The sequence below is a fragment of the Cavia porcellus genome, unplaced genomic scaffold (genome assembly GCF_034190915.1).
Source record: "Cavia porcellus strain 051 isolate PalLab524CR breed Dunkin Hartley unplaced genomic scaffold, mCavPor4.1 scaffold_7, whole genome shotgun sequence".
NCBI classification, from domain to species: Eukaryota; Metazoa; Chordata; class Mammalia; order Rodentia; family Caviidae; genus Cavia; species Cavia porcellus.
In genome coordinates, this window is record NW_026947490.1 from 2,534,175 (window position 1) to 2,678,353 (window position 144,179).

Below are 144,179 nucleotides of genomic sequence, written 5' to 3' on the forward strand. Positions count from 1 at the left end.
ACCATAACCCTAATCCTAATCCTAGAACTAATGCTAACCTCAAAACACAACCCTAACCCTAACCCTAACACTCTAACACTAAGCCTAACGCTAGCCCTAAAGCTAACCCCTAACATCAAACCCTAATTCTAACCCTAACACTAACATAACCCTAAACCTAATCCCAATTCTAACCCTAACCATAACCATAACACTGTCCAAACTAACCCTAACTCTAACCATAACCCTAACACTAAACCTAACCCTAGCCCTAAATCTAACGCGATACTCTAACGATAACCGACCCCTAGCCATAACCTTAACCCTAACACTAACCTAACCCTAACCCTAACCCCTAGCCCTAAGCCTAAGCCTAACCCTCACCTTAACGCTAAATCTAAATCTAACCCTAACCCTAAACCTAACCGCAAACCTAAACACTAACACTAACGCTAACACCATCCCTAAACCTAACCTTAACCATAAAACTAACCCTAAACCTAACCCTAACTCTAAACCCAAATTCTAACCTTAACCCTCACCGTAACCCTAACAGTAACCTCTAATTCTAACCCTTACCCTAACCTCTAACCCTAACCCTAACCCTAACGCCAAGCCTATCTCTATCCCCAAACGAAACCCTCTAACCCTAACACTAACCCAACACTAACACTAACCATAAACCCTAAACCTAAACCTAACCCTAACACTAAGCCTTACCCAAAACCGAACCCTAACCCATAACTCTAACCATAACGCTAACCCTCACCCTAACAGTAACCGTAACCTGAACCCTACACCTAACTCTTACCCTAAACCTAACACTTACTGGAAACTCTAACTCGAATTCTACCATAACCCTAACCCTAACCCTCTCTAAATTTAATCCTAACCCTAAACCTAACCCTAACCCTAACGCTAACCCAAACTTAAATTCGAATGTTAACCCTAAACCTAACCGTAACCCTAAAGCTAAACCTAAGCCTAAACCTATCCCTAATGCTAAACTTAACTTCTAACCCTCACCCTAAACCTAACACTAACCACAACCCTAATGACAAAACCTAATTCAAACCCTAACTCTCACCCTAACTCTAACACTAACCATAACCTAACGCTAACCCTAAACCTAACCCTAACCTATCCCTAACACCTAACCCCTTAGCCTAATCATAACCATAACCTTAATCCTAAACTTAACGCTAACTCTCACCCTAACTCTAAAACTAACACTAACCCTAACCCTAAACCGTAAACATAACCCTAACCCTAACACTAACCCGAACCCTAACATTAACACTGACCCTAACCCTAACCTTTACCATAACACTAACACTAAACCTAAATCTAACCCTAACCCTAACCCTAACTCTAACCCTAACCCTAACCCTAACACTCACACAAACCCTAACCCTAATCGAAACTTATCATCTAACCATAATCCTAAACCTTACCCTATACCAAAACGTAACCCTAACCCTAACCCTAAAGCTAACCCTAACCTTAAACCCAACCCAAAGTAACCCTAACACTAACTCCAAATTAACAATATCCCTAAAACTAATCGTAACCCTAACCCTAACCCTAATCATTTCCCTAACAACTAACACCTAAACCTAAACCTAAATGTAACCCTAACCCTAATCATCTCCCTAACAACTATCCCCTAACCCTTAACCTACCCTAACCCTAACTTAACCTTAAGCCTAAACCTAAGCCTACACCAAACATTAAATTCTAATCCTCACCCTAACACTAAGCCAGCCCTAAATCTAACACTAACCTGAAACCTAAGCGTAAACCTAACCCTCACCATAACCATAACACTAACCTCTAAATCTAAACCTAACCCTAACACTAACCCTAAATATAACCCAAAGCCTAAATGTTACACGAAACTTAACCCTAACCGTAACCCTAACTCTAAACTTAACCCTAAACTCTAACCCTAACCCTAACCTTAAACCTAAACCTAACCCTAACACTAACCTCTAACCGTAAACCTAAACCTGAACCTAAACTTAACAGTAACACAAACCTAACTTCTAACCCTTACCCTAATCGTAAACGTAAAACTCAACCTAACCCTAAACATAACGCTAAAGCTAACTTCTAAACCTGAACCTAAATCTCAACCTAAGCTTCAACCCTAACCCTAACACTAACCCTAACCTTAACACTAACCATATGCCTAACCCTAATGCTAACCCTAGCACTAAACTCCAACCATAACCCTAACACTAACCCTAAGCCTAAAACTGTCCCTAACCTCCAATCCTAACTCTAACCCTAACCCTAACCCTAAAAATCACACCAAACCCTAACATTAACACTAACACTATCCCTAAATCTATCCCTATGCCTAAAGCCAACCCTAAACCTAAACCTACCTCTAAATCTAATCCCTAACACTATCCCTAACCCATACCGCTAAACCTAACCCTCACCCAAATCCAAACACTAACAGTAATCCAAATCCTTACCCTAACCCTAACACTTACCATTAACTATAACCCTAAACTCAACCCTAACCCTAAACCTAACCCTAACCATAAGCCTAACCTATAACCCTAAACCTAACAAGAACGCAAACCGTAACTATAACCCTAACCCTAACCCGAACCCTAACCCTAACCCTAAACCTAACCCTAACCCTAACCCTAACCCTAACCCTAACCCTAAACCTAACCCTAACCCTAACCCTAACCCTAACCTATAACCCTAAACCTAACAAGAACCCAAACCGTAACTATAACCCTAACCCTAATACTAACACTAACCCTAAACACTAACCCTAACACTAACTTTTAACCCTAACCCTAACGCTAAGCCTATCTCTATCCCTAAACGAAACCCTCTAACCCTAACACTAACCCAACACTAACACTAACCATAATCCCTAAACCTAACCCTAACCCTAACACTAAACCTTACCCAAAACTGAACCTAATCCATAACTCTAACCATAACTCTAACCCTCACCCTAACACTAACCGTAACCCTAACCCTACACCTAAACCTTACCCTAAACCTAACACCTACCCTAAACTCTAACTCGAATTCTACCATAAGCCTAACCCTAACCCTCTCTAAACTTAATCCTAACCCTAAACCTAACCCTAACCCTAACGTTAACCCAAATATATATTCGAATGGTAAGCCTAAACCTAACCCTAACCCTAAAGCTAAACCTAAGCCTAAACCTAACCCTAATGCTAAACTTAACTTCTAACACTAACCCTAAACCTAACCCTATCCACAACACTAATGACAAACCCTAATTCCAACCCTAACTCTAACCCTAACTCTAAACCTAACCATAACCTAATGCTAACCCTAACCCTAACCCTAACCTATCCCTAACACCTAACCCTTAAGCTTAATCGTAACGATAACCTTAACCCTAAACTTAACGCTAACTCTAACACTAACTCTAAAACTAACACGATCCCTAATGCTAACCCTAAGACGCAAACACAACCCTAACCCTAAGCCTAGCCCTAACATTAACACTAAACCTAACCCTAACCTTTACCCTAACCCTAACACTAACCCTAAATCTAACCATAACCCTAACCCTAAATCTAACCGTAACCCTAACCCTCACACTAACCCTAACCCTAACCGTAACCTATCATCTAACCCTAATCCTAACCCTTACCCTATACCGAAACGTAACCCTAACCCTAACCCTAAAGTTAACCCTAAACTTAAACCCAACCCAAAACTAACCCTAACACTAACTCAAAACTTAACAATATACCTAAAACTAATAGTAACACTAACCCTAACCCTAATCATCTCCCTAACAATCCCTAACCCTAAACCTAACCCTAACCCTAAACCTATCCCTAACCCTAACCAAACCTTAACCTTAAGACTAACCCTAAGCCTACACCAAACATTAACTTCTAATTCTCACCCTAACCCTAAGCCAGCCCTAAATCTAACACTCACCTGAAACCTAAGTGTAACCCTAACCCTAACCATAACCATAACACTAACCTCTAAATATAATCCTAACCCTAACACTCAACCTAAATCTCACCCTAAGCCTAAATGTTACACTAAACTTAACCCTAACCCTGACCCTAACTCTAACCTTAACCCTATTCTCGAACCCTAACACAAACCCTAAACCTAAATCTAACCCTAACCTCTAACCCTAACCCTCACACTAACACTAACACTAACCCTTACTCTAACACTAACACTAACCCTAAACTCTAACTCCCACCCGAACTGCAACCCTAACCTTAACCATAAGCCTAACCTCTAACTCTAACCCTCACCCGAATCCAAAGGCTAACCATAACCCTAACGATAAACCTAACCCGAACACTAACCATAACCCTAATTCTAATCCTAGAACTAATGCTAACCTCAAAACACAACCCTAACCCTAACCCTAACACTCTAACACTAAGCCTAACGCTAGCCCTAAAGCTAACCCCTAACATCAAACCCTAATTCTAACCCTAACAGTAACACTAACCCTAAACCTAATCCCAATCCTAACCCTAACCATAACCATAACACTGTCCAAACTAACCCTAACTCTAACCATAACCCTAACCCTAAACCTAACCCTAGCCCTAAATCTAACGCGATACTCTAACGATAACCGACCCCTAGCCATAACCTTAACCCTAACACTAACCTAACCCTAACCCTAACCCCTAGCCCTAAGCCTAAGCCTAACCCTCACCTTAACGCTAAATCTAAATCTATCCCTAACCCTAAACCTAACCGCAATCCTAAACACTAACACTAACGCTAACACCATCCCTAAACCTAACCTTAACCATAAAACTAACCCTAACCCTAACCCTAACTCTAAACCCAAATTCTAAGCCTAACCCTCACCGTAACCCTAACAGTAACCTCTAATTCTAACCCTTACCCTAACCTCTAACCCTAACACTAACCCTAACGCTAAGCCTATCTCTATCACTAAACGAAACCCTCTAACCATAACACTAACCCAACACTAACACTAACCATAAACCCTAAACCTAAACCTAACCCTAACACTAAGCCTTACCCAAAACCGAACCCTAACCCATAACTCTAACCATAACGCTAACCCTCACCCTAAAAGTAACCGTAACCTGAACCCTACACCTAACCCTTACCCTAAACCTAACACTTACTGGAAACTCTAACTCGAATTCTACCATAACCCTAACCCTAACCCTCTCTAAATTTAATACTAACCCTAAACCTAACGCTAACCCAAACTTAAATTCGAATGTTAACCCTAACCCTAACCGTAACCCTAAAGCTAAACCTAAGCCTAAACCTATCCCTAATGCTAAACTTAACTTCTAACCCTGACCCTGAACCTAACACTAACCACAACCCTAATGACAAAACCTAATTCAAACCCTAACTCTCACCCTAACTCTAACACTAACCATAACCTAACGCTAACCCTAAACCTAACCCTAACCTATCCCTAACACCTAACCCCTTAGCCTAATCATAACCATAACCTTAATCCTAAACTTAACGCTAACTCTAACCCTAACTCTAAAACTAACACTAACCCTAACCCTAAACCGTAAACATAACCCTAACCCTAACACTAACCCGAACCCTAACATTAACACTGACCCTAACCCTAAACTTTACCATAACACTAACACTAAACCTAAATCTATCCCTAACCCTAACCCTAACTCTAACCCTAACCGTTACCCTAACCCTCACACTAACCCTAATCGAAACTTATCATCTAACCATAATCCTAAAACTTACCCTATACCAAAATGTAACCCTAACCCTAACCCTAAAGCTAACCCTAACCTTAAACCCAACCCAAAGTAACCCTAACACTAACTCCAAATTAACAATATCCCTAAAACTAATCGTAACCCTAACCCTAACCCTAATCATTTCCCTAACAACTAACACCTAAACCTAAACCTAACCGTAACCCTAACCCTAATCATCTCCCTAACAACTAACCCCTAACCCTAAACCTATCCTAACCCTAACTTAACCTTAACCCTAACCCTAAGCCTACACCAAACATTAAATTCTAATCCTCACCCTAACACTAAGCCAGCCCTAAATCTAACACTAACCTGAAACCTAAGCGTAAACCTAACCCTCACCATAACCATAACACTAACCTCTAAATCTAAACCTAACCCTAACACTAACCCTAAATATAACCCAAAGCCTAAATGTTACACGAAACTTAACCCTAACCGTAACCCTAACTCTAACCTTAACCCTAAACTCTAACCCTAACCCTAACCTTAAACCTAAACCTAACCCTAACACTAACCTCTAACCATAAACCTAAACCTGAACCTAAACCTAACAGTAACACAAACCTAACTTCTAACCCTTACCCTAATCGTAAACGTAAAACTCAACCTAACCCTAAACATAACGCTAAAGCTAACTTCTAAACCTGAACCTAAATCTCAACCTAAGCTTCAACCCTAAGCCTAACACTAACCCTAACCTTAACACTAACCATATGCCTAACCCTAATGCTAACCCTAGCAGTAAACTCAAACCGTAACCCTAACACTAACCCTAAACCTAAAACTGTCCCTAACCTCCAACCCTAACTGTAACCCTAATCCTAACCTTAACCCTAAAAATAACACTAAACCCTAACCTTAACACTAACACTATCCCTAAATCTATCCCTATGCCTAAAGCCAACCCTAAACCTAAACCTACCTCTTAACCTAATCCCTAACACTATCCCTAACCCTTACCGCTAAACCTAACCCTCACCCAAATCCAAACACTAACAGTAATCCTAATCGTTACCCTAACCCAAACACCCAGGATTAACTATAACCCTAAACTCAACCCTAACCCTAAACGTAACCCTAACCATAAGCCTAACCTATAACCCTAAACCTAACAAGAACGCAAACCGTAACTATAACCCTAACCCTAACCCTAACCCTAACCCTAAACCTAACCCTAACCCTAACCCTAACCCTAACCCTAACCTATAACCCTAAACCTAACAAGAACCCAAACCGTAACTATAACCCTAACCCTAACACTAACACTAACCCTAACACTAACTTTTAACCCTAACCCTAACCCTAACGCTAAGCCTATCTCTATCCCTAAACGAAACCCTCTAACCCTAACACTAACCCAACACTAACACTAACCATAATCCCTAAACCTAAACCTAACCCTAACACTAAACCTTACCAAAAACTGAACCCTAATCCATAACTCTAACCATAACTCTAACCCTCACCCTAACACTAACCGTAACCCTAACCCTACACCTAAACCTTACCCTAAACCTAACACCTACCCTAAACTCTAACTCGAATTCTACCATACGCCTAACCCTAACCCTCTCTAAACTTAATCCTAACCCTAAACCTAACCCTAACCCTAACGTGAACCCAAATATAAATTCGAATGGTAAGCCTAAACCTAACCCTAACCCTAAAGCTAAACCTAAGCCTAAACCTAACCCTAATGCTAAACTTAACTTCTAACACTAAACCTAAACCTAACCCTATCCACAACACTAATGACAAACCCTAATTCAAACCCTAACTCTAACCCTAACTCTAACCCTAAACATAACCTAAAGCTAACCCTAGCCTTAACCCTAACCTATCCCTAACACCTAACCCCTAAGCTTAATCATAACGATAACCTTAACCCTAAACTTAACGCTAACTCTAACACTAACTCTAAAACTAATACGATCCCTAATGCTAATCCTAAGACGCAAACACAACCCTAACCCTAACTCTAACCCTAACCGTAACATTAACACTAAACCTAACCCTAACCTTTACCCTAACCCTAACACTAACCCTAAATCTAACCATAACCCTAACTCTAAATCTAACCGTAACCATAACCCTCACACTAACCCTAACCCTAACCATAACCTATCATCTAAACCTAATCCTAACCCTTACCCTATACCGAAACGTAACCCTAACCCTAACCCTAAAGTTAACCCTAAACTTAAACCCAACCCAAAACTAACCCTAACACTAACTCCAACCTTAACAATATACCTAAAACTAATAGTAACCCTAACCCTAACCCTAATCATCTCCCTAACAATCCCTAACCCTAAACCTAACCCTAACCCTAAACCTAACCCTAACCCTAACCAAACCTTAACCTTAAGACTAACCCTAAGCCTACACCAAACATTAACTTCTAATTCTCACCCTAACCCTAAGCCAGCCCTAAATCTAACACTAACCTGAAACCTAAGTGTAACCCTAACCCTAACCATAACCATAACACTAACCTCTAAATCTAATCCTAACCCTAACACTCAACCTAAATCTCACCCTAAGCCTAAATGTTACACTAAACTTAACCCTAACCCTGACCCTAACTCTAACCTTAACCCTAATCTCGAACCCTAACCCAAACCCTAAACCTAAACCTAACCCTAACATCTAACCCTAACCCTAAACCTAACAGTAACACAAACATAACTTCTAACAATTACCCTAACCCTAACCGTAAAACTCAACCTAACCCTAACCCTAAACATAACGCTAAAGCTAACTTCTAAAACTGAACCTAAATCTAAATCTAAGCTTCAATCCTAACCCTAACACTAACCCTAACCTCTAAACCTAACCCTAACCCTAACCTGAACCCTACACTTAATCCTAAAACTAATTTAACGCTAACTTCCAACCATAACCTTAACCCTAACTATAAGCCTAACTCAAATGCTAACCCTAGCATTAAACTCGAAACCTAACCCTAAAACTAACCCTAATCCTAAGTCTATCCCTAACCTCCAACCCTAACCCTAACCCTAACAATAACACTAAACCCTAACCTTAACCCTAACACTATCCCTAAATCTATCCCTATGCCTAAACCCAACACTAAACCTAAACCTACCTCTAACCCTATTCCCTAACACTAACCCTAACCCATACCGCTAAACCTAACCCTCACCCAAACCCAAAACCTAACACTAACCCTAACCCTTACCCTAAACCTAACACTTACTGTTAACTCTAAGCCTAAACGTAACCCTAACCCTAAACCTAACCCTAACAATAAGCCTAACCTAAACACTAAACCTAACAAGAACCCAAACTGTAACTAAAATCCTAACCGTAACGCTAACACTAACCATAAACTCTAACCCTAACGCTAACCTTTTAGCCCTAACCCTAACCCTAAACCTAACCCTAATTCTAAAACTTCACGCCAAACCCTAATCCTCACACTAACCCTAACTCTAACCCTATCACTAACCCTATCCCTAACACCAATCCAAATCCTAACCCTAACCCTAACCCTGTCTAACCCTAACCCTAACACTGACACTAACACAAACATATTTTATATCACTAACCATAACCCTAACACTAAATCTCAAACTAACCCTAACTCTAACCATAACACTAAAGCTAACTTCTAACACTAACACTAACGCTAAACCTGAGCTTCAACACTACGCCTAAACCTAACTCTAACCCTAACCATAACCCTAAACTCTAACCCAAATCCTAAACTCCAAACCTAACCCAAACACTAATCATATCCCTAACCTTAACACTAAACAAAAAGCGTAATCCTGACACTATCCCTAACCCTAAACCTTTCACTAAAAACAACTCTCTTGCTAAACCTAAGCCTAACTGTAAACCCTAACCCTAACCCTAACCCTCACACTAACACTAACACTAACCCTTACTCTAACCCTAACACTAACCCTAAACTCTAATTCCAACCCTAACTCCAACCCTAACATTAACCATAAGCATAATCTCTAGCACTAACCCTCAACCGAATCCAAAGGCTAACCCTAACCCTAACCCTAACCCTAACCCGAACACTAACCATAACCCTAAGCCTAATCCTAGCCCTAATGCTAACCTCAAACCCCAGCCCTAACCCTAACCCTAACACTAGGCCTAATCCTAACCCCTAACGTCAAACCTTCATTATAACCCTAACCCTAACACTAACCCTTCGCCTAATCCCAATCGTAACCCTAACCATAACTGAAACCCTTTCGAACCCTAACCCTAACCCTAACCCTAACCCTAGCCCTAATTCTTATGCGAACCTCTAAAGATAACCGACACCTAGCCATAACCCTAACCCTAACCCTAACCCTAACCCTAACCTAACCCTAACCCTAACCCCTAACCCTAAGCCTTAACCTAACCCTCTCCCTAAACCAAACCGAAACCCTAAACACTAACACTAACGCTAACACCATACCTAACCCTAACCTTAACCCTAAAAAAACCCTTACCCTAAACCTTACCCTACACCCAAATTCCAACCCTAACCCTACCCATAACCCTAACAATAACCTCTAACACTAACACTTACCCTAACCTCTAAACCTAACCCTAACACTAACGCTAAGCCTACCACTATCCCTAAACGAAACCCTCCAACTCTAACACTAAGTCAGTACTAACACTAACAATAAACACGAAACCTAACCCTAACCCTAACCCTAACCCTTACCCAAAACCGAACCCTAATCCATAACTCTGACCACAACTCTAACCCTCACCCTAACCCTAACCGTAACGCTAACCCTACACCTAACCCTTTCCCTAAACCTCACACCTACCCTAAACTCTAACTCGAATTCTACCATAAGCCTAACCCTAACCCTCTCTAAACTTAATCCTAACCCTAAACCTAACACTAACCCAAACGCTAACCCAAACTTAAATTTGAACGGTAAGCCTAGCCCTAACACTAACCTACTCCTAACAACTAACCAGTAACCCTAATCATAACCGTAACCTTAACCCTAAACTTAAGGGTAACTATAACCATAACTCTAAAACTAACACTAAACCTTACCCTAACCCTAACCCATAAACATAACCCTAACCCTAACACTAACCTGAACCCTAACATTAACACTAACCCTAACTCTAACCTTTACCCTAACCCTAACGCTAAACCTAAATTTAACCCTAACACTAACTCTAAGTCTAACCCTAACCCTAACCCTAACCGTAACGCTAAACCAAACTCTAACCCTAACTCTAACCATCAAACTAACCCTAACCCTAACCGTAACCTATCATCTAACCCTAATCCTAACCCTTTCTCTATACAGAAACGTAACCCTAACCATAACCCTAAAGCTAACCCTAACCCTAAACCCAACCCAAAACTAACCCTAACACTAAATCCAAACTTAACAATATCCCTAAAACTAATCGTAACCCTAACCTTAACCCTAATCATCTCCATAACAACTAAGCCCTAACCCTGAACCTAACCTAACCCTAACCCTAACCTTAACCTTAACCCTAACACTAAGCCGAAATCAAACATTAACTTCTATTTCCTCACCCTAACCATAAGACAACCCTAAATCTAACACTAAGCTGAAATCTAAGCATAACCGTAACCCTAACCATAACATAACACTAACCTCTAAATCTAACCCTAATACTTACACTAAACCAAAATATAACCCTAAGCCTGAATGTTACAATAAACTTAACCCTAACCCTAAACCTAACTCTAACATTAACCCTAATCTCTAACCCTAACCATAAACCTAAACCTAACCCTAACCCTAAACTATAACCCTAACCATAAACCTGAACCTAAACCTAACAGTAACACAAACCAACTTCTAACCCTTACACTAACACTAACCGTAAAATTCAACCTAACCCTAAACCTAAACATAACGCTAAAGCTAACTTCGAACCCTGAACCTAAATCTAAACCTAAGGTTAAACGCCAAGCCTAACACTAACCCTAACCTCTAAGCCTAACCCTAATCCTAACCTGAACCCTACACCTAATCCTAACCCTAATTTAACGCTAAATTCTAACCAAAACCTTAAACCTAACCTTAAGCCTAACCCTAATGCTAACCCTAGCACTAAACTCGAACAGTAACCCTAACACTAAACCTAACCCTAAATCTATCCCTAACCTCGAACCTTTACCCTAACCCTAACAATAACACTAAACCCTAACCTTAACCTTAACACTATCCCTAAATCTATCCCTATGCCTAAACCCAACCCTAAAACTAAACCTACCTCTAAAGCTAATCCCTAACACTAACCCTAACCCATACCACTAAGCCTAACCCTAACCCAAACCCAAACCGTAACACTAACCATAACCTTGACCCTAACCCTAACACTTACCATTAACTCTAACCAAAAACGTAACCCTAACCCTAAACCTAACCCTAACCATAAGCCTAACCTATAACCCTAAACCTAACAAGAACCCAAAACGTAACTATAACCCTAACCCAAACACTAACTCTAAACCTAAACTCTAACCCTAACCCTAACATTTTAACCCTAAACCTAACCCTAACCCTAACGCTAATCCTAAACCTTCACGCCAAACTATAATCCTAACAGTAACCCTAATTCTAACCCTAACACTAACCCTATCCCTAACACCAATCCAAACCCTAACCATAACCCTAACCCTGTATAACATTAACACTAACACTAACCCTGACCCTAACACAAACCTATTTTCTAACATTCACCCTAACCCTAACCCTAAATCTTAACCTAACCCTAACTCTAACCATAACACTAAAGCTAACTTATAACACTAACACTAACGCTAAACCTAAGCTTCAACACTACCCCTAAAACTAACCGTAACCCTAACCGTAACCCTAAATCTAACTCTAATGCTAACCATAACCCTTAATCGAACCCTATCACTAAAGGTAACCCTAAACTCTAACCCTAATCCTAACCTCTAAACCTAACCCTAACACTTATCATAACCCTAACCCTAACACTAAACACAAAACCTAACACTGACTCTATTCTTAACCCTCAACCTATCACTAAAAACAACCCTAATGCAATACCGAAGCCTAACGGTAAACCCTAACCCTAATCCTAACCCTAACCTAACACTAACACTAACCTGAACCCTTACTCTATCCCTAACACCAACCCTTACGCTAACTCCAAACAAAACTTCAAACCTAGCCTTAACCGTAAGCCTAACCTCTAACACTAACCCTCACCCGAATCCAAAGGCTAACCATAAAATTAACCCTAACCCTAACCCGAACACTAACCATAACCCTAAGCCTAATCCTAGCCCTAATGCAACCTCAAGCCCCAACCCTAACCCTAACGCTAACACTCTAACACTAACGCTAACGCTAGCCCTAAATCTAACCACTAACGTCAAACCCTAATCCTAACCCTAACCCTAACACTAACCCTAAACCTAATCCCAATCCTAACCCAAACCCTAACCCTAACCCTAACCCTAACCCTACCCCTCACCTTTACCCTAACCCTAAATCTAACCCTAACCCTAACCCTAACTCTAACCCTAACCCTAAAGCTAAACATAACTCTAACCCTAACCCTAACCCTCACACTAACCACAACCCTAACCATAACCAATCATTTAACCCTAATCCTAACCCTTACCCTATACAGAAATGTAACCCTAACCCTAACTCTAAAGCTAACCCTAACACTAAACCCAACCAAAAACTAACCCTAACACTAACTAAAACCTTAACAATATCCCTAAAACTAATCATAAGCGTAACCCTAACCCTAATCATCTCCCTAACAACTAACCCCTAAACATAAACCTAACCCGAACCCTAACCCTAACCTTAACTCAAATGCTAAACCTAAGCCTACACCAAACATTAACTTCTAATCCTCACCCTAACCCTACGCCAGCCCTTAATCTAACACTAAACTGAAACCTAAGAGTAACCCTAACCCTAACCATAACCATAACACTAACCTCTAAATCTAACCCTAACCCTAACACTAACCCTAAATCTAACCCTAAGCCTAAATGATACACTAAACTTAACCCTAACCCTGACCCTAACACTAACCTTAACACTAAACTCTAACCCTAACACTAACCCTAAACCTAACCCTAACCCTAACCTCTAACCCTAACCCTAAACCTGAACCTAAACCGAACAGCAAAACAAACCTAACTTCTAACCCTTACACTAACACTAACCGTAAAACTCAACCTAACCCTAAACCTAAACATAATGCAAAAGCTAACCTCTAACCCTGAACCTAAATCTAAACCTAAGCTTCAACCCGAAAATTAACGCTAACCCTAAACTCTAAACCTAACCCTAACCCTAAACTGAACCATACACCTAAACGTAACCCTAATTTAACACTCACTTCTAAGCATAAGCTTAACCCTAACCCTAAGCCTAACCCTAACGCTAACCCTAGCACTAAACTCAAACCCTAACTCTAACACTAACCCTAACCCTAAATCTATCCCTAACCTCCAAACCTAACCCTAACCCTAACAATAACACTAAACCCTAACCTTAACACGAACACTATCCCTAAATCTATCCCTATGCCTAAACCCAACCATAAACCTAAACCTACCTCTAAACCAAATCCCTAACACTAACCCTAACCCATAGCGCTAAACCTAAACCTCACCCAAGCCCAAACTGTAACACTAACCCTAAACCTTACCCTAACCCTAACACTTACCATTAACTCTAACCCTAAACGTAACCCTAACCCTAAACCTAAGCCTAACCATAAGCCTAACCTATAACCCTAAACCTAACAAGAAACCAAACCGTAACTATAACCATAACTCTAACGCTATCACTAACCCTAAACTCTAACCCTAACCCCAACAATTTAACCCTCACTCTAACCCTAACCTTAACGCTAATCCTAAACCTTCACGCCAAACCCTAATCCTAACACTAACCCTAACTCTAACTCTAACACTAACCCTATCCCTAACACCAATCCAAACCCTGACCCTAAATCTAACCCTGTCTAACCCTAACCCTGACCCTGACAGTAACACAAACCTATTTTCTAACATTCACCCTAACTCTAAACCTAACCCAAACCCTAAAAATAAAACTAAACCCGCACATTAATCCTAACACTATCCCTAAATCTATCCCTATGCCTAAACCCAACCCTAAACCTAAACCTACCTCTAAACCTACTCCCTAACACTAACCATAACCCATACCGCTAAACATAACCCTCACCCAAGCCCAAACCCTAACAATAACCCTAACCCTTACCCTAACCCTAACACTTACCATTAACTCTAACCCTAAACGTAACCCTAACCCTAAACCTAAACCTAACCATAAGCCTATCCTATAACCCTAAACCGAACAAGAACCCAAACCGTAAATATAAACCTAACCCTAATGCTACCACTAACCCTAAACTCTAACCCTAAACCTAACCCTAACCCTAACCATAACCCTAAACCTAAACCTAATCCTAAACCTTCAAGCCAAACCCTAATCCTAATACTAACCCTAACTCTAACCCTAACACTAACCCTATCCCTAACACCAATCCAAACCCTAACCCTAACCCTAACCCTGTCTAACCTAACCATAACCCTGACCCTAACACAAACCTATTTTCTAACATTCACCCTAACCCTAACACTAAATCTCAACCTAACCCTGACTCTAACCATGACACTAAAGCTAACTTCTAACACTAACACTAACGCTAAACCTAAGCTTCAACACTACCCCTAAACCTAACCCTAACCCTAACCATAACCATAACCCTAAATCAAACTCTAATGCTAACCATAACCCTTAAACGAACCCTAACCCTAACCATAACCCTAAACTCTAACACTAATCCTAAACTCTAATCCTAACCCTAACACTAATCATAACCATTACCCTAACACTAAACCCAAAACCTAACCCTGACACTATCCTTAACCCTAAACCTATCACTAAAAACAACCCTAATGCGAAACCGAAGCCTAACTGTAAACACTAACCCTAATCCTAAGCCTAAACCTAACACTAACCCTAACACTAAACCCAATCCTAACCCAAACCATAACCCTAACCGTAAACTTTACCCTAACCCTAAATCTAACCCTAACCCTACCCCTAACTCTAACCCTAACACTAACGCTAAACATAACTCTAACCCTAACCCTAACCCTCACACTAACCCTAAACCTAACCGTAACCTATCATTTAACCCTAATCCTAACCCTTACCCTATACCAAAACATAACCCTAACCCTAACTCTCAAGCTAACCCTAACCCTAAACCCAATCCAAAACTAACCCTAACAATAACTCCGACCTTAACAATATGCCTAAAACTAATCAAAACCGTAACCCTAACCCTAATCATCTCCCTAACAACTAACCCCTAATCCTAAACCTAACCCTAACCTTAACTGAACCCTAACCTAACCCTAAGCCTACACCAAACATTAACTTCTAATCCTCACCCTAACCCTGACCCTAACTCTAACCTTAACCCTAAACTCTAACCCTAACACTTACCCTAAACCTAACCCTAACCCTAACCTCTAACACTAACCCTAAACCTGAACCTAAACCTAACAGCAACACAAACATAAGTTCTAACCCTTACCCTAACACTAACCATAAAACTCAACCTAATCCAAATTCTAAACATAACGCTAAAGCTAACATCTAACCCTGAACCTAAATCTAAACCTAAGCTTCAACCCTAACCCTAACACTCAATCTAACCTCTAAGCCTAACCCTAACCCTAACCTGAATCCTACACGTAAACGTAACACTAATTTAACGCTAAATTCTAAACATAACCTTAACCCTAACCATAAGCCTAACCCTAACGCTAACCCAAGCACTAAACTCGAACCGTAACACTAAAACTAACCCTAACCCTAAATCTATCCCTAACCTCCAACCCTAACTCCAACCCTAACCTTAACCATAAGCCTAACCTCTAAACCTAACCCTCACCTGAATCCAAAGGCTAACCATAACCATAACCCTAACCCTAAACTGAACACTAACCATAACGCTAAGCCTAATCCGAGTCCTAATGCTAACCTCAAACCCCAACCCTAACCCTAACCCTAACACTCTAACACGAACCCTAACGCTAGTCCTAAATCTAACCCCTAACGACTAACCCTAATCCCAATCCTAATCCTAACCCTAAACCTAACCCTAAACTTTACCCTAACCTTAACCCTAACCCTAACCCTACCCCTAACTCTAACTCTAACTCTAACCCTAACGCTAAACCAACTCTAACCCTAACCCTAACGCTCACACTAACCCTAACCCTAACCGTAACCTATCATTTAACCCTAATCCTAACCCTTACCCTATACTGAAACGTAATCCTAACCCTAATTCTAAAGCTAACACTAAACCTAAACCCAACACAAAACTAACCCTAACACTAACTCCATCCTTAACAATATCCCTAAAACTAATCATAACCGTAACCCTAACCCTAATCATCTCTCTAACAACGAACCACTAACCCTAAACCTAACCCTAACCGTAACCTTAACCCTAACACTAACACTAACACTAACCCTTACTCTAACCTTAACACTAACCCTAAACTCTAACTCCAACCGTAACCTTAACCATAAGCCTAACCTCTAATGCTAACCCTAAACCGAATCCAAAGCGTAAGCATAACCCTAACCCAAACACTAACCAAAACCCTAAGCCTAATCCTAGCCCTAATGCTAACCTCAAACCCCAACCCTAACCCTAACCCTAACTCTCTAACACTAACCCTAATGCTAGCCCTAAACATATCCCCTAACGTCAAACCCTAATCCTAACCCTAACCCTAACACTAACACTAATCCCAATCCTAACCCTAACCCTAATCCTAACTCTAAATCTAATCCTAACCCTAAACCCAACCCAAAACTAAACTTAACACTAACTCCAAACTTAACCATATCCCTCAAACTAATCATAACCCTAATCCTAACCCTAATCATCTCCCTAACAACTAACCCCTAACCCTAAACATAACCCTAACCTTAACCCTAACTTAACCCTAACCCTAACCCTAACCCTACACCAAATATTAACTTCTAATCCTCACCTTAACCCTAAGCCAGCCCAATATCTAACACTAACCTAAAACCTAAGCGTAAACCTAACCCTTTCCATAACCAAAGCACTAACCTCTAAATCTAACCCTAAAAAAAACTAACCCTAAATCTAACCCTAAGCCTAAATGTTACACTAAACTTAACCCTAACCCTGACCCTAACTCTAACATTAACACTAAACACTAACCCTAACACTAACCCTAAACCTAACTATAACCCTAAACTCTAAACATAGACCTAAACCTGAACCTAAACGTAAAATTAACAAAAACCTAACTTCTAACCCTTACCCTAACCCTAACCCTAAAACTCAACCTAACACTAAGCCTAAACATAATGCTAAAGCTAACTTCTAACCCTGAACCGAAAACTAAACCTAAGTTTCAACCCTAAAACTAACACTAAACCTAACCTCTAAGCCTAAGCCTAACCCTAACCCTAACCTCAACCCTACACCTAATCCTAACCCTAATTTAATGCTAACATCTAACCATAACCTTAACCCTAACCATAAGCCTAACCCTAACGCTAAACCTAGCACTAAACTCGAACCGTAACCCTGACACTAACCCTAACCCTAAATATATCCCTAGCCTCCAAACCTAACCGTAATCCTAACAATAACAATAAAATTCTAACCTTAACCCTAACACTATCCCTAAAACTATCCCTATGCCTACACCCAACCCTAAACCTAAACCTACCCCTAAACATAATCCCTAACACTAAACCTAACCCGTACCACGAAACCTAACCCTCACACAAACCCAAACCCTAACACTCACCCTAACCCTTACCCTAACCCTAACACATACCATTAACTCTAACCCTAAACGTAACCCTAACCCTAAACCTAACCCTAACTATAAGCCTAACCTATAACTCTAAACCTAAGAAGAACTCAAACTGTAACTATAACCCTAACCCTAATGTTAACACTAACACTAAAATTTAACCCTCACCCTAACCTTTTAACCCTAACCCTAACCCTAACCCTAAACCTAATCCTAAACCTTCAGGGCAAATGCTAATCCTAACACTAACCCTAACTCTAACCCTAACACTAACTCTATCCCTACCACCAATCCAAACCCTAACGCTAAACCTCACCCTGTCTAACCCTAAACCTAACCCTGACCCTAACACAAACATATTTTCTAACATTCACACTAAACCTAACCCTAACACTAACCGTAACCCTAACTCTAACTCTAATGCTAGCCATAACCCTTAACCGAAGCCTAACCCTAATCATAACCCTAAACTCTAACCCTAATCCTAAACTATAAACCTAACCCTAACACTAATCATAATCTTAACCCTAACACTAAACCCAAAACCTAACACTGACACTATCCCTAACCATAAACCTATCATAAAAACAACCCTAATGCTAAACCTAAGCCTAACTGTAAAACCTAAACCTAATCCTAACCCTAACCCTCACACTAACATTAACACTAACCATTACGCTAACCTAACACTAACCCTAAACTCTAAATCCAACCCTAACTCCAACCCTAACCTTAAACATAAGCCTAACCTCTAACCCTAAACCTCACCCGAATCCAAAGGCTAACCATAACCCTAATCCTAACCCTAACCCTCACACTAACATTAACACTAACCATTACGCTAACCTAACACTAACCCTAAACTCTAAATCCAACCCAAACTCCAACCCTAACCTTAAACATAAGCCTAACCTCTAACACTAACCCTCACCCGAATCCATAGGCTAACCATAACCCTAACCCTAACACTAACCTGAACACTAACCATAACCCAAAGCCTAATCCTAGCCCTAATGCTTAGCTCAATCACCAACCCTAACCATAAGCCTAACACTCTAACACTAACCCTAACGCTAGCCCTAATCCTAACCCATAACGTCAAAGCCTAATCCTAACACTAACCCTAACACTAACCCTAACCCTAATCTCAATCCTAACCCTAACCCTAACCCTAACCCTAACCTTTACCCTAAACCTAAATCTAACCCTAACCCTAACACTAACTCTAACCCTAACCCTAACGCTAAACCTTACACTAACCCTAACCCTAACCCTCACACTAACCCTAACCCTAACCATAACCTATCATCTAACCCTAATCCTAACCCTTACCCTATACCGAAAAGTAACCCTAAACCTAACCATAACTCTAAAGCTAACCCTAACACTAAAACCAACACAAACACTAACACTAACACTAACCCTAACACTAACCCTAACACTAACTCCAACTTTAAAAATATCCCTAAAACTAACCATAACCCTAACCTTAACCCTAATCATCTCCCTAACAACTAACCCCTAACCCTAACCCTAACACTAACCCTAACCCTAACCCTAATCCTAAACGTTCATGCCAAACGCTAATCCTAACACTAACCCTAACTCTAACTCTAACACTAACCCTATCCCTAACACCAATCAAAACCCTAACCCTAACCCTAACCCTGTCTAACCCTAAATCTAACACTGACCCTAACACAAACATATTTTATAACACTCACTCTAACCCTAACCCTAAATCTCAACCTAACCCTAACTCTAACCATAACACTAAAGCTAACTTCTAACACTAATACCAACGCTAATCCTAAGTTTCAACACAACCCCCAAGCCTAACCCTAACCCTAACCCTAATCCTATCCCTAACCCTAATGCTAACCATAACCCTAAACTGAACCCGAAACCTAACCCTAGCCCTAAATCTAATGCGAAACTCTAACCATAACCGACCCCTACCCTTAACCCTAACCCTAAACCTAACCCTAACCCTAACCTAACACTAACCCTAACCCCTAATCCTAACCCTAACCCAAACACTCATCTTAACGCTAAACCTAAAACTAAAACTAACCCTAAACCTAACCAAAACCCTAAAAACTAACACTAAAGCTAATGCCATACCTAACGCATCCTTATCCCTAAAACTAACCCTAACACAAACTCTAACCCTAAACACAAATTCTAACCCTAAACTTAACCGTAACCCTAAAAGTAACCTCTAACACTAAACCTTACCCTAATACTAACACTCACCCGAATCCAAAGGCTAACCGTAACCCTAACCCTAACCCTAACCGGAACACTAAACAAAAGCCAAAGCCTACTCCGAGCCCTAATGCTAACCTCAAACCCCAACCCTAACCGTAACCCTAACACTCTAACACTAAGCTAACGCTAACCCTAAACCTAACCCCAACCGTCAAAACCCTAATCCTAAGCCTAACCCTAACACTAACCCGAACCCTAATCTCAAAACTAACCCTAACCATAACCCTAACCCTAACCTTTAACCTAACCCTAAATCTAACTCTAACCCTAACCCTAACCCTAACACTAACCCTAACGCTAAACCTAACTCTAACCCTAGCCCTAACCCTAACACTAACCCAAACCCTAAATTGAAACCTAAGCATAAAAGTTACACTAAACTTAACACTAACACTGACCCTAACTCTAACTTTAACCCTAAACTCTAACCATAACGCTAACGCTAAACCTAACCCTAACCCTAACCTATAACCCTAAACCTAAACCTGAACTAAAACCTAACAGTAACACAAACCTTACTTCTAACCCTGACCCTAACCCTAACCGTAAAACTAAATCTAACTGTAAAGATAACGCTAAAGCTAACTTCTCACCCTGAACCTAAATCTAAACCTAAACTTCAACCCTAAACCTAACACTAACCCTAACCTCTAAGCCTAACCCTAACCCTAACCTGAACCCTACACCTAATCCTAACCCAACTTTAATGCTAACTTCTAACCATAACCTTAACCCTAACCGTACGCCTAACCCTAACGCTAACACTAGCACTAAACTCGAACCGTAACCCTAACATTAACCCTAACCCTAAATCAATCCCTAACCTCCAACCCTAACCATAACCCTAACAATAACACTAGAACTTAACCTTAACACTAACACTATACCTAAATCTATCCCTATGCCTAAACCCAACCCTAAACCTAACCCTACCTCTAAACTTAATCCCTAACACTAACCCTAACCCATACCGCTAAACCTAACACTCACCAAAAATCCAAATCCTAACACTAACCCTAACCCTTACCTTAACCCTAACACTTACGATTAACTCTAAACCTAAACGTAAACCTAACCCTAAACCTAACCCTAAACATAAGCCTAACCTATAACCCTAAACCTAACAAGAACCCAAACCGTAACTATAACCCTAACCCTAACGCTAACACTTACCCTAAACTGTAACCCTAACCCTAACCTTTTAACCCTAACCCTAACCCTAACTCAACCCTAACCCTTACGCTAAACCTAACTGTAACCCTAACCTAACCCTCACACTAACCCTAACCCTAACCGTAACCTATCATCTAACCCTAATCCTAACCCTTACCCTATGCCGAAACGTAACCCTAACCCTAAATCTAAAGCTAACCCTAACCCTAAACCCAACCCAAAACTAATCCTAACACTAACTCCAACCTTAACAATATCCCTAAAACTAATCATAACCCTAACCCTAACACTAACCCTTACCCTAATCATAACCCTAAACCTAATCACTCTAACTCTAATGCTAACCATAACCCTAAACGGAACATTTACCCTAACCATAACCCTAAACTCAAACACTAATCCTAAACTCTAAACCTAACCCTAACACTAATCATTACCCTAGCCCTAACACTAAACTCAAAACCTAACCCTGACACTATCCCTAACCCTACACCTATCACTAAAAACAACCCTAATGCTAAACCTAAGCCTAACTGAAAACCCTAACCCTAATCCTAACCCTGACCCTCACACTAACACTAAAACTAACCCTTACTCTAACCCTAACACTAACCCTAAACTCTAACTCCAACCCTAATATTAAACAGAAGACTAACCTCTAACTCTAACCATCACCCGAATCCAAAGGCTAACCATAACCCTAACCCTAACCCGAACCCGAACCTTTTAACACTAACCCTAACCCTAACCCTAATCCTAAACCTACAAGCCAAACCCTAATTCTAACACTAACCCTAACTCTAACCCTAACACTAACCTTTCCCTAACACCAATCCAAACACTAACCCTAACCCTAACCCTGTGTAACCCTAACCATAACCCTGACCCTAACACAAAACTATTTTCTAACATTCACCCTAACCCTAACCCTAAATCTCAACCTAACCCTAACTCTAACCATAACATTAAAGCTAACTTCAAACACTAACACTAACACTAATCCTAAGCTTCAACACTACTCCTAAACCTAAACCTAACCCTAACCCTAATCCCAATCCTAACCCAAACCATAACCATAACCCTGTCCAACACAAACCCTAACACTAACCCTAACCCTAGCTGTAACCCTAACTCTAAACATACCCCTAACCCTAACCCTAACACTAACCCTAGCCCTAAATCTAATGCGAACCTCTAACCATAACCGACCCCTAGCTATAGCCCTAACCCTAACCCTAACCCTAACACTAACCCTAACCTAACACTAACCCTAACCCCTAACCCTCACCGTAACCCTAACCCTCACCTTAACGCTAAACCTAAAAGAAACCCTAACCCTAAACCTGACCGAAACCCTAAACACTAACACTAACGCTAACACCATTCCTTAACCTAACGTTAACCCTAAAACTAACCCTAACCCTAACTCTAACCATAAACCCAAATTCTAACCCTAACCCTAACAATAACCCTAACTGTAACTTCTAACACCAACCCTTAAGCTAACCCTAACCCTAAACCTCACCCAAATCCAAAGGCTAACCATAACCCTAACCCTAACCCTAAACTTAACCCTAACCCTCAACCGAATCCAAAGGCTAACCATAAACCTAACCATAACCCTAACCCTAACCCTAACCCGAACACTAACCATAACCCAAAGCCTAATCCTAGCGGTAATGCTAACCTCAAATGCCAACCCTAACCCTGACCCTAACACTCTAACACTACCCCTAACGCTAGCCTTAACCTAACCCCTAACGTCAAAACCTAATCCTAACCCTAACCCTAACATTCACCTTAACGCTAAACCTAAAACTAACCGTAACCCTAAACCTAGCCAAAACCCTAAACACTAACACTAAAGCTAACACCATACCTAACCCTAACCTTATCCCTAAAACTAACCCTAATTCTAACTCTAACTCTAAACCCAAATTCTAACCCTAACCCTAACCCTAACCATAAACCTAAGAGTAACCTCTAACTCTAACCCTTACCCTAACCCTCACACTAATACTCACCCAAATCCAAAGGCTAACCATAACCCTAAACCTAACCCTAACCATAACCCTAACCCTAACCCTAACCCTTACCCGAATCCAAAGCCTAACCATAACCCTAACCCTAACCCTAACCCGAACACTAACCATAACCCAAATCCTAATCCTAGCCCTAAGGCTAACCTCAAACCATAACCATAACCCTTACCTTACCACTCTAACACTAACCCTATCGCTAGCCCTAAAGCTAACGCCTAACGTCAAACCCTAATCCTAACCCTAACCCTAACATTAACTCTAACCCTAATCTCAATCCTAACCCTAACCCTAACTTTACCCTAACCCTAAAACTAACCGTACCCTAACCCTAACTCTAACCCTAACCCTAACGCTAAACCTAACTCTAACCCTAACCCTAACCTTCACACTACCCCTAAACCTAACTGTAACCTATCATCTAACCCTAATCCTAACCTTTACCCTATACCGAAATGTAACCCTAACACTAACTCTAAAGCAAACCCTAACCAAAACCCAACCCAAAACTAGCCCTAACATTAACTCCAAGCTTAACAATATCCATGAAACCTATCATAACCCTAACTCTAACCCTAACCCTAATCATCTCCCTAACAACTAACCCATAAACCAAGACCTAACTCTAATCCTAACCCTAACCTTAACCCTAACCCTAACCCTAAGCCTACACGAAACATTAACTTCTCATCCTCAACCTAACCCTAAGCCATCCTTAAATATAACACTAACCTGAAACCTAAGCGTAACCCTAACCCTAACCATAACCATAACACTAACCTCTAAAACTAACCCTAACCCTAACACTAACCCTAAATCTAACCCTAAGCCTAAATGTTACACTAAACTTAAAGCTAACCCTGACCCTAACTCTACACTTAACCCTAATCTATAACCCTGACCCTAAACTTAACCTAAACCTAACCCTAACCCTAACCCTAACCATAACCCTAAACCTAACCATAAACCCGAACTGTAACACTAACACTAACTCTAACCCTAAATCTATCCCTAACCCTAACCCTAACCCTAACTTTACCCTAACCCTAAATCTAACCCTAACCCTAACCCTCACACTAACCCTAACCCTAACCATAACTTATCATCTAACCCTAATCCTAACCCTTACCCTGTACCGAAATGTAACCCTAACCCTAACTCTAAAGCTAACCCTAACATTAATCCCAACACAAAACTAACACTAACACTTACTCCAAACTTAACAATATCCCTAAAACTAATCATAACCCTTACCATAACGCTAATCATCTCCCTAACAACTAACCCCTAACCCTAAACCTAACCATAACCCTAAACCTAACCTTAACCCTAACCCTAACCCTAAGTCTACACCAAACATTAACTTCTAATCCTCACCCTAACCCTAAGCCAGCCCTAAATCTAACACTAACCTGAAACCTAAGCGTAACACTAACCCTAACCATAACCATAACTCTAACCTCTAAATCTAACCCTAACCCTAACACTAACCCTAAGTCTAACCCTAAGCCTAAATGTTACACTAAACTTAACCCTAACCCTGACTGTAATTCTAACCTTAACCCTAATATCTAACCCTAAACCTAACACTAACCCTAAAACTAACCCTATCCTTAACACCAATCCAAAACCTAAACCTAAACCTAACCCTGTCTAACCCTAACCCTAACCCTGAACCTAACACAAACCTATTATCTAACACTAAACCTAACCCTAATCATCTCCCTAACAACTAACCCTTAACCCTAAACCTAACCCTAACCCTAACCTTAACCCTTACCCTAACCCTAAGCCTACACCAAACATTAACTTCTAATCCTCACCCTAACCCTAAGCCACCCTAAATCTAATACTAACCTGAAACCTAAGTGTAACCATAATGCTAACCATAACCATTACACTAACCCCTAAATCTAACCCTAACCCTAACACTAAACCTAAATCTAATCCTAAGCCTAAATGTTACACTAAACTTAACCCTGACCGTGACCCTAACTCTAACCTTAACCCTAATCTCTAACCCTAACCCTAACCCTAAATCTAACGTTAAACCAAACCTCTAACCCTAACCCTAAACCTGAAACTGAACCTAACAGTAACACAAACCTATCTTCTAACGATTACCCTAACCCTAACCATAAAACTCAACCTAACCCTAACCCTAAACCTAACGCTAAAGCGAACTTCTAACCCTGAACCTAAATCTAAACCTAAGCTTCAACCCTCACCCTAACACTAACACTAACCTCTAAGCCTAACCCTAACACTAACCTGAACCCTACACCTAATCCTAGCCCTAATTTAAAGCTAACTTCTAACCATAACGTTAACCCTAACCGTAAGCCTAACCCTAAAGCTAACCCTAGCACTAAACTCGAACCGTAACCCTAACACTAACCCTAACCCTAAATCTATCGCTAACATCGAACGCTAGCCCTAACCCTAACCCTAAACCTAACAATAACACTAAACCCTAAGCTTAACCCTAACACTATCCATGAATCTATACCTATGCCTAAACCCAACTCTAAACCTAAACCTACCGCTTAACCTAATCCCTAACACTAACCCTAACCCATACCGCTAAACCTTACCCTCACCCAAACCCAAAACCTAACACTAACCCTAACCCTTACCCTAACCCTAACACTTACCATTATCTCTAACCCTAAACGTAACCCTACCCCTAAACCTAACCCTAACCATAAGCATAACCTATAACCCTAATCCTACCAAGAACCCAAACCGTAACTATAACACTAATCCTAACGCTAACACTAACCCTAAACTCTAACCATAACCCTAAACTTTTAACACTAACACTAACCCTAACCCTCACCCTAATCGTAAACCTTCACACCAAAACCTAATCCTAACACTAACCCTAACTCTAACCCTAATATTAACCCTATACCTAACACCAATCCAAACCCTAACCCTCACCCAAACCCAAACCCTAACACTAACCCTAAACCTTAACTTAACCCTAACACTTACCACTAACCCTAACCCTAACCGTAACCCTAACCCTAACCCTAAACCTATCCCTAACACTCATTCAAACCCTAACCCTAACCCTAACACTGTCTAACCCTAACCCTAACACTGACCCTAACACAAAACTATTTTCTAACACTAACCCTATCCCTAACCCTAAATCTCAAACTAACCCTAACCCTAACTTTAATACTAAAGCTAACTTCTAACACTAATACTAACGATAAACCTAAGCTTCAACACTACCCCTAAACCTAACACTAACCCTAACTCTAACTCTAATGCTAACCATAACCCTAAACCGAACCCTAACCCTAACGATAACGCTAAACTCTAACCCTAATCCTAAACTCTAAATCTAACCCTAACACAAATCATAACCCTAACCCTAACACTAAACCCAAAAGCTAACCCTGACACTATCCCTAACCCTAAACATATCACTAAAACAACCCTAATGCTAAACCTAAGCCTAACTGTAAACCCTAACCCTAAGCCTAACTGTAAACCCTAACCCTAATCCTAACACTAACCCTAACACTAACACTAACACTAATCGTTACTCTAACCCTAACACTAACCCTAAACTCTAACTCCAACCGTAACTCCAAACCTAACCTTAACCATAAGACTAAACTCTAACCCTAACACTCACACGAATCCAAAGACTAACCATAACCCTAACCCTAACCCTAACCCGAACACTAACCATAAACCTAAGCCTAATCCTAGCCCTAATGCTAACCTCAAACTCCAACCCTAACCCTAACCCTAACACTCTAACACTAACCCTAACGCTAGCCCTAAACCTAACCCCTAACGTCAAACCCTAAACATAACCCTAACCCTAACACTAACCCTAACCCTAATCTCAATCCTAACCCTAACCCTAACCCTAAATTTACCCTAAAGCTAAATCTAAGCCTAACCCTAACCCTAACTCTAACCCTAACCATAAAGCTAAACCTAAACCTAACATTAACCCTAACCCTAAACCTAAACCTAACGCTAACCCTAACCTCTAAGCTTAACCCTAAACCTGAACCTAAACCTAACAGTAACACAAACCCAACTTCTAACCCTTACCCTAACCCTAACCATAAAACTCAACCTAACCCTAACCCTAAACATAACGCTAAAGCTAACTTCTAACCCTGTAGATAAATCTAAACCTAAGTTTCAACCCTGACCCTAAACTCTAAGCCAAACCCTAATCCTAACCTGACCCTACACCTAATCCTAAACCTAATTTAACGCTAACTTCTAACCAAAACCTTAACCTTAACCGTAAGCCTAAACCTAACGCTAACCCTAGCACTAAACTCGAACCGTAACCCTAACAATAACACTAACCATAAATCTATCCCTAACTTCCAACCATAACCCTAACCCTAACAATAACACTAAACCCTAACCTTAACCCTAACACTATCACTAAATCAATACCTATGCCTAAACACAACCCTAAACCTAAACCTACCTCTAAACCTAATCCCTAACACTAACCCTAACCCATACCGCTAAACCTAACCCTCACCCAAACCCAAACCCTAACACTAACCCTAACCCTTACCCTAACCGTAACACTTACCATTAACTCTAACCCTAAACGTAACCCTAACCCGAAACATAACCCTAACCATAAGTCTAACCTATGACCCTAAACCTAACAAGAACCCAAACCGTAACTATTACCCTAACTCTAACACTAACACTAACCCTGAACTCTTACCCTAACCCTAACCGTTTAACCCTAACCCTAAACCTAACGCTAAACCTACAACTAAACCTTCACGCCAAACTCTAATCCTAACACTAACCCTAAATCTAACACTAACACTAACCCTATCCCTAACACCAATCCAAACCCTAACCCTAACCCTAACCCTGTCTAACCCTAACCCTAACCCTAACCCTAACCCTCCCCTGAATCCAAAGGCTAACCCTAACCCTAACCCTAACCCTAACCCTAACACTCACCTTAACGCTAAACCTAAAACTAACCCTAAGCCTAAACCTAACCGAAACCCTAAACAGTAACACTAACACTAACACCATACCTAACCCAAACCTTGTCCCTAAAACTAACCCTAACCCTAACTCTAGCCCTAAACCCAAATTCTAACCCTAACCCTAACCGTAACCCTAACAGTAACCGCTCACACTAACCCTTGCCCTAACCCTAACCCTTACCCTCCCACGAATCCAAAGGCTGAGCCTAACCCTACCACTAAACCTAACCCTAACCCTAACACTCACCTTAATGCTAAAACTAAAACTAACACTAACCCTAAACCTAACCGAAACCCTAAACACTAACACTAACGCTAACACCATACCTAACCCTAACCTTGTCCCTAAAACAAACCCTAACCCTAACTCTAATCCTAAACCCAAATTCTAACCGTAACACTAACAGTAACCGCTAACACTAACCCTTACCCTAACCCTAAACCTAACACTCACCCGAATACAAAGGCTAACCATAACCCTAACCCTAACCCTAAACCTAACCCTAAACCTAACCCTCACCCGAATCCAAAGGCTAACCATAACTCTAACCCTAACCCTAACCCAAACACTAACCCTCACCCAAAGCCTAATCCTAGCCCTTATGCTAACCGCAAACCCCAACCCTAACACTAACCCTAACACCCTAACACTAACCCTAACGCTAGCCCTAACCCTAACCCCTAACGTCAAACCCTAATCTTAACCCTAACTCTAACACTAACCCTAACCCTAACCCTAACCTTGACCCTAAATCTAAACTTAACCCTAAACTCTAACCCTAACACTAAACCTAAACCTAAACCTAACCCTAACCTCCAACCCTAACCCGAAACCTGAACCTAAACCTAACAGTAACACAAAACTAACTTCTAAATCTTACACTAACCCTAACCATAAAACTCAACCTAACCCTAACCCTGAACATAACGTTAAAGCTAACTTCTAACCCTGTAGCTAAATCTAAACCTAAGCTTCAACCCTAACGCTAACACTAACCCTAACCTCTAAGCCTAACCCTAACCCTAACCTGAACTCTACACCTCATCCTAACATCAATTTAACGCTAACTTCTAACCATAACCTTAACCCTAACCGTAAGCCTAAACCTAATGCTAACCCTAGCACTAAACTCGAACCGTAACCCTAACACTAACCCTAACCCTAAATCTATCCCTAACCTCCAATCCTAACCCTAACCCTAACAATAACACTAAACCCTAACCTTAACCCTAACACTATCACTAAATCTATAATGATGCCTAAACCCAACCCTAAACCTAAACCTACCTCTAAACTTAATCCCTAACACTAACCCTAACCCATACCGCTAAACCTAACCCTCACCCAAACCCAAAACCTAACACTAACCCTAACCCTTACGCTAACCCTAACACTTACCATTAACTCTAACCCTAAACGTAACCCTAAACCGAAACCTAACACTAACCATAAGTCTAACCTATAACCCTACACCTAGCAAGAACCCAAACCGTAAATATAACACTAACCCTAACGCTAAAACTAACCCTGAACTCTAACCCTAACCCTAACAGTTTAACCCTAACCCTAATCCTAACGCTAAACCTACTACCAAACCTTCACGCCAAACCCTAATCCTAACACTAACCCTAACTCTAACCCTAACACTAACCCTATCCCTAACACCAATCCAAACCCTCACCCTAACCCTAACCCTGTCTAACCCTAACCCTAATCCTGACCCTAACACAAAACTATTTTCTAACACTAACCATAACCCTAACCCTAAATCTCAAGTTAACCCTAATGCTAACCATAACACTGAAGCTAACTTCTAACACTAACAATAATGCTAAACCTAAGCTTCAACACTACCCCTAAACCTAACCCTAACCCTAACCCTAACCTTAATGGTAACCATAACCCTAAACTGAACCCTAACCCTAACCATAACCCTAAACTTTAACCCTAATCCTAAACTCTAAACCTAACCCTAACACTAATCATAACACTAACCCTAACATTAAAAGCAAAACCTAACCCTGACACTATCCCTAAACCTAAACCTATCACTAAAAACATCCCTAATGCTAAACCTAAGCCTAACTGTAAACCCTAACCCTAATCCTAACCCTAACCCTAACAATAACACTAACACTAACCCTTACTCTAACCCTAACACTAACCCTAAACTCTAACTCCAAACCTAACCCAACCCTAACCTTAACCATAAGCCTAACCTCTAACACTAACCCTCACCTGAATACAAAGGCTAACGATAACCCTAACCCTAACCCTAATCCGACCACTAACCATAACCCTGAGCCTAATCCTAGCCCTAATGCTAACCTCAAACCCCAACCCTAACCCTAACCCTAAAACTCTAACACTAACTCTAACGCTAGCCCTAAACCTAACCTCTAACGTCAAACCCTAATCCTAACACTAACCCTAACACTAACCCTAACCCTAATCCCAATGCTAACCCTAACCATAACCATAACCCTGTCCAACCCTAACACTAACACTAACCCTAACCCTAGCAGTAACCCTAACTCTAACCATAAACCTAACCCTAACCCTAACCCTAACCCGAAACCTAACCCTAACCTCTAACCATAACCGACCCGTAGCATAAACCTAATCCTAACCCTAACCCTAACCCTAACCCTAATCCTAAACCTAACCTAACCCTAACCCTAACCCCCAACCCTAACCCTAACCCTAACCCTCACCTTAATGCTAAAGCAAAAACTAACCCTAACCCTAAACCTAACCGAAACCCTAAACTAATGCTAATAGCATACCTCACCCTAACATTGTCCCTAAAACTAACACTAACACTAAATCTAACCCTAAACCCAAATTCTAACCCTAACCCTAACCGTAACCCTAACAGGAACCGCTAACACTAACCCTTACCCTAACCCTAACCGTAACACTCCCCCGAATCCAAAGGCTAACCCTAACCCTAACCCTAACCCTAACCCTAACACTCACCTTAACGCTAAACCTAAAACTAACCCTAAGCCTAAACGTAACCGAAACCCTAAACACTAACACTAACGCTAACACCATACCTAACCCTAACCTTGTCCCTAAAACTAACCCTAACCCCAACTCTAGCCCTAAACCCAAATTCTAACCCTAACCCTAACCGTAACCCTAACAGTAACCGCACACACTAAACCTTACCCTAACCCTAACCCTTAACCTCCCACGAATCCAAAGGCTAACCCTAACCCTAACACTAACCCTAATCCTAACCCTAACCCTCACCTTAATGCTAAAACTAAAACTAACCCTAACCCTAAACCTAACCGAAACCCTAAACACTAACACTAAAGCTAACACCATACCTAACCCTAAGCTTGTCCCTAAAACTAACACTAACCCTAACTCTAACCCTAAACCCAATTTTAACCCTAACCCTAACCGTAACACTAACAGTAACCGCTAACACTAACGCTTACCCTAACCCTAAACCTAACACTCACCCGAATACAAAGGCTAACCATAACCCTAACCCTAACCCTGAACCTAACCCTAATATTAACCCTCACATGAATCCAAAGGCTAACAATAACTCTAACCCTAACCCTAACCCAAACACTAACACTTACCCAAAGCCTAATCCTAGCCCTTATGCTAACCTCAAACCCCAACCCTAACACTAACCCTAACACTCTAACACTAACCCTAACGCTAGCCCTAAACCTAACCCCTAACGTCAAACCCTAATCTTAATCCTAACACTAACCCTAACCCTAATCTCGACCCTAACCTTAACCCTAACCCTAAACTTTACCCTAACCCTAAATCTAACCCTAACCCTAACCCTCACACTAACCCTAACCCTAACCATAACTTATCATCTAACCCTAATCCTAACCCTTACCCTATACCGAAATGTAACCCTAACCCTAACTCTAAAGCTAACCCTAACATTAATCCCAACACAAAACTAACACTAACACTTACTCCAAACTTAACAATATCCCTAAAACTAATCATAACCCTTACCATAACGCTAATCATCTCCCTAACAACTAACCCCTAACCCTAAACCTAACCATAACCCTAAACCTAACCTTAACCCTAACCCTAACCCTAAGTCTACACCAAACATTAACTTCTAATCCTCACCCTAACCCTAAGCCAGCCCTAAATCTAACACTAACCTGAAACCTAAGCGTAACACTAACCCTAACCATAACCATAACTCTAACCTCTAAATCTAACCCTAACCCTAACACTAACCCTAAGTCTAACCCTAAGCCTAAATGTTACACTAAACTTAACCTTAACCCTGACTGTAATTCTAACCTTAACCCTAATGTCTAACCCTAAACCTAAACCTAACTCTAAACCTAACCCTAACAATAACCTGTAACCCTAACACTAAACCTGAAACTAAACCTAACAGTAACACAAAACTAACTTCTAACCATTACCCTAAACCTAACCGTAAAACTCAACCTAACCCTAACACTAAACTAATAATGCTAAAGCTAGCTTCTAACCCTAAACCTAAATCTAAACCTAAGCTTCAACACTAACCCTAACGCTAACCCTAACCTCTAAGCCTAACCCTAATCCTAAGCTGAACCCTACACCTCATCCTAACCCCAATTTAACGCTAACTTCTAACCACAACCTTAACCCTACCGTAAGCCTAACCCTAACGCTAACCCTAGCACTAAACTCGAACCGTAACCCTAACACTAACCCTAACCCTAAACCTATCCCTAACCTCCAATCCTAACCCTAACCCTAAAAATAACACTAAACCCTAACCTTAACCCTAACACTATCCCTAAATCTATCCTTAGGCCTAACCCAACCCTAAACCTACACCTACCTCTAAACCTAATCCCTAACACTAAACCTAACACATACCGCTAAACCTAACCTTCACCCAAACCCAAACCCTAACACTAACCCTAACCCTTACCCTAACCCTAACACTTACCATTAACTCTAATCCTAAACGTAACCCTAACCCTAACCCTAAAACTAACCATAAGTCTAACCTATAACCCAAAACCTAACAAGAACCCAAACTGTAACTATAACCCTAACCCTAACACTAACACTAACCCTGAACTTTAACCCTAACCCTAACCGTTTAACCCTAACCCTAACCCTAACGCTAAACCTACTACTAAACCTTCACGCCAAACGCTAATCCTAACACTAACCCTAACTCTAACCCTAACACCAATCCAAACCCTAACCCTCACCCTAACCCTGTCTAAACCTAACCCTAACACTGACCCTAACACAAAACTATTTTCTAGCACTCACCCTAACCCTAACCCTAAATATCAACCTAACCCTAACCCTAACAATAACACTAAAGCTAACTTCTAACACTAACACTAACGATAAAACTAAGCTTCAACACTACCCCTAAACCTAAACCTAACCCTAAACCTAACCCTAACTCTAACTCTAACGCTAAACATAACCCTAAACCGAACCCTAACCCTAACCATAATGCTAAACTCTAACCCTAATCCTAAACGCTAAACCTAACCCTAACACTATTCATAACACTAACCCTAACACTAAACCCAAAAGCTAACCCTGACACTATCCCTAAACCTAAACCTATCACTAAAAGCAACCCTAATGCTAAACCTAAGCCTAACTGTAAATCCTAACCATAATCCTAACCCTAACCCTAATCATCTCCCTAACAACTAACCCCTAACCCTAAACCTAAACCTAAACCTAACACTAACGTTAACCCTAACCCTAAACCTAAGCCTACACCAATCATTAACTTCTAATCCTCACCCTAACCCTAAGCCAGCCCTAAATCTAACACTAACCTGAAACCTAATCGTAACCCTAACCCTAACCTAACCATAATTCTAACCTCTAAATCTAACACTAACCCTAACTTACCCTAAGCCTAAATGTTACACTAAACTTAACCCTAACCCTTACCCTAACTCTAACCTTAACCCTAGTCTCTAGCCATAACCCTAACCCTAAACCTAACCCTAACCCTAAACCTGAATCTAAACCTAACAGTAACACAAACCTAACTTCTAACCCTTAGCCTAACCCTAACCGCAAAAGTCAACCTCACCCTAACCCTAAACATAATGCTAAAGCTAACTTCTAACCCTGAACCTAAATCTAAACCTAAGGTTTAACCCTAACTCTAACACTAACCCTAACCTCTAAGCCTAAACCTAACCCTAACCTGAACCCTAAAAGTAATCCTAACCCTAATTTAACGCGAACTTCTAACCATAACCCTAACCCTAACCCTAACCCTAACCCTAACACTAACCCTAACCCTAATCCTAAACCTTCACGCCAAACCCCAATCCTAACACTAAACCTAACTCTAACACTAACCTTAACCCTATCCCTAACCCCAATCCAAACCCTAACCCTAACCTTGTCTAACCCTAACGCTAACCCTGACCCTAACACAAACCTATTTTCGAACACTCATCCTAACCCTAACCCTAAATATCAACCTAACCTTAACTCTAACCATCACACTAAAGCTAATTTCTAACACTAACACTAACGCTAAACCTAAACTTCAACACTACCCCTAAACCTAACCCTAACCCTAACCGGAACCCTAACTCTAACTCTAATGCTAATCATAACCTTAAACCGAACCCTAACCATAACCATAACGCTAAACTCTAACCCTAATCCTAAACTCTAAACCTAACCCTAACACTAATCATAACCCTAACCCCAACACTATACCCAAATCCTAACCCTGACACTATCCCTAACCCTAAACCTATAAATAAAAACAACCCTAATGCTAAACCGAAGCCTAACTGTAAACCCTAACCCTAATCAAAACCCTAACCCTAACACTAACACTAACACTAACTCTTACTCTAACCCTAACACTAACCCTAAACTCTAATTCCAACCCTAACTCCAACCCAAACCTTAAACATAAGCCTAACCTCTAACACTAACCCTCACCCGAATCCAAAGCTAACCATAACCCTAACCCTAACCCTAACACAAACACTAACCGTAACCCTAAGCCTAATCCTAGCCCTAATGCTAACCTCAAACCCCAACCCTAACTCTAACCCTAACACTCTAACACTAACCCTAAAGCTAGCCCTAAATCTAATCCCTAACATCAAACCCTAATCTTAACCCTAACCCTAACACAAAGCCTAAACCTAATCTCAATCCTAACCCTAACCCTAACCCTAACCTTTACACTATCCCTAAATCTAACCCTAACCCTAACCCTAACCCTAACTCTAACCCTAACCCTAACGCTAAACCCAACTCTAACCCTAACCCTAGCCCTCACACTAATCCTAACCCTAACCATAACCTATCATCGAACCCTAATCCTAACCCTTACCCTATACCGAAACGTAACCCTAACTCTCTCTAAAGCTAACCCTAACCCTAAACCAAACCCAAAACTAATCCTAACACTAACGCCAACCTTAACAATATCCCTAAAACTAATCGTTACCCTAACCCTAAGCCTAATCATCTCCCTAACAACTAAACCCTAACCCTAACCCTAACCCTAACCTTAACCCTAATCCTAAACCTAAGCCTACACCAAACATTAAGTTCTAATCCTCACCCTAACCCTAAGCCAGCCCTAAGCGTAAACCTAACCCTAACCCTAACCATAACACTAACCTCTAAATCTAACCTAACACTAACAGTAACCCTAAATCTAAACCTAAGCCTAAATGTTACACTAAACTTAACCCTAACCCTGACCCTAACTCTAACCTTAACCCTAATCTTAACCCTAATCCTAACACTAAACCTAACCCTAAGCCTAACCTCTAGCCCTAACCCTAAACCTGAACCTAAACCTAACAGTAACACAAACCTAACATCTAACCCTTACCCTAACCCTAACCGTAAAACTCAACCTAACACTAACCCAAAACATAACAATAAAGCTAACTTCTAACCCTGAACCTAAATCTAAACCTAAGCTTCAACGCTAACCCTAACACTAACCCTAACCTCTAAGCCTAACCTTAACCCAAACCTGAACCCTACAAGTAATACTAACCCTAATTTAACGCTAACTTCTAACCATAACCTTAACCCTAACCGTAAGCCTAACCCTAAGGCTAAACCTAGCACTAAACTCGAACCATAACCCTAACACTAACCCTAACACTAAATCTATCCCTAACCTCCAACCTTAACCCTAACCCTAAACCAAACCCTAACAATAACACTAAACCCTAACCTTAACCATAACACTATCCCTAACTCTATCCGTATGCATAAACCCAACCCTAAACCTCAACCTGCCTCTAAACCTAATCCCTAGCACTAACCCTAACAATACCGCTAAACCTAACCCTCACCCAAACCCAAACCCTAACACTAACCCTAACCCTTACCCTATCCCTAACACTTAAAATTAACTCTAACCCTAAACCTAACCCTAACCATAAGCGTAACCTATAACCCTAAACCTAACAAGAACCCAAACCATAACTACAACCCTTACCCTAACGCTAGGACTAACCCTAAACTATAACCCTAACGCTAACCATTTAACCCTAACCCTAAGCATAACCCTAACCCTAACCCTAATCCTAACACTAACCCTAAATCTAACCCTGACACTAACCCTATCCCTAACACCACTCCAAACCCTAACCCTAACCCTATCCCTGTCCAACCCTAACCATAACCCTGACCCTAACACAAACCTATTTTCTAACACTCACACTAACCTTAACCCTAAATCTCAACCTAACCCTAGCTCTAATCATAACACTAAAGCTAACTTCTAACACTAACACTAATGCTAAACCTAAGCTTCAACACTACCCCTAAACCTAACCCTAACCCTAACCCTAACTCTAACGCTAAACATAACCCTAAACCGAACCCTAACCCTAACCATAACCTAAACTCTAATCCTAATCCTAAACTCTAAACCTAACCCTAAAACTAATCATAACCCTAACCCTAACACTAAACCCAAAACCTAACCCTGACACTATCCCTAAGCCTAAAGCTATCACTAAAAACAACCCTAATGCTAAACCTAAGCCTAACTGTAAACCCTAACCCTAACCCTAATACTAACCCTAACACTAACACTAACACTAACACTAACCCTTACTCTAACCCTAACACGAACCCTAAACTCTAACTCCAACCCTAACTCCAACCCTAACCTCAACCATAAGCCTAACCTCTAACCCTAACCCTCACTCGAATCCAAAGGCTAACCATAACCCTAACCCTAAACCGAACCCGAACACTAACCATAACCCTAAGCCTAATCCTAGCCCTAATGCTAACCTCAAACCCCAACCCTAACCCTAACCCTAACACTCTAACACTAACCATAACGCTAGCCCTAAACCTAGCCCCTAATGTCAAACCCTAATCCTAACCCTAATCCTAACACTAAGCCTAACCCTTATCTCAATCCTAACCCTAACCCTAACCTTTACATTAACCCTAAATCTAAACCTAAACCTAACCCTAACTCTAACCCTAACCCTAACCCTCACACTGACCCTAACCCTAACCGTAACCTATCATCTAACCCTAATCCTAACCATTAGCCTATACCGAAACATAACCCTAAACCTAACTCTAAAGCTAACTCTAACCCTAAACCCAACCCAAAACTAAACCTAACACTAACTCCAACCTTAACAATATCCCGAAAACTAATCATAACCCTAAGCCTAACCCTAATCATCTACCTAACAACTAACCCCTAAACCTAAACCTAGCCCTATCCTTATCCTTAACCCTAACCCTAACCCTAAGCCTACACCAAACATTAACTTCTAATCTGCACCCTAACCCTAAGCCAGCCCTAAATCTAACGCTAACCTGAAACCTAAGCGTAACCGTAACCCTAACAATAACCATTACACTAACCTCTAAATCTAACCCTAACCCTATCACTTACCCTAAGCCTAAATGTTACACTAACTTAACCATAACCCTGACCCTAACTCTAACCTTAACCCTAATCTCTAACCCTATCCCTAAGCCTAAACCTAACCCTAACCCTAAGCTCTAACCCTAACCCTAAACCTGAACCTAAACCTAACAGTAACACAAAACTAACTTCTCACCCATACCCTAAACCTAACTATAAAACTCAACCTAACCCTAACCCTAAACATAATGCTAAAGCTAACTTCTAACCCTGAACCTAAATCTAAACCTAAGCGTGAATCCTAACCCTAACACTAACCCTATCCTCTAAGCCTAACCCTAACCCTAATCTGAACCCTACAAGTAATCCTAACCCTAATTTAACGCTAACTTCTAACCATAACTTTAACACTAACTGTAAGCCTAACCTAATGCTAACCCTAGCACTAAACTCAAACCGTAACCCTAACACAAACACTAACCCTAAATCTATCCCTAACCTCCAACCCTAACCCTAACCCTAACAATAACACTAAACGCTAACCTTAACCTTAACACTATACCTAAATCTACCACTATGCCTAAACCCAACCCTAAACCTGAACCTACCTCTAAACCTAATCCCTAACACTAACCCTAACATATACCGCTAAACCTATCACCCAAACCCAAACCCTAACACTAACCCTAACCCTTACCCTAACCCTAACACTTACCACTAACTCTAACCCTAAACGTAACCTTAACCCTAAATCTAACCCTAACCAAAAGCCTAACCTATAACCCTAAACCTAACAAGAACCCAAACCGTAACAATAACCCTATCCCTCACGCTAACACTAACCCTAAACTCTAACTTTAACCCTAACATTTTAACCCAGCCTTAACCCTAACCCTAACCCTAATCCTAAACCTTCACGCCAAACCCTAATCCTAACACTAACCCTAACTCTAACCCTAACACTAACCCTATCCCTAACACCAATCCAAACCCTCACACTAACCCTAACCCTGTCTAACACTAACCCTAACCCTGACCCTAACACAAACCTATTTTCTAACACTCACTCTAACCCTAACCCTAAATCTCAAGCTAACCCTAATGCTAACCATAACACTGAAGCTAACTTCTAACACTTACACTAATGCTAAACCTAAGCTTCAACACTACCCCTAACCCTAACACTAACCCTAACCCTAACCCTAACCCTAACCCTTACCCTAACCCTAACACTAACCCTAAACCTATCCTTAACCTTAACCATAACCGTAACTCTAACACTAAATCTAACGCTAACCTCTAACCATAACACTAACCCTAACCCTTACCCTAACGCTAACCCTAAACCTAAACTCGAACCGTAACACTAACCCTAACCCTAAACTCTAACCCTAACCCTAACTCTAACCCTAACCATAACCTCTAACCCTAACCCTGACCCTAAACCTAACCCTAAACCTAACCCAAACCCTAACCCTAAATCTAAAAGTAACTTGTATCCTTTACCCTAACTGTAACGCTAAACTTAACCCTAATCCTAACCCTAATGCTAACCCTAACCCTAAATCCTAACCCAAATATTACCCTAACACTCTAAACCTAACAATATGCCTAAATCTAATCATAACCCTAACCCTAACCGGAAACCTAAGCCTAAACCTAACCCTCTCCCTACCACCTATACCCTAAACTTAAACCTAACCCTAACCCTAAACCTACCCGTAACACTAACCCTAACCCTAAACCTAACACTAAACCAAAACCTAATCATAACCCTAACCCTAACTGTAATCCGAAGCCCAGCCCTAACCCTATCCCTAACACCTATCCCCTAACACTAACACTAACCCTAACTCTAACACTAACCCTAAACTCTAACCCTAACCGTAACAGTAACCCTAAAGCTAACCCCAAACTCTAACCCTAACACCTACCTTAACCCTAATCATAACCCTAACCCTAACCTCTAACACTAAACCTAACCCTAACAGTAACCCTAACTCTAATCCTAAACCCTAACGCCAAACCCTAATCCTAACCCTAAGGCTAACCCTAAGCCAAACCCAATGCTAAACTTAACCCTACCCTAACCGTAACCCTGTCTAACCCTATCCCTAAAACTAACCCTAACCCTAAACGTAATCCTAACCCTAACCATAACACTAACCCTAACCCTTACCTTAACACTAAAAATAACCCTAAATTCTAACCCTAACCCTAACCATAACCTTAAGCCTAACCATAAGCCTAACCCTAATGCAAAACCTAATGCCAAATCCTAATCCTAAGCCTAACCCTAATGCTAAACCTAGCCTTAAACCTAACGCTAACACTAACTCTAATCCTAAAACTAACAGTAACCCTTACCCTAACCTAATATTAACACTAACACTAACTGTAACCCAAAGTTGAAAACCACTCTGATCCCTAACACCTAACCCCTAAACCTAACCCTAACCCTAACCGTATCAATAACACTAACCTTAAGCCTAAGCCTAAGCCTAAAACTAACTCTAACCCTAACCCTAACACTAAGACTAACACTAACTGTAACCCTAACCCTAACACTAAACTCTAAGCCTAACCCTAAGCCTAACCATAACAGTAACCTAACCCTAACCCTAAAACTATCCTCTAACACTAATCCTAAGCCTTACTCCATCCCTAACCCTAACCCTAAACATAAACCTAACCCTAATCCTAAACCATAACACTAACCGTAACATTATCCCGAACCATAACCCTAATATTAACCCTAAACCTAAGCTTAAACCTAACCCTAACCATAACCCTAACACTAACCCTAACCTCTAACCCTAATCCTAACCCTAACCCTAACACAAACCTAACTTATATCCCTAACACTAACCCTAAATCAAAACTTCAAACTAACCATCAACCTAATCCCAAACCTAACCCTAAACCTCAACCTAACCCTAATCCTAAAACTAACGTCAAACCCTAATCTTACCCATAAACCTAACCCTTACCCTAACCCTAACCTAATCATAACCATAACCCTAACCATAACCCGAAGCCTAACCCTAACCCTATCTCTAACACCTAACCCCAAAACATAACTCTAACCATAACAATAACCCTAACCTGAAACCTAAACCTAACCCTATCCCTAACACCTAACCACTAACCCTAACCCTAACCCTAACCCTAAACCTAAACCTAACCCTAACCCTAAACCTCACGGTAACCCTAATCCTAAAACTAACTCTAACCTTAACACTAAACCCTAACACTAACACTAACACTAACACTAACCAAACCTAATGCTAACACTAAACTCTAACCCTAACTTTAACCCTAACAATAATCCTAAACCTAACCCTAAACCTATCCTCTAAACCTAATCCTACCCCTTATCATATCACTAAACCTAAAACTATTCCTAACCTAAACCTAACCCTAAAACTTGACCAAAGCTTAACGCTAACCCTAACCGCAAACCTAAAAGCTAACCCTAAACCTAACACTAACCCTAACCCTAACCATAACCATAACCCTAACCCTATACTCGAATTGTAATCCAACACTAACACAAAACTCTAACCTTAACCCTAACACTAACCCTAACCTAAAACTAAACTTAACTTCTAACCCTAATCCTAATCCTGACACTGAACCTAACCCTTACCCTAACCCTAACGCTAAACCTAACCCTAATACTAAACTTAACTTCTAAACCTAACCCTAGTCCTAACACTAATCCTCAAACTAAACCTAACCATAAACCTAACGACAAACCGTAATCCTAAAACTAACCCTAACCCTAACCCTAACACTAAACCTAACCCTAACCCTAAACCTAAACCTAAACCTAACCCTAGCTCTAACCTCTAACACTAATCCTAACCCTAACCCTAAACATAACCCGAACACTAACACAAACCTAACGTCTAACCTTCACCCAAACCCTAACCCTAAACCTCAACTGAACCCTAACCCTAACCATAACCCTAAAGTTAACTTCTCACCCTAAACCTAAGCTTCAACCGTAACCCTAACACTAACCCTAACCTCTAAGCCTAAACATAACCCTAATCCTAATCCTATTCCAAACCCTAAATCTAATGCTAACTTCTAAACTTAACCGTAATCCTAACCCTGACCTCTAACCCTAACCCTAATCCTAACCCACTAACCCTAAACCAAACCCTAACCCTGAATAACCCTAACCCTAACCATAAACCTAACCCTAAAACTAACCTCTAACCCTAACATTAATCCTAAACATAAACCTTACCATTAAAATAACCCTAACCATAACCCTAACTCTAACCATAAACCCTAAAATGAACACTAATCCTAACCCAAACTCACACCGTACCCCTAACTCTAACCCATATCTCTAACCCTAACCCTAAACCTAACACTAACCCTAAAATTAACCTCTAACCCTAACCTTAATCCTAAAACGAAACTTAACCCTAACCCTAACCATAACCATAACCATAACCATAACCATAACCATAACCATAACACTAACCATAAACACTAAACCTAACCCGAAACCTAACCCTAACACTAACCTTAACCCTAACCCTAACACATACCTCTAACCCTAACCCTAACACTAACCCTAACCGTAATCCTAACACATACCTCTAACCCTAAACCTAACCCTAACCATAACCATAACCATTACTAACCCTAACCCTATCCTTAACCCTAACCCTAACCGTAACCCTAAACCTAACCCGAGCCCTAACCCTAAACCCTAAGCCGAAGCCTAACACTATCCCTAACACTAACGCAAACCCTAAACATAAACCTATCCCTAATCCTAACTCTAACCATAACCCTAACACTAACACAAACCTAACTTCTAACCCTTACCCTAACCCTAACCCTAAACCTAAACCTAACCATATCCCTAAAGCTAACTTCTAAACCTAACCCTAACCTTAAACCTAAGCTTCAACGCTACCCCTAATCCTAAACCTAACCCTAACACTAACCCTAAACCTAACACTAACCATAATCCTAAACTAGAACCATAACCCAAACCCTAACCCTAACCCTAACCTCTAAACCTAACCCTAACACTAAGCCAATAATCCAAAACCTAACCCTAAGACAAACCCTAACCCTAACATCTAAGCCTAACCCTAAAACTAACCCTAACACTTACACTAAACTTAACTTCTAAACCTAACCTTAATCCTAACCCTAAACCTAAACCTAAACCTAAATGTAACCCTAATGACAAAAACTAACTCTAACCTTAACCCTAACCCTAACCCTATCCCTAACACCTAACCCCTAACCGTAACCCTAACCCTAACAATAACTGAACACTGAACAATAACCTAACACTGAAACTATACTCTAACCGTAAACCTAACTCTTACTCTATCCCTAAACGTAACCCTAACTCTAACCCTAAACCTAAACCTAAATCTAACCATAACACTAACCATAAATGTAACCCTAAACCCTAACCCTAAACCTAACACTATCACTAACCCTAAACCCAAACCTAACCCTAACCCTAACCCTAACCCTAACCCTAACCTAACCCTAACACAAACTCTAACCCTATCCCTAACCCTAACATCTAAGCCTAACCCTAACCCTAACCCTAACACTAACTCTAAACTCTAACCCTAACCCTAAACCTAACACTAATCATAAGCTAACCTCTAACGCTAACCCTAACATGAACACAAACCCTAACCCTAACCCTTACCCTAACCCTAAACTCTAACACTAACGATAACACTAACACTAAACCTCTAAACCTAACCCTAACCCAATCCCTAAACCTAAACTTAATCCTAACCCCTAACGCCAAACCCTAAATCTACAACAAACCCTAACCCTAACACTAACCCTAAATGTAAACCCAATCTTAAACCTAACCGTAACCTTAACCCTATCCCTTACCCCGTCTAACCCTAACCCTAACACTAACCCTAACTGAAAAACCAACCTCTAACCTGAACAGTAATCCTAAACAAAACCCATGCCATTACACTAGCCCCAAACATAATTCTCACCCAAGCCATAAACCCTAAACCTAACCCTAACCCTAACACTAACACTAACACTAAACTCTCACACAAACCCGAACCCTAACAATAACTGTAACTATAAGACTAAATGTATACTCTAACACTAAACCTGACCCTTACCATATCCCTAACACTAACCTTAAACCTAACCCGAATCCTAACCCTAACCATAACCCTAAATGCTAACCCTCACCCTAAAAGTATCCCTAAACCTAACCCTAAACCTACCCCAAACCCTAAACTCTAAAGCTAACCCTAACCCTAAATCTAACCCTAACCCTAACCCTAACAAAAACCTAACTTCTAACCCTCACCCTAACCCTAGTCCAAACCTCAACCTAAACCTAAATCTAAACATAACACTAAAGCTAACTTCTAAACCTAAACCTAAGCGTAAACCTAAACTTCAAGCCTACCCCTAACCCTAACCCTAACTCTAAGCCTAACCCGAACCCTAACACTAACCCTAACCCTAACGCTAACACTAACACTAACCCTAACCCTTAGCCTAACCCTTAGCCTAACCCTAACCCTAATCCTAAACCTAACCATAACCCTAACACTACCTCTAACCGTAACCCTAACCCTAACCCTGAAACTTACACTAAACATAACTTCTAACCCTAACCTTAATCCTAAACCTAAATCTCAACCTAACCTTAAATGTAACGCTAATGACAAACACTAAAACTAACCCTATCCCTAACCTTAACCTAACCCTAAACCTAACCCTATTCCTAACACCTAACCCCTAACCCTGACCCTAAACCTAATCCTAACCATAAGCCTATCCCTAAAAATAACTGTAACCATAACACTAAACATATTTTCGAACCCTAACCTAACCCTTACCCTATCCCTAAACCTAATGCTAACCCTAACCCTAAACCTAACCTTAACCTAATCATAACCCTAAACCTAACGCTAACCCTAACCCTAACCCTAATCCTAAACCTAAAGCTAACCCTAATCCTAAAACTAACCCTAACAATAACCCTTACCCTAACCCTAATCTAATTGTAATCATAACCCTAACCATAATCCGAAGCCTAACGCTAACCCTATCTCTAACACCTAACCACTAAACATAACACTAACACTAACCCTAAACATAACTCTAACCCAAACCTAATCATAACCCTAACCCTAAACCTAAACCTAACCCTAACACTAACCCTAACTCTAACCCTAACCCTAACACTAACACTAACAATAATCCTAACCCTAACCCTAACGCTAACACTAAAATTAAACCTAAACCTAACCCTAATAATACCCCTAACCCTAACCCTAAACCTATCCTCTAACCCTAATCCTAACCCTTACCGTAAACCTAACCCTAACCCTAAACCTAAACCTAACGCTAAGCCTAACCCTAACCATGACCCTAAACCCTAACACTAAAACAAACCCTAACACTTCTCCTAACCCTAACCCTATTTCTAACCCTAACCCTAACTCTAACCCTAAATCTAAGGCTAACCTCTAACCATAACCCTAATCTTAACCCTAACCCTAACCCTAACCCTAACGCTAAGCCTAACCCTAATCTCGAACCGTAACACTAACCCTAAACTCTAAACCTAACCCTAACTCTAACCTTAACGGTAACCTCTAAACCTAACCCTAACCCTAAACCTAACGCAAATCCTAACCATAAATCTAAACCTAACTTCTAACCCTAATCCTAACCCTAACGCTAAACCTAACCGTAACCCTAACCATAAACCTAACCCTAAACCCTACCCTAAACCTTAACCCAAAAATAACCCTAACACTAACTCTAAACCTAACGATATGCCTAAACCTAATCGTAACCCTAACACTAACTGGAAACCTAAGCCTAACCCTAACCCTCTCCCTAACACATATCCCCTAAACTTATAACTAACCCTAACCTTAACCCTACCCATAACACTAACCCTAACCCTAAACCTAACCCTGACCCAAACCCTAACCCTAAGCGTAACCCTATTACTAACCCTAAACCTAATTGTAACCCTAACCCTAACTGCAATCCGAAGCCTAACCCTAACCCTGTCCCTAACACCTATCCCCTAACCCTAACCCTAACCTTAACCCTAACTCTAACCCTAAACCTAACCTCTAACCTTAACTGTAACACTAACCCTAACCCTAACCCTCAACTCTAACCCTAACTCTAACCCTAACCCTAACCCTAACCTCTAACACTAACCCTAACCCTAACAGTAACCATAACCCTAATCCTAAACCCTAACATCAAACCCTAATCCTAACCCTAACACTAACCCTAACCCAAACCCAATACTAAACCTAACCCTACCCGAAACCTGACGCTGTCTAACCCTAACCCTAACCCTAACCCTAATACTAAAACTAACCTCTAACCCTAAACTTAATCCTAAAACTAACCGTAACACTAACCCTAAGGCTAATCTGAACCATAAACCTAACACTAAGAATAAACACTAAAACTAACCCTAACACTAACCCTACCCCTAACCCTAACACAAACCTCTAACCCTAACACTAAGCCTAACCCTAACCCTAACACTCACACTAACCTTAACCCTTACCTTAACACTAACAATAACCCTAAATTCTAAACCTAAACCTAACCATAACCATAAGCCTAACCATAAGCATAACCCTAATGCAAAACATAACACAAAACCCTAAGCCTAACCCTACCCCTAACGCTAACCCTAGCCTTAAACCTAACGCTAACCCTCACTCTAATCCTAAAACTAATACTAACCCTAACCCTAACCTAATCTTAACCAAAACCCTAACACTAACCCGAAGTTTAAAACTACCCCTATCCCTAATACCTAACCCCAAACCCTAACCCTAACCCTAACAGTATCAATACAACTAACCTTAAGCCTAACCCTAAGCCTAAACCTAACTCTAAACCTAACCCTAATGCTAAGACTAAGACTAACCCTAACACTAACACTAACACTAAACTCTAAGCCTAACCCTAACCCTAACAATAACCTAACCCGAACACTAAACCTATCCTCTAACACTAATCCTAAACCTTACTCCATCCCTAACCCTAACCCTAACCCTAAGCCTAACCCTAAACATAAACCTAACCCTAATCCTAACTGAACCCTAAACCCTAACACTAACCCTAACACTATCCGCAACCCTAACCCTAAACCTAAACCTAAACCTAAGCCTAAAACTAACCCTAACCGTAACCCTAACACTAATCCTAAACTCTAACCCTAACCCTAACACTAAACCTAACACAATTCTAACTTCTACACCTAACACTAACCCTGAATCTAAACGTCAACCTAACCATAAACTTAACCCCAAACCTAACCCTAAAGCTAACCCTAAACCTCAACCTAACCATAATCCAAACACTAACGTCAAATCCTAATCATAACCATAACCATTACCCTTACACTAAACCTAACCTAATCGTAACCGTAACCCTAACCATAATCTGAAGCCTAACCCTAACCCTATCTCTAACACCTAACACCTAAACATAACCCTAACCATGACCCTAATCCTGACCCTAACCCTAACCCTATCCCTAACACCTAACCACTAACTCTAACCCGAAACCTAAACCTAACCCTAAACTTCACGCTAACCCTAATCCTAAAACTAACCCTAACCCTAATACTAAACCCTAACCCTAACACTCACACTAACCCTAACCAAACCTAACGCTAACACTAAACTCTAACCCTAACCTTAACCCTAAAAATAATCCTAAACCTAAACCTAAACCTATCCTCTAAACTTAATCCCACCACTTATCCTATCACTACCCCTAAACCTAACCCTAACCTAAACCTAACCCTAAACCTAGACTGAATCCTAAAGCTAACCCTAACTATAAACCTAAACCCTAAACCTAACCCTAACACTATTGCGAACCCTAACCCTAAAACTAAACCTAACCCTAACACTAACTCTAACCATAACCCAAAACCTAACACAAATGCTAACCTCTAACACTAACCCTATCCCTAACCATAACCATAAACCTAAGCACCCAGGCCCTAAACCTAACGCTCATCCTAAGCCTAATCCTAAAACTAACACTAACACTAACACTTACCATAACACTAATGTAATCATAACCCTAACCATAACCATAACCGAAGCCTAAACCTAAACTTATCCCTAACACTTAATGCCTAAACTTAACACTAATCTAACCCTAACCTCAAATCTAACCCTAACGCGACCCTAACCCTAACCCAGTCTAACACTAACCCTAACCCTAACCTTAATCCCTAAACATAACCCTAACCCTAACACTAACACTAACCTTAACCCTAACCCTAACCCTAAACGTAACCCTAAACTTAACTCTAACCCTAACCCTAACGCTAATACTAACGCTAACACTAAACTTGAACCCAAATCCTAACCCTAACAATAACCCTAACCCTAACCCTAAACCTATCCTGTAACCCTAATCCTAACCCTTACCCTATTATGAACCCTAACACTGACCCTAACCCTAAACCTAACCCTAACCTTAACCCTAACCCTAACACAAACCTAACCCTAGCATTAAGCCTAACACAAACCTAACTTCTAACACTAACCCTCACCCTAATCCTACCACTAAATGTAAGCTTCAATCCTAACCCTAACTGTAAATCTAACCACTAAGCCTAACCATAACCGTAACTGTAACCCTAACCCTAAGTCTAACCCTAAATGTAATGCTAACCTCTAACCATAACCGTAACCCTAACACTAACCCTAATCCTAACGCTAAACATAACCCTATATTCGAATCGTAACACTAACCCTAGTCCAAACTCTAACGCTAACCCTAATCTAACCCTGAACTTAACTTCTAAACCTAATCCTAACCCTAACTCTTAACCTAACCCTTACCCTAATGCTCACCTTAAGCCTATCCTCTAAGCCTAATCCAAACCCTTACCCTATATCTAACCCTAACCCTAACCCTAACCATATCACTAACAACTATCACCTAAAGCTAACCCTAACCATACCCCAACCCTGACCCTAACCCTAACCCTAACATAACCATACGCTTAACCTCTAATCCTAACAATAATCCGAACCCAAACACTAACCATAAACCTAACCCTAATCCTAACCTTAACCCTATCTTCTAAACCTAACCCTAACCCAAACCCTAACTCTAACCCTAACACTAAGTCAAACACAAACATAACTTCCAACACTAACCCAAACTAAAAAGCTCAACGTAACCCTAAACCTAAACCTAACCCTAACCCGAAACCTAACCATAAACCTAAATGTAACCCTAACCCTATCCCTAACACCTAACTACTAACCCTAACCCTAATCCTAAACCTAACCCTAACCCTAAACCTAAACTTAAAGCTAACCCTAATCCTAAATCTAACCCTAACCATAACCATTATCCTAACCCTAAAATAATCGTAACCGTAACCCTAACCGTAACCGGAACCCTAACACTAACCCTATCCCTAACCCCTAAACATAAACCTAACACTAACCCTAAACCTAACCCTAACCCTAACCCTAATCGTGACCCTAACCCTAACCATAAACCTAACCCTAACTCTAACCGTAACCTTAACACTAACACTAATCCTAACCCTAACACTAATGCTAACACTAAACTGTAAACCTAACCCTAACCCTAACAATAACCCTAACCCTAACACTAACACTAAATCTATTCTCTAACCTTAAACCTACCCCTTACCCTAAATGTAACACTAACCCTAAACCTATCCCTAAACCTAAACCTCACCCTAAGCCTAACCCTAACCATAACCCTAAACACTAACACTAACACTAACCCTAACACTTACCCAAACCCTAACCCAATCCCTATCCCTAACCGTAACCCTAACTCTAACCTAAATCTAACGCTAACCTCTAACAATAACTCTAACCCTAACCCTAACCCTAACACTAACCCTAAACCTAAAATTGAACCGTAACACTAACCCTAACCCTAAACTCTAACCCTAACCCTAACTCTAACCCTAACCGTAACCTCTAACCCTAACCCTGACACTAAACATAACCCTAACCCTATACTTAACCCAAACTCTAACCCTAAATCTAAACTTTACTTCTAACCCTAACCCTAACCCTAATGCTAAACCTAAACCTAAACCTAACCCTAATCCTAACGCTAACCCTAACCCTTAACCCTAACCCAAAAATAACCCTAACTCTAAACCTAACAATATCCCCAAATCTAATCGTAACCATAACGTAACCAGAAACCTAAGCCTAACCCTAACTCTCTTCCTACCACCTATCCCCTAAACTTAAACCTAAACCTAAACCTAACCCTACCCGTAACACTAACCCTAACCCTAAACCTAAACCTAACACTAACCCTAACCCAAACAGTAACCCTAAACCTAATCGTAACATTAAGCCTAACTGTAATCCGAAGCCTAACCCTAACCATAACCTAAACCCTAACACTAACCCTACCATGATCCCCACCCCTAAACTTACAACTAACCCTAAACCTAAACCTAACCCTAACCGTTACTCTATCCTTAAGCCTAACCCTAACCCTAAGCATAACCCTAACCCTAACCCTAAAACTAAGCCTAACACAAACCTAAATTCTAACCCTAACCCTAACTCTAAACCTAAACATAACCCTAACCATAAACCTGACCCTAACCATAAACCTAAGCCTAAACATTAACATAACACTAACACTATCCCTGACACCTAAGTACTAACCCTAAACCTAACTCTAACCCTAACCCTAACCCTAAACCTGAAGCTAACCCTAATCCTAAAACTAACCCTAAGGATAACCCTTACCCTAACCCTAACTAAACCGTAACCGTAACCCAAAGCTTAACCCTAACCCTATCCCTAACAACTAACACCTAAAAATAACCTAACCATAAATCTAATCGTAACACTATCCCTAACCCTAACCCTAACCCTAACCCTACCCGGACCACTAACCCTAAACATAACCGTAACCCTAATCCCTAACACTAAACCTAACCTCAGCCCCAACAATAACCTTAAACTAACAAAAACACTAAGGCATTATAATCCCTGAACTAAACCCTAACACTGACCTTAACCCTAACACTAACACTAACAGTAATCCTAACACTAACCTGTAAAACTAACCCTAACTTTAAGCCTAACCCTATCATTAAAACTGATCCCTAACCATAACCCTAACCCAAACTCTAACCCTAAAACTAACACTAACACTGACCTTAACGATTCCTGACCTCCCCATGTTGACCACCCCATGGTGCTTTTCTCCATACTACATTGCCACTCACTGCCTATCCTAATTCAGGCCCTCCGATTCACACCACCACGTGATGTTGTTATCACTCCTACTAGTGAATGGCCTGTAAGAACCCTTACAATGTGTACCACTCTGCGACGTTTTTCAGAAACCTATCCTACATTACCACTGCATGTTTCCTGACCTCCCCATGCTGACAAACCCGTGGTGCATTTCTTCATCCTACATTGCCACTCACTGCCTATCCTAATTCAGGCCCTCCGATTCACAAAACCCTGTGATGCTTTTCGCACTCCTACTAGAGAATGGCCTGTTAGAAACCCTTACAATGGGCACCACCCTGCGATGTTTTTCAGAAACCTATTCTACATTGATACTGCATGTTTCCTGACTCCCCATGCAGAACACCCCGTGGTGATTTTCTCCATCCTACATTGCCACTCACTGCCTATTCTAAATCAGACCCCCGATTCACACCACCCCGTAAAGTTGTTCTCACTCCTACTAGTGAATGGCCTGTTAGAAACCCTTACAATGCGCACGACCCGCGATGTTTTTCAGAAACCTATCCTACATTGCCACTGCATGTTTCCTGACCTCCCCATGCTGACCACCCCGTGGTGCTTTTCTCCATCCACATTGCCACTCACTGCCTATCCTAATTCAGGCCCTCCGATTAACACCACCCCGTGATGTTTTTATCACTCCTACTAGTGAATGGCCTGTAAGAACCCTTACAATGTGTACCACCCTGCGACGTTTTTCAGAAACCTATCCTACATTACCACTGCATGTTTCCTGACCGCCCCATGCAGACCAACCCGTGGTGCTTTTCTTCATCCTACATTGCCACACACTGCCTATCCTAATTCAGGCCCTCCAATTCACAAAACCCTGTGATGCTTTTCTCACTCCTACTAGTGAATGGCCTGTTAGAAACCCTTACAATGGGCACCACCCTGCGATGTTTTTCAGAAACCTATCCTACATTGATATTGCATGTTTCCTGACTCCCCATGCTGACCAGCCCGTGGTGATTTTCTCCATCCTACATTGCCACTCACTGCCTATCCTAAATCAGAGCCCTGATTCACACCACCCCGTAAAGTTGTTCTCACTCCTACTAGTGAATGGCCTGTTAGAAACCCTTACAATGCACACCACCCGGCGATGTTTTTCAGAAACCTATCCTACATTGCCACTGAATGTTTCCTGACCTCCCCATACTGACCACCCCGTGGTGCTTTTCTCCATCCTACATTGACACTCACTGCCTATACTAATTCAGGCCCTCCGTTTCACACCACCCTGTGATGTTTTTCTCACTCCTACTAGTGAATGGCATGTTAGAAACCCTTACAATGCACACCACGCCGCGCTGTTTTTCAGAAACCTATCCTACATTGATACTGCATGATTCCTGACCTCAGCATGCTGACCACCCCGTGGTGCTTTTCTCCATCCTACATTGCCACTCACTGCCTAAACTAAATCCGGCCATACATTTCACACCACCACATGATGTTTTTCTCACTCCTACTAGAGAATGGCCTGTTAGAAACCCTTACAATGCGCACCACCCCGTGCTGTTTTTCAGAAAACTATCCTACATTGCCACTGCATGTTTTCTGACCTCCCCATGCTGACTACCCCATGGTGCTTTTCTCCCTTCTGTATTGCCACTCACTGCCTATCCCAATTAAGGCCCTCCGATTCACATCACCCCATGATGTTTTTCTCACTCCTACTAGTGAATGGCCTGTAAGAAACCCTTACAATGCGCACCACCCCGCGATGTTTTTCAGAAACCTGTCCTATATTGCCACTGCATGTTTCCAGACCTCCATATGCTGACCACCCCGTGGTGCTTTTCTCCATCCTACATTGCCACTCATTGGCTATTCTGATTCAGGACCTCCAATACACAGCACCCCGAGATGATTTTCTCACTCCTACTAGTCAAGGCCTGTTAGATACCCTTACAATGCGCACCACCACGCGATGTTTTTTAGAAACCTATCCTGCATTGCCACTGCATGTTTCCTGACCTCCCCATGCTGACCACCTGGTGGTGCTTTTCTCCATCCTACATTGCCACTCACTGCCTATCCTGATTCAGGCCCTCCGATTCACACCACCCCGTGATGTTTTTCTCACTCCTACTAGTGAATGGCCTGTTAGAAACCCTTACAATGCGCACCACCCCACGATGTTTTTTCAGAAACCTATCCTACATTGCCACGGCATGTTTCCTTACCTCCCCATGCTGACCACCCCATGGTGTTTTTCTCCATCCTACATTGCCACTCACTGCCTATCCTAATTCAGGCCCTCTGATTACACACCACCCCGTGATGTTTTTCTCACTCCTACTAGTGAATAGCCTGTTAGTAACCGTTACAATGCATACCACACCGTGATGTTTTTCAGAAAACTATCCTACATTGCCACTGCATGTTTCCTGACCTTTCCATGCTGACCACTCCTTGGAGCTTTTCTCCATGCTACATAGCCTCTCAGTGCCTGTCCTAATTCAGGCCCTCCGATTCAAACAACCCGTGATGTTTTTCTCACTCCTACTAGTGAATGGCCTGTTAGAAACCCTTACAATGCGCACCACCCCACGATGTTTTTCAGAAACCTATCCTACTTTGCCACTGCATGTTTCCTGACCTCCCCATGCTGACCACCCGGTAGTGCTTTTCTCCATCATACATTGCCACTCACTGCCTATCCTAATTGAGCCGATTCACATAACCCCATGATGTTTTCCTCAGTCCTACTAGTGAAAGGCCTGTTAGAAACCCTTACAATGCGCACCACCCCGCGATGTTTTTCAGAAACCTATTCTACATTGCCACTGCATGTTTCCTGACCTCCCCATGATGACCATCCCGTGGTGCTTCCTCCATCCTACATTGCCACTCACTGCCTATCCTAATTCAGGCCCTCCGATTCGCACCACCCTGTGATGTTTTTCTCACTCCTACTAGTGAATGGCATGTTAGAAACCCTTACAATGCACACCACGCCACGCTGTTTTTCAGAAACCTATCCTATATTGATACTGCATGATTCCTGACCTCAGCATGCTGACCACCCCGTGGTGCTTTTCTCCACCCTACATTGCCACTCAAGGCCGATCCTAAATCAGACCCCCATTTCACACCACCCCGTAAGGTTTTTCTCACTCCTACTAGTGAATCGCCTGTGACAAACCCTTACAATGTGCACCACCCAGCGATGTTTTTCAGGAACCTATCCTTCATTGCAACTGCATGTTTCCTGAACCACCCATGTCGACCAACCCGTGGTGCTTTTCTCAATCCTATATTGCCACTCACAGCCTAAACTAATTCAGGCCCTCCATTTCACACCACCCCATGATGTTTTTCTCACTCCTACTAGTGAATGGCCTGTTAGAAAGCCTTACAATACGCAGCACCCCACGATGTTTTTCAGAAAACTATCATACATTGCCACTGCATGTTTCCTGACCTCCCCATGCTGACCACCCCGTGGTGCTTTTCTCCATCCGATGTTGCCACTCACTGCCTATCCCAATTAAGGCCCTCCGATTCACACCACCCAGTGATGTTTTTCTCACTCCTACTAGAGAATGGCCTGTTAGAAACATTTACAATACGCAACACCCCGCGATGTTTTTCAGAAACCTGTCCTACATTGCCACTGCATGTTTCCAGACCTCCATATGCTGACCACCCCGTGGTGTTTTTCTCCATCCTACATTGCCACTCACTGGCTATTCTGATTCAGGCCCTCCAATACACACCACCCCGAGATGATTTTTTCACTCCCACTAGTCAAGGCCTGTTAGATACCCTTACAATGCGCCCCACGATGCGATGTTTTTCAGAAACCTATCCTACATTGCCACTGCATGTTTCTTGACATCCCCATGCTGACCACCCCGTGGTGCTTTTGTCCATCCTACATTGCCACTCACTGCCTATCCTCTAGCAGGCCCTCCGATTCACACCACTCCGTGATGTTTTTCTCACTCCTACTAGTGAATGGCCTTTTAGAAACCCTTACAATACGCACCACCCCGCGATGTTTGTTCAGAAACCTATCCTTCATTGCCACGACAAGTTTCCTTACCTCCCCATGCTGACCACCCCTTGGTGCTTTTCTTCATCATACATTGCCACTCACTGCCTATTCTAATTCAGGCCCTCAGATTCACACCACCACGTGATGTTTTTATCACTCCTACTAGTGAATGGCATGTTAGAAACCCTTACAATGCGCACCACCCCGCAATGTTTTTAAGACACTTATCATACATTGACACTGCATGTTTCCTGACCTCCCAATGCTGAACAGACCGTGGTGCTTCCTCCATCCTACATTGCCACTCACTGCCTATCCTAATTCAGGCCCTCCGATTAGCACCACCCTGTGATGTTTTTCTCACTCCTACTAGTGAATGGCATGTTAGAAACCCTTACAATGCGCACCACGCCGTGCTGTTTTTCAGAAACCTATCCTACATTGATACTGCATGATTCCTGACCTCAGCATATTGACCACCCCGTGGTGCTTTTCTCCATCCTACATTGCCACTCAAGGCCTATCCTAAATCAGACCCCCGATTCACACCACCCCGTAACGTTTTTCTCACTCCCACTAGTGAATGGCCTGTGACAAACCCTTACAATGTGCAACACCCAGCGATGTTTTTCAGGAACCTATTATACATTGCGACTGCATGTTTCCTGACATCCCCATACTGAACACCCCGTGGTGCTTTTCTCCATCCTACATTGCCACTCACTCCCTATTCTAATTCAGCCCCTCCGATTCACACCACCCCGAGATGTTTTTCTCACTCCTACTAGTGAATAGCCTGTTAGAAACCCTTACAATACGCACCACCCCACCCCGCGATGTTTTTCAGAAACCTATACTATATTGGCACTGCATGATTCCTGACCTCTCCATGCTGACCACCGCGTGGTGCTTTTCTCCATCCTACATTGCCACTCACTGCCTATCCTAATTCAGGCCCTCCCATTCACACCACCCCGTGATGTTTTTCTCACTCCTATTAGTGAATGGCCTGTTAGAAACCCATACAATGTGCACCACCCCGCGATATTTTTCAGAACCCTATCCTACATTGGCACTGTATGTTTCCTGACCTCACCAAGCTGACAAACCCATGGTGCTTTTCTCCATTCTACGTTGCCACTCACTGCCTATCTTAATTAATGCCGTCCGATTAACACCACCCCGTGATGTTTTTCTCACTCCTACTAGTGAAAGGCCTGTTAGAAACCCTTACAATGCGCACCACCCCGCGATGTTTTTCAGAAACCTATCCTACATTTCCACTGCATGTTTCCTGACCTCCCTTGCTTACCAACATGTGGTGCTTTTCTCCATCCACCATTGCCACACACTTCGTATCCTAATTCAAGCCCGCGAATTCACTCCAACCCGTGATGTGTTTCTCACACCTACTAGTGAATGGCCTGTTAGAAACCCTTACAATGCGCACCACCCCGCGATGTTTTTCAGAAAAGTATCCTACATTGCCACTGCAAGTTTCCTGACCCCCACATGCTGACCCACCCATGGGTCTTTTCTCCATCTTACATTGCCACTCACTGCCTATCCTAATGCAGGCCCTCCGATTCACACCACCACGTGATGTTTTTATCACTTCTACCATTGAATGGCCAGTTAGATACACTTACAATGCGCACCACCCCGCGATGTTTATCAGAAACCTATCTTATATTGCAACTGCATGTTTCCTGACCTTCCCATGCTGACCACCCCGTGGTGCTTTTCTCCATCCTACATTGCCACTCACTGCCTATCCTAATTCAGGCCCTCCGATTCACACCACCCTGTGATGTTTTCCTCAGTCCTACTAGTGAAAGGCCTGTTAGAAACTCTTACAATGCGCAGCACCCCGCGATGTTTTTCAGAAACCTATCCTACATTGGCACTGCATGTTTCCTGACTTCTCCATGCAGACAACCCCGTGGTGCTTTTCTCCATCTTACTTTGCCACTCACTGACTATCCTAATGCAGGTCCTCCGATTCACACCACCACGTGATGTTTTTATCACTACTACCAGTGAATGGCCAGTTAGATACCCTTACAATGCGCACCACCACGCGATGTTTTTCAGAAACCTATCTTATATTGCCACTGCATGTTTCCTGACCTCCCCATGGTGACCACCCCGTGGTGCTTTTCTCCATCATACATTGCCACTCAAGGCCTATCCTAAATCAGACCCCCGATTCACACCACCCCGTAACTTTTTCTCACTCCTACTAGTGAATGGCCTGTGACAAACCCTTACAATGCGCACCACGCCGCGATGTTTTTCAGACACCTATCCTACATATCCACTGCATGTTTCCTGACCCCCCATGCTGAACAGCCCGTGGTGCTTCCTCCATCATACATTGCTACTCACTGCCTATCCTAATGCAGGCCCTCCAATTCACACCACCCTGTGATGTTTTTCTCACTCCTACTAGTGAATGCCCTGTTAGAAACCCTTACAATGCGCACCACCCCGCGATGTTTTTCAGAAACCTATCCTACATTGGCACTGCATGTTTCCTGACCTCTCCATGCTGACAATCCCGTGGTGCTTTTCTCCATGCTACATTGCCACTCATTGCCTATCCTATTTCAACCCTCCGATTCACACAACCCCGTCATGTTTTTCTCACTCCTACTAGTGAATGCCCTGTTAGAAACCTTTACAATGCGCACCACCCCTCGATGTTTTTCAGAAACCTATCCTACATTGACACTGCATGTTTTCTGACCTCCCCTTGCGTACCACACTGTGGTGCTTTTCTCCATCCAACATTGCCACACACTGCGTATCCTAATTCAGGCACTCTGATTCACACCACCCCGCGATGCGTTTCTCAAACCTACTAGTAAATGGCCTGTTAGAAACCCTTACAATGCGCACCGCCCCGCGATGTTTTTCAGAAACCTATCCTACTTTGCTGCTGCATGTTTCCGGACCTCCCCATGGAGACCACCCCGGGGTTCTTTTCTCCATCTTACATTGCCACTCACTGCCTATCCTAATTCAGGTCCTCCGATTCACACCACCCCGTGATGTTTTTCTCACTCCTACTACTGAATGGCTTTGTAGAAACCCTTACAATGCACATCACACCGCGATTTTTTTCAGGAACCTATCCTACATTGCCACTGTATGGTTCCTGACGTCCCCATACTGAACACCCCGTGGTGCTTTTCTCCATCCTACATTGCCACTCACTCCCTATTCTAATTCAGGCCCTCATATTCACACCACCCCGAGATGTTTTTCACACTCCTACTAGTGAATAGCCTTTTAGAAACCCTTACAATGCACACCAACCCGCGATGTTTTTCAGAAACCTATCCTATATTGGCACTCCATGTTTCCTGACCTCTCTATGCTGACCACCCCGTAGTGCTTTTCTCCATCCTACATTGCCACTCACTCCCTATCCTAATTCAGGCCCTCCCATTCACACCACCCCGTGATGTTTTTGTCACTTCTACTAGTGAATGGCCTGTTTGAAACCCTTACAATGCACACCAACCCGCGATGTTTTTCAGAAACCCATCCTACATTGGCACTGCATGTTTCCTGACCTCTCCATGCTGACAACCCCGTGGTGCTTTTCTCCATCCTACATTGCCACTCACTGCCTATCTTAATTCACGCCCTCCGGTTCACACCACCCCGTGATGTTTTTCTCACTCCTACTAGTGAATGGCCTGTTAGAAAAACTTACAATGCGCACCACCCGCTACATTTTTCAGAAACCTATCCTACATTGTCACTGCATGTTTCCTGACCTCCAGTTGCTTACCAACCTGTGGTGCTGTTCTCCATCCAACATTGCCACACACTGCGTATCCTAATTCAGGCCCTCCGATTCACACCACCCCGTGATGCGTTTCTAACACCTACTAGTGAATGGCCCATTAGAAACCCTTACAATGCGCACGACCACGCGATGTTTTTCAGAAACCTATCCTACATTGCCGCTGCATGTTTCCTGACCTCCACATGCTGACCAACTCGTGGTTCTTTTCTCCATCTTGCATTGCCACTCACTCCCTATCCTAATTCAGGCCCTCCGATTCACACCACCCCGTGATGTTTTTCTCAGTCCTACTAGTGAAAGGCCTGTTAGAAACCCTTACAATGCGCACCACTCCGTGATATTTTTCAGAAACCTATCTTATATTGCCACTGCATGTTTCCTGACCTCAACATGCTGATCACCCCATGGTGCTTTTCTCCATCCTACATTGCCACTCACTGCCTATCCTAATTCAGGCCCTCCGATTAACACCACCCCGTGATGTTTTTATCACTCCTACTAGTGAATGGCCTGTAAGAACCCTTACAATGTGTACCACCCTGCGACGTTTATCAGAAACCTATCCTACATTACCACTGCATGTTTCCTGACCGCCCCATGCAGACCAACCCGTGGTGCTTTTCTTCATCCTACATTGCCACACACTGCCTATCCTAATTCAGGCCCTCTGATTCACAAAACCCTGTGTAGCTTTTCTCACTCCTACTAGTGAATGGCCAGTTAGAAACCCTTACAATGGGCACCACCCCGCGATGTTTTTCAGAAACCTATCCTACATTGATACTGCATGTTTCCTGACTCCCCATGCTGACCACCCCGTGGTGATTTTCTCCATCCTACTTTGCCACTCACTGCCTATCCTAAATCATAGCCCTGATTCACACCACCCCGTAAAGTTGTTCTCACTCCTACTAGTGAATGGCCTGTTAGAAACCCTTACAATGCACACCACGCCGCGCTGTTTTTCAGAAACCTATCCTACATTGATACTGCATGATTCCTGACCTCAGCATGCTGACCACCCCGTGGTGCTTTTCTCCATCCTGCATTGCCCCTCACTGCCTAAACTAATTCAGGCCATCTATTTCACACCACCCCATGATGTTTTTCTCACTCCTACTAGAGAATGGCCTGTTAGAAACCCTTACAATGCGCACCACCCCGCGATGTTTTTCAGAAAACTATCCTACATTGCCACTGCATGTTTTCTGACCTCACCATGCTGACTATCCCATGGTGCTTTTCTCCCTTCTGTATTGCCACTCACTGCCTATCCCAATTAAGGCCATCCGATTCACACCACAACGTGATGTTTTTCTCACTCCTGCTATTGAATGGCCTGTAAGAAACCCTTACAATGCGCACCACCCCACGATGTTTTTTCAGAAACCTATCCTACATTGCCACTGTATGTTTCCAGACCTCCCCATGCTGACCACCCCGTGGTGCTTTTCTCCATCTACATTGCCACTCATTGGCTATTCTGATTCAGGACCTCCGATACACACCACCCCGAGATGATTTTCTCACTCCTACTAGTCAAGGCCTGTTAGATACCCTTACAATGCGCACCACCACGCGATGTTTTTCAGAAACCTATCCTACATTACCACTGTATGTTTCCAGACCTCCCCATGCTGACCACCCCGTGGTGCTTTTCTCCATCCTACATTGCCACTCACTGCCTATCCTGATCCAGGCCCTCCGATTCACACCACCCCGTGATGTTTTTTCACTCCTACTACTGAATGGCTTTGTAGAAACCCTTACAATGTGCATCACACCGCGATATTTTTCAGAAACCTATCCTACACTGCCACTGCTTGTTTCCAGATGTCCCCTTACTGCACACCCCGTGGTGCTTTTCTCCATCCTACATTGCCACTCACTGCCTATCCTTATTCAGGCCCTCCCATTCACACAACCCCGTGATGTTTTTCTCACTCCTACTAGTGAATTGCCTGTTAGAAACTCTTACAATGCGCATCACACCACGATTTTTTTCAGAAACCTATCCTACATTGCCACTGCATGTTTCCTGACATCCCCATACTGAACACCCCGTGGTGCTTTTCTCCATCCTACATTGCCACTCACTCCCTATTCTAATTCAGGCCCTCCGATTCACAGCACCCCGAGATGTTTTTCTAACTCCTACTAGTGAATAGCCTGATAGAAACCCTTACAATGCGCACCGCCCTGCGATGTTTTTCAGAAACCTAACCTATATTGGCACTGCATGTTTCCTGACCTCTCTATACTGACCATCCAGTGGTGCTTTTCTCCATCCTACATTGCCACTCACGGCCTATCCTAATTCAGGCACTCCGATTCACACCACCCCGCGATGCGTTTCTCAAACCTACTAGTGAATGGCCTGTTAGAAACCCTTACAATGCGCACCACCCCGCGGTGTTTTTCAGAAACCTATCCTACATTGCCGCTGCATGTTTCCTGACCTCCCCATGGGGACCACCCCGTGGTTCTTTTCTCCATCTTACATTGCCACTCACTGCCTATCCTAATACAGGTCCTCCGATTCACACCACCCCGTGATGTTTTTCTCACTCATACTACTGAATGGCTTTGTAGAAACCCTTACAATGCACATCACACCGCGATTTTTTTCAGAAACCTATCCTACATTGCCACTGTATGGTTCCTGACGTCCCCATACTGAACACCCCGTGGTGCTTTTCTCCATCCTACATTGCCACTCACTCCCTATTCTAATTCAGGCCCTCCGATTCACACCACCCCAAGATGTTTTTCGCACTCCTACTAGTGAATAGCGTGTTAGAAACCCTTACAATGCGCACCACCCCGCGATTTTTTTTAGAAACCTATCCTATATTGGCACTCCATGTTTCATGACCTCTCTATGCTGACCACCCCGTAGTGCTTTTCTCCATCCTACATTGCCACTCACTGCCTATCCTAATTCAGGCCCTCCCATTCACACCACCCCGTGATGTTTTTCTCACTCCTACTAGTGAATGGCCTGTTAGAAACACTTACAATGCGCACCAACCCACCATGTTTTTCAGAAACCTATCCTACATTGGCACTGCATGTTTCCTGACCTCTCCATGCTGACAACCCCGTGGTGCTTTTCTCCATCCTACATTGCCACTCACTGCCTATCTTAATTCACGCCCTCCGGTTCACACCACCCCGTGATGTTTTTCTCACTCCTACTAGTGAATGGCCTGTTAGAAAAACTTAAAATGCGCACCAGCCCGCTATGTTTTTCAGAAACCTATCCTACATTGTCACTGCATGTTTCCTGACCTCCCCTTGCTTACCAACCTGTGGTGCTGTTCTCCATCCAACATTGCCACACACTGCGTATCCTAATTCAGGCCCTCCGATTCACACCACCTCGTGATGCGTTTCTAACACCTACTAGTGAATGGCCCGTTAGAAACCCTTACAATGCGCACCACCACGCGATGTTTTTCAGAAACCTATCCTACATTGTCACTGCATGTTTCCTGACCTCCCCTTGCTTACCAACCTGTGGTGCTGTTCTCCATCCAACATTGCCACACACTGCGTATCCTAATTCAGCCCCTCCGATTCACACCACCCCGTGATGTTTTTCTCATTCCTACTAGTGAAAGGCCTGTTAGAAATCCTTACAATGCGCATCACTCCGCGATATTTTTCAGAAACCTAACTTATATTGCCACTGCATATTTCCTGACCTCAACATGCTGACCACCCCGTGCTGCTTTTCTCCATCATACATTGAGACACACTGCGTATCCTAAATCAGGCCCTCCGATTCACACCACCCCGTGATGGGTTTCTCACACCGACTAGTGAATGGCCTGTTAGAAACCCTTATAATGCGCAACAACCCCGCGATGTTTTTCAGAAACCTATCCTACATGGCCACTCACTGCCTATCCTAATTCAGGCCTTCCGATTGAAACCACCCTGTGATGTTTTTCTCACTCCTACTACTGAATGGCCTGTTAGAAACCCTTACAATGAGCACCACCCCGCGGTTTTTTTTAGAAACGTTTCCTACATTGCCACTGCCTGTTTCCTGACCTCCCCATGGTGACCACCCTGTTGTGCTTTTCTCCGTCGTACATTGCCCCTCACTGCCTATCCTAATTCAGGACCTCCGATTCACACCACCCCGTGATGTTTTCCTCAGTCCTACTATTGAATGGCTTGTTAGAAACCCTTACAATGCGCACCACACCGCGATGTTTTTCAGAAACCTATCCTACATTGCCACTGCATGTTTCCTGACCTCCCCATGCTGACCACCCCGTGGTGCTTTTCTCCATCCTACATTGCCACTCACTTGTATTCTAATTCAGGCCCTCAGATTCACACCACCACGTGATGTTTTTATCACTCCTACTAGTGAATGGCATGTTAGAAACCCTTACAATGCGCAACACCCCGCGATGTTTTTCAGACACATATCCTACATTGCCACTGCATGTTTCCTGACCTCCCCATGCTGAACAGCCCGTGGAGCTTCCTCCATCCTACATTGTCACTCACTGCCTATCCTAATTCACGCCCTCCGATTCACACCACCCCGTGATGTTTTTCTCAACCCTACTAGTGAATGGCCTGTTTAGAAACGCTTACAATGCGCACCACCCCGCAATGTTTTTCAGAAACCTATGCTACATTGCCACTGCATGTTTCATGACCTCCCCTTGCTTACCACCCTGTGGTGCTTTTCTACATCCAACATTGCCACACACTGCGTATCCTAATTCAGGCCCTCCGTTTCACACCACCCCGTGATGCGTTTCTCACACCTATTAGTGAATGGCCTGTTAGAAACCCTTACAATGCGCACCACCCCGCGATGTTTTTCAGAAACCTATCCTACATTGCCACTGCATGTTTCCTGACCTCCTCATGCTGACCACCCCGTGTTTCTTTTCTCCATCTTACATTGCCACTAACTGCCTATTCTAATGCAGGTAATCGGATTCACAACACCACGTGATGTTTTTATCACTCCAAGCAGTGAATGGCCAGTTAGATACCCTTACAATGCGCACCACCCCGCGATGTTTTTCAGAACCCTATCTTATATTGCCACTGCATGTTTCCTGACCTCCCCATGCTGACCACCCTGTGGTGCTTTTCTCCATAGTACATTGCCACTCACTGCCTATCCTAATTCAGGCCCTCCGATTCACACCACCCCATGATGTTTTCCTCAGTCCTACTATTGAATGGCTTGTTAGAAACCCTTACAATGCGCACCACACCGCGATGTTTTTCAGAAACCTATCCTACATTGCCACTGCATGTTTCCTGACCTCCTCATGCTGACCACCCCGTGTTTCTTTTCTCCATCTTACATTGCCACTCACTGCCTATCCTAATGCAGGCCCTCCGATTCACACCACCACGTGATGTATTTATCACTCCTACCATTGAATGGCCAGTTAGATACACTTACAATGCGCACCACACCGCGATGTTTTTCAGAAACCTATCTTATATTGCAACTGCATGTTTCCTGACCTCCCCATGTTGACCACCCAGTGGTGCTTTTCTCCATCTTGCTTTGCCACTCACTGCCTATCCTAATGCACGTCCTCCGATTCACACCAACACGTGATGTTTTTATCACTCCTACCAGGGAATGGCCAGTTAGATACCCTTACAATGCGCACCACCACGCGATGTTTTTCAGAAACCTATCCTACTTTGCCACTGGATGTTTCCTGACCTCCCCATGGTGACCACCCCGTGGTGCTTTTCTCCATCATACATTGCCACTCAAGGCCTATCCTAAATCAGACACCCGATTCACACCACCCCGTAACAGTTTTCTCACTCCTACTAGTGAATGGCCTGTGAAAAACCCTTGCAATGCGCACCACGCCGCGATGTTTTTCAGACACCTATCCTACGTATCCACTGCATGTTTCCTGACCTCCCCATGCTGAACAGCCTGTGGTGCTTCCTCCATCCTACATTGCCACTCACTGCCTATCCTAATGCAGGCCCTCCAATTCACACCACCCCGTGATGTTTTTCTCACTCCTACTACTGAATGGCTTTGTAGAAACCCTTACAATGCGCATCACACCGCGATATTTTTCAGAAACCTATCCTACATTGCCACTGCTTGTTTCCTGACGTCCCCATACTGAACACCCCGTGGTGCTTTTCTCCATCCTACATTGCCACTCAATCCCTATTCTAAATCAGGCCTTCCGATTCACACCACCCTGAGATGTTTTTCTCACTCCTACTAGTGAACAGCCTTTTAGAAACCCATAAAATGCGCACCACCCCGCGTTGTTTTTCTGAAACCTATCCTACCTGGCACTGCATGTTTCCTGACCTCTCCATGCTGACAACTCCGTGGTGCTTTTCTCAATCCTACATTGCCACTCACTGCCTATCTTAATTCACGTCCTCCGGTTCACACCACACCGTGATGTGTTTACCACTCCTACCAGTGAATGGCCAGTTAGATACCCTTACAATGCGCACCACCACGCGATGTTTTTCAGAAACCTATCTTATATTGCAACTGCATGTTTTCTGACCTCCCCATGCTGACCACCCTGTGGTGCTTTTCTCCATCCTACATTGCCACTCACTGCCTATCCTAATTCAGGCCCTCCGATTCACACCACCCTGTGATGTTTTCCTCAGTCCTACTAGTGAAAGGCCTTTTAGAAACACTTGCAATGCGCAGCACCGCGCGACGTTTTTCAGAAACCTATCCTACATTGGCACTGCATGTTTCCTGACCTCTCCATGCAGACAACCCCGTGGTGCTTTTCTCCATCTTACTTTGCCACTCACTGCCTATCCTAATGCAGGTCCTCCGATTCACACCACCACGTGATGTTTTTATCACTCCTACCAGTGAATGGCCAGTTAGATACCCTTACAATGCGCACCACTTCGCGATGTTTTTCAGAAACCTATCTTATGTTGCCACTGCATGTTTCCTGACCTCCCCATGCTGACCACCCTGTGGTGCATTTCTCAATCGTACATTGCCTCTCACTGCCTATCCTAATTCAGGCCCTCCGATTCACACCACCCCGTGATGTTTTCTTCAGTCCTACTAGTGAAAGGCCTGTTAGAAACCCTTACAATGCGCACCACCCCGCGATGTTTTTCAGAAACCTATCCTACATTGCCACTGCATGTTTCCTACCTCCCCATCGTGACCACCCCGTGGTGATTTTCTCCATCATACATTGCCACTCAAGGCCTATCCTAAATCAGACCCCCGATTCACACCACCCCGTAACGTTTTTCTCACTCCTACTAGTGAATGGCCTGTGACAAACCCTTACAATGCGCACCACGCCGCGATGTTTTTCAGACACCTATCCTACATATCCACTGCATGTTTCCTGACCTCTCCATGCTGAACAGCCCGTGGTGCTTCCTCCATCCTACATTGCCACTCACTGCCTATCCTTATGCAGTCCCTCCAATTCACACCACCCCGTGATGTTTTTCTCACTCCTACTACTGAATGGCTTTGTAGAATCCCTTAAAATGCGCATCCCACCGTGATATTTTTCAGAAACCTATCCTACATTGCCACTGCTTGTTTCCTGACGTCCCCATACTGAACACCCCGTGGTGCTTTTTCCATTCTACATTGCCACTCAATCACTATTCTAAATCAGGCCTTCCGATTCACACCAATCCGAGATGTTTTTCTCACTCCTACTAGTGAACAGCCTTTTAGAAACCCATGCAATGCGCACCACCCCGCGATGTTTTTCAGAAACCTATCCTATATTGGCACTGCATGTTTCCTGACCTCTTCATGCTGACCACCCCGTGGTGCTTTTCTCCGTCCTACATTGCCACTCACTGCCTATCCTAATTCAGGCCCTCCCATTCACACCACCCCGTGATGTTTTTCTCACTCCTAATAGTGAATGGCCTGTTAGAAACCCTTACAATGCACACCACCCCGCGTTGTTTTTCAGAAACCTATCCTACATTGGCACTGCATGTTTCCTGACCTCTCCATGCTGACAACTCCGTGGTGCTTTTCTCCATCCTACATTGCCCCTCACTGCCTATCTTAATTCACGCCCTCCGATTCACACCACCCCGTGATGTTTTTCTCACTCCTACTAGTGAATGGCCTGTTAGAAACCCTTACGATGCGCACCACCCCGCGTTGTTTTTCAGAAACCTATCCTACATTGGCACTGCATGTTTCCTGACCTCCCCTTGCTTACCAACCTGTGGTGCTTTTCTCCATCCACCATTGCCACACACTTCGTATCCTAATTCAGGCCCGCCGATTCACACCACCCCGTGATGCGTTTCTCACACCTACTAGTGAATGGCCTGTTAGAAACCCTTACAATGCGCACCACCCCGCGATGTTTTTCAGAAACGTATCCTACATTGCCACTGCATGTTTCCTGACCCCCCCATGCTGACCCCCCCATGGTCCTTTTCTCCATCTTACTTTGCCACTCACTGCCTATCCTAATGCAGGTCCTCCGATTCACACCACCACGTGATGTTTTTATCACTCCTACCAGTGAATGGCCAGTTAGATACCTGTACAATGCGCACCACCACGCGATGTTTTTCAGAAACCTATCTTATATTGCCACTGCATGTTTCCTGACCTCCCCATGCTGACCACCCTGTGGTGCTTTTCTCCATCGTACATTGCCACTCACTGCCTATGCTAATTCACGCCCTGCGATTCACACCAGCCCGTGATGTTTTCTTCAGTCCTACTAGTGAAAGGCCTGTTAGAAACCCATACAATGCGCACCACCCCGCGATGTTTTTCAGAAACCTATCTTACATTGCCACTGCATGTTTCCTGACCTCCCCATGGTGACCACCCCGTGGTGCTTTTCTCCATCATACATTGTCACTCAAGGCCTATCCTAAATCAGACCCCCGATTCACACCACCCCGTAACCTTATTCTCACTCCTACTAGTGAATGGCCTGTGAAAAACCCTTACAATGCGCACCACGCCGCGATGTTTTTAAGACACCTATCCAACGTATCCACTGCATGTTTCCTGACTTCCCCATGCTGAACAGCCCGTAGTGCTTCCTCCATCCTACATTGCCACTCACTGCCTATCCTAATGCAGGCCCTCCAATTCACACCACCCCGTGATTTTTTTCTCACTCCTACTACTGAATGGCTTTGTAGAAACCCTTACAATGTGCATCACACCGCGATATTTTTCAGAAACCTATCCTACACTGCCACTGCTTGTTTCCAGATGTCCCCTTACTGAACACCCCGTGGTGCTTTTCTCCATCCTAAATTGCCACTCAATCCCTATTCTAAATCAGGCCTTCCGATTCACACCACCCCAGATGTTTTTCTCACTCCTCCTAGTGAACAGCCTTTTAGAAACCCATAAAGTGCGCACCACCCCGCGTTGTTTTTCAGAAACCTATCCTACCTGGCACTGCATGTTTCCTGACCTCTCCATGCTGACAACTCCGTGGTGCTTTTCTCAATCCTACATTGCCACTCACTGCCTATCCTAATTCAGGCCCTCCCATTCACACCACCCAGTGATGATTTTCTCACACCTACTAGTGAATTGCCTGTTAGAAACCCTTACAATGCGCACCTCCCCGCTATGTTTTTCAGAAACCTATCCTACATTGCCACTGCATATTTCCTGACCTCTCCATGCGGACCACCCCGTGGTGCTTTTCTCCATCCTACATTGCCACTCACTGCCTATCCTTATTCAGGCCCTCCCATTCACACAACCCCGTGATGTTTTTCTCACTCCTACTAGTGAATTGCCTGTTAGAAACTCTTACAATGCGCATCACACCACGATTTTTTTCAGAAACCTATCCTACATTGCCACTGCATGTTTCCTGACATCCCCATACTGAACACCCCGTGGTGCTTTTCTCCATCCTACATTGCCACTCACTCCCTATTCTAATTCAGGCCCTCCGATTCACACCACCCCGAGATGTTTTTCTAACTCCTACTAGTGAATAGCCTGATAGAAACCCTTACAATGCGCACCGCCCTGCGATGTTTTTCAGAAACCTAACCTATATTGGCACTGCATGTTTCCTGACCTCTCTATACTGACCATCCAGTGGTGCTTTTCTCCATCCTACATTGCCACTCACGGCCTATCCTAATTCAGGCACTCTGATTCACACCACCCCGCGATGCGTTTCTCAAACCTACTAGTGAATGGCCTGTTAGAAACCCTTACAATGCGCACCACCCCGCGGTGTTTTTCAGAAACCTATCCTACATTGCCGCTGCATGTTTCCTGACCTCCCAATGGGGACCACCCCGTTGTTCTTTTCTCCATCTTACATTGCCACTCACTGCCTAACCTAATGCAGAACCTACCATTGAAACCACCCTGTGATGTTTTTCTCACTCCTACTACTGATTGGCCTGTTAGAAACCCTTACAATGAGCACCACCCCGCGGTTTTTTTAGAAACGTTTCCTACATTTCCACTGCCTGTTTCCTGACCTCCCCATGGTGACCACCCTGTTGTGCTTTTCTCCGTCGTACATTGCCCCTCACTGCCTATCCTAATTCAGGACCTCCGATTCACACCACCCCGTGATGTTTTCCTCAGTCCTACTATTGAATGGCTTGTTAGAAACCCTTACAATGCGCACCACACCGCGATGTTTTTCAGAAACCTATCCTACATTGCCACTGCATGTTTCCTGACCTCCCCATGCTGACCACCCCGTGGTGCTTTTCTCCATCCTACATTGCCACTCACTTGTATTCTAATTCAGGCCCTCAGATTCACACCACCACGTGATGTTTTTATCACTCCTACTAGTGAATGGCATGTTAGAAACCCTTACAATGCGCAACACCCCGCGATGTTTTTCAGACACATATCCTACATTGCCACTGCATGTTTCCTGACCTCCCCATGCTGAACAGCCCGTGGAGCTTCCTCCATCCTACATTGCCACTCACTGCCTATCCTAATTCACGCCCTCCGATTCACACCACCCCGTGATGTTTTTCTCAATCCTACTAGTGAATGGCCTGTTTAGAAACGCTTACAATGCGCACCACCCCGCGATGTTTTTCAGAAACCTATGCTACATTGCCACTGCATGTTTCATGACCTCCCCTTGCTTACCACCCTGTGGTGCTGTTCTCCATCTTACTTTGCCACTCACTGCCTATCCTAATGCACGTCCTCCGATTCACACCAACACGTGATGTTTTTATCACTCCTACCAGGGAATGGCCAGTTAAATACCCTTACAATGCGCACCACCACGCGATGTTTTTCAGAAACCTATCCTACATTGCCACTGGATGTTTCCTGACCTCCCCATGGTGACCACCCCGTGGTGCTTTTCTCCATCATACATTGCCACTCAAGGCCTATCCTAAATCAGACACCCGATTCACACCACCCCGTAACAGTTTTCTCACTCCTACTAGTGAATGGCCTGTGAAAAACCCTTGCAATGCGCACCACGCCGCGATGTTTTTCAGACACCTATCCTACGTATCCACTGCATGTTTCCTGACCTCCCCATGCTGAACAGCCCGTAGTGCTTCCTCCATCCTACATTGCCACTCACTGCCTATCCTAATGCAGGCCCTCCAATTCACACCACCCCGTGATGTTTTTCTCACTCCTACTACTGAATGGCTTTGTAGAAACCCTTACAATGCGCATCACACCGCGATATTTTTCAGAAACCTATCCTACATTGCCACTGCTTGTTTCCTGACGTCCCCATACTGAACACCCCGTGGTGCTTTTCTCCATCCTACATTGCCACTCAATCCCTATTCTAAATCAGGCCTTCCGATTCACACCACCCCGAGATGTTTTTCTCACTCCTACTAGTGAACAGCCTTTTAGAAACCCATAAAATGCGCAACACCCCGCGTTGTTTTTCTGAAACCTATCCTACCTGGCACTGCATGTTTCCTGACCTCTCCATGCTGACAACTCCGTGGTGCTTTTCTCAATCCTACATTGCCACTCACTGCCTATCTTAATTCACGTCCTCCGTTTCACACCACACCGTGATGTTTTTATCACTCCTACCAGTGAATGGCCAGTTAGATACCCTTACAATGCGCACCACCACGCGATATTTTTCAGAAACCTATCTTATATTGCCACTGCAAGTTTCCTGACCTCCCCATGCTGACCACCCTGTGGTGCTTTTCTCCATCGTACATTGCCACTCACTGCCTATCCTAATTCATGCCCTCCGATTCAACCCACCCCGTGATGTTTTCTTCAGTCCTACTAGTGAAAGGCCTGTTAGACACCCTTACAATGCGCAACACCCCGCGATGTTTTTCAGAAACCTATCCTACATTGCCACTGCATGTTTCCTGACCTCCCCATGGTGACCACCCCGTGGTGCTTTTCTCCATCATACATTGCCACTCAAGGCCTATCCTAAATCAGACCCCTGATTCACACCACCCCGTAACCTTTTTCTCACTCCTACTAGTGAATGACCTGTGAAAAACCCTTACAATGCCCACCACGCCGCGATGTTTTTCAGACACCTATCCTATGTATCCACTGCATGTTTCCTGACCTCCCCATGCTGAACAGCCCGTGGTGCTTTTCTCCATCCTACATTGCCACTCAATCCCTATTCTAAATCAGGCCTTCCGATTCACACCACCCCGAGATGTTTTTCTCACTCCTACTAGTGAACCCCCTTTTACAAACCCATAAAATGCGCACCACCCCGCGTTGTTTTTCAGAAACCTATCCTACCTGGCACTGCATGTTTCCTGACCTCTCCATGCTGACAACTCCGTGGTGCTTTTCTCAATCCTACATTGCCACTCACTGCCTATCTTAATTCACGTCCTCCTGTTCACACCACCCCGTGATGTTTTTCTCACTCCTACTAGTGAATGGCCTGTTAGAAACCCTTACAATGCGCACCACCCCGCGATGTTTTTCAGAAACCTATCCTATATTGGCACTGCATGTTTCCTGACCTCTCCATGCTGTCCACCCCGTGGTGCTTTTTTCCATCCTGCATTGCCACTCACTGCCTATCCTAATTCAGGCCCTCCCATTCACACCACCCAGTGATGATTTTCTCACACCTACTAGTGAATGGCCTGTTAGAAACCCTTAGAATGCGCACGACCCTGCTATGTTTTTCAGAAACCTATCCTACATTGCCAATGCATGTTTCCTGACCTCTCCATGCTGACCACCCCGTGGTGCTTTTCCCCATCCTGCATTGCCACTCAGTGCCTATCCTTATTCAGGCCCTCCCATTCACACCACCCCGTGATGTTTTTCTCACTCCTACTAGTGAATTGCCTGTTAGAAACTGTTACAATGCGCATCACACCGCGATTTTTTTCAGAAACCTATCCTACATTGCCACTGCATGTTTCCTGATATCCCCATACTGAACACCCCGTGGTGCTTTTCTCCATCCTACATTGCCACTCACTCCCTACTCTAATTCAGGCCTTCCGATTCACACCAACCCGAGATGTTTTTCTCACTCCTACTAGTGAATAGCCTGTTAGAAACCCTTACAACGCACACCGCCCTGCGATGTTTTTCAGAACCCTATCGTATATTGGCACTGCATGTTTCCTGACCTCTCTATACTGACCATCCAGTGGTGCTTTTCTCCATCCTACATTGCTACTCACGGCCTATCCTAATTCAGGCCCTCCCATTCACACCACCCCGTGATATTTTCCTCAGTCCTACTAGTGAAAGGCCTGTTAGAAACCCTTACAATGCGCACCTCCCCGCAATGTTTTTCAGAAACCTATCCTACATTGCCACTGCATGTTTCCTAACCTCCCCTGCTTACCACCCTGTTGTGCTTTTCTCCATCCAACATTGCCACTCACTGCGTATCCTAATTCAGGCACTCCGAATCACACCACCCCGCGATGCGTTTCTCAAACCTACTAGTGTATGGCCTGTTAGAAACCCTTACAATGCGCACCACCCCGCGATGTTTTTCAGAAACCTATCCTACATTGCCGCTGCATGTTTCCTGACCTCCCCATGGGGACCACCACGTGGTTCTTTTCTCCATCTTACATTGCCACTCACTGCCTATCCTAATACAGGTCCTCCGATTCACACCATCCAGTGATGTTTTTCTCACTCCTACTACTGAATGGCTTTGTAGAAACCCTTACAATGCACATCACACCGCGATTTTTTTCAGAAACCTATCCTACATTACCACTGTATGGTTCCTGACGTCCCCATACTGAACACCCGTGGTGCTTTTCTCCATCCTACATTGCCACTCACTCCCTATTCTAATTCAGGCCCTCCGATTCACACCACCCCGAGATGTTTTTCGCACTCCTACTAGTGAATAGCCTGTTAGAAACCCTTACAATGCGCACCACCCCGCGATGTTTTTCAGAAACCTATCCTATATTGGCACTCCATGTTTCCTGACCTCTCTATGCTGACCACCCCGTAGTGCTTTTCTCCATCCTACATTGCCACTCACTGCCTATCCTAATTCAGTCCCTCAGATTCACACCACCCCGTGATGTTTTTCTCACTCCTATTAGTGAATGGCCTGTTAGAAACCCTTACAATGTGCACCACCCCGCGATGTTTTTCAGAAACCTATCCTACATTGGCACTGCATGTTTCCTGACCTCTCCATGCTCACAACCCCGTGGTGCTTTTCTCCATCCTACATTGCCACTCACTGCCTATGTTAATTCACGCCCTCCGGTTCACACCACCCCGTGATGTTTTTCTCACTCCTACTAGTGAATGGCCTGTTAGAAAAACTTAAAATGCGCACCACCCCGCTATGTTTTTCAGAAACCCATCCTACATTGTCACTGCATGTGTCCTGACCTCCCGTTGCTTACCAACCTGTGGTGAGGTTCTCCATCCAACATTGCCACACACTGTGTATCCTAATTCAGGCCCTCCGATTCACACCACCCCGTGATGCGTTTCTAACACCTACTAGTGAATGGTCCGTTAGAAACCCTTACAATGCGCACCACCACGCGATGTTTTTCAGAAACCTATCCTACATTGCCACTGCATGTTTCCTGACCTCCCCATGCTGACCCACCCGTGGTTCTTTTCTCCATCTTACATTGCCCCTCACTGCCTATACTAATGCAGGCCCTCCGATTCACACCACCCCGTGATGTTTTTCTCAGTCCTACTAGTGAAAGGCCTGTTAGAAACCCTTACAATGCGCACCACCCCGCGATATTTTTCAGAAACCTATCTAATATTGCCACTGCATGTTTCCTGACCTCAACATGCTGACCACCCCGTGCTGCTTTTCTCCGTCATACATTGCCACACACTGAGTATCCTAAATCAGGCCCTCCGATTCACACCACCCCGTGATGCGTTTCTCACACCGACTAGTGAATGGCCTGTTAGAAACCCTTACAATGCGCACAAACACCGCGATGTTTTTCAGAAACCTATCCTACATTGCCACTGCATGTTTCCTGACCTCCCCATGCTGACCACCCCGTGGTGCTTTTCTCCATTCTACATTGCCACTCACTGCCTATTCTAATTCAGGCCCTCAGATTCACACCACCACGTGATGTTTTTATCACTCCTACTAGTGAATGGCCTGTTAGAAACCCTTACAATGAGCACCACCCCGACATGTTTTTCAGAAACCTATCCTACATTGGCACTGCATGTTTCCTGACTTCTCCATGCTGACAACCCCGTGGTGCTTTTCTCCATCCTACATTGCCACTCACTGCCTATCTTAATTCACGCCCTCCGGTTTACACCACCCTGTGATGTTTTTCTCACTCCTACTAGTGAATGGCCTGTTAGAAAAACTTAAAATGCGCACCACCCCGCTATTTTTTTCAGAAACCTTTCCTACATTGTCACTGCATGTTTCCTGACCTCCCCTTGCTTACCAACCTGTGGTGCTGTTCTCCATCCAACATTGCCACACACTGCGTATCCTACTTCAGGCCCTCCGATTCACACCACCCCGTGATGCGTTTCTAACACCTACTAGTGAATGGCCCGTTAGAAACCCTTACAATGCGCACCACCACGCGATGTTTTTCAGAAACCTATCCTACATTGTCACTGCATGTTTCCTGACCTCCCCTTGCTTGCCAACCTGTGGTGCTGTTCTCCATCCAACATTGCCACTCACGGCCTATCCTAATTCAGGCACTCTGATTCACACCACCCCGTGATGCGTTTCTAACACCTACTAGTGAATGGCCCGTTAGAAACCCTTACAATGCGCACCACCACGCGATGTTTTTCAGAAACCTTTCCTACATTGCCACTGCATGTTTCCTGACCTCCCCATGCTGACCATCCAGTGGTGCTTTTCTCCATCCTACATTGCCACTCACGGCCTATCCTAATTCAGGCACTCTGATTCACACCACCCCGCGATGCGTTTCTCAAACCTACTAGTGAATGGCCTGTTAGAAACCCTTACAATGCGCACCACCCCGCGGTGTTTTTCAGAAACCTATCCTACATTGCCGCTGCATGTTTCCTGACCTCCCCATGGGGACCACCCCGTGGTTCTTTTCTCCATCTTACATTGCCACTCACTGCCTAACCTAATGCAGAACCTACCATTGAAACCACCCTGTGATGTTTTTCTCACTCCTACTACTGATTGGCCTGTTAGAAACCCTTACAATGAGCACCACCCCGCGGTTTTTTTTAGAAACGTTTCCTACATTTCCACTGCCTGTTTCCTGACCTCCCCATGGTGACCACCCTGTTGTGCTTTTCTCCGTCGTACATTGCCCCTCACTGCCTATCCTAATTCAGGACCTCCGATTCACACCACCCCGTGATGTTTTCCTCAGTCCTACTATTGAATGGCTTGTTAGAAACCCTTACAATGCGCACCACACCGCGATGTTTTTCAGAAACCTATCCTACATTGCCACTGCATGTTTCCTGACCTCCCCATGCTGACCACCCCGTGGTGCTTTTCTCCATCCTACATTGCCACTCACTTGTATTCTAATTCAGGCCCTCAGATTCACACCACCACGTGATGTTTTTATCACTCCTACTAGTGAATGGCATGTTAGAAACCCTTACAATGCGCAACACCCCGCGATGTTTTTCAGACACATATCCTACATTGCCACTGCATGTTTCCTGACCTCCCCATGCTGAACAGCCCGTGGAGCTTCCTCCATCCTACATTGCCACTCACTGCCTATCCTAATTCACGCCCTCCGATTCACACCACCCCGTGATGTTTTTCTCAATCCTACTAGTGAATGGCCTGTTTAGAAACGCTTACAATGCGCACCACCCCGCGATGTTTTTCAGAAACCTATGCTACATTGCCACTGCATGTTTCATGACCTCCCCTTGCTTACCACCCTGTGGTGCTGTTCTCCATCTTACTTTGCCACTCACTGCCTATCCTAATGCACGTCCTCCGATTCACACCAACACGTGATGTTTTTATCACTCCTACCAGGGAATGGCCAGTTAGATACCCTTACAATGCGCACCACCACGCGATGTTTTTCAGAAACCTATCCTACATTGCCACTGGATGTTTCCTGACCTCCCCATGGTGACCACCCCGTGGTGCTTTTCTCCATCATACATTGCCACTCAAGGCCTATCCTAAATCAGACACCCGATTCACACCACCCCGTAACAGTTTTCTCACTCCTACTAGTGAATGGCCTGTGAAAAACCCTTGCAATGCGCACCACGCCGCGATGTTTTTCAGACACCTATCCTACGTATCCACTGCATGTTTCCTGACCTCCCCATGCTGAACAGCCCGTAGTGCTTCCTCCATCCTACATTGCCACTCACTGCCTATCCTAATGCAGGCCCTCCAACTCACACCACCCCGTGATGTTTTTCTCACTCCTACTACTGAATGGCTTTGTAGAAACCCTTACAATGCGCATCACACCGCGATATTTTTCAGAAACCTATCCTACATTGCCACTGCTTGTTTCCTGACGTCCCCATACTGAACACCCCGTGGTGCTTTTCTCCATCCTACATTGCCACTCAATCCCTATTCTAAATCAGGCCTTCCGATTCACACCACCCCGAGATGTTTTTCTCACTCCTACTAGTGAACAGCCTTTTAGAAACCCATAAAATGTGCAACACCCCGCGTTGTTTTTCTGAAACCTATCCTACCTGGCACTGCATGTTTCCTGACCTCTCCATGCTGACAACTCCGTGGTGCTTTTCTCAATCCTACATTGCCACTCACTGCCTATCTTAATTCACGTCCTCCGTTTCACACCACACCGTGATGTTTTTATCACTCCTACCAGTGAATGGCCAGTTAGATACCCTTACAATGCGCACCACCACGCGATATTTTTCAGAAACCTATCTTATATTGCCACTGCAAGTTTCCTGACCTCCCCATGCTGACCACCCTGTGGTGCTTTTCTCCATCGTACATTGCCACTCACTGCCTATCCTAATTCATGCCCTCCGATTCAACCCACCCCGTGATGTTTTCTTCAGTCCTACTAGTGAAAGGCCTGTTAGACACCCTTACAATGCGCAACACCCCGCGATGTTTTTCAGAAACCTATCCTACATTGCCACTGCATGTTTCCTGACCTCCCCATGGTGACCACCCCGTGGTGCTTTTCTCCATCATACATTGCCACTCAAGGCCTATCCTAAATCAGACCCCTGATTCACACCACCCCGTAACCTTTTTCTCACTCCTACTAGTGAATGACCTGTGAAAAACCCTTACAATGCGCACCACGCCGCGATGTTTTTCAGACACCTATCCTATGTATCCACTGCATGTTTCCTGACCTCCCCATGCTGAACAGCCCGTGGTGCTTTTCTCCATCCTACATTGCCACTCAATCCCTATTCTAAATCAGGCCTTCCGATTCACACCACCCCGAGATGTTTTTCTCACTCCTACTAGTGAACCCCCTTTTACAAACCCATAAAATGCGCACCACCCCGCGTTGTTTTTCAGAAACCTATCCTACCTGGCACTGCATGTTTCCTGACCTCTCCATGCTGACAACTCCGTGGTGCTTTTCTCAATCCTACATTGCCACTCACTGCCTATCTTAATTCACGTCCTCCTGTTCACACCACCCCGTGATGTTTTTCTCACTCCTACTAGTGAATGGCCTGTTAGAAACCCTTACAATGCGCACCACCCCGCGATGTTTTTCAGAAACCTATCCTATATTGGCACTGCATGTTTCCTGACCTCTCCATGCTGTCCACCCCGTGGTGCTTTTTTCCATCCTGCATTGCCACTCACTGCCTATCCTAATTCAGGCCCTCCCATTCACACCACCCAGTGATGATTTTCTCACACCTACTAGTGAATGGCCTGTTAGAAACCCTTAGAATGCGCACGACCCTGCTATGTTTTTCAGAAACCTATCCTACATTGCCAATGCATGTTTCCTGACCTCTCCATGCTGACCACCCCGTGGTGCTTTTCCCCATCCTGCATTGCCACTCAGTGCCTATCCTTATTCAGGCCCTCCCATTCACACCACCCCGTGATGTTTTTCTCACTCCTACTAGTGAATTGCCTGTTAGAAACTGTTACAATGCGCATCACACCGCGATTTTTTTCAGAAACCTATCCTACATTGCCACTGCATGTTTCCTGATATCCCCATACTGAACACCCCGTGGTGCTTTTCTCCATCCTACATTGCCACTCACTCCCTACTCTAATTCAGGCCTTCCGATTCACACCAACCCGAGATGTTTTTCTCACTCCTACTAGTGAATAGCCTGTTAGAAACCCTTACAACGCACACCGCCCTGCGATGTTTTTCAGAACCCTATCGTATATTGGCACTGCATGTTTCCTGACCTCTCTATACTGACCATCCAGTGGTGCTTTTCTCCATCCTACATTGCTACTCACGGCCTATCCTAATTCAGGCCCTCCCATTCACACCACCCCGTGATATTTTCCTCAGTCCTACTAGTGAAAGGCCTGTTAGAAACCCTTACAATGCGCACCTCCCCGCAATGTTTTTCAGAAACCTATCCTACATTGCCACTGCATGTTTCCTAACCTCCCCTGCTTACCACCCTGTGGTGCTTTTCTCCATCCAACATTGCCACTCACTGCGTATCCTAATTCAGGCACTCCGAATCACACCACCCCGCGATGCGTTTCTCAAACCTACTAGTGTATGGCCTGTTAGAAACCCTTACAATGCGCACCACCCCGCGATGTTTTTCAGAAACCTATCCTACATTGCCGCTGCATGTTTCCTGACCTCCCCATGGGGACCACCACGTGGTTCTTTTCTCCATCTTACATTGCCACTCACTGCCTATCCTAATACAGGTCCTCCGATTCACACCATCCAGTGATGTTTTTCTCACTCCTACTACTGAATGGCTTTGTAGAAACCCTTACAATGCACATCACACCGCGATTTTTTTCAGAAACCTATCCTACATTACCACTGTATGGTTCCTGACGTCCCCATACTGAACACCCGTGGTGCTTTTCTCCATCCTACATTGCCACTCACTCCCTATTCTAATTCAGGCCCTCCGATTCACACCACCCCGAGATGTTTTTCGCACTCCTACTAGTGAATAGCCTGTTAGAAACCCTTACAATGCGCACCACCCCGCGATGTTTTTCAGAAACCTATCCTATATTGGCACTCCATGTTTCCTGACCTCTCTATGCTGACCACCCCGTAGTGCTTTTCTCCATCCTACATTGCCACTCACTGCCTATCCTAATTCAGTCCCTCAGATTCACACCACCCCGTGATGTTTTTCTCACTCCTATTAGTGAATGGCCTGTTAGAAACCCTTACAATGTGCACCACCCCGCGATGTTTTTCAGAAACCTATCCTACATTGGCACTGCATGTTTCCTGACCTCTCCATGCTCACAACCCCGTGGTGCTTTTCTCCATCCTACATTGCCACTCACTGCCTATCTTAATTCACGCCCTCCGGTTCACACCACCCCGTGATGTTTTTCTCACTCCTACTAGTGAATGGCCTGTTAGAAAAACTTAAAATGCGCACCACCCCGCTATGTTTTTCAGAAACCCATCCTACATTGTCACTGCATGTGTCCTGACCTCCCGTTGCTTACCAACCTGTGGTGAGGTTCTCCATCCAACATTGCCACACACTGTGTATCCTAATTCAGGCCCTCCGATTCACACCACCCCGTGATGCGTTTCTAACACCTACTAGTGAATGGTCCGTTAGAAACCCTTACAATGCGCACCACCACGCGATGTTTTTCAGAAACCTATCCTACATTGCCACTGCATGTTTCCTGACCTCCCCATGCTGACCCACCCGTGGTTCTTTTCTCCATCTTACATTGCCCCTCACTGCCTATACTAATGCAGGCCCTCCGATTCACACCACCCCGTGATGTTTTTCTCAGTCCTACTAGTGAAAGGCCTCTTAGAAACCCTTACAATGCGCACCACCCCGCGATATTTTTCAGAAACCTATCTAATATTGCCACTGCATGTTTCCTGACCTCAACATGCTGACCACCCCGTGCTGCTTTTCTCCGTCATACATTGCCACACACTGAGTATCCTAAATCAGGCCCTCCGATTCACACCACCCCGTGATGCGTTTCTCACACCGACTAGTGAATGGCCTGTTAGAAACCCTTACAATGCGCACAAACACCGCGATGTTTTTCAGAAACCTATCCTACATTGCCACTGCATGTTTCCTGACCTCCCCATGCTGACCACCCCGTGGTGCTTTTCTCCATTCTACATTGCCACTCACTGCCTATTCTAATTCAGGCCCTCAGATTCACACCACCACGTGATGTTTTTATCACTCCTACTAGTGAATGGCCTGTTAGAAACCCTTACAATGAGCACCACCCCGACATGTTTTTCAGAAACCTATCCTACATTGGCACTGCATGTTTCCTGACTTCTCCATGCTGACAACCCCGTGGTGCTTTTCTCCATCCTACATTGCCACTCACTGCCTATCTTAATTCACGCCCTCCGGTTTACACCACCCCGTGATGTTTTTCTCACTCCTACTAGTGAATGGCCTGTTAGAAAAACTTAAAATGCGCACCACCCCGCTATTTTTTTCAGAAACCTTTCCTACATTGTCACTGCATGTTTCCTGACCTCCCCTTGCTTACCAACCTGTGGTGCTGTTCTCCATCCAACATTGCCACACACTGCGTATCCTACTTCAGGCCCTCCGATTCACACCACCCCGTGATGCGTTTCTAACACCTACTAGTGAATGGCCCATTAGAAACCCTTACAATGCGCACCACCACGCGATGTTTTTCAGAAACCTATCCTACATTGTCACTGCATGTTTCCTGACCTCCCCTTGCTTGCCAACCTGTGGTGCTGTTCTCCATCCAACATTGCCACACACTGCGTATCCTAATTCAGGCCCTCCGATTCACACCACCCCGTGATGTTTTTCTCAGTCCTACTAGTGAAAGGCCTGTTAGAAATCCTTACAATGCGCACCACCCCGCGATATTTTTCAGAAACCTATCTTATATTGCCACTGCATGTTTCCTGACCTCAACATGCTGACCACCCCGTGCTGCTTTTCTCCATCATACATTGCCACACACTGCGTATCCTAAATCAGGCCCTCCGATTCACACCACCCCCTGATGCGTTTCTCACACCGACTAGTAAATGGCCTGTTAGAAACCCTTATAATGCGCACCAACCCCGCGATGTTTTTCAGAAACCTATCCTACATGGCCATTCACTGCCTATCCTAATTCAGGCCCTCCGATTGAAACCACCCTGTGATGTTTTTCTCACTCCTAGTACTGAATGGCCTGTTAGAAACCCTTAAAATGCGCACAACCCCGCGATGTTTTTCAGAAACCTGTCCTATATTGCCACTGCATTTTTTCTGACCTCCCCATGCTGAACAGCGCGTTATGATTCCTCCATTCAAAATTGCCACTCACTGCCTAACCTAATGCAGAACCTACGATTGACACCACCCTGTGATGTTTTTCTCACTCCTACTACTGAATGGCCTGTTAGAAACCCTTACAATGCGCACCACCCCGCGGTTTTTTTTAGAAACGTTTCCTACATTGCCAATGCATGTTTCCTGACATCCCGATGGTGACCACCCTGTTGTGCTTTTCTCCATCGTACATTGCCCCTCACTGCCTATCTTAATTCAGGCCCTCCGATTCACACCACCCCGTGATGTTTTCCTCAGTCCTACTATTGAATGGCTTGTTAGAAACCCTTACAATGCGCACAAACACCGCGATGTTTTTCAGAAACCTATCCTACATTGCCACTGCATGTTTCCTGACCTCCCCATGCTGAACAGCCCGTGGAGCTTCCTCCATCCTACATTGTCACTCACTGCCTATCCTAATTCATGCCCTCCGATTCACACCACCCCGTGATGTTTTTCTCACTCCTACTAGTGAATGGCCTGTTAGAAACGCTTACAATGCGCACCACCCCGCGATGTTTTTCAGAAACCTATGCTACATTGCCACTGCATGTTTCATGACCTCCCCTTGCTTACCACCCTGTGGTGCTTTTCTACATCCAACATTGCCACACACTGTGTATCCTAATTCAGGCCCTCCGTTTCACACCACACCGTGATGCGTTTCTCACACCTATTAGTGAATGGCCTGTTAGAAACCCTTACAATGCGCACCACCCCGCGATGTTTTTCAGAAACCTATCCTACATTGCCACTGCATGTTTCCTGACCTCCTCATGCTGACCACCCCGTGTTTCTTTTCTCCATCTTACATTGCCACTAACTGCCTATTCTAATGCAGGTCATCCGATTCACACCACCACGTCATGTTTTTATCACTCCAAGCAGTGAATGGCCAGTTAGATACCCTTACAATGCGCACCACCCCGCGATGTTTTTCAGAAACCTATCTTATATTGCCACTGCATGTTTCCTGACCTCCCCATGCTGACCACCCTGTGGTGCTTTTCTCCATAGTACATTGCCATTCACTGCCTATCCTAATTCAGGCCCTCCGATTCACACCACCCCATGATGTTTTCCTCAGTCCTACTATTGAATGGCTTGTTAGAAACCCTTACAATGCGCACCACACCGCGATGTTTTTCAGAAACCTATCCTACATTGCCACTGCATGTTTCCTGACCTCCTCATGCTGACCACCCCGTGTTTCTTTTCTCCATCTTACATTGCCACTCACTGCCTATCCTAATGCAGGCCCTCCGATTCACACCACCACGTGATGTATTTATCACTCCTACCATTGAATGGCCAGTTAGATTCACTTACAATGCGCACCACACCGCGATGTTTTTCAGAAACCTATCTTATATTGCAACTGCATGTTTCCTGACCTCCCCATGTTGACCACCCAGTGGTGCTTTTCTCCATCTTACTTTGCCACTCACTGCCTATCCTAATGCACGTCCTCCGATTCACACCAACACGTGATGTTTTTATCACTCCTACCAGGGAATGGCCAGTTAGATACCCTTACAATGCGCACCACCACGCGATGTTTTTCAGAAACCTATCCTACATTGCCACTGGATGTTTCCTGACCTCCCCATGGTGACCACCCCGTGGTGCTTTTCTCCATCATACATTGCCACTCAAGGCCTATCCTAAATCAGACACCCGATTCACACCACCCCGTAACAGTTTTCTCACTCCTACTAGTCAATGGCCTGTGAAAAACCCTTGCAATGCTCACCACGCCGCGATGTTTTTCAGACACCTATCCTACGTATCCACTGCATGTTTCCTGACCTCCCCATGCTGAACAGCCCGTGGTGCTTCCTCCATCCTACATTGCCACTCACTGCCTATCCTAATGCAGGCCCTCCAATTCACACCACCCCGTGATGTTTTTCTCACTCCTACTACTGAATGGCTTTGTAGAAACCCTTACAATGCGCATCACACTGCGATATTTTTCAGAAAAATATCCTACATTGCCACTGCTTGTTTCCTGACGTCCCCATACTGAACACCCCGTGGTGCTTTTCTCCATCCTACATTGCCACTCAATCCCTATTCTAAATCAGGCCTTCCGATTCACACCACCCCGAGATGTTTTTCTCACTCCTACTAGTGAACAGCCTTTTAGAAACCCATAAAATGCGCACCACCCCGCGTTGTTTTTCAGAAACCTATCCTACCTGGCACTGCATGTTTCCTGACCTCTCCATGCTGACAACTCCGTGGTGCTTTTCTCAATCCTACATTGCCACTCACTGCCTATCTTAATTCACGTCCTCCGGTTCACACCACACCGTGATGTTTTTATCACTCCTACCAGTGAATGGCCAGTTAGATACCCTTACAATGCGCACCACCACGCGATATTTTTCAGAAACCTATCTTATATTGCCACTGCAAGTTTCCTGACCTCCCCATGCTGACCACCCTGTGGTGCTTTTCTCCATCGTACATTGCCACTCACTGCCTATCCTAATTCATGCCCTCCGATTCAACCCACATCGTGATGTTTTCTTCAGTCCTACTAGTGAAAGGCCTGTTAGACACCCTTACAATGCGCAACACCTCGCGATGTTTTTCAGAAACCTATCCTAATTTGCCACTGCATGTTTCCTGACCTCCCCATGGTGACCACCCCGTGGTGCTTTTCTCCATCATACATTGCCACTCAAGGCCTATCCTAAATCAGACCCCTGATTCACACCACCCCGTAACCTTTTTCTCACTCCTACTAGTGAATGGCCTGTGAAAAACCCTTACAATGCGCACCACGCCGCGATGTTTTTCAGACACCTATCCTATGTATCCACTGCATGTTTCCTGACCTCCCCATGCTGAACAGCCCGTGGTGCTTTTCTCCATCCTACATTGCCACTCAATCCCTATTCTAAATCAGGCCTTCCGATTCACACCACCCCGAGATGTTTTTCTCACTCCTACTAGTGAACAGCCTTTTAGAAACCCATAAAATGCGCACCACCCCGCGTTGTTTTTCAGAAACCTATCCTACCTGGCACTGCATGTTTCCTGACCTCTCCATGCTGACAACTCCGTGGTGCTTTTCTCAATCCTACATTGCTACTCACTGCCTATCTTAATTCACGTCCTCCTGTTCACACCACCCCGTGATGTTTTTCTCACTCCTACTAGTGAATGGCCTGTTAGAAACCCTTACAATGCGCACCACCCCGCGATGTTTTTCAGAAACCTATCCTATATTGGCACTGCATGTTTCCTGACCTCTCCATGCTGTCCACCCCGTGGTGCTTTTTTCCATCCTGCATTGCCACTCACTGCCTATCCTAATTCAGGCCCTCCCATTCACACCACCCAGTGATGATTTTCTCACACCTACTAGTGAATGGCCTGTTAGAAACCCTTAGAATGCGCACGACCCTGCTATGTTTTTCAGAAACCTATCCTACATTGCCAATGCATGTTTCCTGACCTCTCCATGCTGACCACCCCGTGGTGCTTTTCTCCATCCTGCATTGCCACTCAGTGCCTATCCTTATTCAGGCCCTCCCATTCACACCACCCCGTGATGTTTTTCTCACTCCTACTAGTGAATTGCCTGTTAGAAACTGTTACAATGCGCATCACACCGCGATTTTTTTCAGAAACCTATCCTACATTGCCACTGCATGTTTCCTGATATCCCCATACTGAACACCCCGTGGTGCTTTTCTCCATCCTACATTGCCACTCACTCCCTACTCTAATTCAGGCCTTCCGATTCACACCAACCCGAGATGTTTTTCTCACTCCTACTAGTGAATAGCCTGTTAGAAACCCTTACAACGCACACCGCCCTGCGATGTTTTTCAGAAACCTATCATATATTGGCACTGCATGTTTCCTGACCTCTCTATACTGACCATCCAGTGGTGCTTTTCTCCATCCTACATTGCTACTCACGGCCTATCCTAATTCAGGCCCTCCCATTCACACCACCCCGTGATATTTTCCTCAGTCCTACTAGTGAAAGGCCTGTTAGAAACCCTTACAATGCGCACCTCCCCGCGATGTTTTTCAGAAACCTATCCTACATTGCCACTGCATGTTTCCTAACCTCCCCTGCTTACCACCCTGTGGTGCTTTTCTCCATCCAACATTGCCACTCACTGCGTATCCTAATTCAGGCACTCCGATTCACACCACCCCGCGATGCGTTTCTCAAACCTACTAGTGTATGGCCTGCTAGAAACCCTTACAATGCGCACCACCCCGCGATGTTTTTCAGAAACCTATCCTACATTGCCGCTGCATGTTTCCTGACCTCCCCATGGGGACCACCACGTGGTTCTTTTCTCCATCTTACATTGCCACTCACTGCCTATCCTAATACAGGTCCTCCGCTTCACACCACCCAGTGATGTTTTTCTCACTCCTACTACTGAATGGCTTTGTAGAAACCCTTACAATGCACATCACACCGCGATTTTTTTCAGAAACCTATCCTACATTACCACTGTATGGTTCCTGACGTCCCCATACTGAACACCCCGTGGTGCTTTTCTCCATCCTACATTGCCACTCACTCCCTATTCTAATTCAGGCCCTCCGATTCACACCACCCCTAGATGTTTTTCGCACTCCTACTAGTGAATAGCCTGTTAGAAACCCTTACAATGCGCACCACCCCGCGATGTTTTTCAGAAACCTATCCTATATTGGCACTCCATGTTTCCTGACCTCTCTATGCTGACCACCCCGTAGTGCTTTTCTCCATCCTACATTGCCACTCACTGCCTATCCTAATTCAGGCCCTCAGATTCACACCACCCCGTGATGTTTTTCTCACTCCTACTAGTGAATGGCCTGTTAGAAACCCTTACAATGTGCACCACCCCGCGATGTTTTTCAGAAACCTATCCTACATTGGCACTGCATGTTTCCTGACCTCTCCATGCTCACAACCCCGTGGTGCTTTTCTCCATCCTACATTGCCACTCACTGCCTATGTTAATTCACGCCCTCCGGTTCACACCACCCCGTGATGTTTTTCTCACTCCTACTAGTGAATGGCCTGTTAGAAAAACTTAAAATGCGCACCACCCCGCTATGTTTTTCAGAAACCCATCCTACATTGTCACTGCATGTTTCCTGACCTCCCGTTGCTTACCAACCTGTGGTGAGGTTCTCCATCCAACATTGCCACACACTGCGTATCCTAATTCAGGCCCTCCGATTCACACCACCCCGTGATGCGTTTCTAACACCTACTAGTGAATGGTCCGTTAGAAACCCTTACAATGCGCACCACCACGCGATGTTTTTCAGAAACCTATCCTACATTGCCACTGCATGTTTCCTGACCTCCCCATGCTGACCCACCCGAGGTTCTTTTCTCCATCTTACATTGCCCCTCACTGCCAATACTAATGCTGGCCCTCCGATTCACACCACCCCGTGATGTTTTTCTCAGTCCTACTAGTGAAAGGCCTGTTAGAAACCCTTACAATGCGCACCACCCCGCGATATTTTTCAGAAACCTATCTAATATTGCCACTGCATGTTTCCTGACCTCAACATGCTGACCACCCCGTGCTGCTTTTCTCCATCATACATTGCCACACACTGTGTATCCTAAATCAGGCCCTCCGATTCACATCACCCCGTGATGCGTTTCTCACACCGACTAGTGAATGGCCTGTTAGAAACCCTTACAATGCGCACAAACACCGCGATGTTTTTCAGAAACCTATCCTACATTGCCACTGCATGTTTCCTGACCTCCCCATGCTGACCACCCCGTGGTGCTTTTCTCCATTCTACATTGCCACTCACTGCCTATTCTAATTCAGGCCCTCAGATTCACACCACCACGTGATGTTTTTATCACTCCTACTAGTGAATGGCCTGTTAGAAACCCTTACAATGCGCACCACCCCGACATGTTTTTCAGAAACCTATCGTACATTGGCACTGCATGTTTCCTGACTTCTCCATGCTGACAACCCCGTGGTGCTTTTCTCCATCCTACATTGCCACTCACTGCCTATCTTAATTCACGCCCTCCGGTTCACACCACCCCGTGATGTTTTTCTCACTCCTACTAGTGAATGGCCTGTTAGAAAAACTTAAAATGCGCACCACCCCGCTATTTTTTTCAGAAACCGTTCCTACATTGTCACTGCATGTTTCCTTACCTCCCCTTGCTTACCAACCTGTGGTGCTGTTCTCCATCCAACATTGCCACACACTGCGTATCCTACTTCAGGCCCTCCGATTCACACCACCCCGTGATGCGTTTCTAACACCTACTAGTGAATGGCCCGTTAGAAACCCTTACAATGCGCACCACCACGCGATGTTTTTCAGAAACCTATCCTACATTGTCACTGCATGTTTCCTGACCTCCCCTTGCTTACCAACCTGTGGTGCTGTTCTCCATCCAACATTGCCACACACTGCGTATCCTAATTCAGGCCCTCCGATTCACACCACCCCGTGATGTTTTTCTCAGTCCTACTAGTGAAAGGCCTGTTAGAAATCCTTACAATGCGCACCACCCCGCGATATTTTTCAGAAACCTATGTTATATTGCCACTGCATGTTTCCTGACCTCAACATGCTGACCACCCCGTGCTGCTTTTCTCCATCATACATTGCCACACACTGCGTATCCTAAATCAGGCCCTCCGATTCACACCACCCCGTGATGCGTTTCTCACACCGACTAGTAAATGGCCTGTTAGAAACCCTTATAATGCGTACCAACCCCGCGATGTTTTTCAGAAACCTATCCTACATGGCCATTCACTGCCTATCCTAATTCAGGCCCTCCGATTGAAACCACCCTGTGATGTTTTTCTCACTCCTAGTACTGAATGGCCTGTTAGAAACCCTTAAAATGCGCACAACCCCGCGATGTTTTTCAGAAACCTGTCCTATATTGCCACTGCATTTTTTCTGACCTCCCCATGCTGAACAGCGCGTTATGATTCCTCCATTCAAAATTGCCACTCACTGCCTAACCTAATGCAGAACCTACGATTGACACCACCCTGTGATGTTTTTCTCACTCCTACTACTGAATGGCCTGTTAGAAACCCTTACAATGCGCACCACCCCGCGGTTTTTTTTAGAAACGTTTCCTACATTGCCAATGCATGTTTCCTGACATCCCGATGGTGACCACCCTGTTGTGCTTTTCTCCATCGTACATTGCCCCTCACTGCCTATCCTAATTCAGGCCCTCCGATTCACACCACCCCGTGATGTTTTCCTCAGTCCTACTATTGAATGGCTTGTTAGAAACCCTTACAATGCGCACAAACACCGCGATGTTTTTCAGAAACCTATCCTACATTGCCACTGCATGTTTCCTGACCTCCCCATGCTGACCACCCCGTGGTGCTTTTCTCCATTCTACATTGCCACTCACTGCCTATTCTAATTCAGGCCCTCAGATTCACACCACCACGTGATGTTTTTATCACTCCTACTAGTGAATGGCATGTTAGAAACCCTTACAATGCGCAACACCCCGCGATGTTTTTCAGACACCTATCCTACATTGCCACTGCATGTTTCCTGACCTCCCCATGCTGAACAGCCCGTGGAGCTTCCTCCATCCTACATTGTCACTCACTGCCTATCCTAATTCACGCCCTCCGATTCACACCACCCCGTGATGTTTTTCTCACTCCTACTAGTGAATGGCCTGTTAGAAACGCTTACAATGCGCACCACCCCGCGATGTTTTTCAAAAACCCATGCTACATTGCCACTGCATGTTTCATGACCTCCCCTTGCTTACCACCCTGTGGTGCTTTTCTACATCCAACATTGCCACACACTGTGTATCCTAATTCAGGCCCTCCGTTTCACACCACACCGTGATGTTTTTCTCACACCTATTAGTGAATGGCCTGTTAGAAACCCTTACAATGCGCACCACCCCGCGATGTTTTTCAGAAACCTCTCCTACATTGCCACTGCATGTTTCCTGACCTCCTCATGCTGACCACCCCGTGTTTCTTTTCTCCATCTTACATTGCCACTAACTGCCTATTCTAATGCAGGTCATCCGATTCACACCACCACGTGATGTTTTTATCACTCCAACCAGTGAATGGCCAATTAGATACCCTTACAATGCGCACCACCCCGTGATGTTTTTCAGAAACCTATCTTATATTGCCACTGCATGTTTCCTGACCTCCCCATGCTGACCACCCTGTGGTGCTTTTCTCCATAGTACATTGCCACTCACTGCCTATCCTAATTCAGGCCATCCGATTCACACCACCCCGAGATGTTTTTCTCAATCCTACTAGTGAATAGCCTGATAGAAACCCTTACAATGCGCACCGCCCTGCGATGTTTTTCAGAAACCTAACCTATATTGGCACTGCATGTTTCCTGACCTCTCTATACTGACCATCCAGTGGTGCTTTTCTCCATCCTACATTGCCATTCACGGCCTATCCTAATTCAGGGTCTCCCAATCACACCACCCCGTGATGTTTTCCTCAGTCCTACTAGTGAAAGGCGTGTTAGAAACCCTTACAATGCGTACCTCCCCGCGATGTTTTTCAGAAACCTATCCTACATTGCCACTGCATGTTTCCTAACCTCCCCTTGCTTACCACCCTGTGGTGCTTTTCTCCATCCAACATTGCCACACAGTGCATATCCTAATTCAGGCACTCCGATTCACACCACCCCGCGATGCGTTTCTCAAACCTACTAGTGAATGGCCTGTTAGAAACCCTTACAATGCGCATCACCCCGCGATGTTTTTCAGAAACCTATCCAACATTACCGCTGCATGTTTCCTGTCCTCCCCATGGGGACCACCCCGTGGTTCTTTTCTCCATCTTACATTGCCACTCACTGCATATTCTAATACAGGTCCTCCGATTCACACCACCCCGTGATGTTTTTCTCACTCCTACTACTGAATGGCTTTGTAGAAACCCTTACAATGCACATCACACCGCGATTTTTTTCAGAAACCTATCCTACATTGCCACTGTATGGTTCCTGACGTCCCCATACTGAACAGCCCGTGGTGATTTTCTCCATCCTACATTGCCACTCACTCTCTATTCTAATTCAGGCCCTCCGATTCACACCACCCCAAGATGTTTTTCGCACTCCTACTAGTGAATAGCCTGTTAGAAACCCTTACAATGCGCACCACCCCGCGATGTTTTTCAGAAACCTATCCTATATTGGCACTCCATGTTTCCTGACCTCTCTATGCTGACCACCCCGTAGTGCTTTTCTCCATCCTACTTTGCCACTCACTGCCTATCCTCATTCAGGCCCTCCCATTCACACCACCCCGTGATGTTTTTCTCACTCCTACTAGTGAATGGCATGTTAGAAACCCGTACAATGCGCACCACCCCGACATGTTTTTCAGAAACCTATCCTACATTGGCACTGCATGTTTCCTGACTTCTCCATGCTGACAACCCCGTGGTGCTTTTCTCCATCCTACATTGCCACTCACTGCCTATCTTAATTCACGCCCTCCGGTTCACACCACCCCGTGATGTTTTTCTCACTCCTACTAGTGAATGGCCTGTTAGAAAAACTTAAAATGCGCACCACCCCGCTATGTTTTTCAGAAACCTTTCCTACATTGTCACTGCATGTTTCCTGACCTCCCCTTGCTTCCCAACCTGTGGTGCTGTTCTCCATCCAACATTGCCACACACTGCGTATCCTACTTCAGGCCCTCCGATTCACACCACCCCATGATGCGTTTCTAACACCTACTAGTGAATGGCCCGTTAGAAACCCTTACAATGCGCACCACCACGCGATGTTTTTCAGAAACCTATCCTACATTGTCACTGCATGTTTCCTGACCTCCCCTTGCTTACCAACCTGTGGTGCTGTTCTCCATCCAACATTGCCACACACTGCGTATCCTAATTCAGGCCCTCCGATTCACACCACCCCGTGATGTTTTTCTCAGTCCTACTAGTGAAAGGCCTGTTAGAAATCCTTACAATGCGCACCACCCCGCGATATTTTTCAGAAACCTATCTTATATTGCCACTGCATGTTTCCTGACCTCAACATGCTGACCACCCCGTGCTGCTTTTCTCCATCATACATTGCCACACACTGCGTATCCTAAATCAGGCCCTCCGATTCACACCACCCCGTGATGCGTTTCTCACACCGACTAGTGAATGGCCTGTTAGAAACCCTTATAATGCGTACCAACCCCGCGATGTTTTTCAGAAACCTATCCTACATGGCCATTCACTGCCTATCCTAATTCAGGCCCTCCGATTGAAACCACCCTGTGATGTTTTTCTCACTCCTAGTACTGAATGGCCTGTTAGAAACCCTTAAAATGCGCACAACCCCGCGATGTTTTTCAGAAACCTGTCCTATATTGCCACTGCATTTTTTCTGACCTCCCCATGCTGAACAGCGCGTTATGATTCCTCCATTCTAAATTGCCACTCACTGCCTAACCTAATGCAGAACCTACGATTGACACCACCCTGTGATGTTTTTCTCACTCCTACTACTGAATGGCCTGTTAGAAACCCTTACAATGCGCACCACCCCGCGGTTTTTTTAGAAACGTTTCCTACATTGCCAATGCATGTTTCCTGACATCCCGATGGTGACCACCCTGTTGTGCTTTTCTCCATCGTACATTGCCCCTCACTGCCTATTCTAATTCAGGCCCTCCGATTCACACCACCCCGTGATGTTTTCCTCAGTCCTACTATTGAATGGCTTGTTAGAAACCCTTACAATGCGCACAAACACCGCGATGTTTTTCAGAAACCTATCCTACATTGCCACTGCATGTTTCCTGACCTCCCCATGCTGACCACCCCGTGGTGCTTTTCTCCATTCTACATTGCCACTCACTGCCTATTCTAATTCAGGCCCTCAGATTCACACCACCACGTGATGTTTTTATCACTCCTACTAGTGAATGGCATGTTAGAAACCCTTACAATGCGCAACACCCCACGATGTTTTTCAGACACCTATCCTACATTGCCACTGCATGTTTCCTGACCTCCCCATGCTGAACAGCTCGTGGAGCTTCCTCCATCCTACATTGTCACTCACTGCCTATCCTAATTCACGCCCTCCGATTCACACCACCCCGTGATGTTTTTCTCACTCCTACTAGTGAATGGCCTGTTAGAAACGCTTACAATGCGCACCTCCCCGCCATGTTTTTCAGAAACTTATGCTACATTGCCACTGCATGTTTCATGACCTCCCCTTGCTTACCACCCTGTGGTGCTTTTCTACATCCAACATTGCCACACACTGTGTATCCTAATTCAGGCCCTCCGTTTCACACCAACCCGTGATGTGTTTCTCACACCTATTAGTGAATGGCCTGTTAGAAACCCTTACAATGCGCACCACACCGCGATGTTTTTCAGAAACCTATCCTACATTGCCACTGCATGTTTCCTGACCTCCTCATGCTGACCACCCCGTGTTTCTTTTCTCCATCTTACATTGCCACTCACTGCCTATCCTAATGGAGGCCCTCCGATTCAAACCACCACTTGATGTATTTATCACTCCTACCATTTAATGGCCAGTTAGATACACTTACAATGCGCACCACCCCGTGATGTTTTTCAGAAACCTATCTTATATTGGAACTGCATGTTTCCTGACCTCCCCATGCTGACCACCCCGTGGTGCTTTTCTCCATCTTACTTTGCCACTCACTGCCTATACTAATGCAGGTCCTCCGATTCACACCACCACGTGATGTTTTTATCACTCCTACCAGTGAATGGCCAGTTAGATACCCTTACAATGCGCACCACCATGCGATGTTTTTCAGAAACCTATCTTATATTGCCACTGCATGTTTCCTGACCTCCCCATGCTGACCACCCTGGGGTGCTTTTCTCCATCGTACATTGCCACTCACTGCCTATCCTAATTTACGCCCTCCGATTCACACCACCCCGTGATGTTTTCTTCAGTCCTACTATTGAAAGGCCTGTTAGAAACCCTTACAATGCGCACCACCCCGCGATGTTTTTCAGAAACCTATCCTACTTTGCCACTGCATGTTTCCTGACCTCCCCATGGTGACCAACCCATGGTGCTTTTCTCCATCATACATTGCCACTCAAGGCCTATCCTAAATCAGACACCTGATTCACACCACCCCGTAACCTTTTTCTCACTCCTACTAGTGAATGGCCTGTGAAAAACCCTTACAATGCGCACCACGCCGTGATGTTTTTCAGACACCTATCCTACGTATCCACTGCATGTTTCCTGACCTCCCCATGCTGAACAGCCCGTGGTGCTTCCTCCATCCTACATTGCCACTCACTGCCTATCCTAATGCAGGCCCTCCAATTCACACCACCCCGTGATGTTTTTCTCACTCCTACTACTGAATGGCTTTGTAGAAACCCTTACAATGTGCATCACACCGCGATATTTTTCAGAAACCTATCCTACATTGCCACTGCTTGTTTCCTGACGTCCCCATACTGAACACCCCGTGGTGCTTTTCTCCATCCTACATTGCCACTCATTCCCTATTCTAAATCAGGCCTTCCGATTCACACCACCCCGAGATGTTTTTCTCACTCCTACTAGTGAACAGCCTTTTAGAAACCCATAAAATGCGCACCACCCCGCGTTGTTTTTCAGAAACCTATCCTACCTGGCACTGCATGTTTCCTGACCTCTCCATGCTGACAACTCTGTGGTGCTTTTATCAATCCTACATTGCCACTCCCTGCCTATCTTAATTCACTTCCTCCGGTTCACACCACCCCGTAATGTTTTTCTCACTCCTACTAGTGAATGGCCTGTTAGAAACCCTTACAATGCACACCACCCCGCGATGTTTTTCAGAAACCTATCCTATATTGGCACTGCATGTTTCCTGACCTCTCCATGCTGCCCACCCCGTGGTGCTTTTCTCCATTCTTCATTGCCACTCACTGCCTATCCTAATTCAGGCCCTCCCATTCACACCACCCAGTGATGATTTTCTCACACCTACTAGTGAATGGCCTGTTAGAAACCCTTAGAATGCGCACCACCCCGCTATGTTTTTCAGAAACCTATCCTACATTGCCACTGCATGTTTCCTGACCTCTCCATGCTGACCACCCCGTGGTGCTTTTCTCCATCCTACATTGCCACTCACTGCCTATCCTTATTCAGGCCCTCCCATTCACACCACCCCGTGATGTTTTTCTCACTCCTACTAGTGAATTGAATGTTAGAAACTCTTACAATGCACATCACACCGCGATTTTTTTCAGAAACCTATCCTACATTGCCACTGCATGTTTCCTGATATGCCCATACTGAACACCCGTGGTGCTTTTCTCCATCCTACATTGCCACTCACTCCCTATTCTAATTCAGGCCTTCCGATTCACACCACCGCGAGATGTTTTTCTCACTCCTACTAGTGAATAGCCTGTTAGAAACCCTTACAACGCGCACCGCCCTGCGATGTTTTTCGAAACCTATCCTATATTGGCACTGCATGTTTCCTGACCTCTCTATACTGACCATCCAGTGGTGCTTTTCTCCATCCTACATTGCCACTCACGGCCTATCCTAATTCAGGCCCTCCCATTCACACCACCCCATGATGTTTTCCTCAGTCCTACTAGTGAAAGGCCTGTTAGAAGCCCTTACAATGCGCACTCCCCGCGATGTTTTTCAGAAACCTATCCTACATTGCCACTGCATGTTTCCTGACCTCCCCATGCTGAACAGCCCGTGGAGCTTCCTCCATCCTACATTGCCACTCACTGCCTATCCTAATTCACGCCCTCCTATTCACACCACCCCGTGATGTTTTTCTCACTCCTACTAGTGAATGGCCTGTTAGAAACGCTTACAATGCGCACCACCCCGCGATGTTTTTCAGAAACCTATGCTACATTGCCACTGCATGTTTCATGACCTCCCCTTGCTTACCACCCTGTGGTGCTTTTCTACATCCAACATTGCCACACACTTCGTATCCTAATTCAGGCCCTCCGTTTCACACCACCCCGTGATGCGTTTCTCACACCTATTAGTGAATGGCCTGTTAGAAACCCTTACAATGCGCACCACCCCGCGATGTTTTTCAGAAACCTATCCTACATTGCCACTGCATGTTTCCTGAACTCCTCATGCTGACCACCCCGTGTTTCTTTTCTCCATCTTACATTGCCGCTAACTGTCTATTCTAATGCAGGTAATCGGATTCACAACACCACGTGATGTTTTTATCACTCCAAGCAGTGAATGGCCAGTTAGATACCCTTACAATGCGCACCACCCCACGATGTTTTTCAGAAACCTATCTTATATTGCCACTGCATGTTTCCTGACCTCCCCATGCTGACCACCCCGTGTTTCTTTTCTCCATCTTACATTGCCACTCACTGCCTATCCTAATGCAGGCTCTCCGATTCACACCACCACGTGATGTATTTATCACTCCTACCATTGAATGGCCAGTTAGATACACTTACAATGCGCACCACACCGCGATGTTTTTCAGAAACCTATCTTATATTGCAACTGCATGTTTCCTGACCTCCCCATGTTGACCACCCAGTGGTGCTGTTCTCCATCTTACTTTGCCACTCACTGCCTATCCTAATGCACGTCCTCCGATTCACACCACCACGTGATGTTTTTATCACTCCTACCAGGGAATGGCCAGTTAGATACCCTTACAATGCGCACCACCACGCGATGTTTTTCAGAAACCTATCCTACATTGCCACTGCATGTTTCCTGACCTCCCCATGCTGACCACCCTGTGGTGCTTTTCTCCATCGTACATTGCCACTCACTGCCTATCCTAATTCATGCCCTCCGATTCAACCCACCCCGTGATGTTTTCTTCAGTCCTACTAGTGAAAGGCCTGTTAGACACCCTTACAATGCGCAACACCCCACGATGTTTTTCAGAAACCTATCCTACATTGCCACTGCGTGTTTCCTGACCTCTCTATACTGACCATCCAGTGGTGCTTTTCTCCATCCTACATTGCCACTCACGGCCTATCCTAATTCAGGCCCTCCCATTCACACCACCCCGTGATGTTTTCCTCAGTCCTACTAGTGAAAGGCCTGTTAGAAGCCCTTACAATGCGCACTCCCCGCGATGTTTCTCAGAAACCTATCCTACATTGCCACTGCATGTTTCCTAACCTCCCCTGCTTACCACCCTGTGGTGCTTTTCTCCATCCAACATTGCCACACACTGCGTATCCTAATTCAGGCACTCCGATTCACACCACCCCGCGATGCGTTTCTCAAACCTACTAGTGTATGTCCTGTTAGAAACCCTTACAATGCGCACCACCCCCCGATGTTTTTCAGAAACCTATTCTACATTGCCGCTGCATGTTTCCTGACCTCCCCATGGTGACCACCCCGTGGTGCTTTTCTCCATCATACATTGCCACTCAAGGCCTATCCTAAATCAGACACCCGATTCACACCACCCCGTAACAGTTTTCTCACTCCTACTAGTGAATGGCCTGTGAAAAACCCTTGCAATGCGCACCACGCCGCGATGTTTTTCAGACACCTATCCTACGTATCCACTGCATGTTTCCTGACCTCCCCATGCTGAACAGCCCGTGGTGCTTCCTCCATCCTACATTGCCACTCACTGCCTATCCTAATGCAGGCCCTCCAATTCACACCACCCCGTGATGTTTTTCTCACTCCTACTACTGAATGGCTTTGTAGAAACCCTTACAATGCGCATCACACCGCGATATTTTTCAGAAACCTATCCTACATTGCCACTGCTTGTTTCCTGACGTCCCCATACTGAACACCCCGTGGTGCTTTTCTCCATCCTACATTGCCACTCAATCCCTATTCTAAATCAGGCCTTCCGATTCACACCACCCCGAGATGTTTTTCTCACTCCTACTAGAGAACAGCCTTTTAGAAACCCATAAAATGCGCACCACCCCGCGTTGTTTTTCAGAAACCTATCCTACCTTGCACTTCATGTTTCCTGACCTCTCCATGCTGACAACTCCGTGGTGCTTTTCTCAATCCTACATTGCCACTCACTGCCTATCTTAATTCACGTCCTCCGGTTCACACCACACCGTGATGTTTTTATCACTCCTACCAGTGAATGGCCAGTTAGATACCCTTACAATGCGCACCACCATGCGATGTTTTTCAGAAACCTATCTTATATTGCCACTGCATGTTTCCTGACCTCCCCATGCTGACCACCCTGTGGTGCTTTTCTCCATCGTACATTGCCACTCACTGCCTATCCTAATTCATGCCCTCCGATTCAACCCACCCCGTGATGTTTTCTTCAGTCCTACTAGTGAAAGGCCTGTTAGACACCCTTACAATGCGCAACACCCCGCGATGTTTTTCAGAAACCTATCCTACATTGCCACTGCATGTTTCCTGACCTCCCCATGGTGACCACCCCGTGGTGCTTTTCTCCATCATACATTGCCACTCAAGGCCTATCCTAAATCAGACCCCTGATTCCCACCACCCCGTAACCTTTTTCTCACTCCTACTAGTGAATGGCCTGTGAAAAACCCTTACAATGCGCACCTCGCCGCGATGTTTTTCAGACACCTATCCTATGTATCCACTGCATGTTTCCTGACCTCCCCATGCTGAACAGCCCGTGGTGCTTTTCTCCATCCTACATTGCCACTCAATCCCTATTCTAAATCAGGCCTTCCGATTCACACCACCCCGAGATGTTTTTCTCACTCCTACTAGTGAACAGCCTTTTAGAAACCCATAAAATGCGCACCACCCCGCGTTGTTTTTCAGAAACCTATCCTACCTGGCACTGCATGTTTCCTGACCTCTCCATGCTGACAACTCCGTGGTGCTTTTCTCAATCCTACATTGCCACTCACTGCCTATCTTAATTCACGTCCTCCTGTTCACACCACCCCGTGATGTTTTTCTCACTCCTACTAGTGAATGGCCTGTTAGAAACCCTTACAATGCGCACCACCCCGCGATGTTTTTCAGAAACCTATCCTATATTGGCACTGCATGTTTCCTGACCTCTCCATGCTGTCCACCCCGTGGTGCTTTTTTCCATCCTGCATTGCCACTCACTGCCTATCCTAATTCAGGCCCTCCCATTCACACCACCCAGTGATGATTTTCTCACACCTACTAGTGAATGGCCTGTTAGAAACCCTTAGAATGCGCACGACCCTGCTATGTTTTTCAGAAACCTATCCTACATTGCCAATGCATGTTTCCTGACCTCTCCATGCTGACCACCCCGTGGTGCTTTTCTCCATCCTGCATTGCCACTCAGTGCCTATCCTTATTCAGGCCCTCCCATTCACACCACCCCGTGATGTTTTTCTCACTCCTACTAGTGAATTGCCTGTTAGAAACTGTTACAATGCGCATCACACCGCGATTTTTTTCAGAAACCTATCCTACATTGCCACTGCATGTTTCCTGATATCCCCATACTGAACACCCCGTGGCGCTTTTCTCCATCCTACATTGCCACTCACTCCCTACTCTAATTCAGGCCTTCCGATTCACACCACCCCGAGATGTTTTTCGCACTCCTACTAGTGAATAGCCTGTTAGAAACCCTTACAATGCGCACCACCCCGCGATGTTTTTCAGAAACGTATCCTATATTGGCACTCTATTTTTCCTGACCTCTCTATGCTGACCACCCCGTAGTGCTTTTCTCCATCCTACATTGCCACTCACTGCCTATCCTAATTCAGGCCCTCCCATTCACACCACCCCGTGATGTTTTTCTCACTCCTACTAGTGAATGGCCTGTTAGAAACCCTTACAATGTGCACCACCCCGCGATGTTTTTCAGAAACCTATCCTACATTGGCACTGCATGTTTCCTGACCTCTCCATGCTGACAACCCCGTGGTGCTTTTCTCCATCCTACATTGCCACTCACTGCCTATCTTAATTCACGCCCTCCGGTTCACACCACCCCGTGATGTTTTTCTCACTCCTACTAGTGAATGGCCTGTTAGAAAAACTTAAAATGCGCACCACCCCGCTATGTTTTTCAGAAACCTATCCTACATTATCACTGCATGTTTCCTGTTTTCCCCTTGCTTACCAACCTGTGGTGCTGTTCTCCATCCAACATTGCCACACACTGCGTATCCTAATTCAGGCCCTCCGATTCACACCACCCCATAATGCGTTTCTAACACCTACTAGTGAATGGCCCGTTAGAAACCCTTACAATGCCCACCACCCCGCGATGTTTTTCAGAAACCTATGCTACATTGCCACTGCATGTTTCATGACCTCCCCTTGCTTACCACCCTGTGGTGCTTTTCTACATCCAACATTGCCACACACTTCGAATCCTAATTCAGGCCCTCCGTTTCACACCACCCCGTGATGCGTTTCTCACACCTATTAGTGAATGGCCTGTTAGAAACCCTTACAATGCGCACCACCCCGCGATGTTTTTCAGAAACCTATCCTACATTGCCACTGGATGTTTCCTGACCTCCCCATGGTGACCACCCCGTGGTGCTTTTCTCCATCATACATTGCCACTCAAGGCCTATCCTAAATCAGACACCCGATTCACACCACCCCATAACAGTTTTCTCACTCCTACTAGTGAATGGCCTGTGAAAAACCCTTGCAATGCGCACCACGCCGCGATGTTTTTCAGACACCTATCCTACGTATCCACTGCATGTTTCCTGACCTCCCCATGCTGAACAGCCCGTTGTGCTTCCTACATCCTACATTGCCACTCACTGCCTATCCTAATGCAGGCCCTCCAATTCACACCACCCCGTGATGTTTTTCTCACTCCTACTACTGAATGGCTTTGTAGAAACCCTTACAATGCGCTTCACACCGCGATATTTTTCAGAAACCTATCCTACATTGCCACTGCTTGTTTCCTGACGTCCCCATACTGAACACCCCGTGGTGCTTTACTCCATCCTACATTGCCACTCAATCCCTATTCTAAATCAGGCCTTCCGATTCACACCACCCCGAGATGTTTTTCTCACTCCTACTAGTGAACAGCCTTTTAGAAACCAATAAAATGCGCACCACCCCGCGTTGTTTTTCAGAAACCTATCCTACCTGGCACTGCATGTTTCCTGACCTCTCCATGCTGACCACCCCGTGGTGCTTTTCTCCATCCTGCATTGCCACTCAGTGCCTATCCTTATTCAGGCCCTCCCATTCACACAACCCCGTGATGTTTTTCTCACTCCTACTAGTGAATTGCCTGTTAGAAACTGTTACAATGCGCATCACACCGCGATTTTTTTCAGAAACCTATCCTACATTGCCACTGCATGTTTCCTGATACCCCATACTGAACACCCCGTGGTGCTTTTTTCCATCCTACATTGACTCTCACTCCCTACTCTAATTCAGGCCTTCCGATTCACACCACCCCGAGATCTTTTTCTCACTCCTACTAGTGAATAGCCTGTTAGAAACCCTTACAACGCGCACCGCCCTGCGATGTTTTTCAGAAACCTATCCTATATTGGCACTGCATGTTTCCTGACCTCTCTATACTGACCATCCAGTGGTGCTTTTCTCCATCCTACATTGCTACTCACGGCCTATCCTAATTCAGGCCCTCCCATTCACACCACCCCGTGATATTTTCCTCAGTCCTACTAGTGAAAGGCCTGTTAGAAACCCTTACAATGCGCACCTCCCCGCGATGTTTTTCAGAAACCTATCCGACATTGCCACTGCATGTTTCCTAACCTCCCCTGCTTACCACCCTGTGGTGCTTTTCTCCATCCAACATTGCCACTCACTGAGTATCCTAATTCAGGCACTCCGATTCACACCACTCTGCGATGCGTTTCTCAAACCTACTAGTGTATGGCCTGTTAGAAACCCTTACAATGCGCACCACCCCGCGATGTTTTTCAGAAACCTATCCTACATTGCCGCTGCATGTTTCCTGACCTCCCCATGGGGACCACCACGTGGTTCTTTTCTCCATCTTACATTGCCACTCACTGCCTATCCTAATACAGGTCCTCCGATTCACACCACCCAGTGATGTTTTTCTCACTCCTACTACTGAATGGCTTTGTAGAAACCCTTACAATGCACATCACACCGCGATTTTTTTCAGAAACCTATCCTACATTGCCACTGTATGGTTCCTGACGTCCCCATACTGAACACCCCGTGGTGCTTTTCTCCATCCTACATTGCCACTCACTCCCTATTCTAATTCAGGCCCTCCGATTCACACCACCCCGAGATGTTTTTCGCACTCCTACTAGTGAATAGCCTGTTAGAAACCCTTACAATGCGCACCACCCCGCGATGTTTTTCAGAAACCTATCCTATATTGGCTCTCCATGTTTCCTGACCACTCTATGCTGTCCACCCCGTAGTGCTTTTCTCCATCCTACATTGCCACTCACTGCCTATCCTAATTCAGGCACTCAGATTCACACCACCCCGTGATGTTTTTCTCACTCCTACTAGTGAATGGCCTGTTAGAAACCCTTACAATGTGCACCACCCCGCGATGTTTTTCAGAAACCTATCCTACATTGGCACTGCATGTTTCCTGACCTCTCCATGCTCACAACCCCGTGGTGCTTTTCTCCATCCTACATTGCCACTCACTGCCTATGTTAATTCACGCCCTCCGGTTCACACCACCCCGTGATGTTTTTCTCACTCCTACTAGTGAATGGCCTGTTAGAAAAACTTAAAATGCGCACCACCCCGCTATGTTTTTCAGAAACCCATCCTACATTGTCACTGCATGTTTCCTGACCTCCCGTTGCTTACCAACCTGTGGTGCTGTTCTCCATCCAACATTGCCACACACTGCGTATCCTAATTCAGGCCCTCCGATTCACACCACCCCGTGATGCGTTTCTAACACCTACTAGTGAATGGTCCGTTAGAAACCCTTACAATGCGCACCACCACGCGATGTTTTTCAGAAACCTATCCTACATTGCCACTGCATGTTTCCTGACCTCCCCATGCTGACCCACCCGTGGTTCTTTTCTCCATCTTACATTGCCCCTCACTGCCTATACTAATGCAGGCCCTCCGATTCACACCACCCCGTGATGTTTTTCTCAGTCCTACTAGTGAAAGGCCTGTTAGAAACCCTTACAATGCACACCACCCCGCGATATTTTTCAGAAACCTATCTAATATTGCCACTGCATGTTTCCTGACCTCAACATGCTGACCACCTCGTGCTGCTTTTCTCCATCATACATTGCCACACACTGCGTATCCTAAATCAGGCCCTCCGATTCACACCACCCCGTGATGCGTTTCTCACACCGACTAGTGAATGGCCTGTTAGAAACCCTTATAATGCGCACCAACCCCGCGATGTTTTTCAGAAACCTATCCTACATGGCCATTCACTGCCTATCCTAATTCAGGCCCTCCGATTGAAACCACCCTGTGATGTTTTTCTCACTCCTAGTACTGAATGGCCTGTTAGAAACCCTTAAAATGCGCACAACCCCGCGATGTTTTTCAGAAACCTGTCCTATATTGCCACTGCGTTTTTTCTGACCTCCCCATTCTGAACAGCGCGTTATGATTCCTCCATTCTATATTGCCACTCACTGCCTAACCTAATGCAGAACCTACGATTGACCCCACCCTGTGATGTTTTTCTCACTCCTACTACTGAATGGCCTGTTAGAAACCCTTACAATGCGCACCACCCCGCGGTTTTTTTTAGAAACGTTTCCTACATTGCCAATGCCTGTTTCCTGACATCTCGATGGTGACCACCCTGTTGTGCTTTTCTCCATCGTACATTGCCCCTCACTGCCTATCCTAATTCAGGCCCTCCGATTCACACCACCCCGTGATGTTTTCCTCAGTCCTACTATTGAATGGCTTGTTAGAAACCCTTACAATGCGCACAAACACCGCGATGTTTTTCAGAAACCTATCCTACATTGCCACTGCATGTTTCCTGACCTCCCCATGCTGACCACCCCGTGGTGCTTTTCTCCATTCTACATTGCCACTCACTGCCTATTCTAATTCAGGCCCTCAGATTCACACCACCACGTGATGTTTTTATCACTCCTACTAGTGAATGGCATGTTGGAAACCCTTACAATGCGCAACACCCCGCGATGTTTTTCAGACACCTATCCTACATTGCCACTGCATGTTTCCTGACCTCCCCATGCTGAACAGCCCGTGGAGCTTCCTCCATCCTACATTGTCACTCACTGCCTATCCTAATTGACGCCCTCCGATTCACACCACCCCGTGATGTTTTTCTCACTCCTACTAGTGAATGGCCTGTTAGAAACGCTTACAATGCGCACCACCCCGCGATGTTTTTCAGAAACCTATGCTACATTGCCACTGCATGTTTCATGACCTCCCCTTGCTTACCACCCTGTGGTGCTTTTCTACATTCAACATTGCCACACACTGTGTATCCTAATTCAGGCCCTCCGTTTCACACCACCCCGTGATGCGTTTCTCACACCTATTAGTGAATGGCCTGTTAGAAACCCTTACAATGCGCACCACCCCGCGATGTTTTTCAGAAACCTATCCTACATTGCCACTGCATGTTTCCTGACCTCCTCATGCTGACCACCCCGTGTTTCTTTTCTCCATCTTACATTGCCACTAACTGCCTATTCTAATGCAGGTCATCCGATTCACACCACCACGTGATGTTTTTATCACTCCAACCAGCGAATGGCCAGTTAGATACCCTTACAATGCGCACCACCCCGCGATGTTTTTCAGAAACCTATCTTATATTGCCACTGCATGTTTCCTGACCTCCCCATGCTGACCACCCTGTGGTGCTTTTCTCCATAGTACATTGCCACTCACTGCCTTTCCTAATTCAGGCCCTCCGATTCACACCACCCCGAGATGTTTTTCTCACTCCTACTAGTGAATAGCCTGATAGAAACCCTTACAATGCGCACCGCCCTGCGATGTTTTTCAGAAACCTAACCTATATTGGCACTGCATGTTTCCTGACCTCTCTATACTGACCATCCAGTGGTGCTTTTCTCCATCCTACATTGCCATTCACGGCCTATCCTAATTCAGGCCCTCCCAATCACACCACCCCGTGATGTTTTCCTCAGTCCTACTAGTGAAAGGCGTGTTAGAAACCCTTACAATGCGCACCTCCCCGCGATGTTTTTCAGAAACCTATCCTACTTTGCCACTGCATGTTTCCTAACCTCCCCTTGCTTACCACCCTGTGGTGCTTTTCTCCATCCAACATTGCCACACAGTGCGTATCCTAATTCAGGCACTCCGATTGACACCACCCCGCGATGCGTTTCTCAAACCTACTTGTGAATGGCCTGTTAGAAACCCTTACAATGCGAACCACCCCAGGATGTTTTTCAGAAACCTATCCTACATTACCGCTGCCTGTTTCCTGACCTCCCCATGGGGACCACCCCGTGGTTCTTTTTGCCATCTTACATTGCCACTCACTGCCTATTCTAATACAGGTCCTCCGATTCACACCACCCCGTGATGTTTTTCTCACTCCTACTACTGAATGGCTTTGTAGAAACCCTTACAATGCACATCACACCGCGATTTTTTTCAGAAACCTATCCTAGATTGCCACTGTATGGTTCCTGACGTCCCCATACTGAACAGCCCGTGGTGCTTTTCTCCATCCTACATTGCCACTCACTCCCTATTCTAATTCAGGCCCTCCGATTCACACCACCCCAAGATGTTTTTCGCACTCCTACTAGTGAATAGCCTGTTAGAAACCCTTACAATGCGCACCACCCCGCGATGTTTTTCAGAAACCTATCCTATATTGGCACTCCATGTTTCCTGACCTCTCTATGCTGACCACCCCGTAGTGCTTTTCTCCATCCTACATTGCCACTCACTGCCTATCCTCATTCAGGCCCTCCCATTCACACCACCCCGTGATGTTTTTCTCACTCCTACTAGTGAATGGCCTGTTAGAAACCCTTACAATGCGCACCACCCCGACATGTTTTTCAGAAACCTATCCTACATTGTCACTGCATGTTTCCTGACCTCCCCTTGCTTACCAACCTGTGGTGCTGTTCTCCATCCAACATTGCCACACACTGCGTATCCTACTTCAGGCCCTCCGATTCACACCACCCCGTCATGCGTTTCTAACACCTACTAGTGAATGGCCCGTTAGAAACCCTTACAATGCGCACCACCACGCGATGTTTTTCAGAAACCTATCCTACATTGTCACTGCATGTTTCCTGACCTCCCCTTGCTTACCAACCTGTGGTGCTGTTCTCTATCCAACATTGCCACACACTGCGTATCCTAATTCAGGCCCTCCGATTCACACCACCCCGTGATGTTTTTCTCAGTCCTACTAGTGAAAGGCCTGTTAGAAATCCTTACAATGCGCACCACCCCGCGATATTTTTCAGAAACCTATCTTATATTGCCACTGCATGTTTCCTGACCTCAACATGCTGACCACCCCGTGCTGCTTTTCTCCATCATACATTGCCACACACTGCGTATCCTAAATCAGGCCCTCCGATTCACACCACCCCGTGATGCGTTTCTCACACCGACTAGTAAATGGCCTGTTAGAAACCCTTATAATGCGCACCAACCCCGCGATGTTTTTCAGAAACCTATCCTACATGGCCATTCACTGCCTATCCTAATTCAGGCCCTCCGATTGAAACCACCCTGTGATGTTTTTCTCACTCCTAGTACTGAATGGCCTGTTAGAAACCCTTAAAATGTGCACAACCCCGCGATGTTTTTCAGAAACCTGTCCTATATTGCCACTGCATTTTTTCTGACCTCCCCATGCTGAACAGCGCGTTATGATTCCTCCATTCTAAATTGCCACTCACTGCCTAACCTAATGCAGAACATACGATTGACACCACCCTGTGATGCTTTTCTCACTCCTAGTACTGAATGGCCTGTTAGAAACCCTTACAATGCGCACCACCCCGCGGTTTTTTTTTAGAAACGTTTCCTACATTGCCAATGCATGTTTCCTGACATCCCGATGGTGACCACCCTGTTGTGCTTTTCTCCATCGTACATTGCCCCTCACTGCCTATCCTAATTCAGGCCCTCCGATTCACACCACCCCGTGATGTTTTCCTCAGTCCTACTATTGAATGGCTTGTTAGAAACCCTTACAATGCGCACAAACACCGCGATGTTTTTCAGAAACCTATCCTACATTGCCACTGCATGTTTCCTGACCTCCCCATGCTGACCACCCCGTGGTGCTTTTCTCCATTCTACATTGCCACTCACTGCCTATTCTAATTCAGGCCCTCAGATTCACACCACCACGTGATGTTTTTATCACTCCTACTAGTGAATGGCATGTTAGAAACCCTTACAATGCGCAACACCCCGCGATGTTTTTCAGACACCTATCCTACATTGCCACTGCATGTTTCCTGACCTCCCCATGCTGAACAGCCCGTGGAGCTTCCTCCGTCCTACATTGTCACTCACTGCCTATCCTAATTCACGCCCTCCGATTCACACCACCCCGTGATGTTTTTCTCACTCCTACTAGTGAATGGCCTGTTAGAAACGCTTACAATGCGCACCACCCCGCGATGTTTTTCAGAAATCTATGCTACATTGCCACTGCATGTTTCATGACCTCCCCTTGCTTACCACCCTGTGGTGCTTTTCTACATCCAACATTGCCACACACTGTGTATCCTAATTCAGGCCCTCCGTTTCACACCACACCGTGATGCGTTTCTCACACCTATTAGTGAATGGCCTGTTAGAAACCCTTACAATGCGCACCACCCCGCGATGTTTTTCAGAAACCTATCCTACATTGCCACTGCATGTTTCCTGACCTCCTCATGCTGACCACCCCGTGTTTCTTTTCTCCATCTTACATTGCCACTAACTGCCTATTCTAATGCAGGTCATCCGATTCACACCACCACGTGATGTTTTTATCACTCCAACCAGTGAATGGCCCGTTAGATACCCTTACAATGCGCACCACCCCGAGATGTTTTTCAGAAACCTATCTTATATTGCCACTGCATGTTTCCTGACCTCCCCATGCTGACCACCCTGTGGTGCTTTTCTCCATAGTACATTGCCACTCACTGCCTATCCTAATTCAGGCCCTGCGATTCACACCACCCCGTGATGTTTTTCTCACTCCTACTAGTGAATAGCCTGATAGAAACCCTTACAATGCGCACCTCACCGCGATGTTTTTCAGAAACCTATCCTACATTGCCACTGCATGTTTCCTAACCTCCCCTTGCTTACCACCCTGTGGTGCTTTTCTCCATCCAACATTGCCACACAGTGCGTATCCTAATTCAGGCACTCCGATTCACACCACCCCGCGATGCGTTTCTCAAACCTACTAGTGAATGGCCTGTTAGAAACCCTTACAATGCGCACCACCCCGCGATGTTTTTCAGAAACCTATCCAACATTACCGCTGCAGGTTTCCTGTCCTCCACATGGGGACCACCCCGTGGTTCTTTTCTCCATCTTACATTGCCACTCACTGCCTATTCTAATACAGGTCCTCCGATTCACACCACCCCGTGATGTTTTTCTCACTCCTACTACTGAATGGCTTTGTAGAAACCCTTACAATGCACATCACACCGCGATTTTTTTCAGAAACCTATCCTACATTGCCACTGTATGGTTCCTGACGTCCCCATACTGAACAGCCCGTGGTGCTTTTCTCCATCCTACATTGCCACTCACTCCCTATTCTAATTCAGGCCCTCCGATTCACACCACCCCAAGATGTTTTTCGCACTCCTACTAGTGAATAGCCTGTTAGAAACCCTTACAATGCGCACCACCCCGCGATGTTTTTCAGAAACCTATCCTATATTGGCACTCCATGTTTCCTGACCTCTCTATGCTGACCACCCCGTAGTGCTTTTCTCCATCCTACATTGCCACTCACTGCCTATCCTCATTCAGGCCCTCCCATTCACACCACCCCGTGATGTTTTTCTCACTCCTACTAGTGAATGGCCTGTAGGAAACGCTTACAATGCGCACCTCCCCGCCATGTTTTTCAGAAACTTATGCTACATTGCCACTGCATGTTTCATGACCTCCCCTTGCTTACCACCCTGTGGTGCTTTTCTACATCCAACATTGCCACACACTGTGTATCCTAATTCAGGCCCTCCGTTTCACACCACCCCGTGATGCGTTTCTCACACCTATTAGTGAATGGCCTGTTAGAAACCCTTACAATGCGCACCACACCGCGATGTTTTTCAGAAACCTATCCTACATTGCCACTGCATGTTTCCTGACCTCCTCATGCTGACCACCCCGTGTTTCTTTTCTCCATCTTACATTGCGACTCACTGCCTATCCTAATGGAGGCCCTCCGATTCAAACCACCACTTGATGTATTTATCACTCCTACCATTTAATGGCCAGTTAGATACACTTACAATACGCACCACCCCGCGATGTTTTTCAGAAACCTATCTTATATTGCAACTGCATGTTTCCTGACCTCCCCATGCTGACCACCCCGTGGTGCTTTTCTCCATCTTACTTTGCCACTCACTGCCTATACTAATGCAGGTCCTCCGATTCACACCACCACGTGATGTTTTTATCACTCCTACCAGTGAATGGCCAGTTAGATACCCTTACAATGCGCACCACCATGCGATGTTTTTCAGAAACCTATCTTATATTGCCACTGCATGTTTCCTGACCTCCCCATGCTGACCACCCTGGGGTGCTTTTCTCCATCGTACATTGCCACTCACTGCCTATCCTAATTTACGCCCTCCGATTCACACCACCCCGTGATGTTTTCTTCAGTCCTACTATTGAAAGGCCTGTTAGAAACCCTTACAATGCGCACCACCCCGCGATGTTTTTCAGAAACCTATCCTACTTTGCCACTGCATGTTTCCTGACCTCCCCATGGTGACCACCCCGTGGTGCTTTTCTCCATCATACATTGCCACTCAAGGCCTATCCTAAATCAGACACCTGATTCACACCACCCCGTAACCTTTTTCTCACTCCTACTAGTGAATGGCCTGTGAAAAACCCTTACAATGCGCACCACGCCCGATGTTTTTCAGACACCTATCCTACGTATCCACTGCATGTTTCCTGACCTCCCCATGCTGAACAGCCCGTGGTGCTTCCTCCATCCTACATTGCCACTCACTGCCTATCCTAAAGCAGGCCCTCCAATTCACACCACCCCGTGATGTTTTTCTCACTCCTACTACTGAATGGCTTTGTAGAAACCCTTACAATGTGCATCACACCGCGATATTTTTCAGAAACCTATCCTACATTGCCACTGTTTGTTTCCTGACGTCCCCATACTGAACACCCCGTGGTGCTTTTCTCCATCCTACATTGCCACTCATTCCCTATTCTAAATCAGGCCTTCCGATTCACACCACCCCGAGATGTTTTTCTCACTCCTACTAGTGAACAGCCTTTTAGAAACCCATAAAATGCGCACCACCCCGCGTTGTTTTTCAGAAACCTATCCTACCTGGCACTGCATGTTTCCTGACCTCTCCATGCTGACAACTCCGTGGTGCTTTTATCAATCCTACATTGCCACTCCCTGCCTATCTTAATTCACGTCCTCCGGTTCACACCACCCCGTAATGTTTTTCTCACTCCTACTAGTGAATGGCCTGTTAGAAACCCTTACAATGCACACCACCCCGCGATGTTTTTCAGAAACCTATCCTATATTGGCACTGCATGTTTCCTCACCTCTCCATGCTGCCCACCCCGTGGTGCTTTTCTCCATCCTACATTGCCACTCACTGCCTATCCTAATTCAGGCCCTCCCATTCACACCACCCAGTGATGTTTTTCTCACTCCTACTAGTGAATGGCCTGTTAGAAACGCTTACAATGCGCACCACCCCGCGATGTTTTTCAGAAACCTATGCTACATTGCCACTGCATGTTTCATGACCTCCCCTTGCTTACCACCCTGTGGTGCTTTTCTACATTCAACATTGCCACACACTGTGTATCCTAATTCAGGCCCTCCGTTTCACACCACCCCGTGATGCGTTTCTCACACCTATTAGTGAATGGCCTGTTAGAAACCCTTACAATGCGCACCACCCCGCGATGTTTTTCAGAAACCTATCCTACATTGCCACTGCATGTTTCCTGACCTCCTCATGCTGACCACCCCGTGTTTCTTTTCTCCATCTTACATTGCCACTAACTGCCTATTCTAATGCAGGTCATCCGATTCACACCAGCACGTGATGTATTTATCACTCCAACCAGCGAATGGCCAGTTAGATACCCTTACAATGCGCACCACCCCGCGATGTTTTTCAGAAACCTATCTTATATTGCCACTGCATGTTTCCTGACCTCCCCATGCTGACCACCCTGTGGTGCTTTTCTCCATAGTACATTGCCACTCACTGCCTATCCTAATTCAGGCCCTCCGATTCACACCACCCCGAGATGTTTTTCTCACTCCTACTAGTGAATAGCCTGATACAAACCCTTACAATGCGCACCGCCCTGCGATGTTTTTCAGAAACCTAACCTATATTGGCACTGCATGTTTCCTGACTTCTCTATACTGACCATCCAGTGGTGCTTTTCTCCATCCTACATTGCCATTCACGGCCTATCCTAATTCAGGCCCTCCCAATCACACAACCCCGTGATGTTTTCCTCAGTCCTACTAGTGAAAGGCGTGTTAGAAACCCTTACAATGCGCACCTCCCCGCGATGTTTTTCAGAAACCTATCCTACATTGCCACTGCATGTTTCCTAACCTCCCCTTGCTTACCACCCTGTGGTGCTTTTCTCCATCCAACATTGCCACACAGTGCGTATCCTAATTCAGGCACTCCGATTAACACCACCCCGCGATGCGTTTCTCAAACCTACTAGTGAATGGCCTGTTAGAAACCCTTACAATGCGCACCACCCCAGGATGTTTTTCAGAAACCTATCCTACATTACCGCTGCCTGTTTCCTGACCTCCCCATGGGGACCACCCCGTGGTTCTTTTTGCCATCTTACATTGCCACTCACTGCCTATTCTAATACAGGTCCTCCGATTCACACCACCCCGTGATGTTTTTCTCACTCCTACTACTGAATGGCTTTGTAGAAACCCTTACAATGCACATCACACCGCGATTTTTTTCAGAAACCTATCCTAGATTGCCACTGTATGGTTCCTGACGTCCCCATACTGAACAGCCCGTGGTGCTTTTCTCCATCCTACATTGCCACTCACTCCCTATTCTAATTCAGGCCCTCCGATTCACACCACCCCAAGATGTTTTTCGCACTCCTACTAGTGAATAGCCTGTTAGAAACCCTTACAATGCGCACCACCCCGCGATGTTTTTCAGAAACCTATCCTATATTGGCACTCCATGTTTCCTGACCTCTCTATGCTGACCACCCCGTAGTGCTTTTCTCCATCCTACATTGCCACTCACTGCCTATCCTCATTCAGGCCCTCCCATTCACACCACCCCGTGATGTTTTTCTCACTCCTACTAGTGAATGGCCTGTTAGAAACCCTTACAATGCGCACCACCCCGACATGTTTTTCAGAAACCTATCCTACATTGTCACTGCATGTTTCCTGACCTCCCCTTGCTTACCAACCTGTGGTGCTGTTCTCCATCCAACATTGCCACACACTGCGTATCCTACTTCAGGCCCTCCGATTCACACCACCCCGTGATGCGTTTCTAACACCTACTAGTGAATGGTCCTTTAGAAACCCTTACAATGCGCACCACCACGCGATGTTTTTCAGAAACCTATCCTACATTGTCACTGCATGTTTCCTGACCTCCCCTTGCTTACCAACCTGTGGTGCTGTTCTCTATCCAACATTGCCACACACTGCGTATCCTAATTCAGGCCCTCCGATTCACACCACCCCGTGATGTTTTTCTCAGTCCTACTAGTGAAAGGCCTGTTAGAAATCCTTACAATGCGCACCACCCCGCGATATTTTTCAGAAACCTATCTTATATTGCCACTGCATGTTTCCTGACCTCAACATGCTGACCACCCCGTGCTGCTTTTCTCCATCATACATTGCCACACACTGCGTATCCTAAATCAGGCCCTCCGATTCACACCACCCCGTGATGCGTTTCTCACACCGACTAGTAAATGGCCTGTTAGAAACCCTTATAATGCGCACCAACCCCGCGATGTTTTTCAGAAACCTATCCTACATGGCCATTCACTGCCTATCCTAATTCAGGCCCTCCGATTGAAACCACCCTGTGATGTTTTTCTCACTCCTAGTACTGAATGGCCTGTTAGAAACCCTTACAATGCGCACCACCCCGCGGTTTTTTTTAGAAACGTTTCCTACATTGCCAATGCATGTTTCCTGACATCCCGATGGTGACCACCCTGTTGTGCTTTTCTCCATCGTACATTGCCCCTCACTGCCTATCCTAATTCAGGCCCTCCGATTCACACCACCCCGTGATGTTTTCCTCAGTCCTACTATTGAATGGCTTGTTAGAAACCCTTACAATGCGCACAAACACCGCGATGTTTTTCAGAAACCTATCCTACATTGCCACTGCATGTTTCCTGACCTCCCCATGCTGACCACCCCGTGGTGCTTTTCTCCATTCTACATTGCCACTCACTGCCTATTCTAATTCAGGCCCTCAGATTCACACCACCACGTGATGTTTTTATCACTCCTACTAGTGAATGGCATGTTAGAAACCCTTACAATGCGCAACACCCCGCGATGTTTTTCAGACACCTATCCTACATTGCCACTGCATGTTTCCTGACCTCCCCATGCTGAACAGCCCGTGGACCTTCCTCCGTCCTACATTGTCACTCACTGCCTATCCTAATTCACGCCCTCCGATTCACACCACCCCGTGATGTTTTTCTCACTCCTACTAGTGAATGGCCTGTTAGAAACGCTTACAATGCGCACCACCCCGCGATGTTTTTCAGAAATCTATGCTACATTGCCACTGCATGTTTCATGACCTCCCCTTGCTTACCACCCTGTGGTGCTTTTCTACATCCAACATTGCCACACACTGTGTATCCTAATTCAGGCCCTCCGTTTCACACCACACCGTGATGCGTTTCTCACACCTATTAGTGAATGGCCTGTTAGAAACCCTTACAATGCGCACCACCCCGCGATGTTTTTCAGAAACCTATCCTACATTGCCACTGCATGTTTCCTGACCTCCTCATGCTGACCACCCCGTGTTTCTTTTCTCCATCTTACATTGCCACTAACTGCCTATTCTAATGCAGGTCATCCGATTCACACCACCACGTGATGTTTTTATCACTCCAACCAGTGAATGGCCCGTTAGATACCCTTACAATGCGCACCACCCCGAGATGTTTTTCAGAAACCTATCTTATATTGCCACTGCATGTTTCCTGACCTCCCCATGTTGACCACCCTGTGGTGCTTTTCTCCATAGTACATTGCCACTCACTGCCTATCCTAATTCAGGCCCTGCGATTCACACCACCCCGAGATGTTTTTCTCACTCCTACTAGTGAATAGCCTGATAGAAACCCTTACAATGCGCACCTCCCCGCGATGTTTTTCAGAAACCTATCCTACATTGCCACTGCATGTTTCCTAACCTCCCCTTGCTTACCACCCTGTGGTGCTTTTCTCCATCCAACATTGCCACACAGTGCGTATCCTAATTCAGGCACTCCGATTCACACCACCCCGCGATGCGTTTCTCAAACCTACTAGTGAATGGCCTGTTAGAAACCCTTACAATGCGCACCACCCCGCGATGTTTTTCAGAAACCTATCCAACATTACCGCTGCAGGTTTCCTGTCCTCCCCATGGGGACCACCCCGTGGTTCTTTTCTCCATCTTACATTGCCACTCACTGCCTATTCTAATACAGGTCCTCCGATTCACACCACCCCGTGATGTTTTTCTCACTCCTACTACTGAATGGCTTTGTAGAAACCCTTACAATGCACATCACACCGCGATTTTTTTCAGAAACCTATCCTACATTGCCACTGTATGGTTCCTGACGTCCCCATACTGAACAGCCCGTGGTGCTTTTCTCCATCCTACATTGCCACTCACTCCCTATTCTAATTCAGGCCCTCCGATTCACACCACCCCAAGATGTTTTTCGCACTCCTACTAGTGAATAGCCTGTTAGAAACCCTTACAATGCGCACCACCCCGCGATGTTTTTCAGAAACCTATCCTATATTGGCACTCCATGTTTCCTGACCTCTCTATGCTGACCACCCCGTAGTGCTTTTCTCCATCCTACATTGCCACTCACTGCCTATCCTCATTCAGGCCCTCCCATTCACACCACCCCGTGATGTTTTTCTCACTCCTACTAGTGAATGGCCTGTAGGAAACGCTTACAATGCGCACCTCCCCGCCATGTTTTTCAGAAACTTATGCTACATTGCCACTGCATGTTTCATGACCTCCCCTTGCTTACCACCCTGTGGTGCTTTTCTACATCCAACATTGCCACACACTGTGTATCCTAATTCAGGCCCTCCGTTTCACACCACCCCGTGATGCGTTTCTCACACCTATTAGTGAATGGCCTGTTAGAAACCCTTACAATGCGCACCACACCGCGATGTTTTTCAGAAACCTATCCTACATTGCCACTGCATGTTTCCTGACCTCCTCATGCTGACCACCCCGTGTTTCTTTTCTCCATCTTACATTGCGACTCACTGCCTATCCTAATGGAGGCCCTCCGATTCAAACCACCACTTGATGTATTTATCACTCCTACCATTTAATGGCCAGTTAGATACACTTACAATACGCACCACCCCGCGATGTTTTTCAGAAACCTATCTTATATTGCAACTGCATGTTTCCTGACCTCCCCATGCTGACCACCCCGTGGTGCTTTTCTCCATCTTACTTTGCCACTCACTGCCTATACTAATGCAGGTCCTCCGATTCACACCACCACGTGATGTTTTTATCACTCCTACCAGTGAATGGCCAGTTAGATACCCTTACAATGCGCACCACCATGCGATGTTTTTCAGAAACCTATCTTATATTGCCACTGCATGTTTCCTGACCTCCCCATGCTGACCACCCTGGGGTGCTTTTCTCCATCGTACATTGCCACTCACTGCCTATCCTAATTTACGCCCTCCGAATCACACCACCCCGTGATGTTTTCTTCAGTCCTACTATTGAAAGGCCTGTTAGAAACCCTTACAATGCGCACCACCCCGCGATGTTTTTCAGAAACCTATCCTACTTTGCCACTGCATGTTTCCTGACCTCCCCATGGTGACCACCCCGTGGTGCTTTTCTCCATCATACATTGCCACTCAAGGCCTATCCTAAATCAGACACCTGATTCACACCACCCCGTAACCTTTTTCTCACTCCTACTAGTGAATGGCCTGTGAAAAACCCTTACAATGCGCACCACGCCCGATGTTTTTCAGACACCTATCCTACGTATCCACTGCATGTTTCCTGACCTCCCCATGCTGAACAGCCCGTGGTGCTTCCTCCATCCTACATTGCCACTCACTGCCTATCCTAATGCAGGCCCTCCAATTCACACCACCCCGTGATGTTTTTCTCACTCCTACTACTGAATGGCTTTGTAGAAACCCTTACAATGTGCATCACACCGCGATATTTTTCAGAAACCTATCCTACATTGCCACTGCTTGTTTCCTGACGTCCCCATACTGAACACCCCGTGGTGCTTTTCTCCATCCTACATTGCCACTCATTCCCTATTCTAAATCAGGCCTTCCGATTCACACCACCCCGAGATGTTTTTCTCACTCCTACTAGTGAACAGCCTTTTAGAAACCCATAAAATGCGCACCACCCCGCGTTGTTTTTCAGAAACCTATCCTACCTGGCACTGCATGTTTCCTGACCTCTCCATGCTGACAACTCCGTGGTGCTTTTATCAATCCTACATTGCCACTCCCTGCCTATCTTAATTCACGTCCTCCGGTTCACACCACCCCGTAATGTTTTTCTCACTCCTACTAGTGAATGGCCTGTTAGAAACCCTTACAATGCACACCACCCCGCGATGTTTTTCAGAAACCTATCCTATATTGGCACTGCATGTTTCCTCACCTCTCCATGCTGCCCACCCCGTGGTGCTTTTCTCCATCCTACATTGCCACTCACTGCCTGTCCTAATTCAGGCCCTCCCATTCACACCACCCAGTGATGTTTTTCTCACTCCTACTAGTGAATGGCCTGTTAGAAACGCTTACAATGCGCACCACCCCGCGATGTTTTTCAGAAACCTATGCTACATTGCCACTGCATGTTTCATGACCTCCCCTTGCTTACCACCCTGTGGTGCTTTTCAACATTCAACATTGCCACACACTGTGTATCCTAATTCAGGCCCTCCGTTTCACACCACCCCGTGATGCGTTTCTCACACCTATTAGTGAATGGCCTGTTAGAAACCCTTACAATGCGCACCACCCCGCGATGTTTTTCAGAAACCTATCCTACATTGCCACTGCATGTTTCCTGACCTCCTCATGCTGACCACCCCGTGTTTCTTTTCTCCATCTTACATTGCCACTAACTGCCTATTCTAATGCAGGTCATCCGATTCACACCAGCACGTGATGTTTTTATCACTCCAACCAGCGAATGGCCAGTTAGAAACCCTTACAATGCGCACCACCCCGCGATGTTTTTCAGAAACCTATCTTATATTGCCACTGCATGTTTCCTGACCTCCCCATGCTGACCACCCTGTGGTGCTTTTCTCCATAGTACATTGCCACTCACTGCCTATCCTAATTCAGGCCCTCCGATTCACACCACCCCGAGATGTTTTTCTCACTCCTACTAGTGAATAGCCTGATACAAACCCTTACAATGCGCACCGCCCTGCGATGTTTTTCAGAAACCTAACCTATATTGGCACTGCATGTTTCCTGACCTCTCTATACTGACCATCCAGTGGTGCTTTTCTCCATCCTACATTGCCATTCACGGCCTATCCTAATTCAGGCCCTCCCAATCACACCACCCCGTGATGTTTTCCTCAGTCCTACTAGTGAAAGGCGTGTTAGAAACCCTTACAATGCGCACCTCCCCGCGATGTTTTTCAGAAACCTATCCTACATTGCCACTGCATGTTTCCTAACCTCCCCTTGCTTACCACCCTGTGGTGCTTTTCTCCATCCAACATTGCCACACAGTGCGTATCCTAATTCAGGCACTCCGATTCACACCACCCCGCGATGCGTTTCTCAAACCTACTAGTGAATGGCCTGTTAGAAACCCTTACAATGCGCACCACCCCAGGATGTTTTTCAGAAACCTATCCTACATTACCGCTGCCTGTTTCCTGACCTCCCCATGGGGACCACCCCGTGGTTCTTTTTGCCATCTTACATTGCCACTCACTGCCTATTCTAATACAGGTCCTCCGATTCACACCACCCCGTGATGTTTTTCTCACTCCTACTACTGAATGGCTTTGTAGAAACCCTTACAATGCACATCACACCGCGATTTTTTTCAGAAACCTATCCTAGATTGCCACTGTATGGTTCCTGACGTCCCCATACTGAACAGCCCGTGGTGCTTTTCTCCATCCTACATTGCCACTCACTCCCTATTCTAATTCAGGCCCTCCGATTCACACCACCCCAAGATGTTTTTCGCACTCCTACTAGTGAATAGCCTGTTAGAAACCCTTACAATGCGCACCACCCCGCGATGTTTTTCAGAAACCTATCCTATATTGGCACTCCATGTTTCCTGACCTCTCTATGCTGACCACCCCGTAGTGCTTTTCTCCATCCTACATTGCCACTCACTGCCTATCCTCATTCAGGCCCTCCCATTCACACCACCCCGTGATGTTTTTCTCACTCCTACTAGTGAATGGCCTGTTAGAAACCCTTACAATGCGCACCACCCCGACATGTTTTTCAGAAACCTATCCTACATTGTCACTGCATGTTTCCTGACCTCCCCTTGCTTACCAACCTGTGGTGCTGTTCTCCATCCAACATTGCCACACACTGCGTATCCTACTTCAGGCCCTCCGATTCACACCACCCCGTGATGCGTTTCTAACACCTACTAGTGAATGGTCCTTTAGAAACCCTTACAATGCGCACCACCACGCGATGTTTTTCAGAAACCTATCCTACATTGTCACTGCATGTTTCCTGACCTCCCCTTGCTTACCAACCTGTGTTGCTGTTCTCTATCCAACATTGCCACACACTGCGTATCCTAATTCAGGCCCTCCGATTCACACCACCCCGTGATGTTTTTCTCAGTCCTACTAGTGAAAGGCCTGTTAGAAATCCTTACAATGCGCACCACCCCGCGATATTTTTCAGAAACCTATCTTATATTGCCACTGCATGTTTCCTGACCTCAACATGCTGACCACCCCGTGCTGCTTTTCTCCATCATACATTGCCACACACTGCGTATCCTAAATCAGGCCCTCCGATTCACACCACCCCGTGATGCGTTTCTCACACCGACTAGTAAATGGCCTGTTAGAAACCCTTATAATGCGCACCAACCCCGCGATGTTTTTCAGAAACCTATCCTACATGGCCATTCACTGCCTATCCTAATTCAGGCCCTCCGATTGAAACCACCCTGTGATGTTTTTCTCACTCCTAGTACTGAATGGCCTGTTAGAAACCCTTAAAATGTGCACAACCCCGCGATGTTTTTCAGAAACCTGTCCTATATTGCCACTGCATTTTTTCTGACCTCCCCATGCTGAACAGCGCGTTATGATTCCTCCATTCTAAATTGCCACTCACTGCCTAACCTAATGCAGAACCTACGATTGACACCACCCTGTGATGCTTTTCTCACTCCTAGTACTGAATGGCCTGTTAGAAACCCTTACAATGCGCACCACCCCGCGGTTTTTTTTAGAAACGTTTCCTACATTGCCAATGCATGTTTCCTGACATCCCGATGGTGACCACCCTGTTGTGCTTTTCTCCATCGTACATTGCCCCTCACTGCCTATCCTAATTCAGGCCCTCCGATTCACACCACCCCGTGATGTTTTCCTCAGTCCTACTATTGAATGGCTTGTTAGAAACCCTTACAATGCGCACAAACACCGCGATGTTTTTCAGAAACCTATCCTACATTGCCACTGCATGTTTCCTGACCTCCCCATGCTGACCACCCCGTGGTGCTTTTCTCCATTCTACATTGCCACTCACTGCCTATTCTAATTCAGGCCCTCAGATTCACACCACCACGTGATGTTTTTATCACTCCTACTAGTGAATGGCATGTTAGAAACCCTTACAATGCGCAACACCCCGCGATGTTTTTCAGACACCTATCCTACATTGCCACTGCATGTTTCCTGACCTCCCCATGCTGAACAGCCCGTGGAGCTTCCTCCGTCCTACATTGTCACTCACTGCCTATCCTAATTCACGCCCTCCGATTCACACCACCCCGTGATGTTTTTCTCACTCCTACTAGTGAATGGCCTGTTAGAAACGCTTACAATGCGCACCACCCCGCGATGTTTTTCAGAAACCTATGCTACATTGCCACTGCATGTTTCATGACCTCCCCTTGCTTACCACCCTGTGGTGCTTTTCTACATCCAACATTGCCACACACTGTGTATCCTAATTCAGGCCCTCCGTTTCACACCACACCGTGATGCGTTTCTCACACCTATTAGTGAATGGCCTGTTAGAAACCCTTACAATGCGCACCACCCCGCGATGTTTTTCAGAAACCTATCCTACATTGCCACTGCATGTTTCCTGACCTCCTCATGCTGACCACCCCGTGTTTCTTTTCTCCATCTTACATTGCCACTAACTGCCTATTCTAATGCAGGTCATCCGATTCACACCACCACGTGATGATTTTATCACTCCAACCAGTGAATGGCCCGTTAGATACCCTTACAATGCGCACCACCCCGCGATGTTTTTCAGAAACCTATCTTATATTGCCACTGCATGTTTCCTGACCTCCCAATGCTGACCACCCTGTGGTGCTTTTCTCCATAGTACATTGCCACTCACTGCCTATCCTAATTCAGGCCCTGCGATTCACACCACCCCGAGATGTTTTTCTCACTCCTACTAGTGAAGAGCCTGATAGAAACCCTTACAATGCGCACCTCCCCGCGATGTTTTTCAGAAACCTATCCTACATTGCCACTGCATGTTTCCTAACCTCCCCTTGCTTACCACCCTGTGGTGCTTTTCTCCATCCAACATTGCCACACAGTGCGTATCCTAATTCAGGCACTCCGATTCACACCACCCCGCGATGCGTTTCTCAAACCTACTAGTGAATGGCCTGTTAGAAACCCTTACAATGCGCACCACCCCTTGATGTTTTTCAGAAACCTATCCAACATTACCGCTGCAGGTTTCCTGTCCTCCCCATGGGGACCACCCCGTGGTTCTTTTCTCCATCTTACATTGCCACTCACTGCCTATTCTAATACAGGTCCTCCGATTCACACCACCCCGTGATGTTTTTCTCACTCCTACTACTGAATGGCTTTGTAGAAACCCTTACAATGCACATCACACAGCGATTTTTTTCAGAAACCTATCCTACATTGCCACTGTATGGTTCCTGACGTCCCCATACTGAACAGCCCGTGGTGCTTTTCTCCATCCTACATTGCCACTCACTCCCTATTCTAATTCAGGCCCTCCGATTCACACCACCCCAAGATGTTTTTCGCACTCCTACTAGTGAATAGCCTGTTAGAAACCCTTACAATGCGCACCACCCCGCCATGTTTTTCAGAAAACTATCCTATATTGGCACTCCATGTTTCCTGACCTCTCTATGCTGACCACCCCGTAGTGCTTTTCTCCATCCTACCTTGCCACTCACTGCCTATCCTCATTCAGGCCCTCCCATTCACACCACCCCGTGATGTTTTTCTCACTCCCACTAGTGAATGGCCTGTTAGAAACGCTTACAATGCGCACCTCCCCGCCATGTTTTTCAGAAACTTATGCTACATTGCCACTGCATGTTTCATGACCTCCCCTTGCTTACCACCCTGTGGTGCTTTTCTACATCCAACATTGCCACACACTGTGTATCCTAATTCAGGCCCTCCGTTTCACACCACCCCGTGATGCGTTTCTCACACCTATTAGTGAATGGCCTGTTAGAAACCCTTACAATGCGCACCACACCGCGATGTTTTTCAGAAACCTATCCTACATTGCCACTGCATGTTTCCTGACCTCCTCATGCTGACCACCCCGTGTTTCTTTTCTCCATCTTACATTGCCACTCACTGCCTATCCTAATGGAGGCCCTCCGATTCAAACCACCACTTGATATATTTATCACTCCTACCATTTAATGGCCAGTTAGATACACTTACAATACGCACCACCCCGCGATGTTTTTCAGAAACCTATCTTATATTGCAACTGCATGTTTCCTGACCTCCCCATGCTGACCACCCCGTGGTGCTTTTCTCCATCTTACTTTGCCACTCACTGCCTATACTAATGCAGGTCCTCCGATTCACACCACCACGTGATGTTTTTATCACTCCTACCAGTGAATGGCCAGTTAGATACCCTTACAATGCGCACCACCATGCGATGTTTTTCAGAAACCTATCTTATATAGCCACTGCATGTTTCCTGACCTCCCCATGCTGACCACCCTGGGGTGCTTTTCTCCATCGTACATTGCCACTCACTGCCTATCCTAATTTACGCCCTCCGATTCACACCACCCCGTGATGTTTTCTTCAGTCCTACTAGTGAAAGGCCTATTAGAAACCCTTACAATGCGCACCACCCCGCGATGTTTTTCAGAAACCTATCCTACTTTGCCACTGCATGTTTCCTGACCTCCCCATGGTGACCACCCCGTGGTGCTTTTCTCCATCCTACATTGCCACTCACTGCCTATCCTTATTCAGGCCCTCCCATTCACACCACCCCGTGATGTTTTTCTCACTCCTACTAGTGAATTGAATGTTAGAAACTCTTACAATGCACATCACACCGCGATTTTTTTCAGAAACCTATCCTACTCTGCCACTGCATGTTTCCTGATATGCCCATACTGAACACCCCGTGGTGCTTTTCTCCATCCTACATTGCCACTCACTCCCTATTCTAATTCAGGCCTTCCGATTCACACCACCGCGAGATGTTTTTCTCACTCCTACTAGTGAATAGCCTGTTAGAAACCCTTACAACGCGCACCGCCCTGCGATGTTTTTCAGAAACCTATCCTATATTGGCACTGCATGTTTCCTGACCTCTCTATACTGATCATCCAGTGGTGCTTTTCTCTATCCTACATTGCCACTCACGGCCTATCCTAATTCAGGCCCTCCCATTCACACCACCCCGTGATGTTTTCCTCAGTCCTACTAGTGAAAGGCCTGTTAGAAGCCCTTACAATGCGCACTCCCCGCGATGTTTTTCAGAAACCTATCCTACATTGCCACTGCATGTTTCCTAACCTCCCCTGCTTACCACCCTGTGGTGCTTTTCTCCATCCAACATTGCCACACACTGCGTATCCTAATTCAGGCACTCCGATTCACACCACCCCGCGATGCATTTCTCAAACCTACTAGTGTAAGTCCTGTTAGAAACCCTTACAATGCGCACCACCCCCCGATGTTTTTCAGAAACCTATTCTACATTGCCGCTGCATGTTTCCTGACCTCCCCATGGGGACCACCCCGTGGTTCTTTTCTCCATCTTACATTGCCACTCACTGCCTATCCTAATACAGGTCCTCCGATTCACACCACCCAGTGATGTTTTCTCACTCCTACTAGTGAATTGAATGTTAGAAACTCTTACAATGCACATCACACCGCGATTTTTTTCAGAAACCTATCCTACATTGCCACTGCATGTTTCCTGATATGCCCATACTGAACAGCCCGTGGTGCTTTTCTCCATCCTACATTGCCACTCACTCCCTATTCTAATTCAGGCCCTCCGATTCACACCACCCCGAGATGTTTTTCGCACTCCTACTAGTGAATAGCCTGTTAGAAACCCTTACAATGCGCACCACCCCGCGATGTTTTTCAGAAACCTATCCTATATTGGCACTCCATATTTCCTGACCTCTCTATGCTGACCACCCCGTAGTGCTTTTCTCCATCCTACATTGCCACTCACTGCCTATCCTAATTCAGGCCCTCCCATTCACACCACCCCGTGATGTTTTTCTCACTCCTACTAGTGAATGGCCTGTTAGAAAAACTTAAAATGCGCACCACCCCGCTATGTTTTTCAGAAACCTATCCTACATTATCACTGCATGTTTCCTGACCTCCCCTTGCTTACCAACCTGTGGTGCTGTTCTCCATCCAACATTGCCACACACTGCGTATCCTAATTCAGGCCCTCCGATTCACACCACCCCATAATGCGTTTCTAACACCTACTAGTGAATGGCCCGTTAGAAACCCTTACAATGCGCACCACCACGTGATGTTTTCAGAAACCTATCCTACATTGCCACTGCATTTTTCCTGACCTCCCCATGCTGAACAGCGCGTTATGATTCCTCCATTCTAAATTGCCACTCACTGCCTAACCTAATGCAGAACCTACGATTGACACCACTCTGTGATGTTTTTCTCACTCCTAATACTGAATGGCCTGTTAGAAACCCTTACAATGCGCACCACCCCGCGGTTTTTTTTAGAAACGTTTTCTACATTGCCACTGCCTGTTTCCTGACCTCCCCATGGTGACCACCCTGTTGTGCTTTTCTCCATCGTACATTGCCCCTCACTGCCTATCCTAATTCAGGCCCTCCGATGCACACCACCCCGAGTTTTTTTTCGCACTCCTACTAGTGAATAGCCTGTTAGAAACCCTTACAATGCGCACCACCCCGCGATGTTTTTCAGAAACCTATCCTATATTGGCACTCCATATTTCCTGACCTCTCTATGCTGACCACCCTGTAGTGCTTTTCTCCATCCTACATTGCCATTCACGGCCTATCCTAATTCAGGCCCTCCCAATCACACCACCCCGTCATGTTTTCTTCAGTCCTACTAGTGAAAGGCGTGTTAGAAACCCTTACAATGCGCACATCCCCGCGATGTTTTTCAGAAACCTATCCTACATTGCCACTGCATGTTTCCTAACCTCCCCTTGCTTACCACCCTGTGGTGCTTTTCTCCATCCAACATTGCCACACAGTGCGTATCCTAATTCAGGCACTCTGATTCACACCACCCCGCGATGCGTTTCTCAAACCTACTAGTGAATGGCCTGTTAGAAACCCTTACAATGCGCACCACACCGCGATGTTTTTCAGAAACCTATCCTACATTGCCACTGCATGTTTCCTGACCTCCTCATGCTGACCACCCCGTGTTTCTTTTCTCCATCTTACATTGCCACTCACTGCCTATCCTAATGGAGGCCCTCCGATTCAAACCACCACTTGATGTATTTATCACTCCTGCCATTTAATGGCCAGTTAGATACACTTACAATGCGCACCACCCCGCGATGTTTTTCAGAAACCTATCTTATATTGCAACTGCATGTTTCCTGACCTCCCCATGCTGACCACCCCGTGGTGCTTTTCTCCATCTTACTTTGCCACTCACTGCCTATACTAATGCAGGTCCTCCGATTCACACCACCACGTGATGTTTTTATCACTCCTACCAGTGAATGGCCAGTTAGATACCCTTACAATGCGCACCACCATGCGATGTTTTTCAGAAACCTATCTTATATTGCCACTGCATGTTTCCTGACCTCCCCATGCTGACCACCCTGGGGTGCTTTTCTCCATCGTACATTGCCACTCACTGCCTATCCTAATTTACGCCCTCCGATTCACACCACCCCGTGATGTTTTCTTCAGTCCTACTAGTGAAAGGCCTGTTAGAAACCCTTACAATGCGCACCACCCCGCGATGTTTTTCAGAAACCTATCCTACTTTGCCACTGCATGTTTCCTGACCTCCCCATGGTGACCACCCCGTGGTGCTTTTCTCCATCATACATTGCCACTCAAGGCCTATCCTAAATCAGACACCTGATTCACACCACCCCGTAACCTTTTTCTCACTCCTACTAGTGAATGGCCTGTGAAAAACCCTTACAATGCGCACCACGCCCGATGTTTTTCAGACACCTATCCTACGTATCCACTGCATGTTTCCTGACCTCCCCATGCTGAACAGCCCGTGGTGCTTCCTCCATCCTACATTGCCACTCACTGCCTATCCTAATGCAGGCCCTCCAATTCACACCACCCCGTGATGTTTTTCTCACTCCTACTACTGAATGGCTTTGTAGAAACCCTTACAATGTGCATCACACCGCGATATTTTTCAGAAACCTATCCTACATTGCCACTGCTTGTTTCCTGACGTTCCCCATACTGAACACCCCGTGGTGCTTTTCTCCATCCTACATTGCCACTCATTCCCTATTCTAAATCAGGCCTTCCGATTCACACCACCCCAAGATGTTTTTCTCACTCCTACTAGTGAACAGCCTTTTAGAAACCCATAAAATGCGCACCACCCCGCGTTGTTTTTCAGAAACCTATCCTACCTGGCACTGCATGTTTCCTGACCTCTCCATGCTGACAACTCCGTGGTGCTTTTATCAATCCTACATTGCGACTCCCTGCCTATCTTAATTCACGTCCTCCGGTTCACACCACCCCGTAATGTTTTTCTCACTCCTACTAGTGAATGGCCTGTTAGAAACCCTTACAATGCACACCACCCCGCGATGTTTTTCAGAAACCTATCCTATATTGGCACTGCATGTTTCCTGACCTCTCCATGCTGCCCACCCCGTGGGGCTTTTCTCCATCCTACATTGCCACTCACTGCCTATCCTAATTCAGGCCCTCCCATTCACACCACCCAGTGATGATTTTCTCACACCTACTAGTGAATGGCCTGTTAGAAACCCTTAGAATGCGCACCACCCCGCTATGTTTTTCAGAAACCGATCCTACATTGCTACTGCATGTTTCCTGACCTCTCCATGCTGACCATCCCGTGGTGCTTTTCTCCATCCTACATTGCCACTCACTGCCTATCCTTATTCAGGCCCTCCCATTCACACCACCCCGTGATGTTTTTCTCACTCCTACTAGTGAATTGAATGTTAGAAACTCTTACAATGCACATCACACCGTGATTTTTTTCAGAAACCTATCCTACATTGCCACTTCATGTTTCCTGATATCCCCATACTGAACACCTCGTGGTGCTTTTCTCCATCCTACATTGCCACTCACTCCCTATTCTAATTCAGGCCTTCCGATTCACACCACCGCGAGATGTTTTTCTCACTCCTACTAGTGAATAGCCTGTTAGAAACCGTTACAACGCGCTCCGCCCTGCGATGTTTTTCAGAAACCTATCCTATATTGGCACTGCATGTTTCCTGACCTCTCTATACTGACCATCCAGTGGTGCTTTTCTCCATCCTACATTGCCACTCACGGCCTATCCTAATTCAGGCCCTCCCATTCACACCACCCCGTGATGTTTTCCTCAGTCCTACTAGTGAAAGGCCTGTTAGAAGCCCTTACAATGCGCACTCCCCGCGATGTTTTTCAGAAACCTATCCTACATTGCCACTGCATGTTTCCTAACCTCCCCTGCTTACCACCCTGTGGTGCTTTTCTCCATCCAACATTGCCACACACTGCGTATCCTAATTCAGGCACTCCGATTCACACCACCCCGCGATGCGTTTCTCAAACCTACTAGTGTATGTCCTGTTAGAAACCCTTACAATGCGCACCACTCCCCGATGTTTTTCAGAAACCTATTCTACATTGCCGCTGCATGTTTCCTGACCTCCCCATGGGGACCACCCCGTGGTTCTTTTCTCCATCTTACATTGCCACTCACTGCCTATCCTAATACAGGTCCTCCGATTCACACCACCCAGTGATGTTTTCTCACTCCTACTACTGAATGGCTTTGTAGAAACCCTTACAATGCACATCACACCGCGATTTTTTTCAGAAACCTATCCTACATTGCCACTTTATGGTTCCTGACGTCCCCATACTGAACACCCCGTGGTGCTTTTCTCCATCCTACATTGCCACTCACTCCCTATTCTAATTCAGGCCCTCCGATCCACACCACCCCGAGATGTTTTTCGCACTCCTACTAGTGAATAGCCTGTTAGAAACCCTTACAATGCGCACCACCCCGCGATGTTTTTCAGAAACCTATCCTATATTGGCACTCCATATTTCATGACCTCTCTATGCTGACCACCCCGTAGTGCTTTTCTCCATCCTACATTGCCACTCACTGCCTATCCTAATTCAGGCCCTCCCATTCACACCACCCCGTGATGTTTTTCTCACTCCTACTAGTGAATGGCCTGTTAGAAACCCTTACAATGTGCACCACCCCGCGATGTTTTTCAGAAACCTATCCTACATTGGCACTGCATGTTTCCTGACCTCTCCATGCTGACAACCCCGTGGTGCTTTTCTCCATCCTACATTGCCACTCACTGCCTATCTTAATTCACGCCCTCCGGTTCACACCACCCCGTGATGTTTTTCTCACTCCTACTAGTGAATGGCCTGTTAGAAAAACTTAAAATGCGCACCACCCCGCTATGTTTTTCAGAAACCTATCCTACATTATCACTGCATGTTTCCTGACCTCCCCTTGCTTACCAACCTGTGGTGCTGTTCTCCATCCAACATTGCCACACACTGCGTATCCTAATTCAGGCCCTCCGATTCACACCACCCCATAATGCGTTTCTAACACCTACTAGTGAATGGCCCGTTAGAAACCCTTACAATGCGCACCACCACGCGATGTTTTTCAGAAACCTATCCTAGATTGCCACTGCATTTTTTCTGACCTCCCCATGCTGAACAGCGCGTTATGATTCCTCCATTCTAAATTGCCACTCACTGCCTAACCTAATGCAGAACCTACGATTGACACCACTCTGTGATGTTTTTCTCACTCCTACTACTGAATGGCCTGTTAGCAACCCTTACAATGCGTACCACCCCGCGGTTTTTTTTAGAAACGTTTTCTACATTGCCACTGCCTGTTTCCTGACCTCCCCATGGTGACCACCCTGTTGTGCTTTTCTCCATCGTACATTGCCACTCACTGCCTATCCTAATTGAGGCCCTCCGATGCACACCACCCCGAGTTTTTTTTTCGCCCTCCTACTAGTGAATAGCCTGTTAGAAACCCTTACAATGCGCACCACTCCGCGATGTTTTTCAGAAACATATCCTATATTGGCACTCATTATTTCCTGACCTCTCTATGCTGACCACCCCGTAGTGCTTTTCTCCATCCTACATTGCCACTCACTGCCTATCCTAATTCAGGCCCTCCCATTCACACCACCCCGTGATGTTTTTCTCAACTCCTACTACTGAATGGCTTTGTAGAAACCCTTGCAATGCGCATCACACCGCGATATTTTTCAGAAACCTATCCTACATTGCCACTGCTTGTTTCCTGACGTCCCCATACTGAACACCCCGTGGTGCTTTTCTCCATCCTACATTGCCACTCAATCCCTATTCTAAATCAGGCCTTCCGATTCACACCACCCCGAGATGTTTTTCTCACTCCTACTAGTGAACAGCCTTTTAGAAACCCATAAAATGCGCACCACCCCGCGTTGTTTTTCAGAAACCTATCCTACCTGGCACTGCATGTTTCCTGACCTCTCCATGCTGACAACTCCGTGGTGCTTTTATCAATCCTACATTGCGACTCCCTGCCTATCTTAATTCACGTCCTCCGGTTCACACCACCCCGTAATGTTTTTCTCACTCCTACTAGTGAATCGCCTGTTAGAAACCCTTACAATGCACACCACCCCGCGATGTTTTTCAGAAACCTATCCTATATTGGCACTGCATGTTTCCTGACCTCTCCATGCTGCCCACCCCGTGGTGCTTTTCTCCATCCTACATTTCCACTCACTGCCTATCCTAATTCAGGCCCTCCCATTCACACCACCCAGTGATGATTTTCTCACACCTACTAGTGAATGGCCTGTTAGAAACCCTTAGAATGCGCACCACCCCGCTATGTTTTTCAGAAACCTATCCTACATTGCCACTGCATGTTTCCTGACCTCTCCATGCTGACCACCCCGTGGTGCTTTTCTCCATCCTACATTGCCACTCACTGCCTATCCTTATTCAGGCCCTCCCATTCACACCACCCCGTGATGTTTTTCTCACTCCTACTAGTGAATTGAATGTTAGAAACTCTTACAATGCACATCACACCGCGATTTTTTTCAGAAACCTATCCTACATTGCCACTGCATGTTTCCTGATATCCCCATACTGAACACCCCGTGGTGCTTTTCTCCATCCTACATTGCCACTCACTCCCTATTCTAATTCAGGCCTTCCGATTCACACCACCGCGAGATGTTTTTCTCACTCCTACTACTGAATAGCCTGTTAGAAACCCTTACAACGCGCACCGCCCTGCGATGTTTTTCAGAAACCTATCCTATATTGGCACTGCATGTTTCCTGACCTCTCTATACTGACCATCCAGTGGTGCTTTTCTCCAACCTACATTGCCACTCACGGCCTATCCTAATTCAGGCCCTCCCATTCACACCACCCCGTGATGTTTTCCTCAGTCCTACTAGTGAAAGGCCTGTTAGAAGCCCTTACAATGCGCACTCCCCGCGATGTTTTTCAGAAACCTATCCTACATTGCCACTGCATGTTTCCTAACCTCCCCTGCTTACCACCATGTGGTGCTTTTCTCCATCCACCATTGCCACACACTGCGTATCCTAATTCAGGCACTCCGATTCACACCACCCCGCGACGCGTTTCTCAAACCTACTAGTGTATGTCCTGTTAGAAACCCTTACAATGCGCACCACCCCCGATGTTTTTCAGAAACCTATTCTACATTGCCGCTGCATGTTTCCTGACCTCCTCATGGGGACCACCCCGTGGTTCTTTTCTCCATCTTACATTGCCACTCACTGCCTATCCTAATACAGGTCCTCCGATTCACACCACCCAGTGATGGTTTCTCACTCCTACTACTGAATGGCTTTGTAGAAACCCTTACAATGCACATCACACCGCGATTTTTTTCAGAAACCTATCCTACATTGCCACTTTATGGTTCCTGACGTCCCCATACTGAACACCCCGTGGTGCTTTTCTCCATCCTACATTGCCACTCACTCCCTATTCTAATTCAGGCCCTCCGATTCACACCACCCCGAGATGTTTTTCGCACTCCTACTAGTGAATAGCCTGTTAGAAACCCTTACAATGCGCACCACCCCGCGATGTTTTTCAGAAACCTATCCTATATTGGCACTCCATATTTCCTGACCTCTCTATGCTGACCACCCCGTAGTGCTTTTCTCCATCCTACATTGCCACTCACTGCCTATCCTAATTCAGGCCCTCCCATTCACACCACCCCGTGATGTTTTTCTCACTCCTACTATTGAATGGCCTGTTAGAAACCCTTACAATGTGCACCAACCCGCGATGTTTTTCAGAAACCTATCCTACATTGGCACTGCATGTTTCCTGACCTCTCCATGCTGACAACCCCGTGGTGCTTTTCTCCATCCTACATTGCCACTCACTGCCTATCTTAATTCACGCCCTCCGGTTCACACCACCCCGTGATGTTTTTCTCACTCCTACTAGTGAATGGCCTGTTAGAAAAACTTAAAATGCTCACCACCCCACTATGTTTTTCGGAAACCTATCCTACATTATCACTGCATGTTTCCTGATCTCCCCTTGCTTACCAACCTGTGGTGCTGTTCTCCATCCAACATTGCCACACACTGCGTATCCTAATTCAGGCCCTCCGATTCACACCACCCCATAATGCGTTTCTAACACCTACTAGTGAATGGCCCGTTAGAAACCCTTACAATGCGCACCACCACGCGATGTTTTTCAGAAACCTATCCTACATTGCCACTGCATTTTTCCTGACCTCCCCATGCTGAACAGCGCGTTATGATTCCTCCATTCTAAATTGCCACTCACTGCCTAAACTAATGCAGAACCTACGATTGACACCACTCTGTGATGTTTTTCTCACTCCTACTACTGAATGGCCTGTTAGAAACCCTTACAATGCGCACCACCCCGCGGTTTTTTTTAGAAACGTTTTCTACATTGCCACTGCCTGTTTCCTGACCTCCCCATGGTGACCACCCTGTTGTGCTTTTCTCCATCGTACATTGCCCCTCACTGCCTATCCTAATTCAGGCCCTCCGATGCACACCACCCCGAGTTTTTTTTCGCACTCCTACTAGTGAATAGCCTGTTAGAAACCCTTACAATGTGCACCACCCCGCGATGTTTTTCAGAAACCTATCCTATATTGGCACTCCATATTTCCTGACCTCTCTATGCTGACCACCCCGTAGTGCTTTTCTCCATCCTACATTGCCACTCACTGCCTATCCTAATTCAGGCCCTCCCATTCACACCACCCCGTGATGTTTTTCTCACTCCTACTAGTGAATGGCCTGTTAGAAACCCTTACAATGTGCACCACCCCGCGATGTTTTTCAGAAACCTATCCTACATTGGCACTGCATGTTTCCTGACCTCTCCATGCTGACAACCCCGTGGTGCTTTTCTCCATCCTACATTGCCACTCACTGCCTATCTTAATTCACGCCCTCCGGTTCACACCACCCCGTGATGTTTTTCTCACTCCTACTAGTGAATGGCCTGTCAGAAAAACTTAAAATGCGCACCCTCCCGCTATGTTTTTCAGAAACCTATCCTACATTGTCACTGCATGTTTCCTGACCTCCCCTTGCTTACCAACCTGTGGTGCTGTTCTCCATCCAACATTGCCACACACTGCGTATCCTAATTCAGGCCCTCCGATTCACACCACCCCATGATGCGTTTCTAACACCTACTAGTGAATGGCCCGTTAGAAACCCTTACAATTCACACCACCACGCGATGTTTTTCAGAAACCTATCCTACATTGCCACTGCATTTTTCCTGACCTCCCCATGCTGAACAGCGCGTTATGATTCCTCCATTCTAAATTGCCACTCAGTGCCTATCCTAATGCAGGCCCTCCGATTCACACCACCCCGTGATGTTTTTCTCACTCCTACTACTGAATGGCTGTGTAGAAACCCTTACAATGCGCATCACACCGCGATTTTTTTCAGAAACCTATCCTACATTGCCAATGCATGTTTCCTGACCTCCCCATGCTGACCACCCCGTGGTGCTTTTCTCCATTCTACATTGCCACTCACTGCCTATTCTAATTCAGGCCCTCAGATTAACACCACCCCGTGATGTTTTTCTCACTCCTACTAGTGAATGGCCTGGTAGAAACGCTTACAATGTGCACCACCCCGCGATGTTTTTCAGAAACCTATGCTACATTGCCACTGCATGTTTCATGACCTCCCCTTGCTTACCACCCTGTGGTGCTTTTCTACATCCAACATTGCCAGACACTGTATATCCTAATTCAGGCCCTCCGTTTCACACCACACCGTGATGCGTTTCTCACACCTATTAGTGAATGGCCTGTTAGAAAACCTTACAATGCGCACCACCCCGTGATGTTTTCAGAAACCTATCCTACATTGCCACTGCATGTTTCCTGACCTCCTCATGCTGACCACCCCGTGTTTCTTTTCTCCATCTTACATTGCCACTAACTGCCTATTCTAATGCAGGTCATCCGATTCACACCACCACGTGATGTTTTTATCACTCCAACCAGTGAATGGCCAGTTAGATACCCTTACAATGCGCACCACCCCGCTATGTTTTTCAGAAACCTATCCTACATTGAGACTGCATATTTCCTGACGTCCCCTTGCTTACCACCCTGTGGTGATTTTCTCCATTGAACATTGCCACACACTGTGTATCCTAATTCAGGCCCTCCGATTCACACCACCCCGTGATGCGTTTTTCACACCTACTAGTGAATGGCCTTTTAGAAACCCTTACAATGCGCACCACACCGTGATGTTTTTCAAAAACCTATCCTACATTTCTACTGCATGTTTCCTGACCTCCCCATGCTGACCACCCTGTGATGCTTTTCTCTTTCGTACATTGCCACTCACAGCCTATCCTAATTCAGGCCCTCCGAATCTCACCACCCCGTGATGTTTTCCTCAGTCCTACTTGTGAAAGGCCTGTTAGAAACACTTACAATGGGCCGGGATGTAGCTCAGCGGCGCAGCGCCTGCCTGGCAGACGTGAGGACCTGAGTTCGGTTTTCGGTGCCAAAAAGAAAATAATGAAAAACAGACCAAAAAAAGGCCCTTTACAGCAACAAAAGAAACCTTACAATGTGCACCACCCCGCGATGTTTTTCAGAAACCTATGCTATATTGGCACTGCATGTTTCTGGACCTCTCCATGCTGACCATCCCGTGGTGCTTTTCTGCGTCCTACATTGCCACTCACTGCCTATCCTAATTCAGGCCCTCCGATGCACACCACCCGTGATGTTTTTCTCACCCCTACTAGTGAATGGCCTGTTAGAAAACCTGACAATGCGCACCACCCTGCGATGTTTTTCAGAAACCTATCCTACATTAGCACTGCATGTTTCCTGACCTCCCCTTGCTTACCAGCCTGTGGTGCTTTTCTCCATCCAAAATTGCCACACACTGCATATCCTAATTCAGGCCCTCCGATTCACACCTCCCCGTGATGCATTGCTCACACCTACTAGTGAATGCCCTGTTAGAAACCCTTACAATGCGCAACAACCCGCGATGTTTTTCAGAAACCTATCCTACATTGCCAATGCATGTTTCCTGACCTTCCCATGCTGACCACCCTGTGGTGCTTTTCTCCATCATACATTGCCACTCAGTGCCTGTCCTAATTCAGGCCCTCCGATTCACACCACCCCGTGATGTTTTCCTCAGTTCTACTATTGATTGGCTTGTTAGAAACCCTTACAATGCGCACCACCCCGCGATGTATTTCAGAAACCTATCCTACATTGCCACTGCATGTTTCCTGACCTCCCCATGCTGACCACCCTGTGATGCTTTTCTCCATCGTACATTGCCACTCACAGCCTATCCTAATTCAGGCCCTCCGATTCTCACCACCCCGAGATGTTTTTCTCAATCCTACTCGTGAATAGCCTGTGAGAAACCCTTACAATGGGCCGGGATGTAGCTCAGAGGCGCAGCGCCTGCCTGGCAGACGTGAGGACCTGAGTTCGGTTTTCGGTGCCAAAAAGAAAATAGTGAAAAACAGACCAAAAAAAGGCCCTTTACAGCAACAAAAGAAACCCTTACAATGCGCACCACCCCGCGATGTTTTTCAGAAACCTATCCTATATTGGCACTGCATGTTTCCGGACCTCTCCATGCTGACCACCCCGTGGTGCATTTCTGCGTCCTACATTGCCACTCACTGCCTATCCTAATTCAGGCCCTCAGATTCACACCACCACGTGATGTTTTTAACACTCCTACTAGTGAATGGCATGTTAGAAACCCTTACAATGCGCAACACCCCACGATGTTTTTCAGACACATATCCTACATTGCCACTGCATGTTTCCTGACCTCCCCATGCTGAACAGCCCGTGGAGCTTCCTCCATCCTACATTGCCACTCACTGCCTATCCTAATGCAGGCCCTCCGATTCACACCACCCCGTGATGTTTTTCTCACTCCTACTACTGAATGGCTTTGTAGAAACCCTTACAATGCGCATCACACCGCGATTTTTTTCAGAAACCTATCCTACATTGCCACTGCATGGTTCCTGACGTCCCCATACTGAACACCCCGTGGTGCTTTTCTCCATCCTACATTGCCACTCACTCCGAATTCTAATTCAGGCCCTCCGATTCACACCCTCCCGAGATGTTTTTCTCACTCCTACTAGTGAATAGCCTGTTAGAAACCCTTACAATGCGCACCACCCCTCGATATTTTTCAGAAACCTATCCTACATTGGCACTGCATGTTTCCTGACCTCTCCATGCTGACAACCCCGTGGTGCTTTTCTCCATCCTACATTGCCACTCACTGTCTATCCTAATTCAGGCCCTCCCATTCACACCACCCCGTAATGTTTTTCTCACTCCTACTTGTGAATGGCCTGTTAGAAATCCTTACAATGCGCACCACCCAGCGATGTTTTTCCGAAACCTATGCTACATTGCCACTGCATGTTTCCTGACTTCCCCATGCTGACCACCCCTGGTTCTTTTCTCTATCTTTCATTGCCACTCCCTGCCTATCCTAATTCACGCCCACCGATTCGCACCACCCCGTGATGTTTTTCTCACTCCTACTAGTGAATGGCCTGTTAGAAACCCTTACAATGCGCACCACCCCGCTAGTTTTTCAGAAACCTATCCTACATTGAGACTGCATATTTCCGGACATCCCCTTGCTTACCACCCTGTGGTGATTTTCTCCATCGAACATTGCCACACACTGCGTATCCTAATTCAGGCCCTCGGATTCACACCACCCCGTGATGCGTTTCTCACACCTACTAGTGAATGGCCTTTTAGATACCCTTACAATGCGCACCAGCTCGTGATGCTTTTCAAAATCCTATCCTACATTTCCACTGCATGTTTCCTGACCTCCCCATGCTGACCACCCTGTGATGCTTTTCTCTTTCGTACATTGCCACTCACAGCCTATCCTAATTCAGGCCCTCCGATTCTCACCACCCCGTGATGTTTTCCTCAGTCCTACTTGTGAAAGGCCTGTTAGAAACCCTTACAATGGGACGGGATGAAGCTCAGCGGCGCAGCGCCTGCCTGGCAGACGTGAGGACCTGAATTCGGTTTTCGGTGCCAAAAAGAAAATAGTGAAAAACAGACCAAAAAAAGGCCTTTTACAGCAACAAAAGAAACCCTTACAATGTGCACCACCCCGCGATGTTTTTCAGAAACCTATGCTATATTGGCACTGCATGTTTCCGGACCTCTCCATGCTGACCACCCCGTGGTGCTTTTCTGCATCCTACATTGCCACTCACTGCCTATCCTAATTCAGGCCCTCCGATGCACACCACCCCGTGATGTTTTTCTCACTCCTACTAGTGAATGGCCTGTTAGAAAACCTGACAATGCGCACCACCCTGCGATGTTTTTCAGAAACCTATCCTACATTAGCACTGCATGTTTCCTGACCTCCCCTTGCTTACCAGCCTGTGGTGCTCTTCTCCATCCAAAATTGCCACACACTGCATATCCTAATTCAGGCCCTCCGATTCACACTTCCCCGTGATGCATTGCTCACACCTGCTAGTCAATGCCCTGTTAGAAACCCTTACAATGCGCACCAACCCGCGATGTTTTTCAGAAACCTATCCTACATTGCCACTGCATGTTTCCTGACCTCCCCATGCTGACCACCCTGTGGTGCTTTTCTCCATCGTACATTGCCACTCAGTGCCTATCCTAATTCAGGCCCTCCGATTCTCACCACCCCGTGATGTTTTCCTCAGTCCTACTATTGATTGGCTTGTTAGAAACCCTTACAATGCGCACCACTCCGCGATGTATTTCAGAAACCTATCCTACATTGCCACTGCATGTTTCCTGACCTCCCCATGCTGACCACCCTGTGGTGCTTTTCTCCATCCTACATTGCCACTCACTGCCTATTCTAATTCAGGCCCTCAGATTCACACCACCACGTGATGATTTTATCTCTCCTACTATTGAATGGCATGTTAGAAACCCTTACAATGCGCAACACCCCGCTATGTTTTTCAGACACCTATCCTACATTGCCACTGCATGTTTCCTGACCTCCCCATGCTGAACAGCCCGTGGACCTTTCTCCATCCTACATTGCCACTCACTGCCTATCCTAATGCAAGCCCTCCGATTCACAACACCCCGCGATGTTTTTCTCACTCCTACTACTGAATGGCTTTGTAGAAACTCTTACAATGCACATCACACCGCGATGTTTTTCAGAAACCTATCCTACATTGCCACTGCATGGTTCCTGACGTCCCCATCCTGAACACCCTGTGGTGCTTTTCTCCATCCTACATTGCCACTCACTCCCTATTCTAATTCAGGCCTTCGGATTCACACCACCCCGAGATGTTTTTCTCATTCCTACTAGTGAATAGCCTGTTAGAAAGCCGTACAATGCGCACCACCCCGCAATGTTTTTCAGAAACCTATTCTACATTGGCACTGCATGTTTCCTGACCTCTCCATGCTGACAACCCCGTGGTGCTTTTGTCCATCCTACATTGCCACTCATTGCCTATCCTATTTCACCCCTCCGATTCACACAACCCCGTCATGTTTTTCTCACTCCTACTAGTGAATGCGCAGTTAGAAACCCTTACAGTGCGCACCACCCCGCGATGTGTTTCAGAAACCTATCCTACATTGCCACTGCATGTTTCCTGACCTCCCCATGCTGACCACCCTGTGATGCTTTTCTCCATCGTACATTGCCACTCACAGCCTATCCTAATTCAGGCCCTCCGATTCTCACCACCCCGAGATGTTTTTCTCAATCCTACTCGTGAATAGCCTGTTAGAAACCCTTACAATGGGCCGGGATGTAGCTCAGAGGCGCAGCGCCTGCCTGGCAGACGTGAGGACCTGAGTTCGGTTTTCGGTGCCAAAAAGAAAATAGTGAAAAACAGACCAAAAAAAGGCCCTTCACAGCAACAAAAGAAACCCTTACAATGCGCACCACCCCGCGATGTTTTTCAGAAACCTATCCTATATTGGCACTGCATGTTTCCGGACCTCTCCATGCTGACCACCCCGTGGTGCTTTTCTGCGTCCTACATTGCCACTCACTGCCTATCCTAATTCAGGCCCTCAGATTCACACCACCACGTGATGTTTTTAACACTCCTACTAGTGAATGGCATGTTAGAAACCCTTACAATGCGCAACACCCCACGATGTTTTTCAGACACATATCCTACATTGCCACTGCATGTTTCCTGACCTCCCCATGCTGAACAGCCCGTGGAGCTTCCTCCATCCTACATTGCCACTCACTGCCTATCCTAATGCAGGCCCTCCGATTCACACCACCCCGTGATGTTTTTCTCACTCCTACTACTGAATGGCTTTGTAGAAACCCTTACAATGCGCATCACACCGCGATTTTTTTCAGAAACCTATCCTACATTGCCACTGCATGGTTCCTGACGTCCCCATACTGAACACCCCGTGGTGCTTTTCTCCATCCTACATTGCCACTCACTCCGAATTCTAATTCAGGCCCTCCGATTCACACCCTCCCGAGATGTTTTTCTCACTCCTACTAGTGAATAGCCTGTTAGAAACCCTTACAATGCGCACCACCCCTCGATATTTTTCAGAAACCTATCCTACATTGGCACTGCATGTTTCCTGACCTCTCCATGCTGACAACCCCGTGGTGCTTTTCTCCATCCTACATTGCCACTCACTGTCTATCCTAATTCAGGCCCTCCCATTCACACCACCCCGTAATGTTTTTCTCACTCCTACTTGTGAATGGCCTGTTAGAAATCCTTACAATGCGCACCACCCAGCGATGTTTTTCCGAAACCTATGCTACATTGCCACTGCATGTTTCCTGACTTCCCCATGCTGACCACCCCTGGTTCTTTTCTCTATCTTTCATTGCCACTCCCTGCCTATCCTAATTCACGCCCACCGATTCGCACCACCCCGTGATGTTTTTCTCACTCCTACTAGTGAATGGCCTGTTAGAAACCCTTACAATGCGCACCACCCCGCTAGTTTTTCAGAAACCTATCCTACATTGAGACTGCATATTTCCGGACATCCCCTTGCTTACCACCCTGTGGTGATTTTCTCCATCGAACATTGCCACACACTGCGTATCCTAATTCAGGCCCTCGGATTCACACCACCCCGTGATGCGTTTCTCACACCTACTAGTGAATGGCCTTTTAGATACCCTTACAATGCGCACCAGCTCGTGATGCTTTTCAAAATCCTATCCTACATTTCCACTGCATGTTTCCTGACCTCCCCATGCTGACCACCCTGTGATGCTTTTCTCTTTCGTACATTGCCACTCACAGCCTATCCTAATTCAGGCCCTCCGATTCTCACCACCCCGTGATGTTTTCCTCAGTCCTACTTGTGAAAGGCCTGTTAGAAACCCTTACAATGGGACGGGATGAAGCTCAGCGGCGCAGCGCCTGCCTGGCAGACGTGAGGACCTGAATTCGGTTTTCGGTGCCAAAAAGAAAATAGTGAAAAACAGACCAAAAAAAGGCCTTTTACAGCAACAAAAGAAACCCTTACAATGTGCACCACCCCGCGATGTTTTTCAGAAACCTATGCTATATTGGCACTGCATGTTTCCGGACCTCTCCATGCTGACCACCCCGTGGTGCTTTTCTGCATCCTACATTGCCACTCACTGCCTATCCTAATTCAGGCCCTCCGATGCACACCACCCCGTGATGTTTTTCTCACTCCTACTAGTGAATGGCCTGTTAGAAAACCTGACAATGCGCACCACCCTGCGATGTTTTTCAGAAACCTATCCTACATTAGCACTGCATGTTTCCTGACCTCCCCTTGCTTACCAGCCTGTGGTGCTCTTCTCCATCCAAAATTGCCACACACTGCATATCCTAATTCAGGCCCTCCGATTCACACTTCCCCGTGATGCATTGCTCACACCTGCTAGTCAATGCCCTGTTAGAAACCCTTACAATGCGCACCAACCCGCGATGTTTTTCAGAAACCTATCCTACATTGCCACTGCATGTTTCCTGACCTCCCCATGCTGACCACCCTGTGGTGCTTTTCTCCATCGTACATTGCCACTCAGTGCCTATCCTAATTCAGGCCCTCCGATTCTCACCACCCCGTGATGTTTTCCTCAGTCCTACTATTGATTGGCTTGTTAGAAACCCTTACAATGCGCACCACTCCGCGATGTATTTCAGAAACCTATCCTACATTGCCACTGCATGTTTCCTGACCTCCCCATGCTGACCACCCTGTGGTGCTTTTCTCCATCCTACATTGCCACTCACTGCCTATTCTAATTCAGGCCCTCAGATTCACACCACCACGTGATGATTTTATCTCTCCTACTATTGAATGGCATGTTAGAAACCCTTACAATGCGCAACACCCCGCTATGTTTTTCAGACACCTATCCTACATTGCCACTGCATGTTTCCTGACCTCCCCATGCTGAACAGCCCGTGGACCTTTCTCCATCCTACATTGCCACTCACTGCCTATCCTAATGCAAGCCCTCCGATTCACAACACCCCGCGATGTTTTTCTCACTCCTACTACTGAATGGCTTTGTAGAAACTCTTACAATGCACATCACACCGCGATGTTTTTCAGAAACCTATCCTACATTGCCACTGCATGGTTCCTGACGTCCCCATCCTGAACACCCTGTGGTGCTTTTCTCCATCCTACATTGCCACTCACTCCCTATTCTAATTCAGGCCTTCGGATTCACACCACCCCGAGATGTTTTTCTCATTCCTACTAGTGAATAGCCTGTTAGAAAGCCGTACAATGCGCACCACCCCGCAATGTTTTTCAGAAACCTATTCTACATTGGCACTGCATGTTTCCTGACCTCTCCATGCTGACAACCCCGTGGTGCTTTTGTCCATCCTACATTGCCACTCATTGCCTATCCTATTTCACCCCTCCGATTCACACAACCCCGTCATGTTTTTCTCACTCCTACTAGTGAATGCGCAGTTAGAAACCCTTACAGTGCGCACCACCCCGCGATGTGTTTCAGAAACCTATCCTACATTGCCACTGCATGTTTCCTGACCTCCCCATGCTGACCACCCTGTGATGCTTTTCTCCATCGTACATTGCCACTCACAGCCTATCCTAATTCAGGCCCTCCGATTCTCACCACCCCGAGATGTTTTTCTCAATCCTACTCGTGAATAGCCTGTTAGAAACCCTTACAATGGGCCGGGATGTAGCTCAGAGGCGCAGCGCCTGCCTGGCAGACGTGAGGACCTGAGTTCGGTTTTCGGTGCCAAAAAGAAAATAGTGAAAAACAGACCAAAAAAAGGCCCTTCACAGCAACAAAAGAAACCCTTACAATGCGCACCACCCCGCGATGTTTTTCAGAAACCTATCCTATATTGGCACTGCATGTTTCCGGACCTCTCCATGCTGACCACCCCGTGGTGCTTTTCTGCGTCCTACATTGCCACTCACTGCCTATCCTAATTCAGGCCCTCAGATTCACACCACCACGTGATGTTTTTAACACTCCTACTAGTGAATGGCATGTTAGAAACCCTTACAATGCGCAACACCCCACGATGTTTTTCAGACACATATCCTACATTGCCACTGCATGTTTCCTGACCTCCCCATGCTGAACAGCCCTTGGAGCTTCCTCCATCCTACATTGCCACTCACTGCCTATCCTAATGCAGGCCCTCCGATTCACACCACCCCGTGATGTTTTTCTCACTCCTACTACTGAATGGCTTTGTAGAAACCCTTACAATGCGCATCACACCGCGATTTTTTTCAGAAACCTATCCTACATTGCCACTGCATGGTTCCTGACGTCCCCATACTGAACACCCCGTGGTGCTTTTCTCCATCCTACATTGCCACTCACTCCGAATTCTAATTCAGGCCCTCCGATTCACACCCTCCCGAGATGTTTTTCTCACTCCTACTAGTGAATAGCCTGTTAGAAACCCTTACAATGCGCACCACCCCTCGATATTTTTCAGAAACCTATCCTACATTGGCACTGCATGTTTCCTGACCTCTCCATGCTGACAACCCCGTGGTGCTTTTCTCCATCCTACATTGCCACTCACTGCCTATCCTAATTCAGGCCCTCCCATTCACACCACCCCGTAATGTTTTTCTCACTCCTACTTGTGAATGGCCTGTTAGAAATCCTTACAATGCGCACCACCTAGCGATGTT